The sequence below is a fragment of the Pleurodeles waltl genome, chromosome 3_1 (genome assembly GCF_031143425.1).
Source record: "Pleurodeles waltl isolate 20211129_DDA chromosome 3_1, aPleWal1.hap1.20221129, whole genome shotgun sequence".
Classification (NCBI taxonomy): Eukaryota; Metazoa; Chordata; class Amphibia; order Caudata; family Salamandridae; genus Pleurodeles; species Pleurodeles waltl.
Window position 1 is genome coordinate 1,552,923,574 of NC_090440.1, and position 144,179 is coordinate 1,553,067,752.

A 144,179-nucleotide genomic window follows, 5' to 3' on the forward strand; every position below is an offset into this window, starting at 1 on the left:
ATATTTATCCACCTGGGCAAAAATGACGCACGGGTGGGAGGCAGATCCAAAAAATGACGTTAACTCCGATTTGCATCAAATATTAATGCCTGGGTCAAACCAGGTGTTAAAATGAGGCCCACACACCACTACTTAAAGAAAACTCACAGACCCACTGGACAGGATGGAAGTGATCCAGCTCCAGCTTGCGAGACGACACAGAGGACAGCAACAACAACAGCAACCACCACCACTACAAGGCGGCCCACAAAGGCAATGCAGAAGGCAGGAAAGGTTATTCCGAAACAGGACAACCCTCCTTGGCCTAAGGGAACCGTACACAATAAGGACATACAGACTCAACCGGCAAGCCATACTACACCTGCTGCACCACATCGAGCCACAGATCAGAGCCAGCCTGCGGACCCCACACAATATACCACCTGTGACAAAGTTGTTAGCTGTCCTGCACATGATGGTAAGTGGCTCATTTCAAATAATGGGTGCCCTGGTTGCTGGTGTGCCACAGCCATCATTCTCGGTGTTCCTGCCAAAGGTGTTAGAGGCAAATTATCTCTCTAAAACCCTGCCACATCAGCTTCCCCAACACCCAGCAAAAGCAGCAGGAGATAAAACAGGGGTTCTATCAATTTTATGGCTTCCCGCATGTGCTCGGTGCAATTGAATGCACCCATGTCCAACTTGTTCCACCTGCAGCAACAGAGCATTTATACCGGAATCACAAACACATGCATTCCATAAATGTGCAGTCCATAGTGGACCACGGGGGACATTTCACCAAAATTTTGGCCAAGTATCCTGGGAGTGTCCGTGACGCCTACATATTCAGGCACAGCAGGATCAACAAACACTTCCAAGATGGACAATATGGAAATGGGCTACTTGTGAGTAAGTCAATAAACCTAGCAATTTACACACAACTCACCAACCCTGTAGAACACACAAGATATACACCACTCCAATAACATGTGGCCAGGGTAACACAGATGTACAGGTAACAACACATATGCACCATGCTGCAGTACAGAACAATCAGTGCACACCACAAACACACACACCCACATGTACATAAAACATCCACAAATTGACAGGCACACCTCATGAAGGACAGGTGCAGATATGTACCCTTTGCAAACAGAAGATGTACACAAACCACTACAGGTAGCCCACTACGTACACTTCACACACACAGTACACCAAACAAAGAATAGCACTGCAATGTCAACAGCATACACCATGCTCATGTAACGAAAGTCACACATAGGCACAGATCACTCAAATCATGCTGTGCAAGTCTCTGCCAGAACAAACATCACATGCCAGATAACCGGTGCCAATTCCAACTACATCTCATCAATACGTATCTGACTTACCTGTAGTGTGCATACACAACTGCCTGATGCATTGGGTCACACACATAAGAATCCAACATCAATGGCTATCACATACCATGTGCCAGATTTGTCAGAAGTGGCACCACACCTACTGTAGTGCCACCTCATATGCACCACTTACTGACCCACAACTCCATCATGTCTGTACTGTAAACAATAAATGTCCCGCCTTGGGGCAGAGTCACTGTTAGACAGTGCAGATCATGGATGCCATAGTGAGACCCCATAGGAAGAATTAGGACATCACTGACTTTACATGCACTGTGCTAAGGGACACATTTGTTGATCATCCTGAAACAATGCGATACACAGCCTTGGATACCTGATGGCTGGCACAAACATCAACTGCCATTCAGGGTCACTAAGGGGACTATATAAGAGCCCCCAGTGTCATTGTCATGGCCTGCACTGTATGTACAAGTTGGCGGATGACCACTCTTTTGTGACTTGAAGCCACATTGGAAATTGACCACTCTCCCACGCAGCACTTAGCATGGAAGGGGCTTGCAATGTGTGTAGCTGCAGGTCTGTCACCACAAGATACATAGCATGATGATGGTGACACAGATGTAGGTGTCACCTAAAACCTCAGGCATTGCCAACATCAAACATCACCTCAGGGGTGCCGTTTGCAGATTACAATAAGGAAATAGACTGTGATTTGACCTCATATGAATGTGCCACCTATGCATGCTGCATACTGCTGCACACACAGAAAGAGCAAATTGGCCATCAAAAATGTATATGTATATGAAGGTGTCCCTACCTGCATAGATACATCCACCTCCACAGGGCAGCTAGCCAAGCACCCTGTTGCAAGGTTGGTAGTCTTGGTGCATGGCTGCATGTTAGGTGCTGGTGCAGGGGACAACAAAGGGTTACCTAGTAACATGTCACACATGGTGCATTCCTGCATAGTCAAGGTCTTGTAGCACAGTGCTGCCAATGTTGGAGCTGTGTTGTGCATTGTCACTTACTCATTAAAATGTGCCTCAGTGTTGCACTTCATCTGTAATGACAAATGTCAAAATGTCTGGGATGTCCAGGCTGAATAGGGCTACCACGTTGTTACAACATCAGCCCCCATTGTGTTGTGAGGATATGTCATGTACACCCTTGTGATAGCACAATGATACCAAGGTGCACTACACAACACATGGTACCTGCATACTCAGTATTAGTTAGGATTCCTAATTATATGCCCCAGGTCCTTGAGCCAAACCCCAAGATTGTCATCTTCAACAACACAGTGCTAAGAAAGTTTGCACAAGGCCAGGAACTCACACCATACCACAAACACGTATGAGACACAACCAAATACAAATTACAACTGCCATGCAACATCAAAACCTGTTGCAAGCCTAAACAACAACTTACACCTTTTATCTCTTGCAGGGGCTCAGGGCCATGGTATACAGCTGTGGATGATGACCCCATTTGCAAACCCAAGCACGGCAGCAAAGCGTGAAAACAATAAGGGACTCAGTAAGACACACAATATCGTGGAAAGGACACTTGGCATACTGAAAACAAGGTTCAGGTGCCTGGACCTCATAGGAGGCAGCCTTCTATATGCCACAAACATTGTGTGCAACATCACCCTGACATGTGCTACTCTGCACAACATATGTGTGCGGATAAAATTCCCGATATATGACCAGGTAGATGACCTGCCTGAGGAGGAGGAGGAGGAGGATGGTGGTGGTGATATGGAGGGGGAACAGTACAACACAGTTGATGGGGTACTCTCAACACCAGGACAGTGCGCACTCTACGGGTGACGGAATGCAAAAAGCCAATCCTTAAGCAATGTAATAATTCATGCATTGTGTGTTGATGCAGTATGTTAACCTTTTGCATTGCAGAGATTTATCTTGAAACGCCATTAATGCTGTTTGCAATGTATTGTTCAATTTCAAGGCTTTGCTGCAGGATTACAGGGTGTGGTTAGGGTGTGGTCCCTATTCTGAGGCCTTCTAGAATACTTTCCTGCAGTCTGGCTGGGTGTGGCATGTGGGCAGGGCCTGGGTCTATTTAAGGGACCTAGCCCAGCTCCACGTGCTCACTATTCAGAGGTCCCAGTGCAGAGCAGCAACATTTTCCTGAGCTCCTGTTCCGGAGGCCTACCTAGGCTTTTCCAGGCCCTGTCCATTGTCTTGGTGATCCTCAAGCAGGACGGTAAGGCGGAGGTCAGGTTAGGCCCCCGACTCCGTTTTCAGAAATATTCGAGTTTTGGGCCTTTTTGTTAATCGCATGTGCGATTGTTTTCTTGGCAATTAACCCTTGCAGCTCAGATCGGCAGAGTGCACGATCGTATCTTGACATTTCAACCTTGATGTACGAATCGGCAACAGTGTGCACGATTCATTCTTGGCATTTAACTCTTGCAGTACATATCGATAGAGTACGCGATCATTTCATGACATTTGAATCTTGATGTACGAATCAGCAACAGTGTGCGTGATTTATTCTTGGCATTTAACTCTTGCAGTACAGACCGGCAGAGTGCGCAATCATTTCATGACATTTAAACCTTGATGTACGAATCGGCAACAGTGTGCGCGATTCATTCTTGGCATTTAACTCTTGCAGTACAGATCAGCAGAGTGCGCGATCATTTCATGGCATTTAACCCTTGCAGTACAGATCGACAGAGTGTGCGATTATTTCATGACATTTGAATCTTGATGTACGAATCGGCAACAGTATGTGCAATTCATTCTTGGCATTTAACTCTTACAGTACAGATCGGCAGAGTGCCCGATCATTTCATGACATTTGAATCTTGATCTACGAATCGGCAACAGTGTGCGCTATTCATTGTTGGCATTTAACTCTTGCAGTACAGATCGGCAGAGTGCGCGATCATTTCATGGCATTTAACCCTTGCAGTACTGATCGGTAGAGTGAGTGATCATTTAGGCTTTTTCGTCTCGCTGCACAATCTAGCAATAAGGTGTGCAAAAGTTTCTAGACAATTGACTCTTGAAACCCAATATCAAAAAGAGTGATATTAAATGTTCAGAGTATTCTTGAAACTCAGATCGAATAGAGTGTTATTCCATGTTCAGAGTATTCTTGAAACCTAGATCAAACAGAGTGTTAGTCAATGTTCAGATTATTATTGAAACCCAGATTCAACAGAGTGTTACTCAATGTTCATAGTATTCTTGAAACCCAGATCCAACAGAGTGTTATTCAATGTTCAGAGCATAAGATGTTATTCTAAAAATGCTCATATGAAAGTTTACATAATCCTTCTTTTCATTCATGTTATCAGTATATAAATATTTGGAACAAAGTTTATGAAAGTCAATGTGAATAATCTTGCTATTGTGTTCTTAACTCTTGCTCCCACAGGTCTCCTTCCCCACTGTTCCCAACCTAACACCCCATCCCCCGCTTGGCCATTCTTTAACTTTGTGCTATGATAGCTAGTAGAGTTTGGAGCTGCCAAGAGGTGGATATATTGGGAACAGGCGCAAACCCCGAGGATCCGGTCTCCCTGACAGGTACGCTGGAGACAGCACATAGTTGACAACTTTTACTCTTAAGAACCACTTAATCCACCTTGTCAGTTTTGTAAATTGTGTTCACTAACTCAACCAATCCTGCTTTGGTCTTTTCAATCTCCACTACACATAGCAAAAGACTGTGAGTCAAAGGTCAGTGATCATGTTACAAATAGGAATCTGTCAAGTACTGTTGCAACATTACATATGATGTGTAAGATTGTATTGCCACCATCACACACATCACTAACAGCCTCATCACTGGTATGTGACAAATGAAGGACACAATCTATGAACCACTAAATATTTTGTACATCCACGTTGCCAACTTGTAAGTCATTAGGTCATCAGAGACAACTACATCATGTCCAAATAGGATGTATGCAATGGGCCCACCCATGAGGTAGTGGTTGTCAATAAATGGAAATTAAGTCATGTTGGAACTGAACACTGAGTGTGAGAGTTGCAATGGCTGCATGGAACATGTGTAACAAGGGGGGGGACATCATTAGTAACAATAGTCATCATGATTTGCCCAGGTATAACAACCAATGATAGAAGTTGGGCCTCCACAGTATATCCATGGTAATCTGTCCTGCCGCTGCCATGGGGCACAATCCTGACACAGGGTACACATGACTTCACACATTGAATGGGCACATCGGTGGACTGCACATCAGCATGGATGAGACCATATGCAGCTAGGGCTGCAGGTCCACCACACAAAACCAACAAACATTGGTAATTGCAACGCGTTCAATCAAACTTTTGTGATCAAGACATATTCTGGTTAGAATATAGGCAGAGTGTGTCATACACACTATGTACTAAAGATGTACATATGCCATACAGATATGCAGCCTTCACAATAGTCTCCATAAACTCAAAATCTACATACGGAGACAGTTGTCGGGTAATAATTCCTAGGTAGCAATGGTTTACCCATCATCAACAATGCCTGACCTGTGTATGTAGCTTTAAATATTATGCTTTATATGACAACATCACACATCACAGACAAAAACACAATACACAATCACAAATCAGAACTATTGCATTGAACTGAATGCCAAACATATGTGGATGCACTGATATCACACATTCATATATATGCATGATGTGCAACAATGTGCATGCTGTTGAGTCTGTAACACATTGGTGGAACAGACCAATCACACCCTTATCACATTGTTGCATGGACTACCACATGTGGCAATACCCAAAATGCCACAGTGCAGCACAGTCCATGTCATATGTAGGTTGATTCAGGGTGCATCTAAGGGCAATGCCAAAAAATCACACAATCAGGAGTTGAGTAGAAAAATATGATGCAAATGTATCGAAAACAGCTGCAAACGCAAAGGAAATGACACATGGGCCCTTAGCGTGAATTCCACCTCTGTACACCTCTCAATGATGTCTTCAGTGAAATCGAAGCATAACCTTCATGCTTCTATAGAAACAACGCACGTGCATTATGCCTCTAAAAATAACAGCCCAAATGTTAAATGAGTCAAATAAATACATGCACAACTGAAAAATGTGATGCACGGGGACAGGATGTGATGTAACAGGAAATTCTATCTACAAGCATTGTACAGTGGGCGTAGTTTCACTTTCTCTTTACTGTCTGTGCCTTTCTGACTGAGTGATTGTGTTTTGGAGCTGGTGGTTGTGTCTTGGTTGTTGATTGCAGTTTGTGGTGTCCCTCCTGTCCTGTCGTGTCATTAATTGTGTGCAATTTGTCCTAGTTGTTGTGATTTAGTGTGTTTATTTTCTAAATTTGGATTTGTACTGTGGGGTGTCTGTCCTGTGTGGTTTAGCATTTGGGATAGTTTGGATTAGTTAGTGGGGTTATGTTTCCATTTATTTTTCCTTTTTATATTCGTATTTGTGGTCAACTTTGACCATTACAATATGTCTGGCAGGGGGAGGCAGACGAGGATGTCAGAGGAGGAGTTAGGTGGATTTGTGTGGCTGGTATGCCACTACCTACCCATGATGCTCGAGATGGGTGGCCGGATCATTCAAGGATACCAGACAGAGGCCAGGTGGCTGCGGTGGGGCAAGGTGCTTCCCACCTGAAGAGAGTCTACGGGAGTGGCAAGAATGAGCAACAGCTCAAGCACCGCTGGGCAAATCTTGTGGCCAGGGAACAGGATCTGCTTGATCACCCTGGTGTCGAGATCAGCGGACCTGTGGGTGAGTCTCTCATTGTCATACAATTTACTGTTCACTGCTCTTGAATGACAGTAGCAGATGAGTTGGGGATGCTGCATGCAATGCTTGTGGACAGGTTGTATGGAACCAGAATGAGGTGTATCTGTGCCAGTCTAGGCCTGGAGTTCACATGTCCAACCATGATACCAGTGCAGTTCAGATGTCTGGTGAGTCATGCACAACCATCACATAGGTGCACATTTCAGAGGCCATGGCAACACCTGTGCCCCAGCAGTATCATGTATTAAACACCAAGGCACCACCAGCCTACCATATTTTCCCCGGATTCTGTCAACAAAGTTGGGCAATGCATGCATAGCATAACTTTGTCATCATTTAATGCACATGACCCCTGCCATTATGTTAGCAAATGGGGCTTACCCGCCTTAGGGGGCAATGTATATGGGGCATTTGATACCATTAGACAACTTTGCCTCATCAGTCATGGACCAATGAACGCCTGATCATTGTAGACTTTAAATTGAGCCGCATGTCTATCACAAAGCACCTCTGGGTGCCTTGCAGGACAGGCTAGAGTACCTGAGTCATGTGTCTTGCAAAGCGCCACGTTAGTGTCATGTTTGTTTACACAATTCCCCCTCATAACATGTTGTTCTGTCATCTATAGATGGCCCATATATGGTTGTTTCAGGGTGTAGCACTACATGAGTCCCTGGCCCAGTGTTAGTGTTCAGATGTGTGGCTCTTACTCACCTGAGTGTCTGTGTCATTGTGTGATCATAGTGGTGTGTCTGCTGCACTGTTTTCCATTAGGATAAGTTCACACTGAAATTTGTTGTCCACTTGCAGTGACTGTGATATGACATTGAGCATGGTTTTCCATTCATGTCTTACAGGTGGATCTGCCCCCCTACATAATTGGCGAAGTGGCACAATTTGAGACTCAGATGTATCCAGTAAGTGTGATAATGCGTGTCTTGTGAAGTAATCCGGGGTTTTGTGTGAGTGAGTCCTGTGTGTTGAATACAATGCCAGATGTGATAAGCTGTCCAATGATCAGATATCAAAGTAGGCTGGATGCTGACATTATGGCCCTTTTAAAGGATCCCCATGCACCACAAGTGGGTCACATCTTGTGAGGCACGTGTTGCACAATGGGCAGCATCATGTACACAAGGTGATGATAAGCCACATGTAAGGCCATATGTAACCATGAATGACAGTGTGCAGTGCTGTGAGAATAGTGGTAGTGGCGCACTCCATCATTTTCACAACACAGGGATGCACCATGTGTAACCCAATTTGGTGCCTCCCTGTATTGTCATAAATATGGAGGACTGGGCTGGCAATTGTCCCCCAACATGATGCTCAGCCTTTTGTACTCCATGCATGTTACACTTCTGTGGTATTTAATAGGCTTGCATGCAGGTCAGGGCCAAACGTGTGCTGGCATGGGAAAGGGTGTGTAATGAATATTTGTGGCAGATCAGGTATTGGTGGGTGTCTATACCTGAACATATGAATGTTGGTGTGATAGTCCTATGGATACCAGCATCCTAGTTGTCAGCCCTCCTAACATATGAACCACTCCTTGACTCCATGTATGAATGTGCATGCCTTGATGGATGACCAGGACAGTTGAATTGATGGATTGTGTGGCCATCCCCCCTTGGGCTCCAGGGGAGTGGCATACCAATTTTGTAGGTAGATGTGATGCTCACAGTGCAGGTGACAGTCATATTGATCAGGCTTGCCTGTGTACCTATCAGCTCTGACCCTTAATGGTTACCAACTGCATCCCACCCTCCCATTAACATGTCCAAGTTCCAGGTGATGTATGGTTGTAAATAGACACAGATGATAAGGAATGTTGGGCCTGATCTATGTCAAGTTTGCACTGCCTTTGTATTATTGTTTATAATGCAAAAGCGATGCACATTTCCATGTGTCTGGCTCATTTTCACGTTTTGCGTCACCTTAGTGGCAATGAAATGATGCTAAGGCAGCTTCGTCGGTACATTTATCAGGGCCATTATCTTTTCTGTAAGGTGAGTTGGAGTGCATGTGTAATTAGATGTAGGAATGTAAGCTTCTAATCTGTACAGACTCCACACAATGCTGACACTGATGGTTGCCTGTCTTCATTTCACAGCTGCTAATATGAGCAATGAAGAGCTACGAGCATTCCAGAAAAGCGCAGTGGAATCTGGCTACCGTAGGATGGCTCACTGGTACCATGCAGAGAGGGCAACGGGGCAATGACGTCCATTCATATAAGGGGTCCCCACAGTGGCAAAGAAGGCAAAGCAGACACAGAGCTCCTCAACAGTGCAGGGGGGCACATCTGGCACCACTCCCACAACTTCGGCTGCAACTAGTTTGACAACAACTGTGCAACAGCCCACATCACCTGCTGCCATGGACATGCAATTGTTGCAGGATCTGAAGAGGGATGTTTCACTGGTCCTGGACATGTTTGGGCAGTTTAAAGAAGGAGGTGGCCCCCAACACCAAGCAGCTGAAGTTCATTAAAAAAAAAAATCAAGAAGGCAAAACTCTGAGTGACTTCTGAACTGCCACCTCCAAGTTCTGTCCCCTCCCTTCTGCTTTAAAGTTATATTTTATTGTGGGCTTTAGGGGGATAGTGTTAGGTTAGTATAGTTATGTAGTTTAGTTAGGTTAAGTGGATTTGGCGGCTGGGTTTTTACTTATTACGTGTTAAATGGTGGGTGGGGGGTCATGTTGGGGAATCTATGTGTTCAACCAAAAAAATACATATAAAAAAATAATAATAATAATATATATTTGTTTAGTTTAGTTAGTATATGTGTAATATTAGTATATGTTGTCCTGCATGTGTCCTGTTACTTAAGGGGGGTGGAGGGTCAATGTTTAGAGTGTGGTGTTGAATGTGTTAGTTAAGTTTAGCATGGGGTAGTTAGCTTTAGTTGCTGGTTAAGTATAGTTAGAATAGGTTAGTTTAGGTTAGGGTAGGTTTTAATAATTTTTTTAGTTCAGTTTTAAACTTAATAAACAATCTTTGCTTACTCCTATACATTTTGTGTTAAATGATAGTGTCTCAGAGTCTTCCCATGAGTGCACAGTGCAAATTGTGTGTTGGCCTCCTCATTCCGTCCTGCCTCCAAATACCTCTCTTGACATGTGCATCACTTATTGACAACTGAGCTGTCACATTGGCAGCAACAACACATCTACTTGTCCATGCATCTGTCATCCAGTATACTCACCACTCAAAGTGACCATGTTAACTTTGTATTGAACAGGTTGGTGTGGTAATTCAGCTGTCAGTGTTGGGGTCCTATGTAGGAATGTTGGGGATTGTGGCACATCTGACAATAGCCTACATTTGAACTCTAACCTGCAAAATTGTTCAGTGACAATCACTGATAAGGTTAGGTTCCTCTGTTTCACACCAATGTGTTCTACTGGTACTCCGAGCTGACAATATTGCCCGAGAACTGTTTCACAGCCATTCCTGCCGTATGTAGTAAGTGATGCATACATGTGGTTTTGACTTTTGACATACTCAATGAATTGCTTGTAGGGTTTAAGACCAGCATTGACATTTATTATGTTGGAACCTTGTGTGTAGGTATGTTCCCCCATATTCCTGCACTCTGGTACTGACACTCTGTGACTAATGACATGGTTACATACATCACAATTCCTAAACGTAGTAGATGTGTCACAATACACATAGACAAGCTGTTTGTGTAGGAGGTGTTTATTTACAAGTGTTGTAGTGCAATATATACAATGTCCAGGTCAGTGACCCCATTTGTGTAATTCATACAATTGTGACACAACACAAGTCCAGGGTTGAGGGACATGTCATGGGACATGCTTGGGTGAAGTTTCCTCCAGTGCAGAGAAACATGAATTGCCAATTGGAAAGTGAGAGACAATTACATCCCCCGCCTGTCAATGTGGTATTATACACCATTATGTTCACAGTCATACACCATGTGTTGTATGTGTGTGTTTATTTCCCCATTCCTATGTGTCTCACATAGTTGTGTCCGAGTAGTTGTGGGCTCAGCCTGTATCTGTTGTGACCTACAGTTTGCTATCAGTGGTACATATATTCTGTAGTGACACATTTCTGATCAGCATCAAGATGTGTGGTTCCACACTACACCAGTTTAGTTACTCTGGGTAGTGGCATGTTTCCTGTGATACAGGCCCACATTGCTATACCCCCAGCACCTGCTCTGATTATTTTTCCATGCACCCAGGGGGCATACTCACTGCATGATGGAGTGGTGGCTGGCTTATGTGTTGTTAATGTGCAGGGTGGTGGTGGTACCGGCCCATGTCTGAGTATTGTTGGGATGGTTGCAATGAATTGTGTGCTGTAAGAAACAGCACACATGTGTTTGGGCAATGAGGCAGGGCAGTTGCAAGGTGTTACTGCAAGGGACACCACCGTCACATAACCTCAGGACTGGTATTGAATGACTTCCTAGTCTCTGATGTCTTGAGCATGTTGGTAGGGTTAATTTGACTATATTAGAGGGATGTTGTAATGACACAACCAGAGGCATAGTGTTGGAAAATGGGTTATTGGTAAGGGCAGGTAGGTACCTACACTTAGCAATAGGCCACCAACCTCCACTTAGGTCCAGTTAGGTCTCAGTAAATTAAACCCAGCTCAACCCTTGGTAGCTTGGCAACGAGTGACAAGGCTTAACTTAGGAGACAGAGTGTAAAGCATTCAGATATCACAAAACAGTAATTAAATAAAATACAGGAAACAGTTTAAAAATCCCAAACCAATTTATAAAAATAGATTATATGTCTATCTTTAAAGTGACACACAAATGAATAATATCGGATGAGGGGAACCGGCGTTATGAATTTTTAAAGAATGATTATTTTTTTAGCGCCTAGAAACAAAAAGCGCCAATCGGGTCATCTGGTTGCACCTCGACCGCGGCAAAGTCAAAGTTTAAGGCCGACCGCGATGGAGCCCGGCTCGGCTACAGGCTGCGGGAGGCCTCGGTCAAAAGTTTACCTTCGCACTTAGTCGTTTTTCTGAAGATTTTCTTCAGCGGGACGAACCTGCTAGTCCAATCTGACCTCCTGGAACTCTTCTCCGGATCCTCGGTGGAGATTTTAACCTTCAGACTTAGTTGTTTTTTCGAGGTGAAAATTCTTGGACCGGGGTAAATCTGGATCTTGATCTGACATCCTTGGAGCACTCCTCGGATATGCTGGCTGGGAGATCCCGGTCAACTTTGTATGTTCGGACTTTGGAGATTTTCTTCACCGGGACGAACCCGCAAATCAGGCCGGGTCGCGGTTGAGGCAAGCCAGCTAGAGATGCTGTGGCGGGTCGGTCCCTATATGGAGCTTTTTTTCAAAAGTTCTCCAAACTTCTGGGGGCTTCTCCCAGATGTTTTTTAAGGTTCCTTTGGGGTCCACAGCTCACCCCAAGGGTCCAGAAGCTCTGAGATGATCCTTGGGGGGTGTGGTCTGCAACTCCCAGAATGCACCTGGCACAAAGTCCTTTTTGGGCAGTGGTCAGCTGGTTGATTTCTTCAGGAGTTGTTGCAGGGGACTCTGGTTAGCAATTTTTCACCTGTAGCAAACATGGAGTCCCTCCTTGAACCAGTTGAAGCCAGGCAAAGTCCTTCTTGTGGTGAAGCCCAAAAGTGCAGCTGGTGCAGTCCTTCTGAGTGCAGGTTCCAGGTGCAGGCCCGGGGTCCAGCAGGGCAGTCCTTCTTCTCCTTTGGTTCTTCCTTGTTGGAATCTGATGGGGATCTGAGGTGTGGGTGCAGGTCTGCCAGTTTTATCCTTGCTCCTGGGTGAAAAACAGGGGGGTCCTGATTTTCCAATCAGGTGCAGGGTCCTTCCCCCTGTGATGACCACTTCCTGGGAAGTGTGGCAAAAATCAATCCCAGGAGGCAACATTCTTCAAAAATCCATCATGGCTGAAAATGATTTTTGGAGGTTACATCTGGGAGAACACCCCTCTCCTGCCCTCTCCTAATCTAATCAAGGGGGCACCTAGTTGTCTGAGGTTGCAGGATGTGGGGGTGTTGCTAGGTTGTCCTTCTCTGCCTTTGAAGACCAGTTTGACAGCCCTCCCCCTTCCTGCCTCACCATCTGCTGAGGGGGAATTCCATCCCACAGGCACATCTCTTTGTGTGAAGCCAGGCCACTTCACACCTCATCAATGCAGCCTGGCCAGGCTGCCAGAGGCTGGCCAATCAGAGCACAGCAGCAAAAACAATGCAAGGCTGAAATTGGCAACTTTTCAGGTAAAGTTTAAAACTCTTTACCGAAACAAGTTATATTAAATCCCATAACTGGAAGTTGTGGGATTTATTATAACAATTAATTTGATACCAAACTCTTTGTATCTGTCATTTAAGGGGACTTTAAAAATTAAAATAAAGTCTCCCCATTCTAGCCTATGAAGGTCATTCACTACAATGAGAGAAAAACAAATTTGGCTGTTTTTACCTCAACATGGCTTATAAAACTATTTGTATAAGGTCCCTGCTTATAGTTACATGGCACTCAGTCCTAGGGGCACATAGGGCACACCTTAGGGTGACTTATATGTACAAATAAGGTAGTTTAAGACTTTGGAACTACTTTTAATTCCAAAGTCGAATTTGCAGATAACTTTAATTTAAAAGCAGCCAGCAAGGCAGGCCTGCCTTTAAAATGACACTGGGCACCTCAGCAGTGCAGCTATGGGTGAACTACCTATGATGTGGTCTCCAAACCTACATGCCCTACCACACACTAGGAACTTATACGTAGGTTAACTTAGCCAATTATAATTAGCCTAATTTGCATATCCACTTTACACAGTCCTGGGACTGGTAAGCAGTACCCAGGGCACAGCCAAGAGTCAGTTACCACCACTACCTGTCCAAAAAGTGTGGGGGTGACCAGGGCAAAAAGAAGGACTTTCCTACACATAGTTATTAGTAATGCCAAACATCCCATGTGTTGCATATGTACATGCAGGTATTTAGCCCTGGTGACTGACATATGCCAGGTTGTGTATGTTTTGTGGTGCATGGCACTACCAAGGCGTAGGTACATGTGTAACTTACGTCAGCATGGTGCTATTTGCTTCTTGTGCAATGTGTCCCTCTGCGGCCCTTTGACATGCATTGAGTGTGTCCTATGTGCCTCACCCTTCTTGCACTTAACAATTTAACATTAATTTCCCCCATGCGACTTACCCTGCATTCCTGGTGTTTCCTGGGAGTCTGCGCTGTCCTGTCCTGCGATTCCAGTGACCAGTTCCTCTGGGATGACCGCTGCAACCATCTCCTCTATCTCGTCCAGGTCCTCTTGTGGTGCTGGACTACCACCTCCAGTTTGCAGTGCTGCCTTCATGTTCCTTGCCATTTTTTCTTTTGTCCTTCACTTGCAGTTATGCTAGCGTTTCTTGCACTCAGTTACAGTTCTCCTCACCTCTGCCACACTGCTAATCTAGTCTATTATCTGCTGCCAGATTGCCTCTCTCCTTCCAATTGGCAGTTTTGAGGTGATGAAGAGTTGATGTTGATGCTCTGTTACCTCTCTCACCAGTATTTCGTGCTCCTACGCACTGAAACAACACTTTATCTTTTTCTTCTCCCTACCTTGGGTCATGTGTGTGTCCTCCTGGCTGGTTCCTGGTTGATTGGGGTCACCCTGTGGTCTCTCCTGGCTTTCTGGCTCTATTTTGCCTCTCCTTCACACTGTTTTCTGCATTAGCATCTAAAGTTGACGCTAACGCAGTAAAAAATGGTGCATTTCCATTTTGCAACATGTTTACGTGTCGTAAAACAGGTTAGAGTCATTTTTCCAAAGTTAACGTCATTTTGTCTTTCGACAAGGCACAACGGTTAATGTCAACATTTTTTACTCTAACCTGTTTTTAGCTCCACTCACCGTCATAGTATAAATATGACGCCTGGGTGTATAAATCTGTCCCTAGGTTTTTACGGATCCTTGGCTCTGAAGAATGCCCTAGACGTGTTAGGGCTATGGAATGAGGGCACAATCATGTGAGTCATACTTCTCAAAAACCATCCAACTTGCTTTTAGTCTTACATGCGGTCACCACATAATAAAGCTTGCTCACCGGGGAACTGTAAGGTATTTTTAACTCACTGATATGGATCCTGCTCTTATCTAGTATTTTTTTTTTAAATCTAAGAACTCCCTCCTGTTCTGAGTTCAACAGAAAGTTCAGTCCACCCTGGTAGTATTGTCCTATCAGGGTGGAGAAAGATTGCCAGTGATGAAGCATGACACTATTATGTGTGTGAGGCTTCCTCTTCCATGAGAATGATCTTCCCTTTATGGTGCATCTGGACAGGCATCTTGTAAATACCCTAGTTGGGTCTATTTCAGCTTGCCCTGAGGTAGTAATACTGTAACTTGTATTCTACCTAAAGCTATCACACTGTTTTGTGATAATTGAATGTGTATGGAGGCAGACCATGGAGTTTCCTGTAGTGTTCCACAACAAAGATAATTCCAAGATCAGCCTCCCTCTTCAGTGATGTCCCTCTTTCTCTGGAGTAAGGCTGGCTGTGACCTCGAAACTGTAGCAGATCTCAAGGTCTGGGGCAGTGAGCAAAGTAACACTGACCAAGTGAAAGAAGGCAGGGCCAAGGGTGTGGCAGATATTTTGTGCATGCAGGGGTAATGTTTGACAGGTATATATGGGTTAGGCTAGATGAATGGTATGTTTCCCTATTGAGTTTCCCATGGAGAAGGTGGAGATCTCCATTGAGAGGTCTCCAACTGTAGGTATATAACTGAAATCCAGCTGTAAAGATATTTCTTGTAATATTAGCCATTATTTCAGTCCTAAGCATCCCCAACCCCCTCAGGGGAGGACTCGTGAACCCTACCACACAGCAGATATTTGCCCTGAGAATTAGAGAAGATTTCCATCCAGGTGTAGGTTGAACTCTACATGTGCTAGGATCTCTGCAAATAGATTTCCATTTGCAAATAGTGCCGTCAGTTTTTGAAATATCATTTTTAGATGCGATATATGGTCATTAATATGGCAGAATAACTGTAGCTATAAGGTGGCACAAAATACATGGGCAATGAGAAATACTAGGATGATTATAAATACATGATAGGGCTGATAGAGGAAGAACCAAGGCATTATTATGGTCACATGTTCTTACAAGAGAGGAAGAAATTAATGTCTGAGTTAGGTCACTTGCCGTCACTGCTTATTTTTACTCGGGGTGTTTTTTACTACGGTTGTGAAATTGCATAATTTTGGTAACAAAACAATTTCAAAATTATTCAAAATTATGCTTTAAATGTTCAGCTAGGCTTATTGGTATCTTGTATGACGTTTTTCACATGAGGGTGTACTTAGGTGAAAAAGGCTCAATAGATAGTGGCAGGAGAATGGTCCGTGCAGGAAATGTCTCTCCGTCAGATAATGTCTGTAGCAACAAGTCTCCCACAGATGACAATGACGTGAAGTCATGTAAATCAAATTTTTGAAAAAGTGTATGGTTTTGCATGAGAGGTAATTTGGGAATTTCAGGAACTTTATTAATGGAACATACATTTTACCCATGCCTACTTTTAACATGTTCTAATGTGATTCTATACCGAATAGTACATTTTGTCTGCCGACAAATTCATATGAAAGTGTGTCACATTATTTATATTTAATTCAGTTCTGCAACTTGTCTGACAATTTCATTTTCATTGGATTATTAAAATGCTAAACTCATGGTTCTATATAAAAATAAACATATCTCAAATAAAATAAATCTCTAAATTGTAGATTATAATAATATACAGTAGAAATTGTACACAGTACACAGTAAAAAGTATCCCCCATACAACTTTAACAACTGACACAAAATGATTGTGTTAAGAAATTCCAAATTTAAGCCAAAAGCGCTACCCACTCATTGCAGCACGGTGGTCAATTACTATTATTAGTTTTGCTGTACCATTTTTGGGGGAAGTGCTTGATAATGGATTTGGGCACAAATCAGTATTTTAGTAGGTAGGTTTTATTGTATGGTCAATATTTTGAAGTCTACACCTTTGGTTCCCAAACCGTGGGTCCGCTGGTGGTAGCTAGCCATTTGTTTGTGGGATGTGAAAGTCAAAGCAATAAATGAAGATGCTTTTAAATCTGGATTTCTCTTGTCACGTTTGTTGAACTTCAAAATCAGAGGTCAAAATGTTAGGCTATGTCTTTTGACAAATTACTGCTTATGTTTCTAACATGGGCATTGGTGTTTACAAACACCTCTCATTTTGCAGTCAGAGAAAGAAAAGTAAATAAAATATTTGACAATTTTGATGGGGTACAGGGAGAGTGAAAGGAAAGGCTGTAGGATGTTGTTTTTTTTTGTAACTCACAACAAAATGGAAATAACTGTAAATGAACTGCACACATTCACCAGTTAGGAAAGCAAAAATGAAGCACATTTTTTTGTAATCCTGAAGCGTGATGGAAACAAAGAGCCTAATAGGATTTGAACATATTGTGACACTTTACTTGGTGATGCAGAAATCAAAGATTTCACTGAACGCCGATTTCCACACGTTATCATTTCTGTGCAAAATAGGTTTATCAGTAAAATTGTACATCTGTGCAAACTTAGTAGCCATTTCATGGAAAATGTGTTTTCTGTAAATGACCGCGCTCTACCACACAATGAGTTAGTTGCATTTAAAAACATCACCCAACTTATGTCCATTAAGACTAGGTTGGACCTCAAAAGTTTGTCATTCTAAATAATGGGTCATGGTTCGTAAATATTGGATAGCACTGTTCTATACCGTTTATTTGATATCAAAATCGATATGTTTTAAGTCTACACAATCACTCAGTACATCTGCTATGGGCATTTTACAGGTGAAGGAAATTTCAGCCTGGAAGCAGCTATGATTCCTGGAAAATACTTGGTGAAGAAGTGGGGCTGTACACATACCTTATCAAAAAATACACACTTAGATCAATGTTACACTAATGCTGATATTATAAAAATGTTCCGCCTCCTTTACTTTAATTTGTCTCTGATGTTTAGTGTTAGATTTTTTGGTGTTCCCTCAAACTATTCACTGTCTCCACATGCAAAGACAAATCAGACTGACGTTCTATTAAATGCAGAGCCTCATCACAGGTCCCTGTTGGCTACTAGTGACATCCTTGAGCAGGTTTGGGGTCTAGCAGGGTGAGTATGGCACTCCTTGTGTATTAGGTTTGACCAAATATATTTGCACATTTGTAAACGGATGTGAACATCTTTTTACATGTTCAGCAGATACTATAGTAATTAACTCTCCTTTCCCAACCGGGATGGATAAATTATAATGCAAATTAATACAGACATGGTGAGAGTGATCTTCCACCGCCTACATCATCTCAGTGCCAGTCAATTGCAGACCTGTACACTGTTTAGAAAGTCAGTGCAACTATTAACAATTTTCACGGCTCAGACTAGGAGAATTTAGGCTTTTCTGAGGTACTACTATCAATTAACCTTAGTCTGAAAGTGACATTTGGATTCTGGTATGTTTTGTTGTGCTATGTGAGCAGTATCCTCACATGATCTACAGTTCTGTCTCAAGTCATTTAAGAATGCTAACAGTGTGCTGTATAGTCAATGTACATATTCCAGAAACACAGTGCGCTCATTTTATTTTTCCAGGTAAGAGATGTGTGTCTTGTACTGCACACGTTTTATGGGAAGACAGCTGCCTCCCTTTGTAGCAGGTCAGTGTATCCAAATAGTCCTTATGAATTTTAAAGCTAGGCAGCAGTTCCTTGTGGAAATAAACTGGGGCAGTAGATCAAAGTATATTTTCCAGAGATACTGAAGCTCAAAGAGGATCCAAGATTAAGGCGGTCATTCTGACCGCGGCGGACGGCGGACGCCGCCCGCCAAGCGGTTCCCGCCGAAAGACCGCACCGCGGTCAAAAGACCGCGGCGGCCATTCTGGCTTTCCCGCTGGGCCGGCGGGCGACCGCCAGAAGACCGCCGGCCGGTGCAGCGGGACAGCCCCTTCAACAATGAAGCCGGCTCGGAATGGAGCCGGCGGAGTTGAAGGGGTGCGACGGGTGCAGTGGCACCCGTCGCGATTTTCACTGTCTGCTAAGCAGACAGTGAAAATCTTTGTGGGGCCCTGTTAGGGGGCCCCTGCACTGCCCATGCAAGTGGCATGGGCAGTGCAGGGGCCCCCAGGGGCCCCACGGCACCCGTTCCCGCCATCCTGGTTCTGGCGGTGGACACCGCCAGAAACAGGCTGGCGGGAAGGGGGTCGGAATCCCCATGGCGGTGCTGCAAGCAGCGCCGCCATGGCGGGTTCCCTGGGCCAGCGGGAAACCGGCGGGAAACCGCCGGCTCCCCTTTTCCGACCGCGGTCAGAATCGCCCAGGAAGCACCGCCAGCCTGTTGCCGGTGCTTCCGCCGCACTCCGCCATGGCGGTCATGGACCGCCAAGGTCAGAATGACCCCCTAAGTGTTGTATGTGGGACGTTGGGCAGATGTTCATTAATACTGAGGTGTAACAGAGGAGGAGTAGAAAAAGCTCAAATCTTATGTTGATTCTTTTGCATGTGGCGTTTTGAGGACCATTAGCAGGGGGACGCAGAGTACTGAAAGTAGCAATGGCTACCTGCATGTACATAGTAGGAGATGGACGCTTATACATGGTACTGATCCAGTGCCTAATGTGTTTATAGCTATCAGCATAGATGTGCAGTAAAAGGAGGCTCAGAAAGAGTCAAAAATGCATTTAGGCTTTGTTTGTTAATGGTGTTAACATGTCTGACCTTAATAAGTAAACTTACAAGGGAAGCAAATAGGTAGATGAACCTTTTGACTCACAATTAAGAGGTTCCCACCATAACTCCAGTACATTCAGATCAATAATCAATAATTAATCAATAACATCAATGATCAATGATAATAGCATCAGTAATCAATGGAGTCAGTGATTGTCACACACATGACCTTTCAGTCATGAATAACCACACCTTTAGTAAAAGTTAGAATATTAATAGAATATTAATTTCCCTAAATTAACAATGCTAATGTCATGTAAGATAATCTCAATTTAAATAATACACAAACAGAAACATCACTGGCTGTCCAAAGCAGCTAAAGAAGCATAATCTAATCAATGCTTGAGCCACTTCACCTTTTAGAGTTACAGTGCAATTGATTAGCAAGAACTATGCATAAATGATATCACATACATTTATTTTCAGCAAAGAAAAGACATCAAACGTTAATCCATATAGTGAACTTCATTAGTGAGGAATCCTTATCTAACACCAGATTAGCATCAGCATGTTGGGCTTCATACAAAACAATTTGGTCAACACAAATTTGGAAAACACCTTACAATGGCTCTATCAAAATAGTGCGGTTGGTACCTAGAAAGAAAACGCAAATAGTCTTAAGAAATACATCAGTAATAATATAGATCTCCTCAAATGGATCAGCAGGCTAAGATAGTCTTCATCATCAGGACATCAATTTGGTCAGCAAGGCATCAGGATTCAGCATCAAAAGTCAGAAAATGCAAAGAGGGTCATTCTGACCCTGGCGGGCGGCGGGAGCCGCCCACCTGGCGGGAACCGCCAAATGGCTGCTCCGCGGTCAGAAGACCACGGATGCCATTCTGGGTTTCCCGCTGGGCCGGCGGGCGACCGCCAAAAGAGCGCCCGCCGGGCCAGCGGGAAAGGCCCTGCAACAAGGAAGCCGGCTCCGAAAGGAGCCGGCGGAGTTGCAGGGGTGCGACGGGTGCAGTTGCACCCGTTGCGATTTTCACTGTCTGCTAAGCAGACAGTGAAAATCTTTATGGGGCCCTGTTAGGGGGCCCCTGCACTGCCCATGCCAGTGGCATGGGCAGTGCAGGGGCCCCCAGGGGCCCCACGACACCCATTCCCACCATCCTGTTCCTGGCAGTAAAAACCGCCAGAAACAGGATGGCAGGAAGGGGGTCGGAATCTCCATGGCGGCGCTGCTTGCAGCGCCGCCATGGAGATTCAGCCCATGCAGGGGAAATCCGGCGGGAAACCGCCGGATCCCCTTTTCTGACCGCGGCTTTACCGCCGCGGTCAGAATGGGCTGGGAAGCACCGCCAGCCTGTTGGCGGTGCTTCCGTGGTCCCCGGCCCTGGCGGTCTTGGACCGCCAGGGTCGGAATGACCCCCAAAGTCTTTAAGTAGTAAAGTTAATCACGTCTCTTGTGAAGATGCTCAAGAAAGTAACAACCTTTGGGTCAGAAAGAAAATGGGCAAATGGGCTGTCTTCCATGAGTGCAGCCCGGCTAAGTTAGATTTCCTAAAACGACTTCCCAAGTCCCTATTGGTCAAGGGATTGTATGTTCACAATTTGTCCAATAAAACTAAAACATCAAATCTGCACTTTCTACTAGAACTCGGTTCACATGTCGCTGATTGGCTCTTCTTGTAATGTCCTCATCATCCGACTCGTCAGGTGACAATATTGTTGCAGCTTATACTCCAGTCAGTGTCTCAATTGTTCTTCACCTGAGAAAGTCAGTCTTACAAACATTACACTCATAATGTTACATTTAACAAGAACAGCATCTTTTAGCAATTGGTTCTCATGAGAAAAGACTTTTAGCTACAAGCACATTTGATCAGTAAAGTGGAAAATTACAATTTAATTTTCTAAGCAAACATTTATTAAACGGTTTAGAGATACAGCTTGACATGAGGCCATGCAACTAGGCCAAGAACTCCGTTAAGTTAAGGCCTACAATTAATAAAGCTATTACATAATACGTAACTCTTAATGTGATGTACTACTACATTAACCAAATATAAGCTCCATGTTTCATATTAATAAGCCATTAATAAGTATACTTTGTGAACATTGATGGACACTCACATGGACACATTTTCAAATGTGTGCATTATTTTTCTCTATATTATTACATTTTCTACGCAAATCCATTACTCAGAATACATCAATAGTCATTAATATTTTTTATTAGAACGTCTGCTTTAGCAATCCCTCCTCTGATGACTAAATGTGTCATCACACTAAAGTATCACTCACAAATTTTAGCATCAGCTAAAATTCTGTCATTTCAGTCCCTTAAAATCCTTATTCCCTTTTCGAATTTTCCCTAAACAATTTTTCACTTTTCTTTTCTTCCCTCCTCTGATTATTCTTTGTCTTTTCCAATTGTATTCCCCATATTCAAATTAGGCAAACCATGATAATTAATATCCCCTGTATCATTTTCAATAAGATTCCTTTCCCAATGTTGCTGAGCCAATTTCCCACTGAAACAAAACCTTTACCAACTTTCTTCCAAACACCTGCTTGGAAAATCAGTACTTTTATGAGTCAGGTTAGTAAGTAAGCCTCTAATTTCTTTAATATTATTAGGAATGAACAAACAACAATGCCTAGAATGAAGCATTTTGCAAACCCTGCCATCCTTTGCTAAAACAATGGTTAAAGCAAGCCGATTCTGAAGAGCCATAGCTCTTTTAGCAGCTAATTCAGTATCAATCAGGAGTATGGCTCCTGAAAAATTTGTCAGCATGTTATCCACAATAATAGACAACTTTTGAATCTTTATTGAATTCAGAACAACTACCACTGAAGGAATTATTGCTCCAAACATATCTCCCACTATACCAGAAGGAGACCCTCTCCTTTGTCTCATTTGATGTAATTCAGTCACTTTTGGAAACTCCTTCAAGTCTCAAAAATCTTTGGGAAAACTATTCCCAAACAACATGTGCCATACCATCCTCTTGGAAGACGGTAATAAGCATTAGGACCACAGATGTCATATATCCCAGGAATCATCGGATCCTGTCCATTCAACAGAAATGCCCACTTACTCTGAAACAAAAACACATGTCTACATTCACTCATTCTCCCAAATAAAGTGTCATTGCATGATTTAGGCCTATATATATATATATATATATATAAATATATATATATATATATATATATATATATAAATATATATGTGTATATATATATATATATATATATATACACAAAGTTACCCTACGTGCTGCACATCTAGAGCTAATTTCCCTTGTGTTTTAATTGTACTGTAAGCATATTCATCCTTGTAAGTCCTCTTCTCTAAGCCTTTTTCTAACTTCTCCTTCAATGCCTTTCTCCTGTCATCTGTGTGATCTAAGAAGCTCTTCTCTAAAGATGGAAGCAAGCATGTTAGATTGTTCCTGTGAGCATAAGCTGTACCAACGGTTAAGGTAGGTTTAAAGAAACCTCTAACTGATACTGTGTCATTATCTTTAGCTACTCCACTCAAATATCTTATCATGGAAACAAATGAAAACATGGCGTCATAGTTTGAGTAAAAGTACTAAATGTACTCCTGGTTATAGAATCTTGTTAGTATCAGACTACAACTTATCCAATACGTTTGTGGCAAACTATGATAAGTAACTCCTTCTTCGACTGATGAAGGAATCGTCGTACACACATAACAATTTCTCGCATCCATTGTCTCAGCATACTCACTCAATAAATGATAGAAGACAGTAGAAGAAAGTTCTCCCTGCGCATTAGTATCTTCATGCAAATACTTCTCATCTTACATAAACTTCTCTATTGCTGATAGTGCAGTAGTTGCTTCAAAAGCAGAAGTATGGTTGGATTCACTCTTATCAAGAACAGTCATTCCCACAATTAATATTACAAACAATATCCCACATACAATCGCCAAACCAATACTCTTGTTTTTACAGCACCTATTTTTCCTACCCTGCTGGCTAATGTTACTCATGATCTGTAAAGAATCAGAAAGCAGAAGAGACTTTTCGAAAAAGCAGCAAATCAAAACAAAATCTTCTTTTAGCAGTTACTTACAGCTTTCAGTCTTTCTTCCAGGATCCCTTGTCAAAATCAGTAAGCAGCTTGTCAAAATCAGGTTTCAAAAGTCAAATCAGATTATCAAAGTCTTTTCCGGTTACTTTCAACAGTCTCTTTCTCAAAACTTTTCTCAGATTGTTTCAACAGTTCAGTTCATCAGCTTCCTTCAAGTGCCAAAATATTGACCTGGAATGTCTCCATCAAAACAAAAAGACAAAAAAAAATTCTGCCATTCACTAGTAGTTACACCCATTCAGGACCTGCATATCTTCGACTTGATATTCTCCTTCTTTTCAACTTTCAATCACCATTCAATTCTCCTTCACGTAGCTCTTCTCTCCTTGTTGTACCCACTTCTTCTTCAACTGTTGTTTCAACAACTACTTCCTTTCTCTTTGCTTGTGACTCTGGCCACTTATCTCCTTTCAGTGGCCCTTGATCAATGTTCTTTCCAGTGTTGAACTTGAAACATCTCTTTGTTCTATGGTGTTTTCTCTTGATGGACCTGCAACTGGCTCAGGAGGAGTCAAATCACAGTGACTTTGACCTTCCTCAACTCCTTTCCCCTTGGGGTCTGACAATTGCTCTGTTTGTCTCTCAGAATTAACTGCTTTTGGGAAAGCCCTCCTTTGACTAGGCTCTCTTGCAGCCTCTGTTGAGATAGGCTCTCTGTCACCCTCTTGGAGGTCTTCTTCCTCATCTCTCACAGGAGTGACTGAACCGTCCTCAACGGGCTCAGATCTGGTCTCAGTTCCCATTTGTTCTCCTTCCGGCCCTGACACTTGTTTTGCTGTTGTTGGTACTCTCAACAAGTCAGCTTCCTCATCAGTCGGGCATATCACTTTCTTTGTGTGACTGTCATAGATCCAGTTTGGAACTCCAGCGTACTTTACAGCTGTGGTAGTTGTCAGAACTACCTGGAAAGGTCCTTTCCAACGAGGATCCAAACACGCTTTTCTCACGTGTTTCCAGACAACAACTCAGTCACAGGCTCTCGGGTTGTGCCCTGGGTCATGGATTGGTGACAGTGTAGTGGCTTCCACCTGCTGCGAGAAAGAGCAAACCACATCCGCCATACCTTTGCAGTAGTCCAACACCATATCATCTGTAATGTTGGCAAGTGCATTTGCAGGCACCGCTGGCAACCTCATGGCTCGTCCCATAAGGATCTCTTGCAGTAACAATCCTGTGTTCCTGTTGGGTGTGTTCCTCATTGTCATCAGAACTAAAGGCAGTGTGTTGGGCCATTTCCGATTAGTTGACGCACACATCTTTACAACTCTAGACTTCAAGGTGCCATTCATTTGTTCCACTAGTCCTGATGCTTCAGGGCAGTAACTACAATGCAACTTCTGCTCAATGTTAAATGCTGCAGACAGTGAATTAATTACTTCATTCTTGAAGTGACTCCCCCTATCTGATTCTAAAGAAATCCGAAACCCGAAATGTGGTATCAGTTCCTTAAGCAGTAGTTTCGCTACTGTGAAACTGTCATTTCTTTGTGTAGGATAAGCTTCTATCCAGTGACTAAAGATGCACACAATCACCAACACATATCTCAAACCTCTACACACAGGCATCTGAATAAAATCCATCTTCATTTTGCTGAATGGACCTCCTGCTCTTCCGATGTTGCTCAAATTAACTACTATCCCTTTCCCCACGTTCATTTGTTGGCAAATGACACAACAAAGGTGTTAGAAATGGGGTTTCTGGTTGGCTAGGGTACGCACCTCAGCCAGGCAGAACTTACCCACTCTAGTCAGGGCAAGGGAGTTACACGTCCAAGATAACCCCTGCTCACCCCCTTGGTAGCTTGGCACGAGCATTCATGCTTAACCCAGAGGCAATGTGTAAAGCGTTTGCACAATACACACAACACATGTGATGCAATATCCCCACCACAAAGGAAACACAACACCAGATTATATGAACATATACTGTATTGTACACAAGGCAATTATCAGACCAAACATCACATATCAGTACTATCCTGCTACCTTGGCAGTTGTCAGAACGTTACACATTAGTTACTCTGCAACCTAGCAGTAGTCACACATTTCACACAGGTTACTCAGTATTCTGCAACATAAGCAGTAGTCTGGAAAACACGTTATTACATCACAGCACTTGTCATAAGAATATCATAAAATGCCCATAGTAGGAACATTAGAAAACATATGGCAAGTTAGAAAAACATATTAGCAAGTATGTCCATAAAAGGAACATTTGCATACACATATGTAAAAACATCAAACGCAGGTAGGTAATATATGAATCAAACAAAAGTCTGTAGAAAGAACTTTGGATTGCAACTATATTGGTCCTTTAAACAGTACCTGGTTGGATGAAGGCACCTCCAGTGCCTAGAAGGCGAACAATGGTGCCCCCGGCGCTCCTATGCGCAAAACGGGGGCCTCCCTTATACTCTGGGGTCAAAGGAGGGCGACATGCACCTACTCTCTTTTATAGACAGGCCCTCCCTGTGTACAGGCTGTCTGAAAAGTATGCACAAAGCCCCAACTGTCACTCTGCCCAGACGTGGATTTGAGTCAAGCTTCAAAACACCAGAGTCATAAGCACAGATAAATGTGCACTTTCTAGAAGTGGCATTTCTGTAATAGTAATAAAAAATACACCCACATCAGTAAGCAGTACTTATTATCACCATCACAACCATACCAAACACGCCTACGCTACCCCTCATAAATCAGACAATACCCTTTACACATAAGGCAGGGCATTTCTAATGCAATCCTATGAGAAGGCAGCACTCACAGCAGTGAGACACCAAGTAAGGCTGTTTGTCACTACTAGGACAGGCCATGCAATATGGCACATGTCCTGCCTTTCTACATACTTGGCACCATACCCATAGGGCTAGCTAGGGCGTACCTTAGGGGTGACTTACATGTAGTAAAAGGGGAGTTCTGGGTCTGGCAAGTAAGTTTAGATGCCAGGTCCCTGTGGCAGAAAACTGCACACACAGGCCCTGCACTAGCAGGCCTGAGACAGGTTTAAAAGTGTACTTCAATGGGTGGCGCAAGCAGCGCTGCAGGCCCACTAGTAGTATTTAATTTACAGGCCCTGGGTAAAGAGATACCACTGTACAAGGGACTTATAGGTAAATTAAATATGCCAATTAGGTATAAGCCAATCATACCAAGAGCACCTGCACTTTAGCACTGGTCAGCAGTGATGAAGTGCTCAGAGTCCTAGAGCCAACAGCGAGAGGTCAGAAAAACCAGGAGGAAGGAGGCAAAAAGTCTGGGGATGACCATGCGTACGGCAAAAAGTCCAAGAAATGGCAAACTGCTTCAGCAACCTGTCTAAACCTTGGGTTGAACCAATCGTGCTTGAACAACTGAAGCATGGCATCCCTTCCAACATGTCATTGACCATGATAATACCTAGCCATTTGAGACAACAGACTATTAGGCAAAACTAATTGACCCTCTTCTGAAACCCACAATTCATCTTGTCACTGTACACATTTCATTTTTGCCTCATGAACGGTTCTCCCTGTTAACATTATTCTGTAACATTTTCAATTCTTCCAACGTGTCAATTACTTTTAATGCAAAACTTGGACATGTTTAATTTTTTTCCGGTAACAGTTCCCACTTATCTTTGAACAATATACAGTTCAATGCGTAAAACCTTGTGACTTGATCCACATATCAATTTACCATTGATACAAAGTCTGGTTACTTCAGATGTGCACTGCATTTCACCACAGCAATCTTTTTGGGCATTTAAATAGCATGCAACAAATATGTAATTCTTTCACCATTCCTCACTAGTGAACAAGAAGAGGTCATGAAACCTCTCTGTGACTACAACCGGCCAAAATCATGGACTACTCGAAATCCAGACTGGCTATCCGTATAGATGGTAACCTTCAGCTGAGCAGAAACATGGCACGCTCTAGAAAGGGATTACAGTTCCGCTACTTGGGCAGAATACACTCCTCAAGGCCAAAAAGCTTCCAGAATACCAGTAATTGTGCACTTGGCATATCCTGCTCTCAGTGTCCCCGTATTGTATCATAGACAGGAACCATCAACAAAGATCATTTTGTCATTCTATTCCAATTGAATATTCTCTAATGTCAGGTCTCAGTTTTGTGCACAAGTCAGTGACTTCAAGACAATCATGCTCAACGTCTTCCAATTTTTCAATTTCAACATTTTCATTAGGAAGTAAGGTTGCCAGGTTCAGCACTGTACATCTTTTCAATGACACATTTGGTGACTCTAGAATACTCTTTTCATATCTGGTCAACCTCTCACCAGTCAAATATTGGCTTTTCATCTTTTTAAGTAGGATCTCAATAGAGTGAGGGACGATTGTAGTCAAGGGATTTCCCATCACAATGCCCTCACACTGTGTAAGGTGTTGTCTAACCGCTGCAACTGCGCGCAAACAACCTGGTAAGGCTGCTGCAACTGGGTTCAAAGTAGCTGAAAAATATGCTACTGGGCGGTTTACACCTCCATGGATCTGTGTCAAGACAGACAAAGAACACGCATCACGTTCATGACAAAACAATGTGAAAGGTTTTGTGTAGTCAGGCATACCCAAACCCGGAGCCTTGCATACACTCTCTCAATTCAGTGAACGCCTTCATTTCAGCCAGTTCTAGCACTGTGGTATCAATGACTTCCTTATGAGTCAGCTTCTGCAATGGTCTTGAAATGACTGAAAAATTGGGAATCCATTGGCGGCAGTAGCCCACCATCCCAAAGTCATCAATGTACTGTATCAAGGTCAATTGGAAAGGCAATTCCAATGACTCCAAATTCTATTTCAAGGTCTGATTCAATATGGAAGGTGATTCTGAAAACCCTTGAGTAATTCAACACCAACAATAAACTCGGTCAAAAAATTTGAAACAAAAGAGAAATTGGCTGTCCTCATGAAGAGGCACAGAAAAGAAGCCTTGTGACAAATCAATGACAGTGAACCACTCTGCATCACATGGAATCTGAACTATTATCACAGCTGGATGTGGCACCACGGGACAACATTTGACAACAATATCATTTACTTTTCTCAAATCCTGGACAATTCAAACTTTCCCACAGGGATTTTTCAAACCCATTATTGGTGAATTACATGGGCTGCTCAATACTTCCTTCAAAACTCCTTGTTTTACAAATTCGGCAATTATTTGGGCGAAGTTAATAAGTACATCCTGTGAAATGTGGTATGGGGGAATTGGAAGAAAAACAGCATTCAGCTTTACAGTGACTTTGACTGGCTCAACTCCCTTTATCAGACCTATCTCCTTTCCTGTCAGATCCCACACCTTCTTAACCGCTCCCTGCAAATCAGGATGGAGCTCCTTCACTGTGAATACTGGGAAAAGTTCAATCAGAGGGTACTCCTCATTTATTGGCTCACACTCTGGCTCTTGGGCCTGTTCATCTTTATCATTGCTATTCATCTGAATCTCAATTACATCATTCGAACAAGTAATCGAGCATTTTGTTTTACACAGCAAAGGCCGGATGTAGCAAGGCTTTTGCGCCTCGCAAACAGCAAAAATCACTGGTTACTGACTTGCAAAATGGGAATGCGAGTCACAAATAGGAAGGGGTGCTCCCCTTCCTATTTGCGAGTCACATTGCAATGCAGAATTGCTTTGTGACTGCGAACGCGGTCACAAAGCAATTTGCAGTTATGGTGGTAACCCATTCGCAAAAGGGAAGGGGTCCCCATGGGACCCCTTCCCCTTTGTGAATGGTGCTGAAAACATTTTTTCAGAGCAGGCAGTGGTCCTATGGACCACTGCCTGCTCTGAAAAAATGAAACTGACATGTTTCATTTTTTCGTTTGTAATGCATCTCGTTTTCCTTTAAGGAAAATGGGCTGCATTACAAAAAAAACCTGCTTTATTTAAAAGCAGTCACAGACATGGTGGTCTGCTGTCTCCAGCAGGCCACCATCCCTGTGAGTGCTGCGACTCGCAAGGGGGTCACAAATTGCGACCCACCTCATTAATATCAATGAGGTGGGCCTTTGCGACCCCCTTGCAACTCGCAGATGGTGTCAGGGACACCATCCTGCATCCGGGTTTGCGACTCACAAATTGCGAGTCGCTCAGACTCGCAATTTGCGAGTCGCAAAGCAGGAATTTCCTGCATGTGGCCCTAAGTCCCTTCCCAATAGGGATACTGGCCTTGAATCACAGACTACGAATATGTGCAATCCATGGAAGTTGCCAATTTGAAGATGAACTGGCTCTGTAATCGGGTTTCTCAAATAATTATTCACTACCCCTACAGTCTGAACTGTTTTTCATGAAAGGGGCAAGTTTGGAACCCCAACTGATCTTACTGTAGAGCGTGCAGCTCCTGTGCCAACCAAGAATGAAACTCGGTGACCCATGAGTTTTCCCTTCACATAGGGACCTCTCTGATCTACTTCTAAGCAGGTTGCAACCACACATGGCTCCTCATCTGAACTTTTGCTCTTCCAATCATCGGTTATTCCATTCTCACTGTGTAACGGGAATTGGTGTACTGTGTTATTACTTTGGTTAAGCCTCTTACCTGTGACCTGTTCAGAAAGCATTATTTGCTGCTGTTCCATTTGGGCCTGAGGTATTGGAATTTGTTGTCTAGGTACCATGGGAACCTGCTGTTGGATCAGCTGCAACTGTGTCATTTGTACATGTGGCATTTGCACCTGCTCATTGGTTGAAAATTCTGCACTTGATTTGCATTATTTTAAATATTTGGATTAGGACCTATCATTCTCGGTCCTCTCATGTTCTGGAATGACTTGATGTCAATAGTCTGCTGAACAACACCTTCCTGCACCAACATCGGGACACTCCAGTTTCCAATGTCCAATTGCTCCGCAAATGTGACAAGGCAACAATTTCTTCATCACTTGCACATCATTCTGAGCCACTGCAGTACCCAAATCAGGACCATGATTCATATTACCTCCGCGACCTGTACCACTCTTCTGGGGCTGAAACTCCATGTTTCCTTGCTGCTGCTGTGGTAGCTGTTGTGAAAAATGTCCTTGCATTCCAGTCTGGGCAGCTTTAATCTGCATCACCATCGCTTTTTCTTTCAGCATTCTTTGCTTCAACTCAGTTTCATCACTACAGTATTTTGCATACTGCAACACCTCTTCAATCGGCTACGCTTGCCAGCAAATCAAATGACTCCTAATCATCTGGCTAATTTAAGGTCTTAATCCTTCCACAAATCTGAACACAAAATGAATCATGTCCTTTGCCTCAATTGTCTCTGTACCACGGTAATGCTTGAACGGCTGTAACAACCTCTCATAATACGCATGTATCGACTCCTTTACTTCCTGAGCTGTCCTGTCAATTCTCTGCCAATCAATGTTCTTGGGCAAAATTCTTATTTTCAAAAATTCAATCACCTTATAGTAATATTTCATTACCTCAGTAGACGGTGCACCTGTAATTTTATCTCTCTCCAATTCTCTTTTTGGCCAGTCTACACTACTCTTACACTCTAGCCACAGATAAGCTTGGACCACTATCTCTAATAAGGTGTTCAGATCCTCCCACAGGCACTTTGCAAGTTTTACAAACCTATCTGTCTGTTGGTACCACTCTACTGGCTTCTCCCTCAATTTTGGATAATCATTTGTAAATGATAGGATATCACTTCTGCTCCAAGGGACATGAACAAAATCACCTCCTGGAATCTCTCTTATTGGTCAAATCTTCACTGGATCTTGCTGCACATTTGCAGTCAGTTCCACAGAATCCCTTTTCCTTTTGTCTCTATTCTTTACCCATCTGGCTTCCCATTTGTCTAATGGTCCACAAGACAGGGCACTTTGAAGTAATTCCCTAAGGTGTGCGTTCATTCCGGCAGATCTCATGTGTTCCAAATCTTTAGTCTCAAAATCTAATCTCTAACTCCTTTTCAAATGCTTTGTTTAGTCTATGTCTATGCCTTACTTCTCTGCCAGGTCTTCTAGCTTCTGATTCACATTGCTCACTTCCCTTGTAATCTTCAGGCACAAATATCTCAACTCAGCTTCTGTGTAGGATTCTAACCTGTTCACACCCATTGTTCCCTCAATGAGCTCACCCGCTTCCATGCTTAGCCTACCCTAATTCAAATACTCCTCTCCCTTAGGAGCACTCTGCAGGGTATTCTGCTTGTCTTACCATGCAGTCAACTGCTGAGCAGCCAATCCTTGCAACAAGATGTTGCTGGCTTGGATCGGTGTTACCTGCTGTGCAACTGCATTCGTGGTCTACGGTGTCAGCAATTTCAAGCTCTGGCAAATTTTGACCCTATCATAGTATCTGGAAGTACTCCGAATGGACTAAGGTCAAGCAATGATCTTGATCCATCAGAAGTTTGTCCCACAGGATAAACTACTCAAGTGTTTTCGTTATGTCCTCCCCCCATTGCATCTGTGTCATGACAACCCGTTCACATACACTGGGTTTCTTCTGTGCAAATAAACAATAATAGGTAGCGATATAGCATCTGGGGTTAGTCTGGTACTTGAGTTCTGTGGGAGAGTAAGTCCCATGTTCTTATTCATCATAAAATACACATCTGACAGTGTACCTGTTACTGGAGTGAATCTCTGCATGACTTGTGGCTGCACTTGGGGCATTAAAAGTGCAGTTGGTTCTGTCTGAACCATCATCGGTCTCGGAAAAATCTGTTTTGTAGGCACCATTAAGTTTGTAGCCGTTTCCATAATGGGTACATCTAGGTAAATTCTCTGGACCTGTGGCAGTTGCACCTGATTTTGTACCACTGGAGTAGTAGGCGCGTCAAGACTACCCTGCATCAGACTCTGTGTCAGGCTAGTATTTACCTGCACCGGACCTACTGTCTCGTTAACCTGTGTCGGAGCTGAAGGATCAGCACTGGTACTCGGACCACTCTCATGTGCTGCATGCGGTGGTGGACGATTTCTCAAAAGCTGTAAAATAAACTCATCATCATCTGATTCTTCCTCCACTGTTGAAGTCTTTCTAGCTTCCCTACTTTCGAATGGGCATCTATTAGTCTTTCTAGTAGCTTTCTTTCCTTCCATCTCATTGTCCTACGTAATCGCCGTAAACAACTTAATTCCATGCAAAGTCGAAATTCTCCAAATTCTCTGAACACAGTCCCACCTAGCCTCTCTTAGGCCCTCATTACAACCCTTTCGGTCAAAGACCGCCAGGGCTGTTTCGACGGAAGCACCGCCAACAGGCTCGCGGTGCTTCCCATCGGAAGGGACTTTGATTCATATAGCACCATCTTTAATGCTCTAAAACCCTCATGTTGATTGTTCTGTTAGCAGGAAAAACTAAGGGCCTGATTACAACTTTGGCGGAGGGGGTTAATCCATCCCAAATGTGACGGATATTCTGCACGCCGTATTCCGAGTCATTTATATTCTATGGAACTCGTAATATGGTGGGCGGGATATCCATTACATTTGGGAAGGATTAACCCCCTCCGCCAAAGTTGTAATCAGGCCCTAAGTTTCCATCCTTCTCTGTCAATTTGCACACCCTTCTTTTCTATTATAATGTAAGCTGGTGTACCTTCTGGCAGTGTAGCCTCACCTATACTCATTTTAATGTACGTATCTCCCCTTAAACCACTCTTTAAAGCTTTGAAAAATGTCATCTTTTTGACCTTTTTGTTATTTAAAATCAAATTGGGAAGTGACTTTTAATCCCAGAATTCTCTTTATCCTCCTTCTCAACCAATTGTGCCTAATGGACTACTGTCAATCTGTGCGCAACCCTTCATACTAACTGACCTATTCCAGCGTGGCTCTAATTACATCACACTCAAACGTACAAATTTTACTCTCAACTGATCAGTGGGTCTGTCCTAGTGCACATAGGACTCGCCAGATCTCAGTTGAAATTCTCTTTCACTCACTTTGACTCACGCTCTGACTTGTTGACCACGCCCGATCGACCTATTAAACCAGACAAATCACAACATAAAATCAAATGTATCATACACTTTTCAATATACTCCGGAGTCTTCAACCACACAGGATCAACAACCACTTCGACAATTTTTTAGCACAAAGCGCCACACACATGGGAAGTTCGACGGGTTCCCTACTCTCACACAGCTGAGTACGCACATTCCTTCTACAACTTAATTTGGTGTATGCAAACTCCCTCAGCTCTCACAAACATCACGATTCACCTGCAATTTGCATAAGCTGTGCAAGCGCAAACCCTACTTCATTCACACTGTCACTAGAACACCGGGAACATCCTCAAACAACCATTGGAAGGCTCCAACATTCTGAGATGGTCATTTCAGGACTTAGGGAAACATTTTCTCTCCAATTTGTATCACTGAAAAATAAATCAAAATCTCAGTAATAATGAACTCTCAAAAGACCAAATCATCAAGCTACTATCATCTCCGTTTATCGGTATGTCTTCCTACTACTGGCTCTGTGAACAGTTATGATAGCTTATTAAGCAGACAGACTATCGAGTTGTTACTATCTCTGTGAATCTCTTGAGGAGACAAACCATCAATTTTACTACTATCTCTGTTAATACTACCTATACTGAACATCTATGATGCGCTCCTAAAGAGACAAACCTCTACCGGACATCTGTGATGGGCTCTTAAGGAGACGAACCATCAATCTCTGCTTCCATCTCTGTTAGCGCGCCTCACCTTAATAAGTAAACTTACAAGGAGATACGAATAGGTAGATGAACCTTCTAACTCGCAATTAGGGTGTTCCCAGAATAACTCCAGTACATGCAGATCAATAATCAATAATTAATCAATAACATCAATGATCAATGATAATCAATAGCATCAGTAATCAATGGAGTCAGTAATTGTCACACACAATGACCTTTCAGTGATAAATAACCACACATTTAATAAAAGTTAGAATATTTTTTCCCTATATTAACAATGTTAATATCATGTAAAATAATCTCATTTCAAATAAAACACATACAGAAACATCACTGGCTGTCCAAAGCAGCTAAAGAAGCGTAATTTAATCAAAGCTTGAGCCACTTCACAAATTTAAAGTTACAGTGCAATTGATAACAAGAGCTATCACATACATTAATTTTCAGCAAAGAAAAGACATCAAACGTTACTCCATATAGTGAACTTCAGTAGTGAGGAATCCTTATCTAACACCAGATTCGCATCTGCATGCTGGGCTTCATGCAAAACAATTTAGTGAACACAAATGTGTAAAAACACCTAACTATGGCTCTATCAAAATAGTGAGGTTGGTGCCTAGAAAGACAAGGCAAATATTCTTAAGAAACACATCAGTAATACTATGGGGGTCATTCCGACCCTGGCGGTCATGGACCGCCAGGGCCGGGGACGGAGGAAGCACCGCCAACAGGCTGGCGGTGCTTCAGGGGCAATTCTGACCGCGGCGGTAAAGCCACGGTCAGAAAAGGGAAACCAGCGGTTTCCCGGCGGTTTTCCCCTGCCCCAGGGAATCCTCCACCGCGGCGCTGCAAGCAGCGCCGCCATGGGGATTCCGACCCCCTTCCCGCCAGCCTCTTCCTGGCGGTTTACACCGCCAGGAAGAGGCTGGCGGGAACGGGTGTCGTGGGGCCCCTGGGGGCCCCTGCAGTGCCCATGCCACTGGCATGGGCACTGCAGGGGCCCCCTAACAGGGCCCCATTAAGATTTTCAGTGTCTGCAAAGCAGACACTGAAAATCGCGACGGGTGCCACTGCACCCGTCGCACACCAGCAACTCCGCCGGCTCCATTCGGAGCCGGCTTCATCGTTGCTGGGGCTTTCCCGCTGGGCGGGCGGGCGGCCTTTTGGCGGTCGCCCGCCTGCCCAGCGGGAAAGTCAAAATGACCGCCGCGGTCATTTGACTGCGGTACGGTCTTTTGGCGGGCGGCGCCCGCCGCCCGCCGGGGTTGGAATGACCCCCTATAACTCTCCTCAAATGGATCAGCAAGCTAAGATAGTCTTCATCATCAGGACATCTCTTGGTCAGAAAGGCATTAGGATACAGCATCAAAGTTCAGAAAACACAAAGGCCCTCATTACAACCCTGGCGGTCGGTGGAGAAGTGGCGGTAATACCGCAAACAGACGGGCAGTAAAAAAAATGAAATTACAAGCATGACGGTGACCGCCACTTCTCCACTCCGACCGCCAGGGTGGTAATGACCGCTGGGCTGGAGACTACGGTCTCCAGCCCGGCGGCCGTCACTACACCGTCAGCGGTATCACGACCCTGCATGCCGCCATGGATTTTATGTGGTTCTGTACCGCCACGAAATCCATGGCAGTCGACACTGTCAGTGCCAGGGAATACGTTCCCTGGCACTGTTAGGGGTCTCTCCCACCCCCTCCCCCTCCCCAGAGTCCTCCACCAAAACCCACGACCCCACTACCATCCCCCAAAGGTGGTATGACCCTCCTCCCCACACCCCCCAACATTGACACACACACACACCCCCTACACGAACACTCACACAACTACACATACACATACACGCACTCATACACACAGACATACAAGCACACATTTTCCATACACACAACATCCCCCTGCATACATACACGCACTCACACACCCCCTCTACACACTCACAAGCACACCTCCATGCACGCCCACAACACACAACACCCCACCACCCCCTCCCCTAACGGACAATCACCTTACCTGGTCCCATGATCCTCCTGGAGGGAATGGGATCCATGGGGGCTGCTCCGCCGCCAGCTCCCCGTCACCAGAACACCGCCACACCGAATCATGGAACGTGATTCAGTGGATGGTGTTCTAATGACGTGGCGGGGGAGGTGGAGCAGCTTCCACTTCACCACTGACCGCCAGTATGGCTGCTGGCAGCTCTCCGTCCAGAAAAGGTCGGAGGGCTGCCAACAGTCATAATATGCTGTGCGGAAAACTGCCTGCACTGGCGGTGTTCAGCACAGCGGTACCTCGGCGGTCTTGCGAAAAGACCGCTGAGGTCCAAATGAGGGCCAAAGTCTTTAAGTAGTAAAGTTAATAACATCTCTTGTGAAGATGCTCTTTCGGCCAGAAAGAAAATGGGCAAATAGGCTGTCTTCCATCAGTGCAGTCCAGCTAAGTTAGATTTCCTAAAACTACTTTCCAAGTCCCTATTGGTCAAGGGATCGCATGTTCACAATTTGTCCAATAAAACTAAAAAATCTAATCTGTACTTTCAATTAGTACTAAGTTCACATGTCACTGATTGGCTTTTCTTTTAATGTCCTCATCATTCAGCTCGTCAGTTAACCATGTTGTTGCAGCTTATACTCCAGTCACTGTCTCCATTGTTTTCCTGAGAAAGTCAGACTTACACGCATTACACTATAATGTTACATTTAGCAAGGACAGCATCTTCTAGCAATCGATTCTTATGAGAAAAGACTTTTAGCTATGAGCACACTTGATTAGGACAATGGAAAATTACAATTTAATTCTATAAGCAAAAATCACATTAACCAGTTCTGTGCCAGCGACGTAATGGTTACATCCCGTGGCACAGTGCTGCTGTGCCGAGGAGGTAACCATTACATCCCGGCACCGGAGCTCGGAGGGCTCCCTCCGTGGGCATAATTGGCAGGGCAGGGCTCCACCCCAAACCCTTCCCCAACCCCTCAGTGACATCTGATGATATCAGCACGCGATTGTGCGCTTACCTCTTCAGAGGCTGCCTCCCATCGTGCTGGAAGCTCAGCTTCCAGTGCGATCGGAAGAGAAATGCATTTGCATTTCTCTTCCGATCATGTGATGGGGGCCTGAGAGGCTTCAAAAGGAAGGAAAGGAATTTCCTTCCCTTTGAAGTCTCTCAGACCATTTCAGCAGCCGGATCGTGATGCTAGCTTGCTGCTGAAATGCCCATGAGACACCAGGGGTAATTTCTGTTGGAGAAATTGGCTTAAGGGAGCGACACCTTAGGCAAGGGTCACTCCCCTGGGGGGCAATTATCTTCAAGGCCTTTTCTGCCCCCCGGGGCCAGATCGGCCAATTGTTATTAGGCCGATCTGCCCCCGGGGGGGGGGCAGAAACCTCTAGGCGCCAGGGATCTTTTTTTTTGTTTGTTTTTTAGATGAGAGGAGCGACCCCTTAGGAAAGGGTCGTTCCCCTGGGGGGAAAATTATATTTAGGCCATTTCTGCTCCCCTTGGGGAAAGATCAGCCTATTTTTATTAGGGCAATCTGCCCCCAAGGGGGGCACAAACCACTAGACACCAGGGATTTTTATTTCTGAAGGTCAACTTCATGCGAGGGGAGGGACCCCATAGGCAAGGGTCGCTCCCCTGGGGGGGCAAATTTGTTGAAGGCTATTTCTGCCCCCCTTGGGGGCAGATCGGCCTATTGTAATTAGGTTGAACTGCCCCCGGGGGGGGGGGCAGAAACCCCTAGACACCAGGTATTTTCTTTGTTTATTTTTTTTTATATATGTGGGGAGCGACCCCTTAGGTAAGGCTCTCTCATCTGGGGGGCAAATTGTCTTTAGGCCATTTCTGCTCCCTTTGGGGGCAGATCGGCCTATTTTTATTAGGTCAATCTGCCCTAAAGGGGGGCAGGAACCACTAGACACCAGGGATTTTTTTTTTCTCATTAATTTCACACAAGGGGAGCGACCCCTTAGGCAAGGGTCATTCCCCTGGAGCGCAAATTTATTTTAGGCCATTTCTGCCCCCTTGGTGGCAGATCGGCCTATTGTAATTAGCCTGATCTGCTCCGGGGGGCAGAAACCCCTAGACACCAGGGATTTATTATTCAATATTTTTTTATATATCTGGGGAGCCACCCCTTAGGCAAGGGTTGCTCCCCTGGGGGGGGACAAATTGTCTTTAGGCCATTTCTGCCCCCCCCCCCCCCCCTTGGGGGAAAATCGCCTTATTTTTATTACTCTGATCTGCCCCCAAGGGGGGCAGAAACCACAAGACACAAGGGATTTTTATTTTTTTGTATTGATTTCACACAAGGGGAAGGACCCCTTAGGCAAGGATCATTCCCCTGGGGGGCAAATTTATATTAGGCTATTTATGCCCCCCTTGGGGGCAGATCGGCCTATTTTTATTAGGCCGATCTGCCCCCAAGGGGACCGAAACACCTAGGCCCTGGGGATTTTTTTTTGCGCCAATTTCACGCAAAAGGCAAGTGTCACTCCCCTGGGGGTGGGCAAATTTATTTTAGCCCATTACTGCTACTCTTGGGGGCAGATCGGCCTATTTCTATTAGGCCAATCTGCCCCCAGGTGGGCAGAAACCACTTAGGCACCAGGGATTGATGTGTGTGCATGTGTGTGTTTTGTTTGGGGGGGCAGCCCCTTGGGCAAGGGTCGCTCCCCATGGGGGCACATTACTGTAGGGCCCAGGGGGGCAGAAAGCCCACCAGAAACCAGGAAAGATTTTTTTCAAAATAAGAGGGTGGGGGTATGGCCATACCTCCCCCCCAAATAAATGGGGCCAAAGTTGTTCTGCCCACCAGTAGGCAGATGGGGCAATTACCCCCAATCCACACTGGGGGGGGGGACAGAAAGTCTGCTAGATGCCAGGGAATAAAAATAAAAAAAGTGGGGTGATGGCTACCATCCAGTATGGGCCTGGTTATGCCCCCACCCCAACTGAAAGGGGTAACAGTGTTTCAGCTCTTCCCCGCACACTAAAACATCTTATCCCATGGCAAGTAAGAGAACTTTTGATTATTTTGGGTTTTGGTTTTACATTTGGGCTATGAGAACTTGGCGAACTCTCTAAATCGTCCCACTTGGAATGGTGAGGGCTGTACTTTTTGGACTTAGGGACTCTGCCATGTAGAGAATTCCACAAGACCTAGACACATCTGAAAACTAAATATTTGGGTGATTCCAGGGTGGTGTGCTTCACATGCACCCCACACCATTTTCTTACCCACAATGCCCTGCAAACCTCCAACTTTGCCAGAAATCACACATTTTTTCCCCATTTTTGTGATGGAATCTTCCGGAATCTGCAGGAATGCACAAAATTCCTACCACCCAGCATTGTCTCATCCATACCGATAAACATTCTGCCGCATTTGTTAAAAAATCTTTTTTTTTTCAAGCTGCCCTTTTGGACCTGCTTTGGTTCCCCCTCAATTTTGACATGTTTTTGGCTCTTCCCTGTCACAGGCACTTGTCCCACCTACACCAGTGAGGTATCATTTTTACCGGGAGGCTGAGGGGAACGTTGGGTGGTAGGAAATGGGGATCCCACACAAAAATGTGAGAAAGATGTGATTTCTTAGCTAAATTTGAGATTTGCTGAGGATTCTGGGTAAGAAAATATTGGGGGATCCACACAAGTCACACCTCCCTTGATTCCCTTGAGTGTCCAGTTTTCAGAAATGTTTGGGTTTCATAGGTTTCCCTATATGGCTGCTGAGCCCAGGACCAAAAACGCAGGTTTCCACCCCCGCAAAAACAGGTAGTTTAGTATTTGATAATTTCGATGTGTCCACATAGTGTTTTGGGGCATTTCTTTTTGCGTGCACTAGACCTACCCACACATGTGAGGTACCATTTTTATTGGAATACTTAGGGGAATGCTGGGTGGAAGTAAATTTGTGGCTCCTCTCAGATTCCAGAACTTTCTGTCACCGAAATGCGAGGAAACGGTGTTTTTTGGCCAAATTATGAGGTTTGCAAAAGATTCGGGGTAACAGAACCTTGTGAGAGCCCCACAAGTCACCCCATCTTGGATTCCCACAGGTCTCTAGTTTTACAAAATGCACAGGTTTAGTAGGTTTTCCTAGGTTCCGGCTAGAGGCCAAAATCCACAGCTAGGCACTTTGAAAAAAACAGCTCTGTTCTCTTTCGGAAAATGTGATGTGTCCACATAGTGTTTTGGGGCATTTATTTTCGCAGGCACTAGGTCTACCCAAACAACTGAGGTACCATTTTTATTGGGGGACTTGGGGGAACGTTGGGTAGCAGGAAATTTGTGGCTCCTTTCAGATTCCAGAACTTTCTGTCACCGAAATTTGAAGAAAAAGTGTTTTTTTGGCCACATTTTGAGGTTTGGAAAGGATTCTGGCTAACAGAACCTGGTGAGAGCCCCACAAGTCACCCCATCCTGGATTCCTCAAGTGTCTAGTTTTTAAAAATGCACAGGTTTGGTAAGTTTCCCTAGGTGACGGCTGAGCTAGAGGCCACAATCCACAGCTTGGCACTTTGCAAAAAACAGCTCTGTTTTCTTTTGGAAAATGTGATTTATCCATGTTGTATTTTGGGGCATTTCCTGTTGCGAGCACTAGGCCTACCCACCTAAGTGAGGTACCATTTTTAGCAGGAGACTTGGGGGAACGCTCTGAGGAAGGGTATTTGTGGCTCCTCTCAGATTCCAGAACTTTCTGTCTCTGAAATGTGAGGAAAACGTTTTTTTTGGCCATATTTTGAGGTTTGCAAAGGTTTCTGGGTGATAGAACTTGGTGAGAGCCCCACAAGTCACCCCATCTTGGATTCCCACAGGACTCTAGTTATACAAAATGCACAGGTTTAGTAGGTTTTCCTAGGTGCCGGCTGAGCTAGAGGCCAAAATCCACAGGTAGGCACTTTCCAAAAAACTTTGGGAAAATGTGATGTGTCCCTGTTCTGTTTCCTGTTGCAGGCATTAGGCCTACCCACGCAAGTGAGGAACCTTTTTTATCGGGAGAGTTGACGGAACACAGAATAGCAGAAAAAGTGTTATTGCCCCTTGCCTTTCTCTACCTTTTTTCCTTCCAAATGTAAGACAGTGTGTAAAAAAGACGAGTATTTGAGAAAAGCCCTGTAATTCACATGCAAATAACCACTGCTTCTCAACACCTTATCATGTGCCCATTTTATAATACAAAGGTTTTCTTGATACCTATTTTTCACTCTTTATATTTCAGCAAATGAATTGCTGTATACCTGGTATAGAGTTAAAACCCATTGCAAGGTGCAGCTCCTTATTGGCTCTTGGTACCTAGGGTTCTTGATGAACCTACAAGCCAGAAGACACCAGCAGACATAATGGTGTATTGCTTTAAAAATCTGACATCACAGGAAAAAGTTAGAGAGTAAAACATAGAGAAAATGGCTGTTTTTTTACCTCAATTTCAATATTTTTTTTATTTCAGCTGTTATTTTCTGTAGGAAAACCTTGTAGGATCTACAGAAATGACCTCTTGCTGAATTCAGAATTTTGTTTATTTCTCAAAAATGTTTAGCTGTCTAGGATCCAGCATTGGTTTCACAAATGTGTTTTTCTGATTCAAGTCTGCCTGTTCCTGGAAGCTGGAAAGATGGCGATTTCAGCACCGCAAACCCTTTGTTGATGCCATTTTCAGGGGAAAAAACACAAGCCTTCTTCTGCAGGCCTTTTTTCCTATTTTTTTAAAAAATAAACACATAAAAATTGCTGTATTTTGGCTAATTTCTTGGTCTCTTCCAGGGGAACAAACAAACTCTAGGTACCCCTAGAATCCCAAGGATGTTGGAAAAAAAGGACAAAAATTTGGCATGGATAGCTTATGTGGACACAAAGTAATGAGGGCCTAAGCGTGCACTGCCCCAAATAGCCAAAAAAAGGCTCGGCACAGGAGGGGAAAAAGGCCTAGCAGCAAAGGGGTTAAACGGTTTAGAAATACAGCTTGACATGCGGCCATGCAACTAGGCCAAGACCTCAGCTAAGTTAAGGCCGACAATTAATAAAGCTAATACATAATACATAACCCTTAATTTGATGTACTACATTAATCAAACATAAGCTCCATGTTTCATATTAATAAGCCATTAATAAGTATACTTCGTGAACATTGGCGGTCACTCACATGGACACATTTTCAAATGTGTGCATTATTTTTCTCTATATTATTTCTACGCAAATCCATTACTCAGAATGCATTAGTACTCATTAATAGAACATCTGCTCTAGCAATAGATAGGAAAGGAAAATAGTCTTAAATGCTCCAAAAGAGTATAGGCCAAGAATGACATATTTGCCTAGTGTGCTAATATCCATCAACATTGTATCATAGGGATTAGGAATGTAAGAAAGGGTCTAAATCCACGGTTACAATTTGGACCAGATTATGTGTTGGTGCCCATCAACATTGAAATATTTTAGAAATACACCTAATCCTGTTGGGCTTAGCTGGCTGCAAGCCATACCTAATCATTGCCCAATTAGATGTGTTTAAGTCACTGGACTCTTCCTCTCGGGACTGCCCCCCCCATTGTCTTCAGACTAGAGCAATCATGTAAACATGGCTGTCACAGTGGACTCAAGAACAACCATGAACTCCGGCTGCAGCACTGCTGAAAGTGGAAGTGAACAAAAAAAGGGTGACTGCCGCTGTGGCAGTCATTCAACACCTCGTCATGGTTAGTAAGCGCTATATAAATAAATGCAATGTATACATTGCTGCTCGGGATGTGTACAAATGTCTGTTCCGCAAGGGCATTATCTGCTAGCTCTGTAAGGTGAACATTGTTGTATGTGCCACCTGGATTTGGTGACTGGGGGCTAATATTCATGAATTGACGACTGTGAATTACTGGTCATGCATCTCAAGTGGCAGTAAAACAAGCTGGTGAAAAAAGCTGTTGTCTAACACGTGAATAACACCAGTTGTATATATCCACTTTGCAACATGTGTGATTCTGCAGAGTTTTACTACTGAACGTTTTGTGGACCCAACCATCCTGCATGCGATCAATAAATGAACCCAGACCTATATTTCAGTATCTGAGTGGATACCTGTGTGACTTGCATGTGCATTCTCATACTGTATTGCCTCTGATTGGTGAGTGGGAATATTACATGTGGATTTCATTCTTCAGTGGGCCATATTCTCTTTCATGGCATACCTATTTATTCATCCAACCTCCTACATTTCTTTCGACACATACATTGCGATGCTGAAGACATAGCCATTGTTGTCTGACAATTCCTCTGCAGCTCTAGTAATACCCCTTCTTGGAGCATATTCCGTGAAAGGATTGCATCTCACTTGACCTCACCTCGCCATTTTTATGTTAACTGATATGTGACAGAGGGCACTAGATATGCCCTTCTGCCTGTTTTTAATTATTTATTTTTCTGTAGTCTTTCATTATCAAAGTCAGTTAGTGCCTTTCTGGGAAATCCAGCCCTTCCATCGTACACCCAGCTGTAGTGTCTAAAGTCTCACCTTCACTGAAGAATGATTGCGGTATCTCCGCATAGTCTCGGTTTTCACGGTGGGAGCTGCTATGTTGCTTGTTCATTGTCTTTATTACAAGTATCACAGTTATCAGGGCAGGGCTTCCAAACTTTCATCAGCCTCTCTTATACTATGATTTTCATTTCCTGTCGGCTCCTCTTGATGGATGTTGATCTGCATTGTTAATGCTGGTTTAGTTTGGAGCATTAACTCTAAAAAATGAGATTTCACATTTGGTCAAATACCACTTTTCTAGCTTTAGTGTAGGAAAATACTACGAGGCTGATTTAAGAAAAGTGGCTATGCACCAAGTGGAGAGCCACTTTCCTTGCACCTCTTAGAGTCCCCCTACCGCCATCATGTGTGCTCTGTTTTTCAAATGTGGCGCGCCATGGCACAGGGTAAGGGGCAATAGAGTCAGAATTCCTGACTCTATTGATGTACGCTGCATTGCGCCACTTTGTAAATATGGCACGTGTAAAAAGTCACTTTAGCGCAGCATTAGCGTATTTAAAAAAATGACACTATGGTGGCGCTAAGGTGGCGCTAGGGCCTCTTAAATCAGGCCCTACATATTTGAAATTTGCAGCATCTAGATAAACAAGTTTGACAAATCAAAGGAGACATTGGGTTTTGTAAGTTGTCATTTTGCCCTCCAGAATATCAAATATTGTCACCAAAGGGCCATACCTTTTTCCCTGGCTGAACTCCCTGTGACTTGCATCTCATTGTCACATTCCAGACATAATCACTGTGAGAAAGTAGCCTCTTTCTAGCCTTGTTACCCCCACTTTTGGCCTGTTTGTGAGTATATGTCAGGGTGTTTTCACTGTCTCACTGGGATCCTGCTAGCCAGGGCCCAGTGCTCATAGTGAAAACCCTATGTTTTCAGTATGTTTGTTATGTGTCACTGGGACCCTGCTAGCCAGGACCCCAGTGCTCATAAGTTTGTGGCCTATATGTACGTGTTCCCTGTGTGATGTCTAACTGTCTCACTGAGGCTCTGCTAACCAGAACCTCAGTGGTTATGCTCTCTCTGCTTTCTAAATTGTCACTAACAGGCTAGTGACCAATTTCACCAATTCACATTGGCATACTGGAACACCCTTATAATTCCCTAGTATATGGTACTGAGGTACCCAGGGTATTGGGGTTCCAGGAGATCCCTATGGGCTGCAGCATTTCTTTTGCCACCCATAGGGAGCTCTGACAATTCTTAAATAGCCCTCCCACTGCAGCCTGAGTGAAATAACATCCACGTTATTTCACAGCAATTTACCACTGCACTTAAGTAACTTATAAGTCACCTATATGTCTAACCTTCACCTGGTGAAGGTTGAGTGCTAAGTTACTTAGTGTGTGGGCACCCTGGCACTAGCCAAGGTGCCCCCACATTGTTCATGGCAAATTCCCTGGACTTTGTGAGTGCGGGGACACCATTACACGCGTGCACTATACATAGGTCACTACCTATGTATAGCATCACAATGGTAACTCCGAACATGGCCATGTAACATGTCTAAAATCATGGAATTGTCACCCCAATGCCATTCTGGCATTGGGGAGACAATTCCATGATCCCCCGGGTCTCTAGCACAGAACCCGGGTACTGCCAAACTGCCTTTCCGGGGTCTCCACTGCAGCTGCTGCTGCTGCCAACCCCTCAGACAGGTTTCTGCCCCCCTGGGGTCCAGGCAGCCCTGGCCCAGGAAGGCAGAACAAAGGATTTCCTCTGAGAGAGGGTGTGACACCCTCTCCCTTTGGAAATAGGTGTGAAGGCTTGGGAGGAGTAGCCTCCCCCAGCCTCTGGAAATGCTTTGATGGGCACAGATGGTGCCCATCTCTGCATAAGCCAGTCAACACCGGTTCAGGGATCCCCCAGCCCTGCTCTGGTGCAAAACTGGACAAAAGGAAAGGGGAGTGACCACTCCCCTGACCTACACCTCCCAAGGGAGGTGCCCAGAGCTCCTCCAGTGTGCTCCAGACCTCTGCCATCTTGGAAACAGATGTGTTGCTGGCACACTGGACTGCTCTGAGTGGCCAGTGCCAGCAGGTGATGTCAGAGACTCCTTCTGATAGGCTCTTACCTGTGTTGCTAGCCTATCCTCCTTCCTAGGTAGCCAAACCTCCTTTTCTGGCTATTTAGGTCTCTGCTTTGGGGAATTCTTTAGATAACGAATGCAAGAGCTCATCAGAGTTCCTCTGCATCTCTCTCTTCACCTTCTGCCAAAGGATCGACCGCTGACCGCTCAGGACACCTGCAAAACCGCAACAAAGTTGCAAAGACGACTACTGCAACCTTGTATCGCTGATCCTGCCACCTTCTCAACTGTTTTCCTGGTGGTGCATGCTCTGGGGGTAGCCAGCCTCCTTCTTGCACCAGGAGCTCTGAAGAAATCTCCCGTGGGTCGACGGAATCTTACCCCTGCAACTGCAGGCAACAAAAGACTGCATCACCGGTCCTCTGGGTCCCCTCTCAGCACGACGAGCGTGGTCCGTGGAACTCAGCAACTCTGTCCAAGTGACTCCCACAGTCCAGTGACTCTTCAGTCCAAGTTTGGTGGAGGTAAGTCCTTGCCTCCCCACGATAGACTGCATTGCTGGGTACCACGTGATTTGCAGCTGCTCCGGCTCCTGGAACTCTCCCAGGATTTCCTTCGTGCACAGCCAAGCCTGGGTCCCCAACACTCTAACCTGCAGTGCACAACCTCCTGAGTTGTCCTCCGGTGTTGTGGGACTCCCTTTTGTGTCTTCAGGTGAGCTCCGGTTCACTCCTCTCCCAAGTGCCTGTTCCAGTACTTCTGCGGATGCTGCCTGCTTCTGTGAGGGCTCCCTGACTTGCTGGGTACCCCCTCTGTCTCCTCATCCAAGTGGCGACATCCTGGTCCCTCCTGGGCCACAGCAGCATCCAAAAACTCTAACCGCGATCCTTGCAGCTAGCAAGGCTTGTTTGCGGTCTTTCTACGTGGGAACACCTCTGCAAGCTTCTTCACGACGTGGGACATCCATCCTCGAAAGGGGAAGTCCCTAGTCCTCTTCGTTCTTGCAGAATCTACAGCTTCTACCATCCGGTGGCAGCTTCTTTGCACCCTCAGCTGGCATTTCCTGGGCATCTGCCCACTCTCGACTTTGTCGCGACTCTTGGACTTGGTCCCCTTGTTCCACAGGTACTCTCGTCCGGAAATCCACTTTGGTTGCATTGCTGGTGTTGGTCTTCCTTGCAGAATTCCCCTATCACGACTTCTGTGCTCTCTGGGGAATATAGGTGCAATTTACACCTACTTTATAGGGTCTTGGGGTGGGCTATTTTTCTAACCCTCACTGTTTTCTTACAGTCCCAGCGACCCTCTACAAGCTCACATAGGTTTGGGGTCCATTCGTGGTTCGCATTCCACTTTTGGAGTATATGGTTTGTGTTGCCCCTATACCTATGTGCTCCTATTGCAATCTACTGTAACTTTACATTGCTTGCATTACTTCCTTTTGCTATTACTGCATATTTTTGGTATTGTGTACATATATCTTGTGTATATTTGGCATCCTCATACTGAGGGTACTCACTGAGATACTTTTGGCATATTGTCATAAAAATAAAGTACCTTTATTTTTAGTATATCTGTGTATTGTGTTTTCTTATGATATTGTGCATATGACACCAGTGGTATAGTAGGAGCTTTGCATGTATCCTAGTTCAGCCTAAGCTGCTCTGCTATAGCTACCTTCTATCAGCCTAAGCTGCTAGAAACACCTCTTCTACACTAACTGGACCTGGTACAGAGTGTAAGTACCCATTGGTACCCACTACAAGCCAGGCCAGCCTCCTACAATCACCCAACAAGGAACATCACAGCCAAAGCAGAGCCTTTTACAGCATGAGTTTGGGGCAGCTGGGACTTGGATGTTTACCGATTTTGTCCCAGATTTATGTTAAAGTGGCGGAGTGGCGCTGCACCACTTTAGAAGTGCAGAGGTGCATCGTATTTAGATGAATACTGTGCACCCCTGTGTTTCTCCCTGTCCTGGTGCTGAATTATGCTGCCTAGCACCAACGCAGGGATTCTTGCACCATAGTGCAAGGGTGTCTGCGTTGAAGGGATATATTATGTGCAGGGAGGTGTCCCTTCCTGCACATAAACAATCTATAATGATGATTTGACCCTTCTATGTGTGCTGCAAAGTGCAGCACAAATAGAAGTACCAAAGCGTCATTTTGAATGATCTTTAATGAAGATTAGGCACGTCTATGTGTGCTGAAAAATGCAGCATACATAGATGCACAAAAGCATCATTTTGAAAGATTGTTTATGTGCAGGAAAGTGTCCCTTCCTGCATGCAAACAATTGTCTGTGACATTTTGCTGCTTCTATGTGTGCTGCGGAATGCAGCACACATAGAAAAAGAAAAAAACAAGAGGAATAAAAGCATTCCTCCTCGTTTTGCCATGTTAACTCCGCTCTTGGGCTGGCGTTAGCTTTTTGCGCTGCTTCAGGTTTACGACAACTTGTAAATCTGAGGCAGCGTCAAAAGAAATGGGTGTTGCAGTGGAACGCCCACCGCAACACCCATTGCACAACCTTCTTATGCAGAAAACTGCGTCGGAGGGGCCAATATTTACATGAGTCGTAACCCCACAAAAAAGTGGCGTTACACCGCCTTGTAAATATGGAGCACTGCTTAACGCCACTGGAGAGTCACAAAATGTGACGCTTGGGTGGCGCTAGGGGCTCTTAAATATGCCCCTTTGTTTTCTCCATGGGAGAAAAGACTGAGTTGAACATGGACAGTGTTTGGAGAAAGCTGTAAAGAACCACAGTGCTGCTATTTATGTTGGCTGTAATATAAAGAAACCTGGAGTAACTTTTCACTAAAGTACGTATCTGAAAACAGACGGGGCATTTGGTTTAATTTGCTATGAGGTTGTTAGAAATTGTGTTCTGGTTGATAGAGGTATGCACTGGTTCCAAGCAGAAACCATAACCCTAGTCAAGGTAAGTCAGATTCACACCATACATTGACCTATGCTCACCCTCTGGTAGTTTGGCACAGATCAGTAAGGCTTAACTTTAGAGGAAATGTGTAAAGTATTTGTGCTACACTTCAAACAGTAACACAGTGAAAACACCACAAAAAAACTCCACACCAAGTTAGAGAAATAGGTTATATTTTTATGAACAAAACAAGACTAAAATGACAAAAATGTGGGGGGGCAGAGGGTGACACACAGCAGGGTGCCTTCTCAAATGCTCCAGGAGAGACATGCCTCAAATGGCTAAAGTGACACAACATTGAAGGCAGCCCCACCTCAGGAAGGTGACTACCCGGACCCAACCTATATTACTCTGCAGTTTTATTCACTTCCTTGATGCGTGTGTCTTGCCGCAAAACTTTGTTTGCCTCCTAATCAGGAGCTATTGGTGGGGGTACCCCTCACATTCCTCTCTGCTGAGCCGGTTGCCCCGTCCTCTGATGTGAATTCCAGAAGGGACAAGAAATTTGCTGTTTGCCCAGCTGCAGGATTTGATGCATGCAACACCAGCTAAACCCATTGCATGGAACGAACTCCCTGGGAAATCAGGATGAGGTGAAGGAAAAACCGGCAGGAAGCTGGAGGACTTGTCTTCCACTCCCCAGCAGTTAGCAGCAAGTACTAAAGAAACCCCGTCCTACTTCTCAAGAAGGACGGACGCAATGTGGAGGTGTGCGGGGTAATCCATTATCAATGATCGGCAGCAATGGAAACCGCACTGTCCACCAAACTAAATTGGACAAATATACCCAGCCGAGAGAGCCAGTACTAGCCCCGATGGGTGAGGAACAGCGAACTCCTGATGCCCAAGCCTCTTTGACAGAAGAGACACCCGCCCTCACTGATGTAATGACTGTGACACAAGGAATCTGCACAGGCCTCATAGGCACCATAGACACAGCATTCACTGAAGTTACTTTGATGCAGATCTCCCTAATATGGGTGCCTGCATCAGAGAGGTGGCAAAATTGATCAACGCCCTCCAGATGGACACCAAGGTATTGAAGACCCAGGTCAGGCCAGGTGCTACGACTAATGCCCTGGAAGCTAAACTGGAGGATTTTGAGGGACCATCAAGGAGAAACAATGTCTGCATAATTGGAGTGCCTGAGCAGTCAGAGGGGCCAGTGGTTGATTTATTCATGGAAGACCTCATAAGAATTGTAACCCCGCAGCCTCTTGAAATACTTCTCTGTGGAACGGGCTGTGCCACAGCACCCTATATTATCATGCACCTTCAACTGTTGTGATCGAGAGGTAATCCTGCAAGCCGCTCACAGTGCACCACCGTTCACGTGTGACAATGCTACTGTCACCTTCTTCCTGGACTTCAAACACTGAGTGAAAACACTACGTTATTCCTTTCTTGAAGTCAAAAAAGCATTGAGGGAACGTTAAATAAAGTACTCCATGATAATCACAGTGAAGTTATGAGTTGTCGCTGATAGTAAGACCTGGTACTTCGCAGCTCCAGAGGAAGTCTGGGATTGGGTGGATGATTGGAGAGTGGTGGAAGGTGTGACAGCCCGTTCCCTACTGGACAGACAACAGACTGGTGCTGACACTACAGATGGGCCACAGGAACCAACCAGCTAGAGATGACGAAATGGCCTGATCAGGACAAGGTTCTCATCTGGACTTTTCCAGAGGGACAAAGTTCAACATCGAGCAGCTGAGACAGCTTGTGACATGCTCCTTGTACCTCCAGAGTGACCAAAGCATCTCTGAGACTGTGGAGGTGCTAGTCCCGTGTCTGAATAGATGCTGTTCTCCATATCTTGGGACTGGAGCTCTTCAAATGTTGACATCATTAGTGGTAACATCACTTTTTTTTGTATGCGGGGAGGGTGGTTGGTGGCATTCTGATGGGAACCACAGACTTCTTTAGTTTGTATTATGTTTGGGGTGACAGGCACTATTCAAAGTCAGGAGGCAGGGAGTTCCAGGTCTGCCATGCAGGGAGGCAGGGTGGGGGTTCGTTATAATAATGTTATGGTGAGGCTCTCACAGTTACATAGTAGCAGCTCAGAATGGACATTCTAGCATTCTGTCTATTGACTGTACCCAATACTTGGGTGACCTGGCCCCATCCCACATGAGCAATTCTCCATGGCCTCTAGAATGGCGTTACCGTTCCCCCTATTACTTGTTCGGCGGCCCCAGAACAAGGTGGGGACCTTCTCCCACAGGTTGCTTCCAGGCTCTCTCGATACAAATTATTCATGGCTTCCACCCAAGGAATTCCTAGTTTCAAGATCCTCTCCTGGAACGTCAATGGGTTGGGCGATAGAATCAAAACAGGGGTGGTCTTGCAATACCTTAAGAAACACTTCCCTGGCATAATTCTATCACAGGAGACACAACTGCAGGGGAACACTTACCATGCCCTACACAGATGGGGTTTTAAAATGGTTGCCCATGCAGGATACACGGTGGGATCCAGACGAGTGGCTTTTTTATGTGTAGATCCCTCCCATACACTGTACAAAATACCTGGCCTGACTCACACAGAAGATATGTGGCAATTACAGGACAATGGGAGGTCAAAACCAACAATATCAACTTGTTCTATGTACCCCAAAACTTCATGATGCAGCATTCTCAGACCTCAGCACTCTTCTCCTCTGGCTTCCTGACAGCGGGCTGGTGCTGGGGGAGACATCAATGCTGCCCTCTGCATAGCCAGCAACTGCTGGCCTCCTCCCTAGTTGTTGTCAGTCTGTCGTCCACTGGCCAACTTTATCTCACTAAATGGCCTTGTGGACACGTGGCATGCCTTCAGCTCCACAGCACAACAGTATCACTCACAGGAGCCTCTTGCACATCGACTAGATACCCTGGCTCAGCAACTTCCTACCATTGGTGAGGTTTATCACCTGGCCAACCACTCCCTAGTTTGCACAACCTGCTGACTGGCAGACCAAAGGAGCTGACTGAGTATATTGCTCAATCCTTGGTACCTCAAGATACCACACATACGGGCAAGCCTCCACAAGACCACAGAACAATATTTTGATGAAAACAAGGGTTCAGTTCACTCTGCACAAACATTGTGGGAAGTGAATAAAACCATCATAAGAGGTCAGGCATTGATAGCGTGGCAACTAAAAGAGAAAAGAGCCCGGTTGGAAAAACTTGATGGGGAAAACCAGGAGTGGACATCCCAACTCGCTGAAGAAGAAACAGGAGAAAGTACAACATACTCCCTTCCTGAAACAAAAGGAATGCAGAGATGTAGCAGTAGAGATTGCAAGGGCTCGTCACTGTGCCACTCGGGACAGCCTATATGAGGTGGGCATTAGAGCTGGGAGACTTCTGGCTTAGCTAGATAAAAGAGAGGCAGTGTCTCAATGGGTCCTCAAGATCTTACAAAATGGGGATGAAAGTGTAAGGGATAGGGAGGACGTGACTGCTTCCATTGCGGATTACTATGCCCACCTGTATTCCCAACATCTACAGTTACAGACGCAGAATCTCAAGAGTTGCTATCTGATATTCAGATGCGGAGTCATTTGCAGACAGACAAAAAGTCTCTAGAGCAGGAACTGGCAGAAAGCAAACTAACACAGGCTATCCACGATTTGGCATCAGGTAAAGCTGTGGTTCCAAGTAGCCTACATATACACCTCTATAAACATACAGCAACAAAAATTGCCCCCCATCTCCTGAAGATGTTTTTGGAGTGCTGAGGTGCTGGAGCATTGCCCAAAGACCAGAGAGTAGCAAACATAGTTGTCCTACAAAAGGAGGGCAAACCAGTGGAAGTGTGTGTGCCTCCTGTATGCCTTTCTCATTACTAAACGCAAAAGTGAAAATTCTGGCGAAGCTTTTAGCGACCCGATTAGTCACGGTGATTCGATCGCTGGCCCACCCAGATCAATCAGGCTTCATGCCGAGGAGAAACACTGCACTAAATCTGCTACGTCTACATTGTGTCCTGGGCCACGCAACAAGAGTCTGAGAAGCAGCTCTAGTGTTGTCTCTTGACCCATAGATAGCATTTGACACAGTGATGTGGCCCTTTAGGTATGTGGTACTGGAGAAATTGGGGTTTGGCCCCCACTATGTCTCCTGGATATAGTTCTTATACTTTGATCCCCTCGCTCAAGTGACGGTAAAAGGAGGCACATCTGCACTATTCCAACTCCGATGCTACACTCTCTCCCCTAATACTTGCTCTGGTCCTGGAGCCACTTGTGGCCTGAATCTGAAGGGGCACCTTGATTGGAGGACTACTTTGGACAGCTGATTAGGAGGACAGAATGTCCCTTTATGCAGATGACATCCTCCTCTATGTAGCTGACCCAACTTTCACCCTCAATAGGATAATTGACATATTCACACTTTTCCTTTGCCACTTGGATTACACCAATAACTGAAGCAAGTCTTTGATCTATGTCTTCCATGGTCTGCACTGTGCCTACCTGACAGCTGTGCGGCTCGGATGGTCACAGGAGGTTTCTGCTACCTGGAGATCTTCATTACCAGTTATTCTGATGATTTCTACGTGCATTACCTCGAACCACTGCTTGCATGCTTACGAGAGGAAGTTCAACAGTGGAGGGCTTTGCCCCTATCCTTCCTGGGCAAAGCCACCTTATTTATAATGTTGGCCCTCCCCCTCTTTCTATATGAACTTCAAAACACAACCCATCCCGTTCTGTGGTCCTACTTTCAGGCAATAGACGGTGCAGCCTATACTGTTCTCTGGGAGGAGGGCTCTCCTCAGATAGTGCTCCAGAAATTAACAAGGGGCTGGTATGAGGAGGGGTTGCTCTCCCTGATCTCCAAAAATATTATTGGGTGTCACAATGAATTGTCAATCACTGTGTTCATCTCTGGGAGGATGAACCTGCCGATAGAATGGATAGAAGAAATATGCAACCTGGGGGCGCACCACACCCCTTCCCAGTCCTGCAGAGGTTACACTTGTTCTTTGGCATACAGCACTAAGGCCCATATAGAGAAATATCACTTACACCGCGGTGAATGCCACAAAATGTATTTACCATGATGCATTTACAGCGCATATGCATTTACCACGCGTGCTAGGGTTATTTTTAGGTTTTAGGGTGGGTATGGGTTTTGGGGTGGTAAGGGCATTTTTAGGTTTTAGGGAGGGTATGGGTTTTGGGGTAGTAATGGCTTTTTCAGGCTTTACCACGTATGCCTTTACCACAATATACCTTTACCACACTTGCCTTTACAATGAATTTCGTTGTAAAGGCATGAATGGTAAAGGTGTATGCGTGGTAAAGGTGTTAAAGGTAAGTACAGGTAAGTATTAAGTGGGTTGAGTGATATATATATATATATATATATATATATATAAATATATATATATATATATATAGTGTTTAGGGTGGGTAACAGTTATTAGTGGTAATTGCATTTTTAGAGTTTTAGGGTGGGTATGGGTTTTGGCGTGGTAAGGTCATTTGTAGGGTTTAGGGTGGGTATGGGTTTTTTGGTGGTAAGGGCATTTTAGCTTTTAGGGTGGGTATGGGATTTGGGGTGGTAAGGGGTGTTTAGGTTTTAGGGCTGGTATGGGATTTGGAGTGGTAAGGGGTGTTTAGGTTTTAGGTCTTGTGTGGGATTTGGAGTGGTAAGGGCATTTTTAGGTTTTAGTGTGGGCATGGGTTTGGGGTGGTAAGGTTATTTTTAGGTCTTAGGGTGGGTGTGGGTTTCGGGGTGGTAGGGTTATTTTTAGGTTTTAGGGTGGGTATGGGTTTTGGGGTGGTAAGGGCATTTTTAGGTTTTAGGGAGGGTATGGGTTTTGGGGTAGTAATGGCTTTTTCAGGCTTTACCACATATGCCTTTACCACAAATATACCTTTACCACACATGCCTTTACAATGAATTTCGTTGTAAAGGCATGAATGGTAAAGGTGTATGCGTGGTAAAGGTGTTAAAGGTAAGTACAGGTAAGTATTAAGTGGGTTGAGTGATATATATATATATATATATATATATATATATATATATATATATATATATATATATATATAGTGTTTAGGGTGGGTAACAGTTATTAGTGGTAATTGCATTTTTAAGTTTTAGGGTGGGTATGGGTTTTCGGGTGGTAAGGGCTTTTTGGGTTTTAGGGTGGGTATGGGTTTTGGGGTGGTAAGGGTATTTTTAGGCTTGAGGGTGGGTATGGTTTTTGGGGTGGTAAGGATATTTTTAGGTTTCAGGGTGGGTATGGGATTTGGGGTGGTAAGACCATTTTTAGGTTTTAGGGTGGGTGTGGATTTTAGGGTGGTAAGGTTATTTTTAGGTTTTAGGGTGGGTATGGGTTTTGGGGTGATGAGGTTATTTTTAGGTTTTAGGGTGGGAATGGGTTTTGGGGTGTTAATGGCATTTTTAGGTTTTAGGATGGGTTTGTGTTTTGGGGTGGTAAGAGCATTTTTAGGTTTTAGGGTTGATATGGGTTTTGGGGTGGTAAGGACATTTTTAGGGTTTAGGGTGGGTATGGGTTTTTGGGTGGTAAGGGCATTTTGAGCTTTTAGGTGGGTATGGGTTTTTGAGTGGTAAGGGCATTTTTAGGTTTTAGGGTGGGTATGAGATTTGGGGTGGAAAGGGGTGTTTAGGTTTTAGGGCTGGTATGGGATTTGGAGTGGTAAGAGCATTTTTAGGTTTTAGTGTGGGCATGGGATTTGGGGTGGTAAGGGGTGTTTAGGTTTTAGGGCTGGTATGGGATTTGGAGTGGTAAGGGAATTTTTTGGTTTTAGTGTGGGCATGGGTTTGGGGTGGTAAGGTTATTTTTAGGTTTTAGGGTGGGTGTAGGTTTCGGGGTGGTAGGGTTATTTTTAGGTTTTAGGGCGGGTATGGGTTTTGGGGTGGTAAGGGCAATTTTAGGTTTTAGGGAGGGTGTGGGTTTTGGGGTGGTAATGGCTCTTTCAGGTTTTAGGGTGGGCATGGGTTTTGGGGTGACAGAGGTATTTTTAGGTTTTAGGGTGGATATGGGATTTGGAGTGGTAAGGGGTGTTTAGGTTTTAGGGTGGGCATGGGGTTTGGGGTGGTAAGGGGTGTTTAGGTTTTATGGTGGGTTGGTTTTTGGGGTGGTAAGGGCATTTTTAGGTTTTAGGGTTGGTATGGTTTTGGGGTGTTAAGGATATTTTTAGGGTTTAGGGTGGGCATGGGTTATTGGGTGGTAAGGGCATTTTTAGCTTTTAGGGTGGGTAGGGTTTTTTTGGGTGGTAAGGGCATTTTTAGGTTTTAGGGTGGGTATGGGAATTGGAGTGGTCAGGGCATTTTACGGTTTTAGTGAGGGCATGGGTTTGGGGTGGTAAGGTAATTTTACGGTTTTAGGGTGGGTGTGGATTTCAGGGTGGTAAGGTTATTTTTAGGTTTTAGGGTGGGTATGGGTTTTGGGGTGGTAAGGGCATTTGTAGGTTTTAGGGTGGGTATGGGGTCTTGGGGGGGCAAGGGCATTTTTAGGTTTTAGGATGGGTATGGGCTTTGGGGTTGTAGGGACATTTTTAGGTTTTAGGGTGGGTATAGGTTTTGGGGTAGTAAGGGCATTTTTAGGTTTTGGGATGGTTTGGGGTTTTGGGGTGGTAAGGGCATTTTTAGGTTTTAGGGAGGGTATGGGTTTTAGTGTGGTAATGGCTGTTCAGGTTTTAGGGTGGGAATGCGTTTTTGGGTGTAAGGGTATTTTTAGGTTTTAGGGTGGGTATGGGGTGGTAAGGGGTGTTTAGGTTTTAGGACGGGTATGGGGTTTGGGGTGGTAAGGGCATTTTTAGGTTTTAGGTTGGGTACGGGGTGGTAAGGGGTGTTTAGTTTTTAGGGCGGGTATGGGGTTTGGGGTGGTAAGGGCATTTTTAGGTTTTAGGGTGGTTATGGGTTTGGGGTGGTAAGGGCATTATTAGATGGGATTTGAAATGGTAAGGGGTTCATTAGATTTTAGGGTGGGTATGGGGTTTGGGGTGGTAAGGGGTGTTTAGGTTATAGGGTGGGTTGGGTTTTGGGGTGGTAAGGACATTTTTAGGGTTTAGGGTAGGTAGGGTTTTAGGTGGAAAGGTGTGTTTGTGTGTGTATATATATAAATACATATATATAGATATAGATATACAGTATATATAGGCACATATATATAGAAATGTATATATATAACATATACACACACACACACACACACATATATCAATATTTATTATATATGTTATACTTACCTCTAGTTTTTACCATGTAAATGCCTTTACCAACTATGCCTTTACTACGAACGTTTCGTGGTAAAGACATAAGTGGTAAAAGCATATTAATTGTAAAAATATTTTGTGGTAAGTGAACGCGTGCTAATGACCACGCATTGTACTTATCGCGTTGTAAAGGCATGCGTTGTAAGTGCATGCGTTGTTCCATTTGCATCCCCCATATTTATACTATTTAGCGCCACATTTGCGTCATTTTCCTTCGCAAAAGCGGCACAAACTAACAAAATATGCATGATTTTATTGGTGGGATAAAATCACGCAAGCCACTCCCCTGTGGAACACCACATGCTTGGGCACTCTGGTCTTACAAGGGGGCTTTGACAAATGGTTTCTTATTGGCCTTTCTACTGTGTTTCCATTTGCACACTAACAGCAGATGGCACCCACTGGGACTTGGCAGTATCTACAAATTTGTCATGCCTTACAAAAAGTATTCTCAAAGGGTGAAGAGCTCCCCCAAGAAGATCGGTTGATAGACGAATACATGCTCAGAAAAGCAATCTCACTCACTTAACAAAAATTGTCAAACAATCCCGCTGACACCTTCATCCATTTAGGAGGGAGCTGGGAGTGGGAGCTAGGAGAGTTGGAGGATGATTAGTGGCCAGAGACCCTGGGATCCAGTAGAGAAGTGGCCATAAGGTCAAGATTTCACTTGACACAGATCAGAATCCTCCATAGGTGTGTCAAAATGGGTAAAACAGATACATCACTCTGCCTCAAGAACTGTGGTCAGGAGGGAACCTTTTTTCATATAATAATGGAGCTAGCTGACACACCAAAAATATTGGACATATGTTATTGACTGTATCAACAGTGTGTGTGTGGGTGTAATATGGTACCAAAAGCAAAATGGCACCTTCTGAATATTTGGGACAAAACCGATCTCACTATCATAGATCACTTACACTGGGGCTGATGGTGGCTAAATGCAACATGGCACAGCTATGGAGAGCTGAAACAACACCACACCTTGGTGACTGGAATAGAGATATGGACTGGTGTATGCAGGTGGAGAGGGTGGTCTACGAATGCAGAGGCTGTCCTAACAAGTGGGTAAAAATATGGGGGAAATGGAATGTATGTCAGGGAGAGCTGTGTGCTCCTACTACAAATATTAATTGAGATGCCTGGTGTCAAAGATGCCAGAACTTTGATGGTGCCCTGTGAGTATTTTGGGTTTGGGGAGTTGGTTGCTTCTGGGGTTACAGAGTAAAGATGGGAATTTATCACTGTGTGCCAATGTTTTCCACACTAAGATATTTGCTGCTTCACCATGATTCTCTCTGTTTTATATGCAAAAAAAAGATCTTTAAAAATTGACAAAAATCCAGTAAGTAGAACATGAGATATGAATTTTTAAATACTAAACTGAAATAAATGCAGTACTTAAGAGCATAACGTGCCAACCAGGACTATCTGGTCCTTAGGGTCAAATCTGAAAAGCTAGGATGGCAGCAATGGAGCTCAGGTCAGATACGGGGACCAGCCTTGGTCCACTGACAGTACCCTTGTTCGGAGATGCATCAATGTCGAGAGCAAGGAAGGCGATGCGTTCGAGTCAATCCTGAAGATGTAGGTGATATATCAGCTCCGATCTGAGCAAAGTTGGAGATACTTTGGGAATGGAGGTGATGCATCACACAGTCAGCAATTTGGTGCTCCTGATCCTCTCATAAGTGGTAATGCTCTGGCATGAAAGGCGATGCGGTATACTTGATCCTCACAGCAGCAGCAATGGATTGGTGTCAAGGTGTACGCACCAGTTCCGATCAATGCAACAGTGTTGACGTGCAGGTTCTGGCAGTTGCAGCACTTTATACCCAATTCCAAGGGCCCTGGGATGGATTGGCACCACGTGGCAAGGCAAGACTTGCAGCAGGCAAAGTGTAGGAGCTATTTTTGATGAATTGGAAATCTTGTGTGTCCCTGATACTTCAGGAGAACAGGAAGCAAACTAGTAAGCCCTTAGAGTCACTCTGGGTTTAAGTGAGATGGGTCCAGCCATTCCTCAGCAGGGCAGCACATGCAGAAAAGCAGTTCTTCCAGAGCACAATCCAAAGTGGCAGTCCATGTAGCAGCACAACAGTCGTTCTTCCTGGCAGAGTTCTTCACATTTCCAGTAGTTTACTGAGTTGGTAGGGTCAGAGGTCCAGTACTTATACCCTGCCTGTGAAGTTGAGGTGACTTTGAAGAAGGGTCTTTGAAGTGCACAGAAGTCCTTTCTTCTTGCCCAGGCCCCACACTTACTACTAGGGATTATGCATCCCTTTGTGTTGGAGCAGGACACCGCCTATTCAGGTGTAAGTATCAGCTCCTCCCTCTCATTCTACCCAGGATGGGCCATCAGGATGTTGATGGCCATGAGTCACACCTAAACTCCCTTTGTGTGTGACTTTCTGGAGGGTATGCACAAAGTTCAGCTCTCATCCAGTCCAGACGTGTATTGGAGATAGGTTGTAGGCCCACAGGGCTAACAGCAGCCAAATACCAACTTTCTAAAAGTGGTATTTTTAGAATTGTAACAATATATCTGACTTTACCATTAAGGAGGATTCATTTTACAACTCCATATGTACTAAACATGGTATAGCTAATACTTCCCAATTAGGAATTGCATCTTATTAAATGTAGCAAGGACTCCCCAGTGTTAATCTATGAGAGGGATGGGCCTCACACTACTGAAAAACAAATGTGTGAGTTTTTCACTACCAGGACATTTAAAACCTAAACATATATGTCCTGCCTTTTAATTTCATAGCACCCTGCTCTACGGACTACCTAGAGCCTACCTAGGAGAGCACATGCACGTTAGCACTGGTTAGCAGTGGTAAGGTGCTCAGAGTCCTAAGGCCATCAAAAGGAAATAAGCAAAAATATGAGGCAAACAGCCAACATTTTTAGGGGAAGACCACCTTAAGGCTGTCAGGTCTGAGAGTAATCTCTATGTCTAGAAAGATGTTCTAAGCTCTACAGCAGACAACCTCTTACCCACGCATCTGGAAACATGGGTCCAGGTTTTGTCCAAAGTATCCTATGTGCATGTAAATGTTCTTTCCTGAAGCTGGAAAGCGTAGATCTTCCTAGAGATAGAAGAAGCTAAAACTATATAGAAGAGAACCAGTAGACCAGTGCCAACCGGTTATTTCTTCAGCAAAGCCAATGTGAAACTTCTCCCCACTTCCGGGGGAGTGGAAAAGGTCCAGTGGACCTAGGGAGTTGGAACTGCAGCTGCAACAGAGAAAACCTATGCACCAGTAGCAACTGGATCATTTACTATGGTTGCTTTGAACCTGGACTTGAGTGGTGTGGATCTTCCCTAAATCCCAAACTTGTGATCTGGTTTCCAAGCAGAATACTGTGAAAATGTGGAGATTATTGGAGCACTAGGGTAGAAATTGCAGACCTTTTTCTATATTGTCATCTTTGGAGGATCGATATACTGTGCCAAGGCTGTGTGTAAAGGTTGCAGCCTCACTGACTACATCTTGGCAGTTTGTCCTACTCTGAGCTTTTGATTGTGATGCTCATGGTTACTATGGGAATATGAAAAAGAAAACTGTGAAGCCCAGTCTGCCAACATCTTCCAGCATTAACCCACTACAGATTTATAATCTCCAGAAAAATTAGAAGTCCAAAGATAAAGCTTTTGACCGGGCCAACCACCAATTTTCCTATGATGTCTCTCCACCACCATTTGCAAATTTCAATCCATCAATCAAGACTTGTGGAGTGTAGCTTATCACCCGTGGGGTCTCAAGGCACTGTTGCGGGTGTGCTGTTTACTTGAAGAGCCAGGTCTTGAGGTCTTTGCTGAACTGCTTCAACAAGACAGCCTCTCTGAGGTTGAAAGGGAGTGTGTTCCATGTCTGGGCTGCGAGGTAAGAGAAGGTTCTGTCCCCAGCTGTGCTCTTCCTAATTCTGGAGATGGCGGTAGGGGCGAGTTGGGAGAATGGGAGCTGCCTGGTGGGGGTGTAGAAGGTCAGGCGGTGGTTGAGGTAGGCCAGTCCTATGTTGTACAATGCGTTGATGTGTTTGTCGATCAGGAGCCAGTGCAGCTCTTTCAGGTGGGCGGAGATGTGGCTGTAGCAGGGGATGTCCAGGATGTGTCTGGCTGCTGCGTTCTGGATTCATTGAAGTCTTGTTTGAAGTTCCTTTGTGATACTGGCATAGAGTGTGGTGCCGTAGCTTCCTGCTGATAAGTGTGCGGGTGACTGTCCTTGTCTCAGTGGGGATCCAATTGAAAACCTTTCAAAGGAGGTGCAGTGTGTGGAAGGATGACATTGAGACGTCAGTGACTTGACGGGTCATGGATAGCGTGGAGTCTATGATGATGCCCAAATTGCATGCGTGGTCGGTGGGGACGTTTCCTAGGGTGGTTGGCCACCAGGAGTCGTTCAAAGTGGATGGGGTGGAGCCAAGTACGAGGATCTCTGTCTTGTCCAAGTTGAGTTTGAGGCAACTGGTTTCCATCCAGGTGGCGACTGCTCTCATTCTGTTGTGCACATTTCTCTTGCCTGTTGATGGATCGCTGGTCAAGGAAAGGTACAGTTGGGTATCGTCTGCATAGTGTAGTGTAGCCATTTTTAATGTAGCCTTTGCGCGTTTGCTTAAAGCATTAGGCCTCTGTGCACTTTGTTCTAGATGCATTTTATTCAGCCTTGTACTGTTATTTTTTAAATCACCAGTTTCACGGTCTTGTTTTATTTTCTTCTATCACACTGTTTGGCTTACTTCAGCACCGGAGTTCTCAAACAATACATTCTTGCTCGCTCTGTGCTTCAGTCAAAGATACAGTCTGGTACATTGCCGATGGATGTGGTAGGAGTTTAGTCTTTAGGGTTCATAGAAAGTATACACTCTTACGTAGGGACGTTTCTCAGAACACCGGCGTGTTGATTATAAAAACACTTCCTAGTCCTAGTACACGTAAGAGGGAGATTTCGACCAGGGAACCACAACTAGACGCTGACTGCCCTGTTGCAGATACTGATCCAGATCACAGGCCTTTGCTCAGGTATGAGGGTTGATGTCCTCCCGGGGAACCTGAAAGGCAAGCTTAGAGCTTAACATGCTGTGCTCAAAATAGAACTTAGAAGAGAGAACATAATCTGGTACCACTATGATAGCGTTATTCTTATGTTTTACTCTCCTCATTACTATTTCAATTTTACTGTGTTGTAGGGTTCTGGTTATTGCGGCTCATGCTTTGTTATTTAAAATGCAGTTGTTTTATTAAATCAATCTGTAAAACATAAACTGCCTCTGTCATTTGTATATGAGACCACACTTGGTATGAGAGAACTGGTTGGGATCTGAGTGACCACGACTTCCCTGAGAAGCTCTAAGATGTCATGCGCTCGGCTGCCCAATCATCCCTTCCCTTTGGGAGAGATGAGGCACTGCTAGTTAGCCGGAGAAAACCGGATTGAGGGTGACAAGGGTCCTTCTCCGTGGGTTGGACTTAGTCCCCCGCACTGAGAACGACCCTGTCACCTAAAAATCCAGTAGTCTCATTAGGATAATGAGAGCCAACGTGACAATAGGAAACGATGTTTAGGCAGTAGATATTGTAGAGTGTAAGGCTTAAAGAGGATCTCTTGAGTACTCTGCAGTATGTTTCTTTAGGTGGTGAGGTGAATGGCAGAAGCGAGACACTCTGTGTTCTTCCGGTCAGGAAGGATTGGATCCATTTCAGTGCTTTACCGTGGAGGCCAGTGTCGTGGAGTCTGGCATAGAGGGTGGAGTAGGAGACTCTGTTGAACGTGGCGGAGAGGTCGAGAAGCATGATGGCGACCATGTCTGTGTGGTCCAGTATGGTATGGATGTCGTCGGTGGCTCTCAGAAGGGTATTTTCAGTGCTATGGTTGCTCCTGAATCCAGACTGGGAGGGGTTTCGGATCTGGTTTGCCTCAAGGAATTCCGTGAGTTGCTGGTTGATGCCTTTTCCGTTACCTTGGCTGGGAAGGGGAGCAGAAAGATGGGTGTGTAGTTCTTCAACTCCCTTAGGCAAGCAAAGGGTTTCTTCAGGCGCAGGTTGATCTCTGCATGCTTTCAGTCAGATAGGAAAGTGGTGGTCTCCATGGAATGGTTGGTAATCTGGCAGAGTTCTGGTGTGATGGTGGCGCTGGTGAGGTTGAAGGTGTGATGTGGGCATGGGTCTGAAAGTGCCCCTGAGTGGATGGAGTTCATGGGTTTCCAGGTTTATTATGTGGATATGGGGGCCCAATGGTTCAAGGTCTGGCGTGGTGTGAGGTCCGTGGTGGTACTGGCGGCAATGGTTGTGGGTTTTGGTTCTTGAATGCTTTGTATAAGTCCTGTATTTTCCGGTGAAAGAAGGTGGCGAGGTTGTCGCAGAGGTCTTGAGAGGAGGAATGTCTGGGTGTCTGTTTCAGGGTTCATGAACTCTTTGACAATGAAGAGCTCCTTGCCTTTGTGTGCGTTGGTGCTGAGGAGTTCTTGAATGGAAGCTTTCTTGGACGCTCTGATGCACAGGTGGCGCGTGGTTACTGAATTTTTGTAGGCTGTGTGGTCTTTGGTTGTTTTGCTGTTCCTTCATTTCCATTCCAGTCATCTACAGGTGCGTTTTGAATCTTGGAGTTCTGTCATGAACCATCTTGGTTTCTTGCGGTGGTGATTTCCGGTGTTTTTTTTGGAGCGAGCTACACTGCTGCTGCATTCTGTGATCCAGCAGTACAGGTTGCTTGCTGAGTCATTTGCGTTCTTGGCATCCAGTGGTGGTAAGTGGCTGAGTGCATTGGTGAGCTGCACTTTGGTGACTTTTCCCCAGGGTAGTGACGTGTGGTGTTCTTCGTGAAAGAAAAATGAACACACCAGTGGTCGGTTCAATGGTGTTCGAAGGTGTGAGAGATGGTGATGTTGTTCCTTGCTGAGAAGACAGGGTTGAGGGTGTGACCTGCTGAGTGAGTGGGGAGGTTGACTAGTTGCTTGAGACCAAGGGTGCAAGGTTGTCTAGGAGGATTGTGGTGTTTGGGTCATCGTGGACATTGAGGTGGAAGTTGATGTTGCTGATTAGGATGGAGTCGGTGGAGGCAAGCATGTGGGGGGCGATGAGGTCTGAGATTGCTTTGCTGAACTGGGGCTGGGGTGGTCTGTAGACAAGTGTGCCACAGAGGGAGGTGTTCTGGTTGGTCTGAATCTGGAAGTGTAGGTGTTCAAGAGCTGGCTTGATCTGTGTCTCAATAGTTGTCAACAGGGCAGGGTGTTCCTGCAGACTATGGCAATGCATGCTTGACGAGGAAGTGGGTGTTGAGCAGTATGCGCCTGAGGTAATTTGTGTCCTCTACTCCATTGACCTTTGTGTTCCTATTGTTTCTTAAGGAACTTTTTGTTTTTAGGTAGCTCATAACAAGTCAATTTTCTTGCATCATTTGTACCTTAATTCTAATTTTGTTTTGGTGTTGGTGCACATGTATCAAATGCACTTTTCTCTCCAAAAGGCTGTTAGACCTGACAGCCTTAGGGTGGTCACCCCTAACTTTTTGCCTGCCTCCCTCCACTCTTTGGACACTGTTTTTGCTGTCTTTTAGGCTCTGCACACTTTACCCCAGCTAACCAGTGCTAAAGTGCATATGCTCTCTCCCTTTAAACATGGTAACCTTGGATCATACCTGATTGGACTATTTAATCTACTTATAAGTCCCTAGTAATTTGCACTATATGTGCCCAGGGCCTGTAGATTAAATGTTACTAGTGGGCCTGCAGCACTGGTTGTGCCACCCACTTAAGTAGCCCCTTTACCTTGTCTCAGGCCTGCCATTGCAAGGCCTGTGTGTGCAGTTTCACTGTCACCTCGACTTGGCATTTAAAAGTACTTGCCAAGACTAAACCTCCCCTTTCTCTACATATGTCACCTCTAATGTGTGCCCTAGGTAACCCCTAGAGCAAGGTGCTGTGTGGGTGAAAGGCAGGACATGTACCTGTGTAGTTTACATGTCCTGGTAGTGTAAAACTCCTAAATTCGTTTTTACACTACTGTGAGGCCTGCTCCCTTCATAGGCTAACATTGGGGCTGCCCTCATACATTATTGAAGTGGTAGCTGCTGATCTGAAAGGAGTAGGAAGGTCATATTTAGTATGGCCAGAGTGGTAATACAAAATCCTGCTGACTGGTGAAGTTGGATTTAATATTACTATTCTAGAAATGCCACTTTTAGAAAGTGAGCATTTCTTTGCACTTAAATCTTTCTGTGCCTTACAAGCCACGTATGGCTGGGTTTAGTTGACAGCTCCTTGTGCATTCACTCAGACACACCCCAAACACAGGGTACTCAGCCTCACTTGCATACATCTGCATTTTGAATGGGTCTTCATGGGCTGGGAGGGTGGAGGGCCTGCTCTCACACAAAGGACTGCCACACCCCCTACTGGGACCCTGGCAGACAGGATTGAACTGAAAGGGGACCTGGTGCACTTCTTAGCCACTCTTTGAAGTCTCCCCCACTTCAAAGGCACATTTGGGTATAAAACAGGGCCTTTGTCCTACCACCTCAGACACTTGCTGGAGAAGAAACCTGAACCAGAACCTGCATCCTGCCAAGAAGAACTGCCTGGCTGCTCAAAGGACTCACCTGACTGCTTTCTACAAAGGACTGCTGCCTTGCTGTTGGCCTGCTGCCTTGCTGAACTCTTGCCTTGCTGCAGAAGTTCTCTCCAAGGGCTTGGATAGAGCTTGCCTCCTGTTTCCTCAAGTCTCAGGACCAAAAAGACTTCCATCTTTCAACTGGACTCCTTGTGCGCCAAAAGATTTGACGCACAGCTTGCTCCGCGGTGACAAATTCACCGCACGCCGATCCGGAAAGACGCCGCTCGACCCCGCAAGGAAAAGATCGACGCAACGCCTGCGGTGCGACCGGAACTTCGACGCACGGCCCGCCTGGACAATGCCGCCCGACTTCCAGAGAGGAAATCGACACAACACCTGCCGCGAGGGAGAAAATTCCAACCACAGCCCACCGGAACGACGCGCAGCCGGATAGCAAGCCCAGGATTCCACGCACAGACCCCAGGACATCTGGTAATCCCACGACCCACAGAAGGAGATGTCCGCGTGCCGGAAAACGACGCACGTCTTCCCCGTGTGAAAAATAACGACGCAAGTCCGTGTGTGAAGGGGCGAAACTGACGCACACACCATTTTTCCACGCATCTCCTCCTCTGTGGCCCTTTGCGGAGATTTTCCACTCCAAACCAGGTACTTTGTGCTTGAAAGAGACTTTGGTGGTCATTACAACCCTGGCGGACGATGTTAAAGCGGCGGTAAGACCGCCAATAGGCCGGCGGTAAAAAAATTGCAACTACGACCGTGGCGGAAACCGCCAACAAAGACAGCCACTTTAACACTCCGACCGCCACGGCGGTACAAACAAACAGTGCGGCGGACACCGCCAACAGACAGGCGGGAGACAATGTATCGCCCACACTATTATGACAGGCCAATCCGCCACCTTTTCCAGGGGGGATTCACCGCGGATAAAAACACGGCGGAAACAGGAATTTCGAACAGAAAACGCTCACCTCTACACACTCCACGAGGAACGAGGACACCATGGAACTGGAACTCCAAATCCTACCTGCGATAGTCTTCCTGCTCCTCTACCAGGAGCACGAACACCGGCGGCGAAGACCACAGTGAGTACTGCACCTACGACACAGGGGAGGGGGGAGGCAAAAAACAGGGACACACACATGCAACACCCCCACCCTCACCCCCACCGTCACCCACTACAACACACTCACTAATGCATATCAATACATCACAGTTACACCCCCCAAACCCCCCCGGAAGAATGCAAAGACCAAAGAAAATGAGTGTAACCATCAGAATATATTACAAACAAGTAGGCAGAAATATATATATATATATATATATATACACCATGTACAAAATATATACCAGGCATAGTAGTCCAGGTACTGCACAAAGAAAGTCAATGGAACACTGGGACCACACGGTATGGGCGAGGCCCACACAAGATCCCCGACCATGATGGAGAGAACACTGCAAGGGCATCAGACAGCAAGAAAACAGGCACCTCAGGGGGAGGGAAAGGGGGGGCACCTCAGCCGCTTGAGTGCACGACGCCAAATCCACGAGGGGGCCTAATGCCCACTGTTACATCCTGGGGAGTGCAAAGCCACAGTCTCTCAAGTCTCACAAGTGGGTGGGTTGCCCACTGTTCAATCCTGGGGAGTGCAAAGCCACAGTCTCTCAAGTCTCTTCAGTGGGTGGGTTGCCCACTGTTCAATCCTGGGGAGTGCAAAGCCACAGTCTCTCAAGTCTATACAGTGGGTGGGTTGCCCACTGTTCAATCCTGGGGAGTGCAAAGCCACAGTCTCTCAAGTCTCCCAAGTGGGTGGTTTGCCCACTGTTTAATCCTGGGGAGTGCAAAGCCACAGTCTCTCAAGTCTCTACAGTGGGTGGGTTGCCCACTGTTCAATCCTGGGGAGTGCAAAGCCAGTCTCACAAGTTTTCCAAGTGGGTGGTTTGCCCACTGTTCAATCCTGGGGAGTGCAAAGCCATAGTCTCTCAAGTGGATAACAGTCTCCACTGGTTCTGGAGGGGGCATGGTGCCCAGAGAGCTTCATCCTGTTTAGGACAGAGGTAGTGGATGGATGTCTCCACTGGTTCTGGAGGGGGACTGGTGCCCAGAGTGCTTCATCCTGTAAAGGACAGAGGTAGTGGATGGATGTCTCCACTGGTTCTGGAGGGGGACTGGTGCCCAGAGTGCTTCATCATGTGAAGGACAGAGGTAGTGGATGACAGTCTCCACTGGTTCTGGAGGGGGACTGGTGCCCAGAGTGCTTCCTCCTGTGAAGGACAGAGGTAGTGGATGGATCTCTCCACTGGTTCTGGAGGGGGACTGGTGCCCAGAGTGCATCACTCACCCCGTGATGGACCCAGTTGCGTCAGTGCCCCTGACGCTCATGGGCTAGCGGTGCTTGAGTTGGCGGTGCCCTGTTCAGCGGTGCTTGAGTTGGCAGTGCCCTGTTCAGCGGTGCTTGAGTTGGCGGTGCCCTGTTCAGCGGGGCTTATGCTGGCGGTCCTTCATAGCCCAGCGGGGCTTTTGCTGGTGGTCCTTCATGGCCCAGCGGGGCTTTCGTTGGCGGTCCTTCATGGCCCAGCGGGGATGGTGCTGGCCTCCTGGACAGCTGTGCTGGGGCTGGCGGTGGCCTCCTGGGCAGCTGTGCTGGGGCTGGCGGTGGAGTCCTGGGCAGCTGGGCTGGGGCTGGCGGTGGCCTCCTGGGCAGCTGTGCTTGGGCTGGCCTCCTGGGCAGCTGGGCTGGGGCTGGCGGTGGCCTCCTGGGCTGCTGTGCTGGGGCTGGCGGTGGCCTCCTGGGCAGCTGGGCTGGGACTGGCGGTGGCCTCCTGGGCAGCTATGCTGGGGCTGGCGGTGGCGTCCTGGGCAGCTGGGCTGGGGCTGGCGGTGGCCTCCTGTGCAGCGGGGATGATGGCGGTATTCTCCGCCGTGCAGCTTTTCCCAGACTTGCCGGGTTTCTTGTGGCCCTTCCCCACCTTGGAAGGTGTCACAGTTGACTCCACACTCCCAACGGGACCCCTGGGAGCGGCTTTGGTGGCTGGAGTCTTCCCCCTCTCCCGCCGGGCACTGGGCAACTTCTGATGCTTCACAGGTGGAGGACTGTCTGTGCTGTGGCTCCGTGCCACACTGGCTGTCCTGGTGGCCGGTGCACTCCACATACCGGTGACTACAGGCACCACTGGTCCCGGAGATGTTTTGGCTGAGGTGCTACTTCGGGACCTATGAGATGGATGGGGTGGGGGAGGTGTGGGAAAAAGGTCAAGGGTGGACAGAAAAAGGTTTGTGGACACACTGGGACGGGTAGCTGGAGGGGGTTTGGGAGTGGAGGAAGAGGTGGTGGTTGTAGGAGGTGTTCATTTGCTGACTTTGGGTGAAGGTGCATGCGCTGGAGGCTGTTGTGAGGTGGATGGCTATTGGGTGGGTGTGTGCCTGCATTTGTGTATCTTGGGAGGGGGCGTCACAGACACACTGGGAGGTAGTTCATGCAGGTGTGAGTGTAGACGAGACTGGGAGGGAGGAGGGAGACGACGAGGAGGGGGACACAGTGGAGGCAGTGGATGTTGGTGTGTCTACATGTGTGTGTTGCTAGCGTGAGTGCCTGTGGGATGTGTGGTGCTTATGTTTGCCTGAGCTTCCCTTGTGTGTTGAGGTGTGTGCAGGCTGGTCTGATGGTGTGCTTGGGATAGGCAGAGGTACAGGGGATTGGGTCTGGGTGGAGGAAGTTGGAGGGGGGAGGCTAGAGACGGGGACAATGGCTGCCATCAGTGCTGAGGCCAGAGTTTGAAAAGCTCAGTGAAGGGCCGCCTGACTAGAATGAATGCCCTCCAGGAACGCATTAGTTTGTTGCAACTGCCTTTCTACACCCTGGATGGCATTCAAAATGGTAGACTGCCCAACAGTGAGGGACCAGAGGAGGTCAATTGCCTCCTCACTGAGGGCAACAAGGGTGACTGGGGCAGGGCCTGAGGTGCCTGGGGCAAAGGTGATGCCCACCCTCCTGGGTGAGCGGGCACGGGGCGAAGGCTGAGGGGCGGCTGGGAGGGCGGTGCTGGTAGGGGGGTGGCGGCTGTACCTGTAGATGCCGGGGGCACAGATGATGCCGCCACCACAAGGGAGCTCCCATCAGAGGACGAGTCCCTCCGTCCCACTGGTGAATTCCGAGTCCGTAGTCTCGCCCTCCAGGGCCATGTGGGATGCAGCTCCCTCCTGCTCCGGTGCCACTGCTCCTCCGCCTGATGATGCTAATGCACACAAGAACAGGGAGACCACAAAAAGGGGGGGGACGACAGAAGAAAGACATGTTGAGTGCATGGATTACCGCTACCGTTGGCGGACAGACACAGAAGCCCCCTGCACTACGCCGCGCCCTTGGGCTCCACTGTTCAATTCCTGGGAAATGGCCTACAAGGCTATGGACGACATCTGCACACATAGATGACACAGGGGCATGAATAGCTGTACTTGGCACTCTACAGAGGTGGGCTGGGGTGCCACATGGCCTGCCTTACGGAGGGGCCTTACCTACGGAACTCACCCTGGCCTAGGGAAACCCACAGCCCCCCCCCACCCAGACACCTCCACTGCGCGCAAAGTCAGCAGAATGAGAGTGTACTCACCCCCTTGTGTCTGCTGTGATGCCCTCAAGCGCCCAACCAACTCCGGGTAGGCCACTGCCAGGATCCTGAACATAAGGGGGTCATGGTGCGACGGGCACCCCTCCCACGTTGGGAGGCCATCCCCAGCTGAACCTCCCCCGTCTTCTTGCTCCAGTGGCGAATGTCCTCCCATCTTTTCCGGCAGTGGGTGCTCCGTCTGTGGTAGACCCCCAGGGTCCGGACGTCCTTGGCGATGGAACGCCAAATATCTTTCTTCTGGTGGGCGCTGACCTACATGAAATGTACAGGGGAAGAAGAGAAGTCATTACCAACTGCACCGTCAAAGTGATTGGCCCCCATCCCTACCCTTGCCATGTGGCACATGCATTCACTGTCTTTCATGCATGCAGCACTCTGCCCCCTTCCTTCTTACATCCAGCCCTCTCCACACAGGCATAGCCCATACAACATGCTCCCTGTGTACTTACCTGTTTGTCTGGAGGAATGTAGAGTAGTGTGTACTGGGGGAGGACCCCATCCACGAGCTTCTCCAACTCCTCCAATGTGAAGGCAGGGGCCCTTTCCCCAGAGGCACGAGCCATTGGCTCTTCCAGACCGAGGTCACAGCAGCACTTGCAGTGTAGGTCCTCTTCTGTCGAAGATCAGGCATCGAGTGATTGAACAGATCCAAAATGGCGGTCACGTCTGCGGCGGTGCGTACCATCACCGCCTGCGTACATCGTCATTGGCTCCTGGGACCCATAGGGTCCAATGTTAACCAATGCAGCATTGCGCCGCGGTCTTCGACCCCCTACCGCGACGGTGTACAATGCCAGCGCAGTTACCTCACATCCCATTGTCCCACTTTAGAGGTCAGGCAGCCGCCATTTCAGGGGCCCACATAGCTTCATTTTCAACTGCGTCACACATACCTAGGCCTAGACTCAACACACATACAGGCCACCTTTTGTGTATGATTGGTGTTCTGGGTAAACTGTGGGTACGTACCTCTGAGTTGTTTGACTCTGTGCTCGCTGTTGTCCTTCATAGGCACCGTCCGCTGGGACATGTGAGGAGATGGCGGCATCCTCTGGTGTACCGACCGTTGGTGAACCTGTCGACAATGGAGGAGTGACATTTGATAATCACCTACAGGCTTGACCCTGCCACAATCCAGGAACTGTGTACCCAGTTGGAGCCAGACCTGATGTCAGCAATCCGCCATCCCACAGGAATCCCCCCTCAAGTGCAGGTGCTGTCAGTGCTCCATTTCCTTGCAAGTGGGTCATTTCAAACAACCTGTGGCCATGGCATCAGGGATGTCCCAGCCTATGTTTTCCAACGTATTGTCCAGAGTGTTGTCTGCCCTTCTGAAACACATGCGGAGCTACATCGTCTTCCCTCAGGTGGAGGATTTGCCTACAGTGAAAGGTGATTTCTATGCCCAGGGACATATCCCCAACAAAATAGGTGCCATTGATGTGACCCATGTGGCTTTGGTCCCCCCCCACAGGAGTGAACAGGTGTACAGAAACTGGAAGAGTTATCATTCTATGAATGTACAGATGGTATGTTTGGCAGACCAGTACGTCTCCCATGTGAATGCCATGTTCCCTGGCTCAGTGCATGATGCCCACATCCTGCGGAATAGCAGCATCCCTTATGCGATGGGTCAACTCCAGAGGCACCGTGTGTGGCTATTAGGTGAGCACCTGGAAGCAAGTCAGTGGGAATGATTGTCTGGGCCTGGGGCTATCCCTCCAGGTTAGTGTGTGTCTAACAGTTGCCCCTCGCCATTTGCATTTGACTCTGGTTACCCCAACCTGTCATGGCTACTGATCCCAGTGAGGAATCCCAGGACAAGGGCAGAGGAACGCTACAATGAGGCCCATGGGCGAACTAGGAGGGTGATCGAGCGGACCTTCGGCCTCCTGAAGGCCAGGTTCAGGTGCCCCCATATGACAGGTGGATCCCTATTCTACTCACCAAAGAAGGTGTGCCAGATCATCGTGGCCTGCTATATGCTTCACAACTTGGCTTTGCGATGCCAAGTGCCTTTTCTGCAGGAGGATGGTCCAGATGGCGGTGTTGTTGCAGCTGTGGAGCCTGTGGACAGTGATGAGGAGGAAGCAGAGGAAGAAGACATGCACAACAGGGACTCAGTGATCCTGCAATATTTCCAGTGAGACACAGGCAGGAATACAAACCTGCCTACTACATGTACTTTGACACTACTACCTCTCTCCTGTCTGTCGTTTTCACCCAGTGTATGGTCACTGAGTTGTCACTTTCCCTTCCGATTTCACAGATGTGGGTCCCACTGTGTGACATCTGCTTAGATTCCTCATGGACTAGAGCTGTGTGACATAGGTATGTTGACATTACTATTTAAAAAACATTTTGTCACTGTAATTACTAATGCACTGTTTCGAAATCACAGACATACTCCAGATCATTTTGTGCTTTAGGTGTGTTTATTTAAATGCTCAATATTGGAGGGGGTAGTGAAATGGTGAGGGGTGATGGCGGAGGAGTGTCCATGGCAGAGTCCAGTCTATTAGTCTCACAGGTGCATTGCCCATATGGGCATAGGAAGTGGAGCTGGTGCAGTTTAATTATGGACAGAGTGACAAAGTGGGACAGTAGGATGACAAGCAGGGTGGTCTCATTTCTTGGCGGGGGTCTTGGCATCGTGCTCTGTCTTTGTCCTGGATCTCAGGGACCGTTTGCGGGGTGGTTCTCCCTCTGCAGGGGGTGGGGTGCTGGTGTGGTGGTCCTGTGGTGGGGCGTCCTGTCCACTAGCGCCGGCGGAGATCGTGGGCAGTTCATCGTCCATACTAGTGTCAGGGGCCCCTTGTAGTACCACAGTGTCCCTCCTGGTGTTGAGTACTTCCTTCAGCACCCCTACGATGGTGCCCAGGGTGGAGCTGATGGTTCTGAGTTCCTCCCTGAAGCCCATATACTGTTCCTCCTGCATGCGCTGGGTCTCCTGAAACTTGGCCAGTAACGTTGCCATCGTCTCCTGGGAGTGGTGGTAGGCTCCCATGATGGAGGAGAGGGCCTCATGGAGAGTGGGTTCCCTTGGCCTGTCCACCCCCTGTCACACAGCAGCCCTCCCAGTTCCCCTGTGTTCCTGGGCCTCCGTCCCGTGGACCGTGTGCCCACTACCACTGACTCCAGGTCCCTGTTGTTGTTGGGGTAGTGGGTTATCCTGGGTTCCCTGTAGTGGTGGACACACATCTGATTGACGTGTCCTGGGGATGGAGGTATGGGCCCGCTGGGTGGGTGCTGTGCTGGTGTTTCCAGAGGGGGGAAGGTATGTGGTGGCCTGTGCCTGTGTGAGGGGAACCGACTGTCCAGAGGTCCCTGATGGTCCGGGCTGGTCATCTAGATCCAGTTGGATAGAGGTGCTGTCATCACTGTGGGCCTCTTCTGTTGGTGGTGTGGACATGTGTGGACCCTCCTGTCCGGTGACGTTGGGTAGGGGTCCTGCAGGGGTATAAAAGCATGTTTGTTAAATCTGTGTGTGTAATGGTGTGCAATGGGTGGGTGACCGTGTACCCCAGTGCTAGCATTCCTGTGTGGGATCATGTGTGATGATGGTTTAGGGGGGTGTATGGGTATGTGCAGTGGACTTTGGTGATGGGTGTCCATGCTTTGTTGTTGCATGCAGGGCTTGGTGTTGGGATGTGTGGTTTGTGATGTTGGGACATATGTGAGGAGTTGGGGTGCTGGGGTGAGGGTGAGGGTGGGGGTATGTGATAGCATGCAGGTAGGGTGGGGGATGTAATAGTAAAGCTTTTTCTTATCAGAGTCCATTCCTCCAGCTACTCCTGCGAGGCCCTCAGGATGCAGAATCTCCAAGACCTGCTCCTCCCATGTTGTTAGTTGTGGGGGAGGAGGTGGGGGGTCCGCCGCCAGTCCGCTGAACCACCAGGTGGTGTCTTGAGACCACGGAACGCACCTTCCCCCGTAGGTCGTTCCACCTCTTCCTGATGTCCTCCCGATTTCTTGGGTGTTGTCCCACTGCGTTGACCCTGTCCACTATTCTTCGCCATAGCTCCATCTTCCTAGCTACGGAGGTGTGCTGCACCTGTGATCCGAATAGCTGTGGCTCTACCCGGACGATTTCCTCCACCACGACCCTGAGCTCCTCCTCCGAGAACCTGGGGTGTCTTTGCCGTGCCATGGGGTGGTGTAGGTGGTGTGTGGGGTGGAGTATGTGGTGATAAGTGAGGTGATATGTAGTGGTGTGTTGTGTGAGGTGCGTGGAAGTTGTGTGGGTGATGGTGTTGTGTGCCTGTGGATGCTGTTGTTCTTGCTGGTGGTGTCTCTCTCTTGCCTTCTTTCAGAATTTTTGGTAGTAGGGGCTTGTGGGTGATGTGGGTGTGTGTTTTATATTGTATTGGATGTGTGGGAGTGGTGTGTGTATGTGTATTAGGTGCGTGTATTTTGAATTGTCCAATGTGGCTGTGTTTTGTAAGAGTGTGTGTATTTTGAGCGCAGCGGTGTGTACCGCCAATGGAATACCGTGGTTGAAAGACCGCCGCGTGGATTCGTGTGTCGTGATAGTGTGGGCGTATTTCTGTTCGCGTGACAGTGGAGGTTTTGTTTTCGCCAGTTTATCACTGACCTTTTGTGTGGGTGTCTGACTTTTGGCTGATTCGGAGATGTGGGTCATAATAGCTGTGGCGGAATTCCGTGGCCGCAGCGGTGTGTTGGCGGTCTTCTGCACGGCGGTAAACGCCTTTTACCGCCAATGTTGTAATGACCGCCTTTGTTTGCTTTTTAAAGACTTAAGACACTTCATATCACTTTACAGTGATATCTCTACAATTTCTTATTGCATCTTTTATCGTTTTGACCTGCAAATACCCAGATAAATATTATATATTTTTCTAAACACTGTGTGGTGTATTTTTGTGGTGCTATATTGTGTTATTGTATGGTTTATTGCACAAATACTTTACACATTGCCTTCTAAGTTAAGCCTGACTGCTCAGTGCCAAGCTACGAGAGGGTGGGCACAGGATAATTTGGATTGTGTGTGACTTACCCTGACTAGAGTGAGGGTCCTTGCTTGGACAGGGGGTAACCTGCCTGCCAACCAAAGACCCCATTTCTAACAAAGGCCTTGTAGTTTCTGCTAAACTGCAAATGAGCAGCAATGGACTCCTCACAGAAACCAGTTAGCCTAATGAGCAGCTGAAAGGTTTTACTGTGGGCATTTTCACCTACTGTTCACAGATCGACTGTGGCCTATATTTTCAAAGCTTAACAGCCTGTTTCAGTCACCTGTGGACTCAATACTCTAGCAACACAGCTTTAACATGTGAAATTCTTATCTGATTCTATCAACTTACATACAGCTTCTAATTATGAAGTGGATACAGTCATCAGCCAAACTAAACTGTGTTTAGTAAGCTTGGAAAGGAACAGCATTTTTTGTTATAGACTTCATTGAGAACTTGGAGTACATAAAGCACTCATTAACAAAGTCAGTTATGCTTGTTTAGATATATGAAGTACCTGTCCCAGTTGAGCTTGGCCAATATACAAATCTACTTAAATGTTTTTCCAGTAGAGGGAAATGGAAAGGTCAGTGCAGAATCTAAGGTGCAGAGTCGTAAATACACACATGTGAGTCCAAGCTATAATTTGCCAATTGATTGATAGAGAACGAGCCTGTGCCCTTACTTCACCACCTATTCCAAAAGTACGTGCCCAAATGGCTAATGATATTCCCAAATCAATAGAATTAAAACAGGAGGCCATATTAGCCTGAGCTTTCCAGTTCTGGCAGGAGATGTTGCGGGTGCACCACCAATTAGACCCGTGGACAGTATAGCACCAGCAGCACCAGTCAATTGACAAATGGGTCTTGTACAGGCGGGTATGGCTCAAGGGAAAGTGCCAAATGACATTGTGACAAGCAGCAGCGCTTCTAACAGGAGTGCAAAAAGTACTAGAAAGAGACGAGTGGATGACTGAATAACACCATAGTTACCTCTTTTGATATGATCTCATTCTCTACCCCACAATCTGAAAGTTAGGCTTAGAGGTATTGGGTACACTGTCAGACAATTACCCAAGATAGTCTGAGACTGACTGTAAAACAAAGAGCTAGAAACCTTAAACGTGCCACGGCCAAAAAAAACAGGCCAATTTGCCTAATGATGTGGACAGTGACAACTGCAGTGACCTATTCCATTTCCAACTTGATGTCCTCTTACATTTTATGAGAATGCCCTGGTCCCAGAGATGAGGGTTATGTCACTATTCACGTCCCTTGGTCCCCATCCGAACTTCTGAATATCACCTGTCAGTTTCCAGCGCAACATTCTCCAGATAAATAGAGTAGACTTGCAGGCTATTTTTGATTACTACAATCTTCACTGGGCTAATGTTAATCAGTTACTGGATGTTATTAGGACATAAGTAGTAAAAGGCTGGCTGATGAGTAATTGCTGTTAAAAGTGCAATGTTGAATTCTGTTATTGAAGAGAGTCCAACTAAAAGTAATTGGACTAAGATTAATAATTGAAAGCAAAACAAAGGAAAAGCTGCCATGGCTTCCTTTTTTGTGCGAAAGATGTGTTTTAAAAATATATATTTCATTCGTTTTATCAATGCTAACAAAACACCATAACAGAACACAAATCCCCCCCAACATCACTATACGTGCATCCATTCATTGTAGAGATAAATCAAGTTTAGCTGTCACAATGCTGCATCATCTTACAAGCATCCAGCACATTCACGGGTCTAGCCCAGAACACCCTTTGGTGTCTGCATCATAAACTCTACCTCAGTCAGGTGGTTATGCCCCTGTAAATGCCACTTTCAGCAACCCTAGAGACCCAGCCACTCCAATTTTCCTCATATTTCCACTCACAACCCCTACCTTGAAAGACTTCCTTTTCCATTTTTCTGCAGTAGTCCATGCCATTGAGCCATTCTTGGTGTTGAGGAACAGTCCCCAAGCCCCATTTCTTGGCAATATCCTGTTTCACCACCACGCATCCTAGGTTGACTAACAGCTTGTGACATCTAATATGATCTGTCAGCCCTCATACACCCAGCAGTGCAAGCCTAGGCTGAAGTCTCAGGGGCCTCCTCGTTGCACCTTCCAATGTTTCCCTTACCACCTCCCAAAAGTTCCCAACTTTAGAGCAGCTCCAGAGGGCATGATAGAAAGTACCCTCCTGGCCACACTCCCTGAGACAATCGGTATTTGCCACCCTGCATAATCTGTAAAGCAGGGTACGTGTGTAGTAAACTGTATTTAAACTTTTAAGTTGAATAAGGCAGAGAGACGCCAGAATTGCCACTTCCTCCGGAAACATGCTTGCCTTACGCCAGCCACCTTCATCAAAGTCACCACAATCCTGCTACCATCTATCCTGCTGACCAGATGAGGGGGTTGTGTGTTTTTCTTCAAAGTCCCATTTGATAGGGCAATCACTTTTTCCTTTACTGACCCATCCAGCAATATCATCGCCAACAGAGAGTCCCCCTGCCTCTCCACATGAGTGGGATTTATGTGCTGAAGAGCAGCCCTCAATTGGACGCATTTCAACCACTGCACGGCAAGCAACTGGTCTTCTGTTTGCAAATGAGGAAAGGGGATGAAGGAAAGTACCATCTTGCCTGGCATGTTACCCCCATATTTCACTGTATATATGTTGTTTTAGTTGTATGTGTCACTGGGACCCTGCCAGCCAGGACCCCAGTGCTCATAAGTGTGCCCTGTATGTGTTACCTGTGTTATGACTAACTGTCTCACTGAGGCTCTGCTAATCAGAACCTCAGTGGTTATGCTCTCTCATTTCTTTCCAAATTTTCACTAACAGGCTAGTGACCAATTTTACCAATTTACATTGGCATACTGGAACACCCTTATAATTCCCTAGTATATGGTACTGAGGTACCCAGGGTATTGGGGTTCCAGGAGATCCCTATGGGCTGCAGCATTTCTTTTGCCACCCATAGGAAGCTCTGACAATTCTTACACAGGCATGCCACTGCAGCCTGAGTGAAATAACGTCCACGTTATTTCACAGCCATTTTACACTGCACTTAAGTAACTTATAAGTCACCTATATGTCTAACCTTTACCTGGTAAAGGCTGGGTGTTAAGTTACTTAGTGTGTGGGCACCCTGGCACTAGCCAAGGTGCCCCCACATTGTTCAGGGCCAATTCCCCGGACTTTGTGAGTGCGGGGACACCATTACACGCATGCACTATACATAGGTCACTACCTATGTATAGCTTCACAATGGTAACTCCGAATATGGCCATGTAACATGTCTAAGATCATGGAATTGCCCCCCCAATGTCATCCTGGTATTGGGGAGACAATCCCATGATTCCCCGGGTCTCTAGCACAGACCCGGGTACTGCCAAACTGCCTTTCCCGGGGTTTCACTGCAGCTGCTGCTGCTGCCAACCCCTCAGACAGATTTCTGCCCTCCTGGGGTCCAGCCAGGCTTGGCCCAGGGAGGCAGAACAAAGGACTTCCTCAGAGAGAGGGTGTTACACCCTCTCCCTTTGGAATAAGGTGTCAGGGCTGGGGAGGAGTAGCCTCCCCCAGCCTCTGGAAATGCTTTGATGGGCACAGGTGGTGCCCATCTCTGCATAAGCCAGTCTACACCGGTTCAGGGATCCCCCAGCCCTGCTCTGGGGCGAAACTGGACAAAGGAAAGGGGAGTGACCACTCCCCTGACCTGCACCTCCCCTGGGAGATGCCCAGAGCTCCTCCAGTGTGCTCCAGACCTCTGCCATCTTGGAAACAGAGGTGCTGCTGGCACACTGGACTGCTCTGAGTGGCCAGGGCCAGCAGGTGACGTCAGAGACTCCTTCTGATAGGCTCCTTCAGGTGTTGCTAGCCTATCCTCTCTCCTAGGTAGCCAAACCTCCTTTTCTGGCTATTTAGGGTCTCTGCTTTGGGGGATTCCTTAGATAACGAATGCAAGAGCTCATCAGAGTTCCTCTGCATCTCTCTCTTCACCTTCTGCCAAGGAATCGACTGCTGACCGCGCTGGAAGCCTGCAAAACTGCAACAAAGTAGCAAAGACGACTACTGCGACCTTGTAACGCTGATCCTGCCGCCTTCTCGACTGTTTTCCTGGTGGTGCATGCTGTGGGGGTAGTCTGCCTCCTCTCTGCACTAGAAGCTCCGAAGAAATCTCCCGTGGGTCGACGGAATCTTCCCCCTGCAACCGCAGGCACCAAAGAACTGCATCACCGGTCCTCTGGGTCTCCTCTCAGCACGACGAGCGAGGTTCCTTGAACTCAGCAACTCTGTCCAAGTGACTACTCCCACAGTCCAGTGACTCTTCAGTCCAAGTTTGGTGGAGGTAAGTCCTTGCCTCCCCACGCTAGACTGCATTGCTGGGAACCGCATGTTTTGCAGCTACTCCGGCTCCTGTGCACTCTTCGAGGATTTCCTTTGTGCACAGCCAAGCCTGGGTCCTCGGCACTCTAACCTGCATTGCACGACCTCCTGAGTTGTCCTCCGGCTTCGTGGGACCCTCTTGTGCAACTTTGGGTGAGCTCCGGTTCACTCCACTTTGTAGTGCCTGTTCTGGCACTTCTGCGGGTGCTGCTCGCTTCTGAGTGGGCTCCTTCTCTTGCTGGGCACCACCTCTGTCTCCTCACGCAATTGGCGACATCCTGGTCCCCCCTGAGCCACAGCAGCATCCAAAAACCCTAACCATGACCCTTGCAGCTAGCAAGGCTTGTTTGTGGTCTTTCTGCACAAAAACACTTCTGCACGACTCTTCACGATGTGGGACATCCATCCTCCAAAGAGGAAGTTTCTAGCCCTTGTCGTTCCTGCAGAATCCTCAGCTTCTACCATCCGGTGGCAGCTTCTTTGCACCCACAGCTGGCATTTCCTGGGCATCTGCCCACTCCCGACTTGATTGTGACTCTTGGACTTGGTCCCCTTGTTCCACAGGTACTCTCGTCAGGAAATCCATCATTGTTGCATTGCTGGTGTTGTTGTTTCTGGCAGAATTCCCCTATCACGACTTCTGTGCTCTTTGGGGAACTTAGGTGCACTTTGCACCCACTTTTCAGGGTCTTGGGATGGGCTATTTTTCTAACCCTCACTGTTTTCTTACAGTCCCAGCGACCCTCTACAAGGTCACATAGGTTTGGGGTCCATTCGTTGTTCACATTCCACTTCTAGAGTATATGGTTTGTGTTGCCCCATCCCTATGTGCCCCCATTGCATTCTATTGTGATTATACATTGTTTGCACTGTTTTCTATTGCTATTACTGCATATTTTGGTATTGTGTACATATATCTTGTGTATATTTGCTATCCTCATACTGAGGGTACTCACTGAGATACTTTTGGCATATTGTCATAAAAATAAAGTACCTTTATTTTTAGTATATCTGTGTATTGTGTTTTCTTATGATATTGTGCATATGACACTAGTGGTACTGTAGGAGCTTCATTCGTCTCCTAGTTCAGCCTAAGCTGCTCTGCTAAGCTACCTTTTCTATCAGCATAAGCTGCTAGACACCCCTCTACACTAATAAGGGATACCTGGGCCTGGTGCAAGGTGTAAGTACCCCTTGGTACTCACTACAAGCCAGTCCAGCCTCCTACATTGGTTGTGCAGCGGTGGGATAAGTACTTTGCAACTACTTACCACTTTTGTCATTGTACTTTTCATAAGAGAAAAATATACAAAACAAGTTCAGGGTATGTACACCTGACCAAAAAGTTTTGCTTTTCTTCTCTCACTTCCTTTACTAAGTGCTGAAAAGTACATCTAAACTTTCAAAAAGTTCTTTAAAAGTTTTAAAAGTTTTTTTTCTGTTCTTTAAAAAGTTCTGAATCTTTTTCTTTCTTTTTCTGTCCCTTAAACTCTTGTCTATCATGTCTGGTACAGGCCAAACTCTTGATCTGTCCAGCATAGCTTATGACAACCTTAGCTGGAAGGAAGCAAGGAGTCTCTGCATAGATAGAGGTTTAGGGGTAGGGAAGAATCCCTCAAGACAACTGTTGGTTAATATGCTCATTGAACAAGATAAGACCTTAGTTGGCACTTTTGGTGAGAAATTAGCTGATGGTTCCCACTCTGATTCTGGGGCAAAAGATTTGGGAGGGAATCTTTCCAACCTGCCCCTTAGCAGGCCACCTAGCATAGCTGGTTCTGATGTGAATTCACATCACAGTAAGAGTGTTGCTTCACATCACAGTAATAGTGTTGCTTCTCATCACAGTAGAAGTGTCACTTCTGTAGGCCAGAATGTTAGAGTGCCATCTGTTAGGGCCAGGTCTCCCTCTGTTCATTCTCACCATTCTTCTGTTTCAAGGCATGCCCCACCCACCCACCCTGATGACAGAGTGTTAGAAAGGGAGCTCAATAGATTGAGAGTGGAAGAATCCAGGCTGAAGCTCAAGAAGCAACAGCTGGATTTAGATAGGCAAACCTTAGATTTAGAAAAAGAAAGACAGAGGTTGGGGTTTGGACCCCATGGTGGCAGCAGCAGTATTCCAAATAGTCATCCTGCAAAAGAGCATGATTCTAGGAATCTGCACAAGATAGTTCCCCCTTACAAGGAGGGGGATGACATTAACAAGTGGTTTGCTGCACTTGAGAGGGCCTGTGTTGTACAGGAGGTCCCTCAAAGGCAGTGGGCTGCTATCCTATGGCTATCTTTCAGTGGAAAGGGTAGGGATAGGCTCCTTACTGTTAAAGAAAGTGATGCCAATAATTTTACAGTTCTTAAGAATGCACTCGTAGATGGTTATGGCTTAACCACTGAACAGTACATGATGAAGTTCAGAGAAACCAAAAAGGAGTCTTCACAAGACTGGGTAGACTTTGTTGACCATTCAGTGAAGGCCTTGGAGGGGTGGTTACATGGCAGTAAAGTTTCTGACTATGAAAGCCTGTATAACGTAATCCTGAGAGAGCATATACTTAATAATTGTGTGTCTGATTTGTTACACCAGTACCTGGTAGACTCTGATCTGACCTCTCCCCAAGAATTGGTAAAGAAGGCAGACAAATGGGTCAGAACAAGGGTGAACAGAAAAGTTCATACAGGGGGTGACAAGGATGGCAAGAAGAAGGATGGTAAGTCTTCTGACAAGGGCGGGGACAAATCTAAAAATTAGTCTTCATCAGGCCCACAAAAACACCCTGGTGGGGGTGGTGGGCCCAAATCCTCTTCAAATCAAGACAAAGAAAAGAAACCATGGTGCTATTTATGTAAAATAAAAGGCCATTGGACAACAGATCCCAGTTGTCCACAGAAAAGCACCAAGCCTCCTACCACTACAACCCCTGCTGCTACACCTAGTGCCCCTAGTAATAGCAGTGGTGGTGGGAGCAAACCTACTAATAGCCAATCCAAGGGAGTAGCTGGGCTCACTTTTGGAAATTTAGTTGGGGTTGGTCTTGTTAGGGAGACCACAGAGGCTGTGTTAGTCTCTGAGGGGGCTATTGATTTAGCCACCTTGGTTGCTTGTCCCCTTAATATGGATAAGTACAAGCAACTACCCCTAATAAATGGTGTTGAGGTTCAGGCCTACAGGGACACAGGTGCCAGTGTTACCATGGTAATAGAGAAACTGGTCCACCCTGAACAACACCTACTTGGTCACTAGTACCAAGTAACCGATGCTCATAACAACACACTTAGCGACCCCATGGCTGTTGTAAATCTCAACTGGGAGGGTGTTACTGGTCCAAAGAAAGTTGTGGTTGCCTCAGATTTACCTGTAGACTGTCTACCAGGGAATGATTTAGAGACATCAGCTTGGTCAGATGTGGAGTTGGAGGCTCATGCAGCAATGCTGGGCATTCCAGGGCATATTTTTGCTTTAACCAGGGCTCAGGCCAAAAAGCAAAAAGGACAGGGTGACTTGGATCCTGGAAGAATGGACCAAGTGCTCCCTAAAGCTAGGGTTAGTAAAGGTAAATCACTACCTACTATCCCTCCCTCTACAGTGAATTCAACTTCTGAGGAAGAAGAATTTCCACCCTGTGCAGAACCTACACCAGAGGAGTTGGAAGCAGACACTGCTGAGCTTTTGGGTGAAGGGGGGCCTGCCAGGGAGGAGCTGAGTGTGGCACAGCATACCTGTCCCACACTAGAGGGTCAAAGGCAGCAAGCTGTCAAACAAGCAAATGGGGATGTCAGTGACTCTCACAGAGTTTACTGGGAGGATAACCTTTTGTACACTGAAGCAAGGGATCCAAAACCTGGAGCTGCCAGGAGATTGGTGATTCCTCAGGAGTACAGAAAGTTCCTCCTAACTCTAGCCCACGACATTCCCTTAGCTGGACATTTGGGGCAAATGAAAACTTGGGACAGGCTTGTCCCCTTGTTTCATTGGCCTAGAATGTCAGAGGACACAAAGGAATTTTGTAAGTCCTGTGAAACCTGTCAAGCCAGTGGCAAAACAGGTGGCACTCCAAAGGCACCCCTTATTCCACTGCCTGTGGTTGGGGTTCCCTTTGAAAGGGTAGGGGTTGACATAGTTGGCCCCCGTGACCCTCCTACTGCTTCAGGCAATAGGTTTATCTTGGTGGTAGTGGACCATGCCACCAGATATCCTGAAGCAATTCCTCTAAGGACCACTACAGCTCCTGCAGTGGCAAAGGCCCTCCTGGGAATCTTTTCCAGGGTGGGCTTCCCAAAAGAGGTGGTATCAGACAGAGGAAGCAATTTCATGTCTGCTTACTTAAAGGCCATGTGGAAGGAATGTGGTGTGACATACAAGTTCACCACACCCTATCATCCACAAACAAATGGACTGGTGGAGAGATTTAACAAAACTCTCAAAGGTATGATAATGGGACTCTCTGAAAAACTCCGCAGGAGATGGGATATCCTGTTACCTTGCCTCCTTTTTGCTTACAGAGAGGTACCCCAAAAAGGAGTAGGCTTCAGCCCCTTTGAACTCCTATTTGGACACCCTGTAAGAGGTCCCCTAACACTTGTTAAGGAGGGTTGGGAACAACCTTTAAAAGCTCCAAAGCAAGACATAGTGGACTATGTACTTGGCCTAAGATCTAGGATGGCTGAGTACCTGAAAAAGGCCAGTAAAAACCTTCAGGCCAGCCAAGAGCTCCAAAAGCAATGGCATGACCAGAAGGCTGTTTTGGTTCAGTACCAACCAGGGCAGAAAGTGTGGGTATTGGAGCCTGTGGCTCCAAGAGCACTCCAAGACAAATGGAGTGGATCCCACATAATTGTTGAAAAGAAGGGAGAAGTCACCTACTTAGTTGACTTAGGCACTGCCAGGAGTCCCCTTAGGGTGCTCCATGTCAATCGCCTGAAACCCTACTATGACAGGGCTGATCTCACCCTGCTCATGGCAACAGATGAAGGACAGGAAGAAGAGAGTGATCCTCTCCCTGATCTCTTCTCTTCCACAGAACAAGATGCTCTAGTGGAAGGTGTGGTTTTGGCAGATTGTCTTACTGCTGAGCAGAAAGACCACTGCATAAATCTCCTGGGTCAGTTTTCTGAACTCTTCTCTACTGTGCCAGGCACCACTTCTTGGTGTGAGCACACTACAGATACTGGAGGCAGCTTGCCTGTCAAAAGTAAGATGTATAGGCATCCTGACCATGTCAGAGACTGCATAAAGCAAGAAGTGCAGAAAATGCTTGAACTGGGAGTGGTTGAGCACTCTGAAAGTCCATGGGCCTCTCCTGTGGTACTTGTACCAAAACCTCATTCCAAGGATGGAAAGAAGGAAATGCGGTTTTGTGTAGACTATAGAGGTCTCAACCAGGTAACCAAAACTGATGCTCACCCTATACCCAGGGCAGATGAGCTAATAGATACATTGGCATCTGCCAAGTATCTAAGCACCTTTGATTTGACTGCAGGGTATTGGCAGATCAAGTTATCAGAGGATGCAAAAGCAAAAACTGCATTTTCAACCATTGGAGGCCATTACCAATTCACAGTAATGCCTTTTGGATTGAAAAATGCACCTGCCACTTTTCAAAAGTTGGTGAACACAGTCCTGCAAGGGCTGAAAGCTTTTAGTGCAGCATATCTAGATGATATAGCTGTGCTTAGCTCCAGCTGGGATGATCACCTGGTCCACCTATGGAAAGTTTTGGAGGCCCTGCAGAAGGCAGGCCTCACTATCAAGGCTTTAAAGTGCCAGATAGGGCAGGGGAAAGTGGTTTATCTGGGACACCTGGTAGGTGGAGAACAGATTGCACCACTTCAGGGGAAAATCCAAACTATGATAGATTGGGTTCCCCCTACAACTCAGACTCAGGTGAGAGCCTTTTTAGGCCTCACTGGGTACTACAGGATGTTCATAAAGAACTATGGCTCCATTGCAGCCCCTCTTAATGACCTCACATCTAAGAAAATGCCTAAAAAGGTATTGTGGACAGCTAGCTGTCAGAAAGCTTTTGAGGAGCTGAAGCAGGCCATGTGCTCTGCACCTGTCCTGAAAAGCCCCTGTTACTCCAAAAAATTCATTGTCCAAACTGATGCATCTGAATTAGGGGTAGGGGCAGTCTTATCACAACTTAATTCTGAGGGCCAGGATCAACCTGTTGCTTTTATCAGCAGGAGGTTGACCCCTAGAGAAAAGCGTTGGTCTGCCATAGAGAGGGAGGCTTTTGCTGTGGTCTGGGCACTGAAGAAGTTGAGGCCATACCTGTTTGGCACTCACTTCATTGTTCAGACAGACCACAAACCTCTACTTTGGCTAAAACAAATGAAAGGTGAAAACCCTAAATTGTTGAGGTGGTCCATATCCCTACAGGGAATGGATTATACAGTGGAACATAGACCTGGGAGTTCCCACTCCAATGCAGATTGACTCTCCAGATAGTTCCACTTAGACAATGAAGACTCATCAGGTCATGGCTAGTCTTATTTTCCTTCATTTTGGGGGGGGGGGAGTTTTGTAGGAAAGTAACATCTTGCCTGGCATGTTACCCCCATATTTCACTGTATATATGTTGTTTTAGTTGTATGTGTCACTGGGACCCTGCCAGCCAGGACCCCAGTGCTCATAAGTGTGCCCTGTATGTTTTACCTGTGTTATGACTAACTGTCTCACTGAGGCTCTGCTAATCATAACCTCAGTGGTTATGCTCTCTCATTTCTTTCCAAATTGTCACTAACAGGTTAGTGACCAATTTTACCAATTTACATTGGTATACTGGAACACCCTTATAATTCCCTAGTATATGGTACTGAGGTACCCATGGTATTGGGGTTCCAGGAGATCCCTATGGGCTGCAGCATTTCTTTTGCCAACCATAGGAAGCTCTGACAATTCTTACACAGGCCTGCCACTGCAGCCTGAGTGAAATAACGTCCACGTTATCTCACAGCCATTTTACACTGCACTTAAGTAACTTATAAGTCACCTATATGTCTAACCTTTTCCTGGTAAAGGCTGGGTGCTAAGTTACTTAGTGTGTGGGCACCCTGGCACTAGCCAAGGTGCCCCCACATTGTTCAGGGCCAATTCCCCGGACTTTGTGAGTGCGGGGACACCATTACACGCGTGCACTATGCATAGGTCACTACCTATGTATAGCTTCACAATGGTAACTCCGAATATGGCCATGTAACATGTCTAAGATCATGGAATTGCCCCCCCAATGTCATCCTGGTATTGGGGAGACAATCCCATGATTCCCCGGGTCTCTAGCACAGACCCGGGTACTGCCAAACTGCCTTTCCTCGGGTTTCACTGCAGCTGCTGCTGCTGCCAACCCCTCAGACAGATTTCTGCCCTCCTGGGGTCCAGCCAGGCTTTGCCCAGGAAGGCAGAACAAAGGACTTCCTCAGAGAGAGGGTGTTACACCCTCTCCCTTTGGAATAAGGTGTCAGGGCTGGGGAGGAGTAGCCTCCCCCATCCTCTGGAAATGCTTTGATGGGCACAGATGGTGCCCATCTCTGCATAAGCCAGTCTACACCGGTTCAGGGATCCCCCAGCCCTGCTCTGGCGCGAAACTGGACAAAGGAAAGGGGAGTGACCACTCCCCTGACCTGGACCTCCCCTGGGAGGTGCCCAGAGCTCCTCCAGTGTGCTCCAGACCTCTGCCATCTTGGAAACAGAGGTGCTGCTGGCACACTGGACTGCTCTGAGTGGCCAGGGCCAGCAGGTGACGTCAGAGACTCCTTCAGATAGGCTCCTTCAGGTGTTGCTAGCCTATCCTCTCTCCTAGGTAGCCAAACCTCCTTTTCTGGCTATTTAGGGTCTCTGCTTTGGGGAATTCCTTAGATAACGAATGCAAGAGCTCATCAGAGTTCCTCTGCATCTCTCTCTTCACCTTCTGCCAAGGAATCGACTGCTGACCGCGCTGGAAGCCTGCAAAACTGCAACAAAGTAGCAAAGACGACTACTGCGACCTTGTAACGCTGATCCTGCAGCCTTCTCGACTGTTTTCCTGGTGGTGCATGCTGTGGGGGTAGTCTGCCTCCTCTCTGCACTAGAAGCTCCGAAGAAATCTCCCGTGGGTCGACGGAATCTTCCCCCTGCAACCGCAGGCACCAAAGAACTGCATTACCGGTCCTCTGGGTCTCCTCTCAGCACGACGAGCGAGGTTCCTTGAACTCAGCAACTCTGTCCAAGTGACTCCCACAGTCCAGTGACTCTTCAGTCCAAGTTTGGTGGAGGTAAGTCCTTGCCTCCCCACGCTAGACTGCACTGCTGGGAACCGCGTGTTTTGCAGCTACTCCGGCTCCTGTGCACTCTTTGAGGATTTCCTTTGTGCACAGCCAAGCCTAGGTCCCCGGCACTCTAACCTGCATTGCACGACCTCCTGAGTTGTCCTCCGGCTTCGTGGGACCCTCTTGTGCAACTTCGGGTGAGCTCCAGTTCACTCCACTTTGTAGTGCCTGTTCCGGCACTTCTGCGGGTGCTGCTTGCTTCTGAGTGGGCTCCTTCTCTTGCTGGGCGCCACCTCTGTCTCCTCACGCAATTGGCGACATCCTGATCCCTCCTGGGCCACAGCAGCACCAAAAAACCCTAACCGCAACTCTTGCAGGCTTGTTTGCGGTCTTTCTGCACGAAAATACTTCTGCACAACTCTGCACGACGTGGGACATCGATCCTCCAAAGGGGAAGTTTCTTGCCCCATCCCTATGTGCCCCCATTGCATTCTATTGTGATTAAACATTGTTTGCACTGTTTTCTATTGCTATTACTGCATATTTTGGTATTGTGTACATATATCTGTGTATATTTGCTATCCTCATACTGAGGGTACTCACTGAGATACTTTTGGCATATTGTCATAAAAATAAAGTACCTTTATTTTTAGTATATCTGTGTATTGTGTTTTCTTATGATATTGTGCATGTGACACTAGTGGTACTGTAGGAGCTTCACTCGTCTCCTAGTTCAGCCTAAGCTGCTCTGCTAAGCTACCTTTTCTATCAGCCTAAGCTGCTAGACACCCCTCTACACTAATAAGGGATACCTGGGCCTGGTGCAAGGTGTAAGTACCCCTTGGTACTCACTACAAGCCAGTCCAGCCTCCTACAGGGGACCACCCCATTAGCGTCCCGGACCTCTGATAGAGATGAAATGCCAAGTTTGTCCCAACCTCAAAAGCCCTTCAAGGTTGTCACTCTTGGGAGCCTGGTCCTCTACCACATTGGTGTTCTCGGGATCAGTTGAGTGCCCTATCCCATTTCCTTAGTTAACTTCCTCCAAGTCAGAATCACCAGTTCTATAGCTAGACACAATATTGAGTCAGTTTACCCCCATACAGTGTAGATAGCTTCTGTTTCCCATAGCCTGGCAATCTGACCAGAACACTGGGGCCCATATTTATACTTTTTTTGCTCTGCATTTGCGTCATTTCCTGACTCAAAAGTGGCGCAAACTTATAAAATATAATTGTACTTTGTAAGTTTGCAACGCTTGTGCATCAAAAAATTATGTAAATGCGGTGCAAAAAAGTATAAACATGGGCCTGGGTCTCCCCAGCGGGCATACGCCCAATAGTTGTGCAACCTCATAGTACTTTTGAATATTCGGCAGAGCTATTCTCTTTCTTAGTTAGACTGCTGGAGGGTACGCAGGGCCATTCTTGACTGCCCACCCGCCCATAGCAGGGTGTGCACCAATGCATCAACTCGTACAAAGATGGCACTGGGGGTCTGTATGGTGAGTTCTGAAGAATATAGAGGAAATGGGGAATAGCCAGCATTTTAAGCATTGCCGCCCTCCCCAACAGACAACTCGGCAATGAACGCCAGTGTCTTATACTTTTGTCAAAGTGCGCCAGTAAGAGGGCCAGATTTGCATCACAATAGAGCTCCAGGCTCTTGGTGATCCATATACTGAAATACATAAATTTAATTGTCTCCACTCTAAGTGGTAGAGCCAGTGGCTAGCCCTAATCCCAATTGCCTATTGGAAACAGTAAGGATTTGTCCCAGTCTATGGCAAACCCAGAGACCTTTTCGAAGACATGAAAGATGTCCTTTAACCTCTGAATTGCTGTAGGCACATGGGTCGAATATAACCAAATATCCTCCGCATATAAGGAGATTCTTTCCTCCCTACCTGATCTTCCCATCCAACCCCAGATCTGGGCATCCACCCTTATCTATTCTGCCAGACCCTCTAACACCAGCACAAACAGCATAGGCAACCAGGGGCAGCCATGTCTCATGCTCCTATGCAACCAAAACTCTTGGGAGGTGCATCCATTAACCTTCACCCTTGCACTGGGTCTGTCATAAAGCAGACTGACCCATCACCGGTATTTGGGACAAAATAAAAAAAATTCCGGACTCTGAAAAGAAATGCCCACTTCACTGAGTCAAAGGCCTTATAGACATCCAGTGATACAATAGCACAGGGCTCCACCAAAGCCATGTTATTGTGGATCCTGCGGAGATTCAGCGCAGTCGAGTGACCGGGCATAAACCCATTCTGATCTAAGTGCACTAGTGTTGTCACATCCCTTCTCAATCTATTTGCTTGAAATTTGGCCAGGATTTTTAAATCTGCATTTAATAATGATATTGTGCAGTAAGATTCACACCTATATCGTAGCTTACCAGATTTGGGGACTAAAATTACTGTTGTTGAGTGTATATCGGCCTGGAGTTCCCCTGTACTAAACAACTCCTCCAAGGCTACACACGCAGATGTGTGGGGCTGTCCACTTATTAACTTTACAGAAGAACTCCACCGGAAACCTGTTAGGGAGCGGGCCATCCCTGCTTGCAATTGACTCATAGCCAAAGACTTCTCCTCTTCTAAATTGGTCATTTGGTGTGTGTCTAGTCTTCTGATAGGGCAATCTGCTATGAGGCTTAGGTTTTCAGTCTCAGGAACTATCAGCCATGATTTATAAAAGCAAGCAAGTTGTGATGTCAGCTCTTCTGCAATACCCAGACTACCCCAAAATCCCCCACTCGAGTGGACATGCACAGTTCTCTAATAAACATGCTATCTTTTTTCCTCCTCTCTATCCATGCAAGCAGCTTACCATCCTTATTTCTGGCCTCACATAGGCATTTCTGTTTCCCTACGTACTTTGTTTTGACCACATAATTACTCACCAAACGGCACTCCTCTTTTTTTGAGCTACCACCATCTTCCCCCCAGGAGTCTGAGAAGCTCTAATAGTGGCTTTATATGCTTCCCATAAGACTATACGGCTTTGCACTAACTCCCCATTTTCCACAAAGTAATGCTGAGAGGCCTGCTCCAGGCTCCCAACAGTCTCCACATTCATGAGGCGCAACATCTCCATCCACCCCGGGATGCACGCACCCCCAGGTTCAACCTTACTGGGGATTGCTCACTAACGCTTCAAGCAAGATACTTTGCCTCCTCAAAGCAGGTCAATAAATCGGTTGTTGTGAAAAATAATTGAACCAGAAATTAGCTCTGTGGGAGCCAGAGTAGAAGAAGTATCCCCTTTCCTGTCCTGGTAAGACCCTCCAGACATTACACAATCTCAGTGCTTGCACAAAGCCCTCTAGTCTGTCCCTCGTCATCCCCCATTCCACTTTAATAATAGTCTTATCCAGGTATGTCCAGTACTAAATTGAAGTTCCCCCTAACTATTGTGAATGCCTGTGGTGCTTCAGCCAAGAGAGCTCCCACTTGCTGAAGTGTAATCCTCTGTAGCCCAGGAGGTGCATAAATGTTAAATAGCAGCAGAGATACACCATCATATTCACCCAAAATAGCTATATAGCACCTTTGTGTATCAGCCCATGAGCAGACTGTGTGGAATGGGAGGGATGGGAAAAATTTATTTAATCTCTACTCAGGTATTGTGAATATTGCTGACTTGGCACAAGAAGCAGTAGGAGCCTCTTTTATTTAGGGATTGTTTTTCTAAGGTACAGGAGCCCTTAAGAAATAAAGGCAGATGTACGTAGTAATTTGTGTCCGATATGTTTGCAACCAGTATGTAATATGTGAACCTACCTTTGTACTATGTTACCAATTTAGCCTACCTCATGAATAATAATGAAGTAGGTCACAACTTGCAACCCACTATGAATCACAGTCATCACCAGAAAGTGGCCTGCTGAGATCAGCAGACTACCATGCCTGTGATTGCTTTTAAATAAAGCATTATTTGCTTAAAGAAATATGGGATGCTTTTTTGTTAAAAAATAAAAAAAAAGTTTTTAGTAACATGGGACCATTGCCTACTCTTAGATTTTTTTTTTTTTTTAACATTTTCAAAAGGGGAGGGCTCTTAAAGGGACAATTTCCCATTTCGGAATGCCTTAGCACTACCTTTCAGTAGACTGTAAAAGATTAATGTTTTGCAACCAGAATTCAGTCGCAAAACATAAATAATACCAATCTGATTCAGTATTTGGATGGGACATCTTATACACCCACTTCCAAATACCAAGATGGTATTGGGTTACTGTGAAAAATTGGGTTGTTGGTTGATTGGCCCTGGTCAAGCAACAGCCACTGTCCCTTGCAGGGTGAACCACAAAAAGTCACTATATTAACCTGTGCTTATCCATGGATAGATTAGCACAAAAAGCAGTCAGGTTTAACTTAGAGGCAATGTGTAAAGTAGTTATGTAGCATACAAACAGTACTAACGTGGAAAGGCAACACAATAAAAATCCCAAACCAATTTAGAAAAACAGTGTAAATTGTAATGCAGTATTTGACACCAAATCATCGAAACTCCAATCAGTAGAAATGGAATTGTGAATATTTAAAGTTTAGGATTCAAAATAGCACTTAAAAGCAAAAAGCTCCATCCAAGAACATCTGGTTGCGTTAGATGGGGAAAGTAAAACGTTAAGGCCGACTGCGATGGAGCGCAATTTGGATACACAAAGTGGATTGGGCCTGGTCAGCAATGACCTTCAAACTTGCAACATTTTTAAAGAAAAAGTCTTTCAGAATGTTAAAGTTTAGCGGGGTAGGCTGAGTAGTGAGCATTGTCGTCAGATAGTCGAGGAGCTAAGCCACAGTGAAGATTTCTACCTTCCGACTTAGCCACAGAAGTCAAAAATCTCAGTGGGATGAAGCAGAAGGCTGCACCTGAAGACATTTCTATGAGGTCAGATACCCCTTTGGGTAAGGGCTGATAAAAGAGATTTCCTGCTGGGAAGGAAATGTAGTGCGAGAAGCTGCAAAGTCAATCTGATCGGCAATGCGCATTGGGCGGATAGGCGAGCAGGTTGGTCTTGGTCTCCTCCTGGTTCTCTGAGTTCTTTTTTGGCCACATTCCTCAGTTTTGGGAATTGCCCATCTGAGCACTTTTAGCACCACAACCATGAGTCCAGGAGTGGATGGAGACCTCTTGAGGATTCAGAATTCACTCAGGGCTGGTCCAGGTGTGGGTTCAGGATGGTGGGAGCCTGTTATGTCCCCATGGCTCTGATCAAGAGGTCAGCAAACTAGCTTTTGGAGTCAATTTAGGAAGTTCTGGGTGCAGGTGAAGATGTAGGGCTCAACAGCATGGCTGGCCTCTGAGAGTTCAAGGCGACAAACTGAAGGGTGGGTCAGAGAGCCCTATTTTATACCCTTGGTGTAGGAGGCTGGCCTGGTTTGTAGTGGGTACCAGAGGTACTTACACCTTGTACCAGGTCCAGTTACCCCTTATTAGTGTAGAAGAGGTGTTTCTAGCAGCTTAGGCTGATAGAAGTTAGCTATGGCAAAGCAGCTTAGGCTGAACTAGGAGACATGTAAAGCTCCTACTATTCCACTGGTGTCATATGCACAATATCATAAGAAAACAATACACAGAGTTACTGAAAATAAAGGTACTTTATTTTTATGACAATATGCCAAAAGTATCTCAGTGAGTACCCTCAGTATGAGGATAAGTTATATACACAAGATATATGTACACAAACCAAAATGAGGTAAGTAATAGCAAGAAAAGTAATGCAAACAGTGTAGAATTACAATAGATTGCAATAGGAGCACATAGGTATAGGGGCAACACAAACCATATGCTCCAAAAGTGGAATGGGAACCACAAATGGACCCCAAACCTATGTGAGCTTGTAGAGGGTCGCTGGGACTGTAAGAAAACAGTGAGGGTTAGAAAAATAGCCCACCCCAAGACCCTGAAAAGTAGGTGTAAAGTGCACCTACTATCCCCAGAGAGCACAGAAGTTGTGATAGGGGGATTCTGCAGGAAAGACAAACACCAGCAATGCAACAACAGTAGATTTCCGGACCTGAGTACCTGTAAGACAAGGGGACCAAGTCCAATAGTCGTAATAGTGTCGAGAGTGGGCAGGAGCCCAGGAAATGCCAGCTGAGGGTGCAAGGAAGCTGCCACTGGTTGGAAGAAGCTTGGAGTTCTGCAAGAAAGAAGAGGACTAGGGACTTCTCCTTTGGAAGACTGATGTCCCACGTTGCGATGAAGCTTGCAGAGGTGTTCCCACGCGGAAAGACCGCAAACAAGCCTTGCTAGCTGCAAGGGTCATGGTAGAGGTTTTTGGGAGCTGCTGTGGCCCAGGAGGGACCAGGATGTCGCCACTTGGAGGAGGAGACAGAGGGGGTGTCCAGCAACTCAAGGAGCCCTCACAGAAGCAGGCAGCACCCGCAAAAGTACCCTAACAGGCACTTGGAATAAAAGTGAACCAGAGTCCACGCAAAGTCAAAAAAGGGAGTCCCACGACGCCGGAGGACAACTCAAAAGGTTGTGCACTGCAGGAAGGCGTGCCGGGGACCCAGGCTTGGCTGTGCATGAAGGAAATCCTGGAAGAGTGCACAGGAGCCGGAGCAGCTGCAAACCACGTGTTACACAGCAATGCAGTCTAGCGTGGGGAGGCAAGGACTTACCTCCACCAAACTTGGACTGAAGAGTCACTGGACTGTGGGAGTCACTTGGACAGAGTTGCTGTGTTCCAGGGACCACGCTCGTCAGGATGAGAGGGGGGCCAGAGGACCAGTGTTGCAGTCTTTTGGTGCCTGCGTTAGCAGGGGGAAGATTCCGTCGACCCACTGGAGATTTCTTTGGAGCTTCTGGTGCAGGGTGAAGGCAGGCTACCCCCAGAGCATGCACCACCAGGAAACAGTTGAGAAAGCTGGCAGGATTAGGCACTACAGTGTTGCTGGTAGTGGTCTTGCTACTTTGTTGTGGTTTTGCAGGCGTCCTGAGCAGTCAGCGGTCGATCCTTTGGTAGAAGGTGAAGAGGGAGATGCAGAGGAACTCTGGTGAGCTCTTGCATTCGTTATCTGAAGAATTCCCCAAAGCAGGACGTAGTAATTTGTGTCCGATATGTTTGCAACCAGTATGTAATATGTGAACCTACCTTTGTACTAATATGTTAGCAATTTAGCCTACCTCATGAATAATAATGAAGTAGGTCACAACTTGCAACCCACTATGAATCACAGTCATCACCAGAACAGTGGCCTGCTGAGATCAGCAGGCTACCATGCCTGTGATTGCTTTTAAATAAAGCATTATTTGCTTAATGAAATATGGGATGCTTTTTTGTTAAAAAATAAAAAAAAAGGTTTTAGTAACATGGGACCATTGCCTACTCTTAGAAAATGTATTTTTTTAAAACATTTTCAAAAGGGAAGGGCTCCTAAAGGGACAATTTCCCATTTCGGAATGCCTTAGCACTACCTTTCAGTAGTCTGGAAAAGATGAATGTTTTGCAACCAGAATTCAGTCGCAAAACATAAATAATACCAATCTGATTCAGTATTTGGAGGGGACATCTTATACACCCCCTTCCAAATACCAAGATGGTATTGGGTCACTGTGAAAAATTGGGTTGTTGGTTGATTGGCCCTGGTCAAGCAACAGCCACTGTTCCTTGCAGGGTGAACCACAAAAAGTCACTATATTAACCTGTGCTTATCCATAGATAGATTAGCACAGAAAGCAGTCAGGTTTAACTTAGAGGCAATGTGTAAAGTAGTTATGTAGCATACAAACAGTAATAACGTGGAAAGGCAACACAATAAAAATCCCAAACCAATTTAGAAAAACAGTGTAAATTGTAATGCAGTATTTGACACCAAATAATCGAAACTCCAATCAGTAGAAATGGAATTGTGAATATTTGAAGTTTAGGATTCAAAATAACACTTAAAAGCAAAAAAAACACTATCCAAGAACATCTGGTTGCGCTAGATGGGAAAGTAAAACGTTAAGGCCGACTGCGATGGAGCGCGGTTTGGATACACAATGTGGATTGGGCCTGGTCAGCAATGACCTTCAAACTTGCAACATTTTTAAAGAAAAAGTCTTTCAGAATGTTAAAGTTTAGCAGGGTAGGCTGAGTAGTGAGCACTGTCGTCAGATAGTTGAGGAGCGAAGCCACAGTGAAGATTTCTACCTTCCGACTAAGCCACAGAAGTCAAAAATCTCCATTGGGATGAAGCAGAAGGCTGCACCTGAAGACATTTCTATGAGGACAGATACCCCTTTGGGGAAGGGCCTATAAAACAGATTTCCTGCTGGGAAGGAAATGTAGTGCAAGAAGCTGCAAAGTCAATCTGATCGGCAATGCGCATTGGGCAGATAGGTGAGCAGGTTGGTCTTGGTCTCCTCCTCGTTCTCTGAGCCCTTTTTTGGCCACATTCCTCAGTTTTGGAAATTGCCCATCTGAGCACCTTTAGCACCACAACCATGAGTCCAGGAGTGGATGGAGACCTCTTGAGGATTCAGAATTCACTCAGGGCTGGTCCAGGTGTGGTTCAGGATGGTGGGAGCCTGTTATGTCCCCATGGCTCTGATCAAGAGGTCAGCAAACTAGCTTTTGGAGTCAATTTAGGAAGTTCTGGGTGCAGGTGAAGATGTAGGGCTCAACAGCATGGCTGGCCTCTGAGAGTTCAAGGCGGCAAACTGAAGGGTGGGGCAGAGAGCCCTATTTTATACCCTTGGTGTAGGAGGCTGGCCTGGCTTGTAGTGGGTACCAGTGGTACTTACACCTTGTGCCAGGTCCAGTTATCCCTTATTAGTGTAGAAGAGGTGTTTCTAGCAGCTTAGGCTGATAGAAGGTAGCTATGGAAAAGCAGCTTAGGCTGAACTAGGAGACATGTAAAGCTCGTAATATACCACTGGTGTCATATGCACAATATCATAAGAAAACAATACACAGAGTTACTAAAAATAAAGGTACTTTATTTTTATGACAATATGCCAAACGTATCTCAGTGAGTACCCTCAGTATGAGGATAAGTTATATACACAAGATATATGTACACAAACCAAAATTAGGTAAGTAATAGCAAGAAAAGTAATGCAAACAGTGTAGAATTACAATAGATTGCAATAGGAGCACATAGGTGTAGGGGCAACACAAACCATATACTCCGAAAGTGGAATGGGAACCACGAATGGACCCCAAACCTATGTGAGCTTGTAGAGGGTTGCTGGGACTGTAAGAAAACAGTGAGGGTTAGAAAAATAGCCCACCCCAAGACCCTGAAAAGTAGGTGTAAAGTGCACCTACTATCCCCAGAGAGCACAGAAGTCGTGATAGGGGGATTCTGCAGGAAGAACAAACACCAGCAATGCAACAAAAGTAGATTTCTGGACCTGAGTACCTGTAAGACAAGGGGACCAAGTCCAATAGTCGCAACAGTGTCGAGAGTGGGCAGGAGCCCAGGAAATGCCAGCTGAGGGTGCAAGGAAGCTGCCACAGGTTGGAAGAAGCTTGGAGTTCTGCAAGAAAGAAGAGGACTAGGGACTTCTCCTTTGGAAGACTCATGTCCCACGTCATGGTGAAGCTTGCAGAGGTGTTCCCATGCAGAAAGACCGCAAGCAAGCCTTGCTAGCTGCAAGGATTGTGATAGAGGTTTTTGGGTGCTGCTGTGGCCCAGGAGGGACCAGGATGTCGCCACTTGGAGGAGGAGACAGAGGGGGTACCCATCAACTCAGGGACCCCTCACAGAGCAGGCAGCACACGCAATAGTACCCTAACAGGCACTTGGAAGAAAAGTGAACCAGAGTCCACGCGAAGTCACAAAAGGGAGTCCCACGACGCCGGAGGACAACTCAAAAGGTTGTGCACTGCAGGAAGGATTGCCAGGGACCCAGGCTTGGCTGTGCACGAAGGGAATCCTGGTTAGACATATAGGTGACTTATAAGTTACTTATGTGCAGTGGTAAATGGCTGTGAAATAACGTGGACGTTATTTCACTCAGGCTGCAGTGGCAGGCCTGTGTAAGAATTGTCAGAGCTCCCTATGGGTGGCAAAAGAAATGCTGCAGCCCATAGGGATCTCCTGGAACCCCAATACCCTGGGTACCTAGGTACCATATACAAGGGAATTATATGGGTGTACCAGTGTGCCAATGAGAATTGGTAAAATTAGTCACCAGCCTGCAGTGACAATTTTAAAGTAAAGAGAGAGCATAAACACTGAGGTTCTGGTAAGCAGAGCCTCAGTGATACAGTTAGGCACTACACAGGGAACACATATAGGCCACAAACATATGAGCACTGGGGTCCTGGCTAGCAGGATCCCAGTGACACATAACAAACACACTGACAACATAGGGTTTTCACTATGAGCACTGGGCCCTGGCTAGCAGGTTCCCAGTGAGACAGTGAAAACACCCTGACATGTACTCACAAACAGGCCTAAAGTGGGGGTAACAAGGCTAGAAAGAGGCTACTTTCCTACACTTGGTTCCTGTTCCTAGAAGGTGAAAGACATTTTCAGAGAGGTTCTTTGAAGTTCTAGGAGTTCCCTGCCTCTCCAGCCCTGGCTCCTAGCTGGCTGCACTTACAAAACAGGGTTGTTAAGCTTATTGTGTGATTGCAAGGCACAGCCTATTCAGATGCAAGTGGGGCTGTGATTCGCTCTTCCCCCATCCTGCCAGTAGAAAAGCCATTCAGGCTCTTCTATTTCCACTATTGTGTGACTGCTTGGGGAGAATTCACAAAGTCTCTACTGTGAGTTACACCTAGTCATGTTATCTAAGGCAGGCTGCAGGCACTGAGGGCTAAGGGCAGGGAAATGCCAACTTTCTAAAAGTGGCATTTTTAAACTTGTAATCATATATTTGAGTTTACCATTAAAGAGGGTTTATCACTACAATTTTATAGGTGCTAAACATGCCATATCAATGTTCTCTAATTTAGGATTACATTTTATTAGATGCAATAAGGAATCTCTAATATTATTCTGTGGGAAGGGTAGGCCTCACAGTAGTGAAAAACAAATTTGTGTTTTTTTCTTTACTAGGGCATGTAAAACTTAAAAGTACGTAACCTATCTTTTAATTTCACAGAACCTTGCCCTATGGGCTGCCTAGGCTTACCTTAGGAGTGATTTATATGTAATGAAAGGGGAGTTTAACACTTGATAAGGGGTTTTAAATGCCAGGAAGACATGGCAGTGAGACACTCTCTTCAGGATGCAATGGAGGGTCTGGGACATGTTTTAAGGTGCTACTTAAATAGGTGGCACAACAAGTGCAGCAGGCCCACTGGTAGTATTTAATTTAGTGACCTTGTGAATCTGGTATACCGCTCTACAAAGGCTTACAAGTAAATGAAATCTGCCAATCAGGTATAGGCCTTTCCAACCATGTTTAGGGAAGTGAGCACAAGCATTTTAGAACTGGTCAGCAGTGGTAAAGTGCACAGAGTCCTAAGGCGAACAGAGCAAAAACCCAGAAACAAATGGAGGCAGCCATACAAAAGGTTTGGGGAAAGACCACACTAAAGCTGACAGGTCTAATTGTCACAAACTTAAATTGTGATTTGGTAAATTGTTACAGAATAACAATTCAGTTTTGTACTTAAGTAAATGCCTTTTTGTGGTGACAAACAGCCCGACTCTGTGAATCAGGCCATTTGTGAATGCAAAATGCTTGATACAGCTGGCTCCATATGTATTGGTTATCAAAACAAACATTTGTCTGAATTGGTTTCTGTACTAAAACACTGCATAACAGGTCAAGAGTGGAAGAAGGAATTCACTAAATCAATGGTAATATAATTAGAAAGGCAATTCTTCCAACAAATGGTCGGAGGCAGGGCCAGGGAGCAATGGGAGGCTTGGGGCCCTATTCACAAGGTAAATATACATGTATTGATTTACTCACAAGTATATTTACTATTACACCTAGCTGGAAGTTTAAGCTTTTTTGCCATTCACTCTTTCCGAGTGTAGTTTTACAACTAAGTGAAGACTTACATGTCTGCCTCTAGTCTTCTACACCTGGATTTATAAATGTAAAGCTACTATTAGTAACTTTTTACAAGTAGGTAGAGGTTTTCACAATTGTGACAGAGATTGCCCTATTGGAAAGTATGTGGCAAAATATAAATTTGTGTTCATCTTTAAAACACATATTATTTTAATATCAAATATAAATGCAACATTATAAAAAATATGTAGTATTAAGAGGGTGTGGCCTGGCACCAGCCAAGATTGCTGCACACTAATAGACCTCTTTGGTAACCTTCTCCATATGACTAACTCGTTGACATTCTGGGGTAATCTGAGGCTTGTTGTGTGGGCCAGGACTTCTTGTGTCCCTGAGGTTTAGCTTGTTTCCCCCAGAGGTGGCCAGGGATTGAACAGGGAAAGAGGCCAGCGAGTGGTGCAGGCCGTGGGGCAGAGGTAGACCGGCGCACCACAGTGGGTTCAGTTAACACTGCGCCTCTTTCCTACCTGGACCTGCCTGACGGGAGGAGATTCATTGGTGGCATTTGGAGCACAGAGGACGCCATGAGGGGCTGCAGCTTAATCAGATGAGGCCCCTGCTACTGAGCGGTGGCCTGTGGAGGCACGCCATAGGAGGAGCGGCGGTGGAAGCGGGGTTTGAGGTGAGGCTCTCCAGCCGGGGGAAGTCAGCTACCTGTACTGCTGTGACAACCTGTGGAGGTGCCCCCCACCTCCTATTCCAGTGTTCTTTGTTGCCACATCTGTGTTCCTGGTTGCAGTAAGGTGAGGAAAAAGGCCTGAGTAGTCAGAATATCTGACAAGCAACCCCTGACGCTCTCTGGCAGTGAGGAGAGTAAGCACAAAGTGCAACATGTTGAGGAATTGGCAACTATGGCCATCACAACCGCATGAGTGCTGGACTGCTGCACCCTGGCAGCTCTTGAAGGAGTAAATGCACTGGTGGGAGGTGAGTGTCCCCAAGTGGACTGGATTGATGATTGGCCAATGAAAATCCCCAACCTTGCCACACTGAGAGATTTTTAAGCAGCCCAGCTGTAAGAACACAAACAAACAGACGCTACAAAGGCTGCGGAGACTGCGGCTGGGCTAGAGACTCCCCTTGACACCCGGGTACAAGTGAGTGGCTGCATATCCTCGGCTGAATGCTTTGTGCTGGGGATGTGATAATCCCAGGGGAGTGCCTTGCTTCACCCACCCAACTCTGCTGACCCTGCTTCACACCCTCCCTATTTCTATGAGACTATACCTGGTTACATCAGAAGTCAGACTGGGGAGGAGGCCTGGCCTCTTGATACTTTAAGGGTTCTAATCCCTGGGAGGTGCACACTATGGTGAGGACCAAAGGACCAGCATTGCCACAAGCCAACAAAAGGGACAATTACACACTGCCAAACACACAAGCCGACATGGATAACCGATGGGTAGAGCTATTGTTCAGTGATCCATGATTTAAAGAGCACATAAGAACCCAAGTTGGACGTTGTAACAGTTGATGTCACCCTTCTTTGAACTGACTTAAAAAAAAAAAACTGAAAAAGTTACGGCGGCGGAATCTCACATTAACCTACTACTGTCTACAACTAAGAGACCCAAGTACAGTTTCTTACGAAACAAAACACCATCATAACAGCTATGCTTGAGGGCCAGGAAGGAAGAGCAAGGAGGAACAACATTAGGGTCATGGGTGTTACAGAAGGGGCTGAGGAACAATGTGTAGATCTCTTCCTGGGTTATCTTATTGTTAATACCCTTCACTCCAAGCGCCTGTCTAACTTTTTCTCCATTGAGAGGGACCATAGGGTGCCAGTAGCCCCACCAAAGCTTGGTGCCCCATCACAGTCAATCACCGCCCGGATATTCAACCATTGAGACACAGATGCAATACTTCCGGTGGCTCTCTTCTGCAGTGATCTGAAACACAAAAGCACCATCATTTCTTTCAGGACCTCAGCCTGCAGGTCCAGAGGCAAAGCCACAATTTTGAGGAGGTGAAGAAAGACCTTTGTGCACAGGACCTCAAGTATGTGATGCCTTATTCGGCCAGACTACTGGAGATCACAGAAGGTAAAACATTGCATTTTGTCTTACCAGAAGAGACATGGGAGTCGTTGGAAGGATGGCACACCACTGGACGGCAGAGTGGCCGGGATGCATGGTGTGGTCAGAATGGCGGGTACTCACACAAGGATAATATCGACCCTCAGGATGGGCAGGCTTAAGAACATACTCCAAAGAAATCCTGAACAATGTGACTATGCAGTACACTAAATACTGACCTATATACTGGTAATGTTGGATGCTGTAAGTGATTCCTTTTTTGAGTTTGGGGGGAGTGCCACCACAGGTCCCAATGGCAAAAATTTGTGCTAATGGGCTCCAGCGGGTCATGATTTATTTGGAGAAAGGATGTGATACATGTTGCATTGCCACACCTCAAGATATAGATCCAATGTAATATTAATGAAAGGGCAAAATATTTACATACACAGGATCTGTTGGTCAGCCAAGGTGGAGGTGGCCAACCCTTTGTTTTTGTGTGACATAGTTTGGGTGACAGGCACTCTGCAGATTGGGGTGATGGGTTTTTGTGAGTCTGCATTGCAGTGTAGCAGAGTGGGGGAGATTTCTTTGTTGGGTATTAATGTTTGGTTGTATTACTTCAGTTGGATGTGTTCAACATGCTTAATTACAGTACTGTCATAAGGAAATGGATCGCAATGTAGACTATGTGGGAGAGGGAGGGCATAGTAATACTTAAAGCACTCCAGGGACACACTGGTATTCCTCATAAAGCTAAATGGGGACATCACAAAGAAATAAACCTAAAGTCTGGATATGGAACATAAATGGCCTCCGTAGTAAGATCAAACATACTATAGTGCTCAAACACCTCCATAGACACACATTAGACCTAATCTTCCTGCAGGAGACTCACCTTAAGGAAAATCACTATAAAGCCTTAGTCAGGTTTGGATATGCCCTACTGGCTCATGCCAGTTTCTCAACTGACTCCAGAGGAGTGGGCATCCTAATTAGACAATCTGGCGGTCATTCTGACCCTGGCGGTCAAAGACCGCCAGGGCGGAGGACCGCGGGAGCACCGCCGACAGGCCGGCGGTGCTCCAATGGGGATTCCGACCGCGGCGGTAAAGCCGCGGTCGGACCGGCAACACTGGCGGGCTCCCGCCAGTGTACCGCCGCCCCATTGAATCCTCCAAGGCGGCGCAGCTTGCTGCGCCGCCGAGGGGATTCCGACCCCCCCTACCGCCATCCAGATCCCGGCGGTCCGACCGCCGGGATCCGGATGGCGGTAGGGGGGGTCGCGGGGCCCCTGGGGGCCCCTGCAGTGCCCATGCCACTGGCATGGGCATTGCAGGGGCCCCCGTAAGAGGGCCCCTAAATGTATTTCACTGTCTGCTGCGCAGACAGTGAAATACGCGACGGGTGCAACTGCACCCGTCGCACAGCTTCCACTCCGCCGGCTCGATTCCGAGCCGGCTTCATCGTGGAAGCCTCTTTCCCGCTGGGCTGGCGGGCGGCCTGAAGGCGACCGCCCGCCAGCCCAGCGGGAAAGTCAGAATTACCGCCGCGGTCTTTCGACCGCGGAACGGTAAGCTGACGGCGGGACTTTGGCGGGCGGCCTCCGCCGCCCGCCAAGGTCAGAATGAGGGCCTCTGTGTCCTTTATCACCCCCATAAATGGACAGACCACCTTGGCAGATACATGGCACTGACCAGGAGCTGGGAGGGGCACACCTTGAGCATCTGTTCCCTATACAGACCCCCCATACTTCACACTTCAGTGCTCACCACACTTGGTGCCCTACTCCTTGAAATGCCATTGAGGGCACTAATTCAGGGTGGGGGGGCATGAACGATGTTGCGGACCCGGACAGGGATATCAGCACCAGAACTGCACCCACAAAGTGATCAGGTCTGTTACGGGAGTTTATGGTGGCGATGGTCCTGGCAGATATCTAGCGAAGCATAACCCCAAGATGCATAAATGTACACATTTGTCTGCAGCCCAAGGTAATCTAGCCCACCGGGATTATCTCCTCACTTAGACAATAAATGTAGGCAATTTCAGAGCTGTGGCACATTTAGCACGAGGTATAACTGATCACTTGCTGGTGGAGGTGATGCTCTGTGGTTGTGTTAAGGAGCACATGCAAACCTCCCCCCCATTCGATCCTTAGCACTTAAAGGGCACAGCACTTAGAGTCCAAATACATGAGAAGCCAGACCAGTATTTTAGAGAAAATAAAGGGTCTGTTACATCAGTGTGAGTGCTCTGGGAGACCTATCATGTGGTCATGCAGGGTCACACACAGGCCTTGGTTGGGGAACAGAGGAAGAAACGTAAAGTGAAATACGAGGCACTGGTGCATGAAAGTGCTTTGTTGGAAGCTTGTCTGGTCAGGGAATCAGCCACTCCCCCACTACAGCATCAACTGTGCTTAAACAAACACAAACTGATGATCTGGCAGAAAAAAAGGGTGCACACCCACATGCTGGCTACCGAGCATCACCTATATGATGCTGGTGATGAATATTATAAGCTACTTCCATGGCTAGAGAAACAAGATAGGGGATAAAGCTGGGTTCTTAAGGTTCTTGACAGCGAGGGGACACTACAGGCAATGGGTGCAGCCGTAGCCAAAACCTTTGCTGCATATTATGAGGCTCTATAAACCTCCTCGACCACTATGTCAGGTTTGGATTGGACTTCCTGAAAGACCTTATGCTTTCAACACACGCTGATTACGGCAGTAACACACTAGATCAAGACCTGACGTTGGAAGAAATAACTAGGACAATACAAGACTTGCAGTCAGGGAAGGCTGCGGGTCAGAACAGCTTGTCTGTGGAACTCTATAAATGTATGATTGATAAATTCGGGGAGCATTTGTTAGGCATGTTTCAGGCAGCTAGAGAGGAAGGGAGTATCCCGGAGGATCAAAGGACTGCAACAGTTGTAGTCACTCCTAAGAAGGATAAGCCTGCGTCCCAGTGTGGGTCAAATCGACTCATTTAATTGCTCAGCTTCAAAGCCAAGGTCCTAGCAAAAGCCTTTGTGACCAGATTGCGGGGAATAATTGATTCAGTGGTCCACCCGGACCAATATAGTTTTATGCCACATACAGGGACATGGTTGAATCTATGATGTCTCTATGGAGTACTACATATAACCAAAGCTCCAGTTGCCAGACAAACAGCACTGTTCTCAGTAGTCTCCAAGATAGCATTTGACAGCAGCAAATGGAATTATTTGTTCACCCTGAAAAGATGTGCTTCGGACTCCAGACTATCGGCTGAATAATACTTCTCTACATGGGCCCTCTGGTGCGAGTTAATTATACACTGTCTCAAGATTTTGCTTTCCAGAAGGGCATGAGACAAGGAGCCTGCTGTCCAACATGATCTTTACGCACTTGAACCCTTAGCTGCCTGGGTTAGTCAGAAACCCCATCATAATTCAGGTTGATCAGAAATGGGACGGGCGAATCTCCCTATCTGCAGATGACATCCTGCTGTAGGTCAGGTGTATTGAGAGAATATTAAAACATTTTGACCTATTCGGAGATCACTCTGGATATCGCATCAACTGGGAGAAATCCCTAATATTCACATTAGCGGGAGGGATTATGTAGGATTCTGAGATGCACTGCACCAATCCCATTGCGTGGCTTTAAGTACCTAGGTGTTCATGTCAAGAGAGAGCCCCAGGAATTTTTGGACAAGAACCTACTCCAGCAGCTGTATTGGTTCCATAGAGATGCTGCATATTGGCAGGCTCTCCCGCTATCCCTAATGGGCCATGCAGATCTCTTTAAAATGATGACTTTACCATGCTTATACAAAACATGCCTTATAAATTCTCACTGTATTTCTTCAACTGCTACGGGACGGGGCAGCTCATAAATAGTGCTGCACAAGCTACAAAGAAGTGTCTATGAAAGTTTCTGATATACTTAAGTATTATGGGGTAGCTGAACTAGTGGTAGTCAACGGCTGGATATTTACCAACCGTATGGAACCTGATAATCAAGTGGACAGAATGGCCATGAGCAGTAGGGGCTACCCACCTGCTCTCTTTCAAAGGATGCTATAACAAGACTTGCTCACCCATACTCAGAATGGGCTGAGAGTGTGGAGAGAGGCCACCAAGTACTTGGGATGGGAGGGTAAAGTGACGGACAGCACCCCATTTTGGGACAGTGACCTCTTGCGAGAAGTGAGTGATCTTCAAGGCTTCACAAAGTGGACAATGATTGGTCTAAAACATTTGGGAGTGTGTGGGGAGGACAGGCATTAGTATCATTTAAGGTTCTACAATAAGAGTATGAAATGGGGGACTCAGAGCAATTCTGATATTTGCAATTGGGACATGCTCTGCGAGGCCATATCTTGGAGGGGTAGCGATTGCCTGAGGCAGCGCCAATTGAAGACCATCTTCTATTAGACCCGCTGACAGAAAAAGCCATCTCTAGTATCTAAAGAAAGTTGGTGTGTAACTCCCTAAACCCTCTGATATCCCTGAGAGCAGCAAGGGAAAAAGATCTAGGTGACCTGGAAGATTGTGACTGGGTTGAGACCATACAGAGTCCCAGGGAAGTGGCAATACAAAACTGCTTTTTTTCAGTCCAGCTAAAGATATTACACATGACATACTACTCTAGAACATTATTATACCGAATGGAGAGAGATGACACTTCTCTGTGCTTGAGGGATCACGGGCAAGTGGGAGCCTTCTACCATGTACTCTGGGGCTGCCCAATAATCCAGTGCTTCTGGGTGGGAGTGACACAAATAATAGCCCAAGTCACAGGACTTGTGATCCAACTGGTGGCCACATGGCACCTTCTCAACATTACAGGTGATCAGGTGATCAGAAATGGCCCAGACATCAAAGGATTTGGCTGGTATTGGCAGTGTCAGTTGCCAAACATAAAATAGTGCAGACCTCCGCTTACAGATTGGGAAACAGACCTGGATTTGTGTCAACAGGTGGAACACACTGTATATCTCAGCAGAGGCTGTCCTCAATAATGGGAAAAGGTGTGGGGCAATTGGTGCAGCTACCGTAGCACTTAAATGGATAGTGATGTTGTGAATGTAAAACATACAACCTCCTCGTATTTGCAATTATCTTCGGGGGGCTGTTAGTTAATTGCCTGGACATGCCATGTCATGACAACTGTGATATCAATGTAAGTGTTGTGCTGTATGTTTCTCAATTTACATTATGTTGAACTGCTTTATTCATTATAATACTGTCATTTGAGTAAACGTTCAATAAAAAGAGTTTTAAAATGTAATATCAACCTAGAACTAATGAAACAAATTGGTACAGCTGATGAATTAAAAAAGTGTAATAAATAATCAAGTAAAATATAGTTTTTAACATATACATAATATTTCTTAAATAATAATTTTATTTAAAAAACACTCAGCAATATTTTTATTTAATATATATTACATTTTATTAAAACGAATGTCTTGAAATAATTTAAATTGTTTTTTATTTTTAAGTATATTGTAGCTTTCATCATCATCATCATAATTTTATTTTGATCACGTAGATCTTAAAAAGTACAATTCACAGGGATACATAATATAAATTGCAATTATAGATTAAGAATAAATAAAAGAAAAGAACACACAGGGCTACTTTCCGAGAATCAGAAGGAAGGGGCCTAAAAAAAACCCATAAAAGTATTGAATGTGATAATAAAACCACCACATGATATTACATAAATAGTGTCACTCAATGCGTTTCAAGTGTCTAATCCATAGGGTGGTCAAAGATTTTGCTACTCCAAACACCACCTTGCATGAGTGCTCAGAATTCTAAGCACTAAGAGATGGTGTTTGGAGCCAATGCCCCTACACAAAGTGACTATTCACTTAGACCTCAAGTGTTTGTGATAAAGAGAAAAGGATAGCAGGTGCACCAAGGATTCAGCTTCTCCTTCACATGCTGGACACTGATCGTCAAAGGGAGCTTGAGTGCGCCATTTGCTGCAGAATAGTTTAGAGGGAGTGTCCTATACCTAAATTGGAATAACAGTTTTCTCTCAATAAATGGAACAATCTCATGAACTGTGTGTTCTTATGTAAGGTGAGGTTTGAACTCTATGGACGCAGAGGTAACACATCCAGTGGGTTTGGTCACACATTCCATCATGACCGATTCCCAGTAGATTTATTTCATTCGTATTCTGGATATCTGGGACAATTTCTCTGGACCTTTACAGTATGTTCTCAACCCCAATCTCCTCAGAAGTGCCCTAAGGGAGCCCAGCCAAGGGAAATTACTGGTACATGAGGACAGGATAAGATCAATAAGACCAACCCAATAAGGAGCAAGTGCGTCTGTGGACCACAATCCATACCAGAACATTAGGAGCCTACTCTCAATTTTTTGTGTTATCTCACTATGGGCCAGGTCTAGAAAAACCAGGGTTAAAGGGGTGCTCACCGGGAGATTAAGTTAGGATCTTATGAAGGGATGCCCAGTTGCAGATAAACTATTGGTATTCCCTTATCCCCACGGTTCTGCTCTATACACAACGGATCCCAGAGTCTTGGTGTTGTAGATCTCGAGTGCTTGGGCCACTTTTCTTGATACTGTCATTCTGTGAATCTTTATTATATTAGAGGTTTGCTGGATAAGGAGTAGATGTGCTTTCTCAAGGTGTGATGCCCTGCACACATTTGGGGTGAGCTTTACACCTAGATAATCAAAAGATGAAACCAATTAAATACGGTTCTCCTCAACACGCATGTGTCTCATAGGTGGCTTCAAAACACCATTTGAGAAGACCATGTATTATAGTTTTATAATTATGGGCCTGATTACGACCTTGGCGGAGGGGATTACTCCATCCCAAATGTGACGGATATCCCGTCTGGCATGTTACAAGTTACATAGGATATAATGTAACTTGCAATACGGAAGGCGGGATATCCGTCAGATTTGGAATGGAATAATCCCCTCCGCCAAGGTCATAATCAGGCCCTCAGTCTCTTGTTAAATTTTAAAATATTAGAATAAATATTTTCTCACCATACATATATATTAACTGTAAACAAACTCCATGTACATATTTAAATGTCAAAATAATTTATCTAACACTATTTCCAATGGGATTTTATTTTATATCTCTTCCTCCATTATTTTCTATTAGAGTGTGTTACAATAGCTTTCAGTGTCCATATATGATGGCTGACGTACTCAAAGGATAGGTTGAAGTAGTTCTAAGCCTGTTTGATACCTTTATGGGTGTAGCAACTTAAGAAGTGTAGTTTGTGAATAGCAATGTGTCTCTTTCTAAGCCCTTCCTTATATTTACTAAAACTCATCCAATTGTATGGTAATTATTTCCAATTGTCCAGCTCCACCCCAGTCCCTCCCACATTTACTACTAACACATATGCAAATTGTGTGGTGATCTCCCCACCGTGTTGGAAATCTCTGCCAAATGTTAGTGGATTTCATATTGTAATACATAAATAGTAATGTTGTAGTTCAACTTCACATATCACAAAATACATTTGTGAATAGGATATGTAGTGAGCATAGGGGCAGGGTGAGCAGGAAGGCTAGAGAATGGGAAGCAATCAAGAGCGGAGAAGGAGAAAGTTTGCTCTCACAGTTTTGTCCTGTTTAAATTGTGTTCAGTAAGGGCACTGGAAGTGAGATTGTCTGAACCTACCTCAGATCAACTAGAACTGTATGATTTATCTTCTCCCCCAACATTAGAGAACAAGTGAGTGGAGCTGATTGCTCTGTACGTGCTTTGAAGCTTGTGGACCTGAAATTGCTTTATTTGACATTTCAAATGCAGAGTTTCCACATCCTTCATCAACCTTGTCTATATCTTTGGGTTTGATCACAGACAAATATGCTTTCCTCCTAAGCCCTACCTCCCTAGTGAATCTGATGGGTAGGAAATTACTGTTTAAAATTAATTTTACTGTGTATAGCTCTGGTGATAGTATTTTTTTGGGTGTGCTGTTTGATAATCTTTGCAAAAATGAATGTATTCCTGATGATTGTGATACTGTGAATACTTTGTCCCAACTTATGATTGAGGCTTTGGCACAGGTTCCATCTCTTCTGTGTTCCCAAAACACTAGTTATGGAGACTGTATTCCGAGTACAGCCACAGTCCCTGAATCTTGGAAGGGTTCAATTCTACAACCTATACATAACAAAGGGAGATAATATGGATCCAACAAACTACAGAATGACTGCTGGACATTGAGGCCAAGGCACATGCAAGTCTACTATTAAACGATCTAGGCACCTGAACCAGAGGCGGGGCATTCTGTACATCTATCAATCAGACTTCGGGGAAGGGGATTCTACTTTGGATAATATTATGGCCTCAACTTACCTAGTCGAACAAGACGCCCAGCCAAATAACCACACCCTCTTGCATGCTTTATTGATTACTCTGCAGCTTTCATTGGCTTGGATAGGAACATTCTCTGGAAAAAAGTACAAAACTAGAGAATCCTTAAAAAAGCTCCTGGATGCCATAATAGCACTGAAGGCCAGATTTACTAGGCCTAGTGCCTCCTTGCACCACATTAGCATTCATTTTTTAATGCTAATGTGGCTCAAAGAGGCAATTTTCGCTGGGCCATATTAACAAAGTGGCGCAAAGCATGCATTGGCCACTTTGCGACCCCTTGATCCACATTATGCCTACAGCAGGCACAATGTATGCAAGGGGGGGTTCGGCATCAGGAAGCCTGCAAATATGATGCAGTGAAAACTACAAGATTTCACTGCATTATTTTGAATGCCTGCTCTATGCAGGCATTAAAGTGACGCATCCATTATAATCAATGGGACCCCTTGCACTTTGCTGCACTAGCGTCACAATATTTTACGCTAGTGCAGCAAAACACCACAATAGCGTAAAATTGTATGCTATTATCCTATTGTGTGTGATGGTGCACTGTATTGTATATATGGCGCAACCACTGTGTTGTTAGGTGGCGGTAGGGACACGCAAGAAAAGTGACAGATCGGGACCGATGTGCTACTTTCTTGTAAATTTGGCCCTGTATTCCCAAACCTGGGTCAGAATTAAGTTCACCCAAAACAGAGACCACTAAAGTGTACACAAACCAAGGGCTTAAACAAAGATGTGTCCTTGCCCCCATGCTTTTCATCTTGTACACTGCCGACCTATGAAAATTCTTAAATACTGCTAATCTACTATTACCAACAATTGGGCGGGAACGTCTGTTTCTGATGCGGTACGCTGATGGCATGATACTAATGGACCACATTAAAGTGGGAATGCAGAGAGCCTTGGACAGATTAAGTGGCATATTTATAGGCCCCTAGTGCCACCTTGCGCCATATTAAAGTCATTTATTTTGCTCTTAATGTGGCCCAACGAGGCCAAAATCCCCATGCAGTATTTACAGAGTGGCGCAATGCATGCTTGGATGTGATAAGGCCGATCGCTGCTCTCGAGCTGACTCGAGCTCAATTATGGAACTCTGTTTCATGTTCTGGTATTCCACATTGCATCAGATCTACAAAACTCACTTTATGTCCTCAGTAATTCAGACACAGCAGAACGCTCTAGGGGTCTTTTTCACTGTACCTAAAACCCTCAGTTTCAGGAAAATTGTTTCTTACTATACAGCTGGCCGGAAGACTAAGTAGAGCTCATATTAAATTATAATGGTCAAAGGTACGATTTTTAATTCTTCCCTTCCAGTGCTGAGTACCAACAACACATCAAGTGTGAGGGACTGCATACAGCTATACATGGTTTACACTGTAAATTAACCTTGGCGCTAAAAGACATTAGACCCACTGCAAGAAGAGCTCTTACACTTCAAAGACGTCATAAGGATGCAGCCTCTCCGCCTTCTCATGGCTTTGTCCTGAAATCATTAGGAAAATCCTTATTGGGCACAGGTGTATAGCTGTTTTGTCTTGTGTTTGCTACTGACATGGTACCTATGAAGTTGCATCTGCAAGCCGTATTTTGTGCTCAGAAATCTACTTCTTTCAAAGACCTGCAACTGTTTTAGCTCACAAAAAAAGCAAATTCAGTAAAAGGCTGTAGAAGGGATTTGAAAGAAATGATCAAGTCTAAAAATATTAAATGTGAACCATGTGCACGGCTAGCACCTGTAAATAAGCACATGTCCTGTACAACAACAATGCAATGCCTCATATTTACATGTCAATAAAATATGTTTATAAGCCTAAAGTACAAGAAGTATCAGGGAATGTATTGTAAATGATTAGATAAAAACACTGCAAAACCATCATTTCTCTCAAAGTTCAGCAGTTTGTATCAGAAAAGCACAAGCATAGTGTCTGGAGACAAGAATTCATAAGAACCACAATACAAGTGTGCATGTGTTTAAAACTGGAATAGTTTAATCACTACATCACATGATCCAGAAGCAGGGGGCCTTCATGCCAGGGCATGTTGTGATGAGAATGCAACAGCTAGAAAAATGCCTTGGGAAAGAAGTTGAGATTTTGTCTAGCGGGTACTACCATTTTACAAGTTTGCCTGTAATGCTGTGAACTATAATATTTAAAGCGCCGGATTCCTTGAACACTGAATTGGTTAGAGCATGAGGCATAGTGTGCAAACTCTGCAACAGTGGACGTAGGCTTATTTGCTCTGGAACTCTGCTATTTAGCAACCCAACTCCAGTTGGCAATCATGAGGATGATGGAAGAAAGAACTGCAGAGATTAGCTCACTGGAGTTGCAACTGGGCCATAATACTCTTGCTAGCACATTTTGCAGAATGAAGGGAGCTAAGAAACACCTCAAAGTGCCCTAGATGTAGGAATGGTGGTGCAATTTCATACATTTGGTTCAGGTCTGCCTAGTTGTTGGAAATGGCCCTTTAAGCAGCGTGTTTCTCGCCAGCCTAGTATGGGATGCTTGCAGAGCATTCCCTAGCACCTCAGCTTGGTGGGCGCTCCATCTGGTTTTAATGTGCGAGGAGAGTGTTGCCTGGCCTCATCTCGCCTGTGGTTAAGGGCTTTGTTTTTCTCCCCCCAGCACCAAACTTTGGTCGGAAACGTTGCAGGCTGGGAGGAGCCCTTCTGTATTTTGCCGCTGCCTGGCAATACCGAGCATCCAAGGAACCTGAGGCCCCACCCACTGGCTCCATCAGTGCAAGCCAAGAATATTCCCCGCTCTGGACTGGAAGGACATAGACGTCCCCTGGCGCTCCTGTCTCAGGCACCAAGGCCCTGTAGAGATACAATTTGCATGGCAGATGCACCACCCTCATAAGAGTGACACGGATGGCAGCCCAAATAACTGCAAGCCAGTCACCTTCCCTGGTTCTCACACACAGGGGACCCAGGGAGTTCCCCCTGTGGAATTAGGTAGTGTGAACGGCCCCCATGTTAGCACCTACCTCAGGCCTGGGATTGCTGCATTGGTGGCTTCATGGGGAGAGTTCAAGATGGAGGCCCCCTTCTTAGGTTTTGGGACTATGCCCAAAATTACCATACCACCTCTTGTAGGTGCACAGGTGCTCCCGTGGCCACCAAGCTGCCTAAATACTCTTTTTTCCTATAAGTTCCCAAATATACTGTAATACTGCTGGCAGGAGCACAGGGGCTCTATGACCCTATGTTTTGTGGTGACTTGTGGATTTTATGTGGTTGCCTCTGAACAAGATTGCATTGCCTGAAAAGTATTCATGGTTTATGGTGAAATATGGTGACCTATGTGTTTTCCTTTCCCTAACACAACTGCTGCATCTCATGCCCTGATGTTTGCTAATGTATGTTGTTTTTAGTCTTGCATTGTCAGGAGAACTAGTAATATCTGAGGATTTGCCTTGTATGCAAAGTATTTATGATTTATGTCACCTTTGGTCTGACTTTATGTATAATATACTATATACATATATCTATATAAATATATAGATAGATATAAAGATATATATATAGATATTTATTTATATATATATATTTATAATCTTCTCTGGGGTCTCTTTTGTGGGGTGTTTATTGTGTCAATGGTGTGAGTGTGTTCCACAAATAGTTTACACGTGATCTCTGGGGATAAGCCTGACTGCTCTGTGCCAAGCTACCATGGCGTGAGCATAGATTGTCTTTGGTGTGTAACTGACTTGCCCTGACTAGAGTGGTGGGTTCTGCCTTGCTGAGCTGCAGACCCTAGTGAGCCAGAAACTGCATTTCTAACACTAGTTATGAAACAAAATACTGGGTTACCATCACTAGAATCTCAGCCAAACTGACTGGGTACACAGACTTTTTTAAAGCAAATACTCGCTTGGTTAGTTTAATGACCAGACATAGAAAGGGGATATCTAAATGCAAATTCCTTAACCTGGCCATATCACTGAGTAAGTGTTTCATAGCGACCAAATGGAAATCTCGTAAGCCTCTTAGAATACAGCTTTGACTCCAGACTTGTAGAAATGTACTGCTATTGAAAACATTAGATGCATGAGAAAAGATCAACAATAGGTTTGCGGAATTGGAGCTGATGGAGCAGATATGCTGATATAAGAGATTTCTAATGATTAATGTGTGTTTACTAATGAGAAAATTCGATGAAGAAACTAATATTTGAAAATAACGTATGTAAGCAAAAATTTGCCCACGGGGATTGGTCACCATGTGTGTTAACAAGCTACTAAATAATGAGAAAATTAATGTAAAATGTGCTAATATACCATAAATGGATGTATAACCTGTGTTTTATGTTAACTCACATTCTTAACTTAGCCAAATTTTAGGCCTGGTTTCACTGTTCCTTGCCTGCTATAACGTGGAGACGCGACAAGGCTTGCGAGGACTGGTAACCGGAGCAAAGGACCTTGAACTGCGAGTTCAGATGGCTCTGCTGGAACATTCTGCAATGTACCCGCGGACAGGAGATGATGAAGACAATTTGATACAATTATGTGTAGTGTAGGCTAAATGCACTTTCCCAGGACTTGAACAATGGAAGCACTGACCAAAAGACTGTGTGCAACAATTTTGTTACCTGAAGAGCTGGATGATGTTGTCATCAACAGAGGAACCAATCAAATTAATGGAAGTTGAATCCTGAGTAGACGTGTAGATGCGGTAAACAAAAACTACAGGTTAGAATCATAACTTCTGCTAAGGTTGACCAATTAGCAATTAGTGGGATGGACTGAAAGACTCTAATAAAAAGTCATGACAAGAGGAGAAAAATCAGAGCGGAGAGGAGAAAGTTGATGACATCAGGAGACGCTGTCCGAAGTGCTGATAATTGGGCTAACACTCTGTGAGTCTGATGCTTGCTGACTACTGATGACCTGGAGACGAAGACTGACTTGTTGCTGACCCATCTTGGATAGGTAGCTATAATAATGTGGCTGATTAAAGTGTGCCTTTTCTTCCAGGTACGAACTGCACTGTATTAAAGTAATTTTTGCCTTTAGATAGATTTTTTCTAATTAATGTTTTTCCAAATTATTTTTGCATGAAGACCCACATGCTGATGTTAATCTTGGTTAGATAGGCTGACAAGGGTGACTTTGACGGTGACTATTGACTGATGAAAATTGCTTTGCTGAATTATTATATAATGTGTTGAGAAAGTATTAGTTAAATGTTGCTTTGATTTTGTGACTCTTGGATGAATAACGTTTCTGTGATGATTAGAATAAAGCTTGATTAATGATAAAGTCGAATGAGGTTTTTGATTAGAATTGTAACCAATAGGGAATAAAACAACCATTAACAACCATTAACCTTCCCTGAGAGTGATGGTATTTATTATTAGATAGGGTTTTATTAACGTTTAATTCAGATTATGGTATTGGGTTAAGTAAGGTTTAGTTGTTTGTGTTTTATGAGGTTTAAATTTTATTTTTCTGAAATGGCAATCCTAGCAAAGATGATTTCCCCTTAAACCCAGAAATGACTTTCCCAGATCCTGGATCTTGTTAGTAAAGTTGGGTATGTTCTCTGTGTATTTTTTAAGTAGTAAGAGAGTGGTAGGTAGCGCTTGCACAAGGCTTAAGCAAATTGCAGGTGAATTGTGATGTACGTGAAGTAAACGTAGGGAGTCTGCGTACTCCAGTTGAGGTTAGTAGGAGTATGCATACTCCATAGTATGAGAGTAGGGAAGTCTTCGAACTTCACATGTGTGTGGCGCTTTGTGCTAAAAAATTATCCACGTGGCTGTTGGTGATGTATGCTTGGATGTGTTAAGGCCGATCGCTGCTCTCGAGCTGACTCAAGCTCAATTATGGAACTCTGTTTCATGTTCTGGTATTCCAAATTGCATCAGATCTACAAAACTCACTTTATGTCCTCAGTAATTCAGACACAGCACAACGTGCTAGAGGTCTTTTTCACTGTATCTAAAACCCTCAGTTTCAGGAAAATTGTATCTTACAATACAGCTAGCCGGGAGACTAAGTAGAGCCCATATTAAATTATAATGGTCAAAGGTACGATTTTTCATTCTTCCCTTCCAGTGCTGAGTACCAACAACACATCAAGTGTGAGGGACTGCATACAGCTATACATGGTTTTCACTGTAAATTAACCTTGGCGCTAAAAGACATTAGGCCCACTGCAAGAAGAGCTCTTGCACTTCAAAGACGTCATAAGGATGCAGCCTCTCCGCCTTCTCATGGCTTTGCCCTGAAATCATTAGGAAAATCCTTATTGGGCACAGGTGTATAGCTGTTTTGTCTTGTGTTTGCTACTGACATGGTACCTATCAAGTTGCATCTGCAAGCAGTATTGTGTGCTCAGAAATCTGCTTCTTTCAAAGACCTGCAACTGTTTTAGCTCACAAAAAAAGCAAATTCAGTAAAAGGCTGTAGAAGGGATTTGAAAGAAATTATCAAGTCTAAAAATATTAAATGTGAACCATGTGCACGGCTAGCACCTGTAAATAAGCACATGTCCTGTACAACAACAATGCAATGCCTCATATTTACATGTCAATAAAATATGTTTATAAGCCTAAAGTACAAGAAGTATCAGGGAATGTATTGTAAATGATTAGATAAAAACACTGCAAAACCATCATTTCTCTCAAAGTTCAGCAGTTTGTATCAGAAAAGCACAAGCATAGTGTCTAGAGACAAGAATTCATAAGAACCACAATACAAGTGTGTATGTGTTTCAAACTGGAATAGTTTAATCACTACATCACATGATCCAGAAGCAGGGGGCCTTCATGCCAGGGCATGTTGTGATGAGAATGCAACAGCTAGAAAAATGCCTTGGAAAAGAAGTTGAGATTTTGTCTAGCGGGTACTACCATTTTACAAATTTGCCTGTAATGTTGTGAACTATATTATTTAAAGCGCCGGATTCCTTGAACACTAAATTGGTTAGAGCATGAGGCATAGTGTGCACACTCTGCAACAGTGGACGTGGGCTTATTTGCTCTGGAACTCTGCTATTTAGCAACCCAACTCCAGTTGGCAATCATGGGGATGATGGAAGAAAGAACTGCAGAGATTAGCTCACTGGAGTTGCAACTGGGCCATAATACTCTTGCTAGCACATTTTGCAGAATGAAGGGAGCTAAGAAACACCTCAAAGTGCCCTGGATGTAGGAATGGTGGTGCAATTTTATACATTTGGTTCAGGTCTGCCTAGTTGTTGGAAATGGCCCTTTAAGCAGCGTGTTTCTCGCCAGCCTAGTATGGGATGCTTGCAGAGCATTCCCTAGCACCTCAGCTTGGTGGGCGCTCGATCTGGTTTTAATGTGTGTGGAGAGTGTTGCCTGGCCTCATCTCGCCTGTGGTTAAGGGCTTTGTTTTTCTCCCCCCAGCGCCACACTTTGGTCGGAAACGTTGCAGGCTGGGAGGAGCCCTTCTGTATTTTGCCGCTGCCTGGCAATACCGGGCATCCAAGGAACCTGAGGCCCCACCCACTGTCTCCATCAGTGCACGCCAAGAATATTCCCCGCTCTGGGCTGGAAGGGCATAGACGTCCCCTGGTGCTCCTGTCTCAGGCACCAAGGCCCTGTAGAGATACTATTTGCATGGCAGCTGCACCGCCCTTATAGGAGTGACACAGATGGCAGCCCAAATAACTGCAAGCCAGTCACCTTCCCTGTTTCTCACACACAGGGGACCCAGCGAGTTCCCCCTGTGGAATTAGGTAGTGTGAAAGGCCCCCATGTTAGCACCTACCTCAGGCCTGGGATTGCAGCATTGGTGGCTTCATGGGGAGAGTTCAAGATGGAGGCCCCCTTCTTAAGTTTTGGGGTTATGCCCAAAATTACCATATCACCTCTTGTAGGTACACAGGTGCTCCCTTGGCCACCAAGCTGCCTAAATACTATTTTTTTTCCTATAAGTTCCCAAATATGCTGTAATACTGCTGGCAGGAGCACAGGGGCTCTATGACCCTATGTTTTGTGGTGACTTGTGGATTTTATGTGTTTGCCTCTGAACAAGATTGCATTGCCTGAAAAGTATTCATGGTTTATGGTGAAATATGGTGACCTATGTGTTTTCCTTTCCCTAACACAACTGCTGCATCTCATGCCCTGATGTTTGCTAATGTATGTTGTTTTTAGTCTTGCAATGTCAGGAGAACTAGTAATATCTGAGGATTTGCATTGTATGCAAAGTATTTATGATTTATGTCAACTTTGGTCTGACTTTAAGTATAATATACTATATACATATATCTATATAAATATATATAAATATATATATATAGATATTTATTTATATATATATTTATAATCTTCTCTGGGGTCTCTTTTGTGGGGTGTTTATTGTGTCAATGGTGTGAGTGTGTTGCACAAATGGTTTACACGTGACCTCTGGGGATAAGCCTGACTGCTCTGTGCCAAGCTACCATGGCGTGAGCATAGATTGTCTTTGGTGTGTAACTGACTTGCCCCGACTAGAGTGGTGAGTTCTGCCTTGCTGAGCTGCATACCCTAGTGAGCCAGAAACTGCATTTCTAACACTAGTCATGAAACAAAATACTGGGTTACCATCACTAGAATCTCAGCCGAACTGACTGGGTACACAGACTTTTTGAAAGCAAGTACTTGCTTGGTAAGTTTAATGACCAGACATAGAAAAGGGATATCTAAATGCAAATTCCTTAACCTGGCCATATCACTGAGTAAGTGTTTCATAGCGACCAAATGGAAATCTCCTAAGCCTCTCAGAATAGAGCTTTGACTCCAGACTTGTAGAAATGTACTGCTATTGAAAACATTAGATGGATGAGAAAAGATCAACAATAGGTTTGCGGAATTGGGGCTGATGGAGCAGATATGCTGATATAAGAGATTTCTAATGATTAATGTGTGTTTACTAATGAGAAAATTCGATGAAGACACTAATATTTGAAAATAACGTATGTAAGCAAAAATTTGCCCACGGGGAGTGGTCACCATGTGTACTAACAAGATACTAAATAATGAGAAAATTAATGTAAAATGTACTAATATACCATAACTGGATGTATAACCTATGTTTTATGTTAACTCGCATTCTTAACTTAGCCAAATTTTAGGCCTGGTTTCACTGGGCCTTGTCTGCTATAACGTGGAGACGCAACAAGGCTTGCGAGGACTGGTAACCGGAGCAAAGGACCTTGAACTGCGAGTTCAGATGGCCTCTGCTGGAACATTCTGCAATGTACCCGCGGACAGGAGATGATGAAGACAATTTGATACAATTATGAGTAATGTGTAGGCTAAATGCACTTTTCCAGGAGTTGAACAATGGAAGCACTGACCAAAAGACTGTGTGCAACAATTTTGTTACCTGAAGAGCCGGATGATGTTGTCATCAACAGAGGAACCAATCGAATTAATGGAACTTGAATCCTGAGTAGATGTGTAGATGCGGTAAACAAAAACTGTAGGTTAGAATCATAGCTTCTGCTAAGGTTGACCAATTAGCAATTAGTGGGATGGACTGAAAGACTCTAATAAAAAGTCATGATAAGAGGAGAAAAATCAGAGCGGAGAGGAGAAAGTTGATGACGTCAGGAGACGCTGTCCGAAGTGCCGATAATTGGGCTAACACTCTGTGAGTCTGATGCTTGCTGACTACTTATGACCTGGAGACGAAGACTGACTTGTTGCTGACCCATCTTGGATAGGTAGCTATAATAATGTGGCTGATTAAAGTGTGCCTTTTCTTCCAGGTACAAACTGTGCTGTTTTGAAGTAATTTTTGCCTTTAGATAGATTTTTTCTAATTAATGTTTTTCCAAATTGTTTTTGCATGAAGACCCACATGCTGATGTTAATCTTGGTTAGATAGGCTGACAAGGGTGACTTTGACGGTGACTATTGACTGACGAAAATTGCTTTGCTGAATTATTATATAATGTGTTGAGAAAGTATTAGTTTAATGTTACTTTGATTTTGTGACTCTTGGATGAATAACATTTCTGTGATGATTAGAATAAAGCTTTATTAATGATAAAGTCGAATAAGGTTTTTGATTAGAATTGTAACCAATAGGGAATAAAACAACCATTAACAACCATTAACCTTCCCTGAGAGCGATGGTATTTATTATTAGATAGGGTTTCATTAACATTTAATTCAGATTATGGTATTAGTTTAAGTATGGTTTAGTTGTTTGTGTTTTATGAGGTTTGAATTTTATTTTTCTGAAATGCCAATCCTAGCAAAGATGATTTCCCCTTAAACCCAGAAATGACTTTCCCAGATCCTGGATCTTGTTAGTAAAGTTGGGTATGTTCTCTGCGTTTTTTTGAAGTACTAAGAGAGTGGTAGGTAGCGCTTGCACAAGGCTTAAGCAAATTGCAGGTGAATTGTGATGTACGTGAAGTAAACGTAGGGAGTCTGCGTACTCCAGTTTAGTTTAGTAGGAGTATGCGTACTCCATAGTATGAGAGTAGGGAAGTCTTCGAACTTCACATGTGTGTGGCTCTTTGTGCTAAAAAATTATCCACGTGGCTGTTGGTGATGTACGGACCCTGCATGGTCTAAGACTCCGGAGTATATTGCCAAGTGTAGGAGACACTTGGTTATATGTTGTAATCTGTCTGGTTTAATAGGTTGATCGGGCGTGATAACAAGTCAGTGTGCGATAATTGAGCAAAAGAAGTTTTGACTGAGATTTGACAAGTCCTATGTGCACCAGGACAGGCCCATTGATCAGTTGAGAGTAACATTTGCGGGTCGAATTTTGCTTGCGAATGTGGGGGACTGAGAAAGAGGAATAGCTAAATGAGCCAAAAGTAAGGTCCCTGAAGGGATTGTGTCCCTTCCTGTAGTAAACCAGCAGGTGTGTTTTAGTTACTGGTTGGTAAAGATGCTTGCAAATAAATTGTATTAGTTGAGTGAATCGAGTCAAGGAGGAGAAGCCGCAAGACTTTGTCAGCCGCTGTATGTTAGTGTGAAGTCAGAGTGTGCCGCGCTGGGATAGGTTGGTTAATAGGAAGAGCCGTGACCGGATTGGCAGCCGTCCGTAATAGGCAATTGGTCGAGTAAACGGGTGAAGGGAATCTTGGGAGTCAAAGTCATTTCATTTATTGAATCAAAACGTAAACAAAAACAGGCAAAATTACGTTTTTCAAGGCATTTAACAGTGCAATGAGGGGCGATACTTACATTAAGGCATCAGTGAGGGAGCCAACACCCCCAAAGGATTCTCCAGCTTATTTTGTGATGGCAGAGTTAGGTGTAGCACTGTGTCTTTAGTTGAAGCAATTGAGCAAATTGACAACAAATCAAGGGACTTTAGTGTTTCCGGAACATGGAACATTTAATTTGAAAATTTTGGATCAATTACGAATGTCACTATATGATATGAAGCCGTTGCCAAGGCTTTAGCAGTCTGGGACCTAGTGGCCAGACAGCAGCAGGAGTTGAAATTTAATAGAAGAATGAAGAAAGTGGAAAAATCATTAGCAGAAGCTAGATGGAATTGGGAACAGAAGAGGTGGAAGATGGCCACTATGTAGGAGATTAAAATGTTCCCTGCAATTACAGAGGGGGATGAGGCAGAAAAAGGAGATAGTGCTAAGGAAGAAGAGAGTGGAGGAAAGAAGAAAAGGAAAAAGTCCTATGTAGATGATGATGATTCAGATGGTGAGGATCTCATTACGCAGTTGTTAAGAGACAGACCGCCTCCTTCAATGACTTATGCAGGTTGTCCGGGTACTAATGCTACTGCCCCTACAGCTACTCCTGCACAATCCCAGGGAGCTGGAGAAGCTGTACTGGCAGAAGGCAAACAATTGCAAGGGGTAGTACAGTGTACACCTATTGCAGGAACTAATACTGTAGTTCAGGCACAGATGCATCCACCTTCAGTACAGAGAATGTATCCAGACGTACCAGTTCTTGAGACTGTTTCAAATATCATGATGCCGAGGGAGCAGGTGCTTCCAAAGCCAATATTGATACAGACAGCCCCAACACCAATGGTGCTACCTTCAGCCCAAGCACAGGGTTTGCCAAAGTTTACATCCACTGACAGGGACACAAACTGATCTCACACCAGTTATGAACCAGGCAATGGGAGTGCCACCCACACACTAGAGCAGTCCCGGATGCAATATCACTACTGATTACTGTTGGTTCAGCAGTACCTTTATATGCACAGAAGAAATCAGAGACAGGAGAGCAGAATGGTATTTCACAGAGTCTTGTGAGAAGGGGAGTGGGAGATTCTATGCAATTGACATTGTCTACAGGACAGGTTTACAACAAACCTAGACCTTCTATGGGTTTTAGTCCTCTTGTAGCATTACCAGATGCAGTAAATGTCTCAAATGCAAGTCAGAGTCTGAGACTTCTGACACCACAAGCTTCGGGTGCAGTGGCGTAACAGTTACCAGCCCCGAATGCAAATAACATCTCATTGCAAGGGCTAATAGCTCAACAGTTGAATAATTGGCTAGATAGTCTAAATACTCCTCTGAACATATCAAAAGTTGAAGATCAGTTAAATTGAGTGGGATTAAATATAGAAGCCAATGAGTTAGTTGAGGGAACAATAGGACTAAACCGACTAGAGTTTTCTACGGAGGAAGAGCTGAGATATTTATGCCCGGGAATTACAAAAGAGGTGGGGATAGTACATCAGAAGCTAGCGGATTTAGCAGAGAAACATGACATTGATTTTAAATTGATGAAGCATCTGAGACGAAGTAACAGATTAGATTTTTTGGCAAAGGATTTTGAACACATGAGATCAGCTGGGATGAAAGCACATGTGAGAGATCTGCTGCAGAGTGCACAGATCTGGGGAGCATTAGAAAAATGGAAAGGCAGATGGACGAAGAAAAAAGAGAAACGAAAGCGAGATTCCCAAGAAGGGGCAGAAGGAGTTGACAAAGGGGAATCAGTTAAAATGCTTCCAATGTGGGAAATCCCAAGGGGTCAATTTGTTCATGTCCCGTGGCACAGGATTGACATACTATCTTTTATGAATGATTATCCCAAATTAAGGGAGAAGCCAGTTGAGTGGTATCGACAGACTGAGAGATTTGTGAAACTCTCTAAATGTTTGTGGGAAGACTTAAACACATTACTGGAGATAGTTGTTCCAGCTGACCTATGGGTCAAATGTAAGGGAGCAGTAGACTGGCCAACAAGTGAACCAGAGAGAGACAATGTTACAGGTGCACCACCATCCGAGGTAATGAAGAATTATTATAAGGTGATTGAGTTTTTGAAGACTAGAATCTCTTCTAAAAACATTGATTGGCAGCGGATTGATAGAACAGTCCAGGAGTCTAAAGAATCAATACATACTTACTACGAGAGATTGTTGAAAGCTTCCAAGGAATACAGTGGTAAGGAAGCTATTGAGCCAAAAGACATGTTGCATTTTGTGTTCAGATTTGTCGAAGGATTGAGACCAGAATTGGGGCAGGTGAATATGAGTCATTTAATTTGCTGGCAGGCAAAACCGATTGACGAGGTATTGCAATATGCTAAATATTGTAGTGATGAGATTGAGTTGAAACAAAAGAAATTGACGGAGAAAGCAATGGTGATGCAGATTAAGGCAGCCCAAACAGGAGCGCAAGGAGCTTTAGTACCACCGATGCAGTTGCAATAGAGAGCTGTTATGTTTCAACCTCAAGTAAGGGCCAGAGGGCGAGGAACGGATGTGATGCGTTGTCCAGATTTAGGAACTGTAGTAGTTCAGAATGATGTGCAGGGTATGAAAAGGATGTTACGGTGTCATTTGTGCGGAAACATGGGACACTGAGCGGGAGTGCCCATTGATAGTGCAGGATGGAGTGGTTCAGCAAGGTGACACCAGTACAATTCAAACTGTGAAGGCCCTGAAAATGAGGGCCATAGTTCCTAAAGATCAGAGTCGGGGACAAAATTACTTGCCCGTATAGCATATGCAGGTGTCTCATGCACAATTTGCTCCATTAACACCGGTACAGCAGCAGGTTTCTATGGTACCTAGACAGCAAATGCAAATACCCCAAGCACAATTGGAAACAGCAACAGGTTATGCTTACTCAACAAGTCACAGGTCAAAGGCAAGACAATAGTAATAACACAGTAAATCAGTTCCCATTTCACAATGAGGATGAAATAAACGAGGAATGGATGAGTGACGATTCAGATGAAGGAGCCTGTATACTTGCTGCTTCCCTAGAAGTAGATCAGAGAGGACCTTTTGTGAAAGGAAAGGTGATGGGTCACAAGTTCTCATTCTTGGTTGATACTGGAGCTACGTGCTCTACAGTAAGAAGCAAAGAAGTACCGAATTTGCCTCTTTCAGGCAGGACAGTTCAGGTTGTGGGAGTACAGAATAGGCAGTTGACAATCACCATCACGGAACCAGTGCATGTTGAAATTGGAAATTACGTGGGATTGCATAGATTTGTGGTGTGTGATTCAAGTCCCTTGTCCTTATTAGGCAGAAATTTGTTGCGCAAAACCAAATGCTCTATAAATTGTACAGACGCAGGGATAGAAGTCCAAACAAATAGTGATGATGAAGAAGAGCAGGTGTTAGCAATGGTATTCAATGATGCCTATAAAGAATATCCATTGATTGAAATTTTCCCCATCTTCACTATGAAAGAGTTACATGCCTATTTGCAGGGACTTGACAGGAAAGGAAGTGGGTCTGATTAAGGGAGTGGAACCAATCAAAATCACTTTGAAGCCAAATGTTCACTTCCCGCAGCTACCTCAGTATAACATGGCGCAGAATGTGTTGATGAAAGAGGCACAGATAATCGGATACTTTTTAAAACAAGGAGTTGTAAAGGAAGTGTTGAGCAGCCCATGTAATTCACCGATAATGGGCTTGAAAAAGCCATGGGGAAAGGTACGACTTGTGCAGGATTTGCGAAAAGTGAATGACATGGTCGTTAAATGCTGTCCGATTTTACCCAATCCAGCAGTGATTCTGTTTCAGATTCCATACAATGCGGAGTGCTTCACAGTGGTTGATTTGTCACAAGCTTTCTTTTCCATACCACTTCATGAGGATAGTCAGTTTCTTTTCAGTTTCAAATTCTTAGATAAAGTCTATAGCTGGTGTAGACTTCCACAAGGGTACACGGAGTCACCATCCCTGTTCAATCAGATTTTGAAAAAGAATCTGGAGTCATTGGAATTACCTTGCCAATCGACTCTTGCACAGTACATTGATGATTTATTGATTGCATCCAAAACAAGGGACGAGAGTAAGCATGACTCAATTGCCCTATTGAATCATTTGGGAGAATTTGGACATAAAGGGGGTCATTCCGACCCCGGCGGGCGGCGGGCGCTGCCCGCCAGGCGGAAACCGCCCAAACACCGCCCGCGGTCAAATGACCGCGGGGACCATTACAACTTTCCCGCTGGGCCGGCGGGCGATCTTCAAAAGATCGCCCGCCGGCCCAGCGGGAAAGCCCCTGCAAAGAGGAAGCCGGCTCCGAATGGAGCCGGCGGATTTGCAGGGGTGCGACGGGTGCAGTGGCACCCGTCGCGATTTTCAGTGTCTGCAAAGCAGACACTGAAAATCATTATGGGGCCCTGTTAGGGGGCCCCTGCACTGCCCATGCCAGTGGCATGGGCAGTGCAGGGGCCCCACGACACCCGTTCCCGCCAGCCTCTTCCTGGCGGTGTACACCGCCAGGAAGAGGCTGGCGGGAAGGGGGTCGGAATCCCCATGGCGGCGCTGCATGCAGCGCCACCATAGAGGATTCCCCCAGCCGGACTCGGCTGGGCGACCGCGGCTTCACAGCCGCAGTCGGAATACCTGATGTAGCACCGCCAGCCTGTTGGCGGTGCTACATCCATCCTCCACCCTGGCGGTCTATGACCGGCAGGGTCGTAATGAGGCCCAAAGTCTCACCTGTGAAGTTACAGTACTGTCAAAGGTCAGTCAAATATTTGGGACATCAAATTGAGAAAGGGCTGAGAAGAATCTCCAGAGAAAGGATAACAATGATTCTGCAGAGAAGTCCCCGACTTCCCAAAAGGATTTTCAAATGTTTCTGGGAATGGTGGGATACTGTAGACAGTGGATTCTGAATTTTACTGAGATAGCCAAACCCTTACAGCAGTTGACCCACAAGGGAGTTACAGACCCTATTATCCTAGATGGGGATCAGATGAAGGCATTCACTGAATTGAGAGAGAGTTTGTGCAGAGCTCCAGCATTGGGAATGCCTGATTACACAAAGCCTTTCACATTGTTCTGTCATGAATGTGATGCTTGTTCTTTGTCTGTTTTGACACAAGTCCATGGAGGTGCTTATCGCCCAATAGCTTATTTTTCAGCTACCTTGGACCCGGTTGCAGCAGCTTTACCAGGTTGTCTGTGAGCAGTAGCCGCACTTGGTCAAAGTCTTTCCCAATGCGAAGGGGTAGTCATGGGATACCCTGTGACGGTAATGGTGTCACGTTCTGTTGAGATTTTACTGACAAGGATGAAAACACAATATTTGAGGGGGCAAGACCGAAAAGGTATGAGACGAGCATCCTGGGTGCTCCAAATGTAACATTGAAAAGATGTACAGTGTTGAATCCAGCAGCACTAATTGAGAAAGAGGAAGATATTGAGCATGATTGTCTTGAGGTGACTGAATTGTGCACAAAGCCGAGGCCTGACATTAGAGACACTCGGTTAGAAGAAAATGATCACATTTTCTTTGTTGATGGTTCATGTCTCAGAGATGGGACCGGTACCTTGAGAGTAGGATATGCTGTATGCACCATTATGGGTACCTTGGAGGCTTCATGGCTTCCAGGAGTGTATTCTGCTCAAGTGGCAGAACTAGTAGCTCTGAGTTGCTATGTCTCTGCAAGATTACGAGTCACAATTTACACTGATAGTCAATATGGATTTGGAATTGTTCATGATTTCGGTCAATTGTGGTCACAGCAAGGCTTTATGACCTCAACTGGAACACCAGTGAGAAATGGACACCGGATAAAAGAGTTGTTGTACGCAATTCAGTTACCTGAAGAAATTGCTGTAGTAAAATGCAGTGCACATCAAAAGACGCAAGATTACATTTCTTTAGGAAATGGGTATGCAGATCAAGTTGCAAGGTTTTGTGCATTGAACTGTATATCATTCGAGGATAAGTGGGAACTAATGCCAGAGGAAGAAACAAATTGTGCAAGTTTTACTTTGAAAATAATTGACACTTTAGAAGAGTTCAAAACATTGCAAGAAAATGTGAACAAGGAAGAGAAAAAGCTGTGGTTGAAGTTAAAATGTGTACAAAGACCAGATGAAATTTGGGTTTCTGAGGAGGGGCAGATGGTGCTGCCAAATAGTTTATTGACTTAGATGGCCGGCTACTGCCATGGTCAGGGACACATTGGAAGAGATGCCATGGTCAGGTTGCTCAAAGTTGAATGGTTTAATCCAAAATTCAGGCAAGCAGCAGAAGCAGTATGCCATAGATTGTTTCAAATTAATGTTTTTCCAAATTATTTTTGCATGAAGACCCACATGCAGATGCTAATCTTGGTTAGGTAGTCTGACAAGGGTGACTTTGACGGTAAAAATTGACTGACGAAAATTGCTTTGCTGAATTATTATATAATGTGTTGAGAAAGTATTAGTTTAATGTTGCTTTGATTTCATGACTCTTGTATGAATAACATTTCTGTGATGATTAATAAAGCTTGATTAATGATAAAGTCGAAAAAGGTTTTTGATTAGAATTGTAACCAATAAGGAATAAAACAACCATTAACCTTCCCTGAGAGTGATGGTATTTATTATTATATAGGGTTTCATTAACGTTTAATTAGATTTTAGTGGCATTGATGGTTCAGTGGTCTACCGCATTGCTAGGATACTCCATGCGATCCAAAAGATTCATCGACCTATAAGCGTCTCCTTGTAAGTTTATTTACTAATGACCAGGTACGCTAGCAGGGCTAATATATTCTAATTTGGCAAGGAAGAAAGCTGACAACAATTTTCTGTAGTTTGGGTGACCACCTGGTTCCAGGTCATTATGGACAATTTCTCCTGTCAAACTTTACACCTACAAATTATTAATTTCAGGTGTGTTAGTCTAATTATTTCAATGGATTCAAACCAAGACTAAAGCACCCTGAATGCATTGGGTGGTTTGCTACTCTTACTTTGCAGACTTTACATCGGAGTTCATTACTTTGCAGAAGTTACATTGGAAGTTTACATTGCAGGTCAGTTTTCAGCCTTTTATTTTGCAAGTCTTTACACCACAGTTACATTTATTAACCTATTTAAAAGACCTAACATTATCATAACATATGTGTATAAGTATATATTTGTATATGCAAGCATTCACATCTTTATAGGGGTGTGAGAAATTTGCATAGTTTACCTTTGTTTCAGCTGGATTATGCAAAATTACACATAAAGGCTCAAAATGCAAATTCATATTTTAAAGCTATAGTTTAGGGGAAACTCCATCCTTGAATTATTTTAGACACAAGGACACCTTATGCACACACAAAGATAGTGTTGTGAATAGTCTCTTGTGTTCTGTTGTTCCAGTGTGTTTGCGTAATGCCTTACTACAAATGTCATGCTGGTAAGAAATGTTTACAGCGAATAGCATGTAATTACGTGAAGTGGTGTAATGGCGTATTTCGGAATTGCAAGGTTCCTGAAATTACCCTTATGCCCACATAATTAAATTTTATCCAGGCTTAATCATTCTATAGCTCTCTCTCATTGCGGAGGCCGAGAAAAAGAAGGGGGGTCCTAAAAAACAATTTTCCAATGCAGTTTTCAGGGAGATATTTGAAAAGTTCTACAGGCAAAACAGTTCCATGGAATTACACCAAATTTGGCCGAAAGTTAGATCTTGTTCCAGAAAACATGCTTTCTGTGATTTGATGTCATTCCATTCAATAAGGTTTAAGAAATGAAGCTTTATAAGATTTGTATATCTGACCAATTAGTCAAAAAATTCATGTAATTCTATTGACTGAGGGGGCTTACTCAGAGCTAGGACTCTGATTGGCCTGCTGCAACATTAAAACAAATGATGCAGCAACCATTACAGGTCTCAGGGGCTTAGTCCTCTGTCCTGACAAAGGTTTAAAAACACAATATAGGGGGAGGGTTAGGATATCCTGCCCCCTAGACCTTGTGGGGGGGATCCCAGAGGGACACCCCTGGGGCCAAAATTTAAAAAATAAAATTGTGCTGGATTGGCAGGTGCCATAGTTTCTTTGTTGAAATGATCCCTGGGGTGGGCTAGAGCCAAGGGCAAACCATATATTTTTTTTAATAAAACATGGGGAGGGGAATGTGCATGGTGGACCTGCTTCCTCAATTGATTATGACCCCTGGGACCCCATCTCCTAGGGACCCCATATTACTAAAAGGGGAGAGGATGCATGCCCCCCTTCTGTGTGCCTCAATGAGGCCCTGGGAACTCCATTTTATTGTAATATGGGGAGGAGAGCATGCAGCCCCCCCCACCCCAAAGATTGGCCCTGGGGCCATCTAAGCAGGGTCCCAGAGACCCAATCCCAGGGACATTTTGTATTTTCTACCTGGTAGAGTTCCGGCACACCCTGCCAACACTCTCCAGTACAGAAAACAGAACTTTGCTCCCGCCTGGATGGGGGCAAGGGAATGATGCCAGCTCCAAATAGCACCCAGTACCTGTCACTAGCAGGGAGCTGGCATGGCGGGGGTCCCTGGTTCTCCCACTGTGGTCCCAAATGAAAATTAAAGATGTCAGTGTTATGTGTGGACACCGAAACACCAACATTAAAAAATAGCATATGAGCAGTAGCTGCTGCTCATTTATCATTCACTGGCCCTTGCAAGGAGTTTTTAAAATATCTTGTTTGGATCGTGGTGTGTTTCTAGAATGAGCCGGGACACCACCAAACCTACTTTTTATGTTGGAGGGGGGCTGCCGTGAGTCTAGCAGCCCCCCCAGCAACATTGAAAAAAACAGTAAGTGTCCTGGGCCATGTAATCAGCAACCCCAGGAAAGTTAACCATATTTTTAAAGCATTCCGAATTGGAGCTTTGTTCTTTTCTGCTGGAGTGTAAACCCCCCTTGTGGTTGGTTGTATAGCTGCACTTGCACCTTGAAAATTGTTTTTTTTAAAACCTCAAAAACATGATGGTTTTTTAAATAAAGCTTTATCACCATTTTTATGACAATCACTTTTATTAAACATTTATTAAATACGTGCGCCCTTACCATGCACTGCTTATGACCCCACATGTTACATCACTCATGACATGTTCTATAACATCATTGATAATATGACTCCGACACTTGAAATTACATCATTAATGACAACATCGTCCATGGCAGAGGTGAGAGTTCTATTTATTTTAGGGCATGAGTTATAATTACTTGAGCTAACTATAACTGTTGAATGTGAGTGGTTTTGTTAGTTTAAAACAATATATTTGAAGTTACATTTTCACAAAACTATAATGTCCCTCTAATTATTTCAGTAAAAGATATATACTGCACACATACACACATACATACACACACACACACAAAACTATATATCCACAAATGCATTTTCCATAGACTTTTGTTTTGCACTTAGCACAAAAATGGCTGAAAGGATTTCCATGAAATTGGCAGGATTATACATTATGGTCTTCTTGGGTACTACAGATAAGTAGGGTGAGTATCGTTCAAGCTATAAGGCTTTAAACTTACTGATATTTGCTGTTGCTGAGCTTCATGAAAATGTGAGGTATTTCTTGAAACGTCTGCTGTACATAGTGATGACAGGCCATTATGGCCCTCATTACAACCCTGGCGGTCGGTGATAAAGCAGCGGTAACACCACCAGCAGCCCAGCTGTAAAAAATGTGGAATCATGACCACAGCGGAAACCGCCAACACAAACAGCCACTTTAACACACTGACTGCCACGGCGGTAGCAATAAACACAGTGGCAGTAACCGCCAATAGCCAGGCGGAAGACAATGTACCGCCGACTGCATTACAACACGCCTATCCGCCACCTTTTCCGGGGCGGTACCAACGCCATCAAAAGCACAGCGGAAACGGTACTCAGAAGGGAAACGACTCACCTCTCGACACTCATGGAAGAACCACCACACCAAGGAGCCTGAACTGCAGGTGTTCCCCATGCTGGTCTACCTTCTCATACACCAGGAACACGAACGCTGGCGAAGGCGACCACGGTGAGTACTGCACCTACCACACAAGGGAGGGGAGGAGGAAAAAGAGGGTGACACACACACGCAACACCCCCACCCCCAACATCATACACACAAACAGATGCAACAACATTACATATTCACCCCGTAACCCTCAGGAATAACACAAGGACAAAAGGAAAGAGTAAAATTGGTGTAATATTATACATTTTGAGAAATATGTTCTTAAAACAATAAACAGTATGTACAATATATAGAATATATACAAAAGGAGAAGCCCACTCCAAAATGTCCGTGGCCCACTGGGCCAAAACACATAGGCCAAGGCCACACTTGACTCCTGCCTCAATACGGAGAGAACACTTCAGGGGCATCAGGTCGAAAACACACAGGCACCTCGGGGGACGGGGAATGGGGGGCACCTCAGCCGGAAGATGGTACAACTCCACTGGCCTGGAGGGGCTCCATGCCCACTTCTTGGTCCTGGGGAATGCAAGGCCACAGTCTCTCAAGTGGGTGGTTTGCTCACTGCTTGGTCCTGGGGAGTGCAAGGCCCCAGTCTCTCAAGTGGGTGGTTTGCCCACTGCTTGGCCCTGGGGAGTGCAAAGCCACAGTCTCTCAAGTGGGTGGTTTGCCCACTGCTTGGTCCAGGCCCCCTCCAGAACCAGTGGAAGAAGCCATCCACTCACTGCTTCCTTGCCAGGATGAAGCACACTGGGCACAAGTGATGCCCACTAACAATATTGGGTTGCAGTGCATCTGAGCTTGCCCATCATTGAACATACCCTGCCATGTTCGCCCTGGCCTAGGAGCACCCACAGCCCACATCTCCCACCAAGGTAATACCTTAACGCACGGAAAGTCATGATTCTGAATCTGTACTCACCCCCTTGTGGCTGCTGTGATGCCTTCAAGCGCCCATCCAACTCCGGATAGGCCACCGCCAGGATGCGGAACATCAGGGGCGTCAGGGTACAACGGGCACCCCTTCCTCTTTGGGAGGCCAGCCCCAGCTGGGCATCCGTCATCTTCCTTGCCCAGTGGCGCAGGTCCTTTTACCGTTTGTGGCAGTGGGTGCTCTGCCTGTCAAAGACCCCCAGGGTCCGCACCTCCTTGGTGATGGCACGTCAAATACCCTTTTTCGGATGGGCGCTGACCTGCAGGAAAAAAACAGCAAAAAAGGTATTAGTCATACCGTCTGGACTGTTCTATTCATGGCCCCTTATATCCCCCCATCCACTTACACACATACATTGGCCACCATATCTGCAGCACTCTGCCCAGGACCCCTCAGACCCCCCCCACACGGAGCTTACACATACAGCAATCCATACATTCATGGCCCACACATCATGCTCACAGTGTACTTGTTTGTCTGAAGGACCATAGAGTAAAGTGTACTGGGGTAGGACCCCATCCACCAATCTCTCCAACTCCTTAGAAGTGAAGGCAGGGGCCCTTTCCGCAGACACTCGAGCCATTGTTGCTTCCAGACACCGGTCACAGCAGCACTTGCAGTGTAGGTCCTCTCCTGTTGAAGGTCAGGTAGCAAGTGAGTTAACCGATAGAAAATGGCGGTCATGTCCGCAGCGGTGCGTACCGTCACCACCAGCATACATCGTTATTGGCTCCTGGAATCCATAGGGCCCAATGATAACCATTGCGATGCTGCGCGGCGGTCGTCGACCGCAACAGCGCACAATGCCAGAGGAATTACCTCATTTACACTTGTCTCTCCTCACAGGTCAGGCAGCCGCCATTTCAAGGGGGCACAGGCCATGGCACCTAACTGCGTCACAGCAGACATTGGCACATCAACTGACTTACAAGCTCATATACTATTTCCGTAAAGGAAAAATTGCATATTAATTTTGACATATGTGTGAATATGACCTTCTGCTCACCGTTTTTCACCCTGGAGTTCAACCGCTGAGGATGAATAGGAGATGGAGACATCCCCCGTGTACAGACCCCTAGTGGACCTGGTGACAATGGGGGACAGGCACATTATCCAGACCTACAGACTTGATAGGGCCACAATCCAAGAACTGTGTGCCCAATTGGAGCCAGACCTGATTTCAGCTATCCGCCACCCCACAGGTATCCCCTCAATAGTGCAGGTCCTATCAGTGCTCCATTTCATTGCAAGTGGTTCCTTCCAAGCGACAGTGGCCATGGCATCAGGATTGTCACAGCCTACGTTCTCAAACGTGCTGACCAGAGTGTTGTCTGCCCTGCTGAAACACATGTGCAGCTACATCGTATTTCCCCAGGTGGAGGATTTGACCACAGTGAAGGCTGACTTCTCTGCACTGGGACATATCCCCAACATCATTGGTGCCATTGATGGTACACATATTGCATTTGTCCCCCCCCCAGAGAAATGAACATGTGTTCAGAAATAGGAAAAGCTTTCACTCTCTGAATGTGCAAATGCTGTGTTTGGCGGATCAGTACATCTCCCAGGTCAATGCCAAGTATCCTGGCTCTGTGCATGATGCCTTTATCTTGAGGAATAGCAGCATCCCATATGTGATGTCTCAACTCCTGAGGAGCCGGGTGTGGCTAATAGGTGAGCCCATGGTTCCCACCCAGATGATGTAGGTATATGGGTGTGGGTTTGGCCCTAAGGGTGAGTGTGTGGCTAACAAGTATCCCTCGTATATTGGCAGGTGACTCTGGTTACCCCAACCTCTCATGGCTACTGACCCCAGGGAGGAATGCCAGGACAAGGGCAGAGGGACGTTACAATGAGGACCCTTGGGTGAACAAGGAGGATCATTGAGAGAACCTTTGACCTCCTGAAGGCCAGATTTTGGTGCCTCCATCTGACAGGTACTACCCTGTACTACCCATCCAAGAAGGTGTGCCAGATCATCATTGCATGTTGCATGTCGCACAACCTGGCCTTGAGATGCCAGGTGCCTTTTCTGCAGGAGGATGAGCCCTGGGATGGTCGCGTGGCAGCAGTGGAGCCTGTGGACAGTGACGAAGAGGAGACACAGGAACAAGATGTGGACAATAAAACTACACTAATTCAACAGTAATCCCAGTGACACACAGGTAACACACTGTAACTTCACCTTCCATTGCAGTTTTGTGTTTGACATTGAACATGGCAGCCTGATTTCCTTATTTCTATGGCCACTTACTGTACCCTCTGGCATCTCTATTTTCAGATCTCTGTGCCCCACTCTGGCTCCTGGTGTGTTTACTGCTGCCCACTACAGGTCATACCTATGTAACTATTACAGTACATTTGAATTGCAGTGTTTACAGTTTGTGAAACTAATGCATTTGTCAAAAAATTTACAGACTCCATATTTGATTTTGTTACAAGGGTGTTTTTTCTGTGATAATAAGTGTAGGGGGTATTGCAATGGGCTGGGTTGCTGATGGAGGAAAGGCCAGGGAAGAGTCTATTCTCTTTGTATCACAGGTGCATTGTCCAAGGGGGCATAGGAAGGGGAGCAATGGCAGTTCAAGGTGGAGAGGGTGACAGAGTGGGACAGAAAGATCACAATCAGGAGAGTCTTATTTCCTGGCGGAGGTCTTGGCAATGATCTCTGGCTTCTGCCTGGATCGCGGAGACAGTTTGCGGGGTGGTTCTCCTTCTGCAGGGGGTGGGGTGCTGGTGGCCTGTTGTTCCTGTGGCAGGGCCTCCTTTCCACTAGCATCAGCAGAGGTGGAGGTCTGTTCTTCGTTTTGGCTAGTGCCAGGGGGCCGTTGGTGTGCCACTGCCTCCCTCATGGTGTTGGCCATGTCTGCCAGCACCCATGCAATAGTGACCAGGGTTGTGTGGATGTCCCTCGGGTCCTCCCTGATCCCCAGGTACTGTCCCTCCTGCAGCCACTAGGTTTCCTGCAGCATGGCCAGTATCTGGCCCATGGTCTCCTGGGAATGGTGGTATGCTCCCAGGATGTTGGTGAGTGCCTCGTGGAGAGTTGGTTCCCTGGGCATGTCCTCCCCTTGTCGCACAGCAGTCCTCCCAGCTTCCCTGTTGTCCTGTACCTCTGTCCCCTGAACCGTGTGCCCACTGCCACTGACCCCAGGTCCCTGATCGGCCTGTCTTAGTGAGGTTGCCTGGGGTCCATGTAGTGGTGGGCACACTGCTGATTGAGGTCTCCTGGGGACAGAAAGATGGGCCCGCTGGGTTGGTGCTGTGGTGGTGTTTCATTAGGGGGGAGGCTCTGTGGTGGGTTGGGACTGTGCCTAGGTCACCGACTGTCCAGAGGTCCCTGATGGGCCAGGTTGGTCATTGTGATCCAGGTGTGCAGAGCTGCTGTCATCACTGTGGGACTCTTCAGAGGGGGGACTGGATGTGGCTGGCACCTCCTCTCCGGTGACGTTGAGTGGGGGTCCAGTGGGGATGTAAATGCAGTGTTTTTGTATCTGTGTGTGCCATCTTGTGCATGGATATGTTTCCCTCTATGGTTGTTATTAGCAAGGCAGCTTTGGCTTGTGTGAGTTGTGCTTGGTTTGGCTAAGTGATTGTCACTATTGTGCATGCTGTGGTGATGGGTGTCCATGCAGGTCTGTGATGGGGGTCCATACATTGGTGTTGCATGCAGGGCTTGCTATTGGGATGGGTGGGTTGTGATGGTGGGGTATATGTGAGGTGGTGGGGTGATGGGGGTGAGGGTAGGGGTTGTTGTTTGTGATGGGATGCAGGTAGGGTGGGGTATAAAGTAGTAAATATTTCATTTACCAGAGTCCAGTCCTCCTGTTACTCCTGCCATGCCCTTAGGATGCAGTATTGTCAAGACTTGCTCCTCCCATGTTGTTAGTTGTGGGAGAAGAAGTGGGGTTCCACCGCCAGTCTTCTGTACTGCTATCTGGTGTCTTGCTACCACGGAACGTACCTTCCCCCGTAGGTTGTTCCACCTCTTCCTGATGTCATCCCTTGTTATTGGGTGCTGTCCCACGGCGTTGACCCTGTCCACAACTCTCTGCCATAGCTCCATCTTCCTAGCAATGGACGTCTGCTGCACTTGTGATCTGAATAGCTGTGGCTCCACCCGGATGATTTCCTCCACCATGACCCTTAGCTCCTCCTCAGAGAACCTGGGGTGTTGTTGCGTTGCCATGGGTGTATTGTGAGTGGTGTGGGTGAGGGTGTGTGGGTTTTCTTTGTTGGGGTGTGTGATGTAGGGTTCGTGGATGGTGTATAGGTGATGATGGTGTATGTCTGTGGTCTTGTCTGTGGTCTTGCTATCTCTCTTGTGGCACTTGTTTGTATTGGTAAAGCGTTGTGGGTAATGTGGGTGTGTGTTTTATAGTGGTGTGGGTGTGTGGGTGTGGTGTGTGTATGTGTGTCAGGTGTGTATAGTTTGAATTGTCCAATGTGGTGTTGTTTTGTTAGTGTGTGTGTATTTTGAGCGCAGTGGTGTGTACCACCAATGGTTTACCATGGTTGAATGATCGCCGCGGTGATTCGTGGGTCATGATGCTGTGGGCGTATTTCTGTTGGCATAACGGTGTGGGTTTCGGTACTGCCATTTTATCACTGACCTTTGGACTGGCGTACTTGTGTGTGTCTGTATAGTGGCGGATTTCTATGTGTGGGTCATAACACAGGTAGCAGTATACCGCTGAGGTCACAGTATGTTGGCGGCAGTCAGCATGGCGGTAAGTGCTGTTGTAATGAGGGCCTATTTGATTGGCTAATGACTGCCTTTACAAAAATTAAAGGCAGCCATGTTGTTTTCAGTACACTTTGGCTATGTTCTCCATTTAAATATAGACAACTATTAGGTTTGATATTTTCCCTATCTATTACCACTTTATCAAAGTGGAAATAGATAGAGAAAATTATTTATAAGTTTCTGTATATTTTTTTACAAAATATACAGAGTACCGTGGTACTTTCTATGAAGTACTACAGTACTTAAAATAAATGAAAATCATGTTAAAAATTTTAAATATACTGTACTACAGTATAACTTATATGTTATAATGTATTTTCAATTTTTTACACACTTAGGGACTGATTGGTGGGAGATGGCTTACCCCGTCACAAAGGTGACAAATATCCCGTTTGCCAAATTGTAAATCCCATTGGCTATAATGGAATTTAGATTTTGGCGGACGGGATATTTGTCACCTTTGTGAGGGACTAACCTATTCACTGAGTTCTAAACGAGGCCCTAATTCATTATAAAAATGTCTATGGAGTAGTGTGGTATTATCATCAAATTACTGAGCTACTTACAAAACTTTTTTTCAAAAGTGCACTTCTCCGTATAGTACTGTAAAATATAAATACATTTATCTACTGATAACCACTTTAAAAAAGTGGTAGTAGGTAGGGAACAATAAAACCTAATACTTCCCTATATCTAAGGCCTACACCCAGATCGCAGTGAAATACAGAATGGAGAACACTGTGAAACTATGCTGAAAACTATGTGACATGACTAACTTTTACATTTTGTAACAATACAGCCATTAGCCAATCACGTACTACTTTCTCATCCTAATGTACTGCGGTATACCTTTAACACTGCTTACAATATGTTTACATACTACCAGAAATTAGTTACCATGTACACCTCATAATCCATATTCTTGCCACATTACATCTATATCAATTAACTCACCTTCATGCTATGTCTGCTCAATTACCACACTCTACTCTGACACTCCACTCTGTGCTATTACACTCTGTGCTATTCCACTCTATACCATTCCACTCTACATCACTCCACTATACCCCATGCTTTCTGTTGATCCACTGTAAACCACTCTACTACACCCCACTCCAATCTATTCCACTCCACTGTATACCATTCAACTGTATGATTTTACAGTGTGTGCCACTCAATTCTATGCCACTCCACTATACTACACTCAAAACTATGCTATTCTACTCTATTTCACTGTATGCAGCTCCACTCAATGAGACTACACTCTACACCTTTTCACTCTATGCCTCTCCACTGTACTCCACTTCAGTGTATACCATTGCACTGTACACTATTCCACTGTACACTACTGTATTTTCTATGGCAGTCCACTGCATGCCACTCTACTATAAGCCACTCCACTGTACGATAATCCACTGTATGCTATTATACTGTACACCACTCGACTCTATGGCACTCTACCCTTAAGTACTGCACTATGTGCTATTCCATTGTTAGACTCTCTAGTCTATGCCACTCCACTCTACTCTATCCCACAATATGGGATTCCACTCTACGTCACTATAATATACTCCACTACACTCAATGGTATTCCTCTAAACACTACTTCAATGAATGCTACTTCACTGTATGTCACGCCACTCTACTGTATGCTTTTGCACTGTACACCACTACAGTCTACCCTACTACACTCTACCTTACTCCACTCTACAACACTACACTCTATGGTATTCCACTCTACAACACTCCATTCTATGCCACTCCACTGTACGCTACTCCACTCTACGCTACTCCAGTCTATGCAATTCCACTGCACCCCACTACACTGTACCTCACTCCACTCTATGCCACTCTACTCTATGCCACTCTCCTATATGCCACTCCACTCTACACTAGTCCACTTCACACAACTCCACTCTATGCCACTCTACCCCACACCAGTGTACGCTATTCTACTGTAGCCCACTCCACTCTATGCTACTCCACTCTATGCTATTCTGCAGTACTTCAATACCGTGTACCTCACTCCACTCTATACCACTCCACTCTCCGTGATTCCACTCTATGACATCCCACTCTACACCACACCACTGTACACTATTCCACTGTACACCAATCCACTGTTCACCATTCCAGTGTATGCCAATCTACTGTATAGAACTCCACTCTGTAGTATTCCACTGTATGCTACTCCACTCCACACCACTGTACCTACTCCACTAAACGATATTCCGGTGCACACCACTCCATTATGTGCCACTCTACACCACTCCACTCTACACCATTCTATCCCACTCCAGTGTATGCCAATATACTCAATTCCACTCTACACCACTCTAGTATAGGCAACTTCACTGTATGCTACTTCATTCTGTGCTACTCCAGTCTAATTCATCCCACTCTTAACAATTCCACTCTACAGCATTCCACTGTACTCTACTCCACTATACACCAATCCACTCTACACTATTCCACTGAATGCAACTCTACTGTATGCCAGCTCACTCTATGTTATTCCACTCTATGCCACTCCACTCTATAGGGGTCATTCCGACCTCGGCGGGAGGCGGGCGCCGCCCGCCGGGCGGAAACCGCCCAAACACCGCCCGCGGTCAGATGACCGGGGGGGACCTTCCGACTTTCCCGCTGGGCCGGCGGGCTATCTGTAAAAGATCGCCCGCCGGCCCAGCGGGAAAGCCCCAGCAAAGATGAAGCCGGCTCCGAATGGAGCCGGCGGATTTGCTGCGGTGCGACGGGTGCAGTGGCACCCGTCGCGATTTTCAGTGTCTGCCAAGCAGACACTGAAAATCTTTATGGGGCCCTGTTAGGGGGCCCCTGCACTGCCCATGCCAGTGGCATGGGCAGTGCAGGGGCCCCCAGAGGCCCCACGACACCCGTTCCCGCCAGCCTCTTCCTGGCGGTGTAAACCGCCAGGAACAGGCTGGCGGGAAGAGGGTCGGAATCCCCATGGTGGCGCTGCTTGCAGCGCCGCCATGGAGGATTCCTTTGGCCAGGGGAAAACCGGCGGGAAACCGCCGGTTCCCCTTTTCTGACCGCGGCTTTACCGCTGCGGTCAGAATTGGCCAGGAAGTACCGCCAGCCTGTTGGCGGTGCTTCCACGGTCCCTGGCCCTGGCGGTCATGGACCGCCAGGGTAGGAATGACCCCCTATGTCTCTTCACTGTGCCGTGCTCACTCTACAGTACACTATTCCAGTGTATGCCACTCCACCATATGCTAGTCCACTTTGGCGGTCATTCTGACCGCGGCGGGCGGCGGTCGCCGCCCGCCATGCGGTCACCGCCAAATGGCCGCTCCGCGGTCAGGAGACCGCGGATGCCATTCTGGCTTTCCCGCTGGGCCGGCGGGCGACCGCCAAAAGGGCGCCCGCCGGCCCAGCGGGAAAGCCCCTGCAACATAGAAGCCGGCTCCGAATGGAGCCGGCGGTGTTGCAGGGGTGCGACGGGTGCAGTAGCACCCGTCGCGATTTTCACTGTCTGCAAAGCAGACAGTGAGAATCTTCATGGGGCCCTGTTAGGGGGCCCCTGCACTGCCCATGCCAGTGGCATGGGCAGTGCAGGGGCCCCCAGGGGCCCCACGACACCCGTTCCCGCCATCCTGTTCCTGGCAGTAAGAACCGCCAGAAACAGGGTGGCGGGAAGGGGGTCGGAATCCCCATGGCGGCGCTGCAAGCAGCGCCGCCATGGAGGATTCCCTGGGCCAGGGGAAAACCGGCGGGAAACCGCTGGTTCCCCTTTTCTGACCGCGGCTTTACCGCCGAGGTCAGAATGGCCCTGGAAGCACCGCCAGCCTGTTGGCGGTGCTTCCGTGGTCCCCGGCCCTGGCGGTCATGGACCGCCAGGGTCGGAATGACCCCCTTTATGCCACTCTACTCTACACCACTCTACTCTACCTCACTCAACTCTTCACCACTCCACTCTTTGCCACTCCAGTGTAGGCCACTCCACTGTACACTACTCCACCTATGCTTCTGCAGTCTACACTACTCCATGCTACTCTGTTCCACTGTACGTAGCTCCATTTTGTGCTGTTCCACTCTATGTTATTCCACTCAATACCAATCTGCTGTCTGCCACTCCACAGTATGCCACTCTACTTTAAGCTATTCAACTCTACATCACTTCACTCAATTCCACTCTATGCTATTCTAGACTATGCCACTCCACTGTACACTATTCCATTATATGCTATTCCACTCTATGCCACTCCACTCTAGCCCACTCCACTGTACGATAACCCACTCTAAGCCACTTCACTGTATGATATTGCACTGTACACTACATGACACTATGCCACCTCACTATACCAACTCCATGCCACTCCTCTGTATTCTATTCAACAACGCTATACACTCCACTCAGCAACAGTCTACACCCTCTACTCTACCACACTATACTCTACCCTATAGCAGTACAGTATACAGCAATGTACTCCTTTCAGTTTCAGAGTACAGCACCCTACTTTACTCTATACCACTTTACAAAATGCTACACAACTTTGTCTATTATGCTCCACCCCGGTTACAATTTTATACTGTAGTCCACTGCAGCACTCTTCACCACTTCACTGTACGCTGCTCTATGCCACTCAACTTTACAATAGTCTATCTCACTACACTCTGCCATGCTGTACCTCACTTTATTCTACTCCACTGTACAACGCTCTACAGCATAACTATAACTGCTGAATTTCTATGATTCTGTATGTGTAAAATGTCAACCTAACTATAATGTCGCTGTAACCTTTGTTTTTTTCAGTGAATTTATTCCATTTCATGTCATGAGTGATGTGATATGTGAGGTCATAAGCAGTGCATTGCTAGGGCGTAAGTCATAGTTAGAGGAGGTAACTATAACTGTTGAATTTCTGTGGTTTTGTGCATTTAAAATGTGAGCCCAAATATAACATTCCTGTAACCTTTAGTTTTTTCTGTGAATTTCTAAGGTTTTGTAATTCCATTTCCTAACTATAATATCTGTGTAACCTTTGTTTGTTTCAGTGCCTTTCTTTATTTTTTTCAATTTCTATTTCATAAATATAACGTGCCTGTAACCTCTGTTTTTTTAAGTGAAATGTAAGTGAATGTCTATGGTTTTTAAAATTTGTATTATTAACCATAATATCACAAATCTAGTATCAAAATAAACTTACTACTTGTAAGGCCCCAGTACCTCCAGCCTCTATGTTTCTTCATGTGGCACAGAAATAACGTTCAGGGGAAGAGAAAGGTGCCAGTGCTGTACGACAACACATCTGTCTCCTAGCATCCCCAAAATGATTTTCCTTGGGATCATTCAGTTTTCCTGAAGTTAGTGGCACAGCTTTGCTAACTGATAGGGTAAAAGGCCACTTTCTGCAACACAGGCATCCAGGGTTCAATGGAGCTCACAGTCTGAGATATTCATAGTTGCACAGTTCCTTCCCATGTGACACACAAGTCCCACCCCAACTTTCCTCTCACTTTTAGTTCTGGGAGCTAAAACAGACCCTAAACGTTAATTATGGCTACTACATCGCTCTATGTTGCAGAAACTAAATGTTAACTGTCTTCGCCTATGTACTGAATCAACAGCTGTGGGGCTGACACCGGCCTGAACTAGGATGATATGGAATCAAGGGTCGTAATGATCAATTTGAGTCAGAACACAGAAATTAACTGTACTTAACAATTCATTCAGGTGCAGGGTTGCACAAAATCTACATTATTAGCATTAGACTACCCTTCATGAGTGACACTTGGCAGGACAGATTTCTTTTTTCTTTCCATTCTTCTACTTTTGATTTCAGACTCCAGCTAGGTTCCATCACTCCCTACTACTCAAAGTTGCATTTTCACTTACAATTTACCTAACTCGACATCTGTGCCACTACAAAGTCTGAAAAAAATACAAATATGGATCTGTACAGGAAATCTCTCCCAGTTCGTTTCTCCATTGGGTGTAGCTGAGAAAATCACACCTTCTGATAAACTGAGATGGCACAGTTGTTTTTAATTGCTCTTTGTGGAATTTCATAGATGTTTTTTTCAACTACAGCCTCAGGAAAAAATCCAGAGGAGCAGCACAGAGATCCTTCATCAGAGGAGGATGAACCATCAAAAAAAAATCTATTATGTGAACATTTTTCAACATGCCCTCCAGAGAGAAGAAGGGTGTGGCAAAAGTGGACCATTGTATCCTTTGCGTCAAAAACTATTGAGAGGCACATCTAAAAAACATAGTCATGACACTAGTATCATGATGAAACATTTACCAACCATTCATCCATGCCACTTTGCAAATGCACAGAGAGAAAATTATGTGACGCAGCCATCAACATCTACTGTGGTGCAGGTGGTGCCTGGTGACCAGCTCCCACATATAGCAATAGATCATCTGTCTGTCACAATTCCAGAATTTAGGAGTATTGGTACTTTTTGCACAGAATTCAAAGCAGTTCTCACTGTTGGGGAGCAGTTCACCCTGACAGTGATTTGATTGAGGCTAGAAGAAGCCATGAATGTTATATTTTTTTAATTTAACCAATTTATGCACAAGTTCAGTGTATTTTGTTTGACAACTCCATGTTTTAAGTTGTTCTTAAAAACTAAAAAAAAAAACACCAAAAAAGAACAAAACTTAAAAAATAAATTAAAAAAAAAGAAATCAAGTAAAAAAAACAGTTCTTGGTAGAATCATCTTTTCTGGTTGAAAGAAAGAAAATCTAAATGTTATATGTTTATTTGTAAATATGTGAAGTCCTCTTGCTATATGTCTA